The sequence below is a fragment of the Tachypleus tridentatus genome, chromosome 10 (assembly GCF_004210375.1).
Source record: "Tachypleus tridentatus isolate NWPU-2018 chromosome 10, ASM421037v1, whole genome shotgun sequence".
Taxonomy (NCBI): domain Eukaryota; kingdom Metazoa; phylum Arthropoda; class Merostomata; order Xiphosura; family Limulidae; genus Tachypleus; species Tachypleus tridentatus.
The window spans coordinates 46885165-47009969 of NC_134834.1; the positions used below are offsets into that span (position 1 = coordinate 46885165).

General features: G+C 32.6%; 1 protein-coding gene and 1 long non-coding RNA gene across 5 annotated transcripts; one reads left to right on the forward strand and one right to left on the reverse strand.

Annotated features, from left to right (window-relative positions):
- Nucleotides 1–22426: 22426 nt before the first annotated feature.
- Nucleotides 22427–81331, forward strand: LOC143229199 (uncharacterized). Of its 4 annotated transcripts, XR_013015731.1 has the most exons (4): nt 28631–28903; nt 34155–34367; nt 54519–54678; nt 81071–81331. It is a non-coding gene; the product is annotated as an uncharacterized LOC143229199 (long non-coding RNA). The 4 variants fall into 4 exon arrangements; XR_013015732.1 differs by lacking the exons at nt 28631–28903; nt 81071–81331 and adding an exon at nt 22427–22608 and having other exon boundaries at nt 54519–54872; XR_013015730.1 differs by lacking the exon at nt 81071–81331 and having other exon boundaries at nt 54519–54872.
- On the reverse strand, nt 40958–49361 carry LOC143229198 (homeobox protein Nkx-6.2-like). Its single transcript, XM_076461183.1, has 3 exons — nt 47511–49361; nt 44871–45031; nt 40958–44443 (listed from the first exon to the last, which is right to left on the reverse strand). Exons 1-3 carry the CDS (start codon nt 47959–47961, stop codon nt 44222–44224), a joined length of 834 nt encoding a protein of 277 aa, XP_076317298.1. The 5' UTR covers nt 47962–49361; the 3' UTR covers nt 40958–44221.
- Nucleotides 81332–124805: the final 43474 nt, after the last annotated feature.

Below are 124805 nucleotides of genomic sequence, written 5' to 3' on the forward strand. Positions count from 1 at the left end.
GGATAATATCTGTTCCATTAGAGCATCTTCTTTCTTGCTATGTGTTTTTGTATAAGATACAACGATTCCCATTTCATATATTTTATTTAACGACATACGTTAGGTTAATCGTGCATTATTTATTATTCCGCTACGTTTTGTATAGTATAACATACTCTAATATGTATTTTCGTGACTCACCCACTCGTCTATAGCCTATAGCTGCATATACATTTTTCAAATAGGATGATTGACATGATTTGCACATTGAGGTTTGTTGAAAGATAAAGAATAGTATTTGTTATTCCCTTCTATTCAGTGAAAGCTGTAAAGCCTATACAAACAAAATATAAGATTAAAGAATATTGTTTTTTAATGAAATAAGCTGCATGAAACGTAGGTAGTATAAGTCTAGTCTTTCTTTTTCTTATTATTATTGGATCACGTTTATTTGGTTGTTTTTCTTGCCGAGATATTACTCCATGTAATTCAGGTGAACATTGCTTTTCACTGGAATAATACTGACCAAGGTTTGATGTTGACGCAGGAATCTAAAAGTATTGCTCTACAGTTGATACGCTTAGTGTATGTAAGACTAATCAATAATGCTCGTGTGCGCGTTTCACCCGTCGACCTGATCAAAACCAATCATTTGTCCAAAAGGCCCACTATTCCTTGTTTATGAAACAGCAATATTACCGACATTTCGACATTTTCCAACACCTGGAGCCTAATATTGCTGTTATATTAAAGTGATTTATCTTCGTACGTCCATGGACCGTGGCAAGGCCTCGAGATTCTGGGGGTGTTCTATAACTGTGTCACATGCTACTCGGCCAGAGGTGGTCATCAATATTAGCCGACATGTCGCTGGAAATATGTTGGATATTTGTAGCTCTGACCTCCGATACCAAACAGCATGAAGAGGGCTTTCCGAAAACTAAACGGGAGAAGGAGGGAAAGAAAACAGAAAAAAAAAATGAAGAAAGAAAACAAGAGCAAGATGACACTTTCATGGAATATTGAGACCATTAGTGCTTTATATCTCTTCTTCAGTTGTTGCTATCTAGTTATGTTTATCTTATTTATCCGCATGATGTTACATTTCTATTTTCCTTAAGTGCGAATAGCCGATATTTCTGGTGGTTATGCAACTCAACTGAGAACAATGTTTCTAAATCCTTTTTCACCATATAGAACTGGACAAGTTACCAATTGTTATAAAAACGGATCAATAATAACAGTAGAAAGTTTGTTTCTGTTTTATTTATTTAGTTAATTTGTTTCTTTTTAACCCCAAACCTACACAATGGGCTATTTGTTCTGTACCTATCACAAGTGTCGAAATCTAATTTTTAGCGTTAAAAGTCTTAATGCTTACCGCTGAACCAATTGATGTTTTTTGTTTTAGTGAATATTACATCATTATAAGTTCTCAAACATATCGCTGAGTCACCAGAAAACAAACATTAGAGATATTGAAGGTATCGTAATGTTATAAAATTCAACTTATTAATACACAAATTATTTATTAAAAAGCCAGAAGGTATAAAAACTTATAGAAACCAGATAATTAATAAAAACAATCTTGGATCTTACCTGATCGATATTTTGTTTTTTACTATAACGCAAATCTTTGCAATCCACTATGTTTTTCGTTTGGGTGAATTCTTTAACTTTAGTGGTTTGTTTTGTTTTGAATTTCGCGCGAAGCTGCTCGATGGCTATCTCAGCTAGCCGTTCTTAATTTAGCATTGTAAGACTAAAGAAAAGGTAGCTAATCATCGCCAACTCTTGGGTTACTTTTTTACCAACGAATAGCGGAATTGACTCTCACATTATAACGCCTCCACGACTGAAAGAGCGAGCATGTTTGGTGCGACGGGGATTCGAACCCTCGACCCTTATATTACGAATCCAGCGCCGTAACCACCTGGCCGTTAACTGTAGTGATGAAAGACCTTAATCTTGTCAGTCTAACAATGGAAGACAGTCAATATGAGGCATAACATCGTAATTACGATATAACGTGACCGTAATGTGATCATATCAGTTTTGTTTTTTTTTGGAATTTCGCACAAAGTTAAAGTAAGTACATAAGTCTGACTTAGACCGAGAAAATATAGTGGATAGAACTTTGAAGAAGAAATTTCGTAAAAAACAAAGTAAAAAACCTTAACCATTGATGCCAACTAAGTTAAAAATACATTTTTTGTTAAATCAGCTAAACTTATTAAATAAGGTAAAGGAGGGCTGATAAATTCAGTGATCAACAGCCATTATGAGAATTAGTATTCACGTAAATTCTCATTGAATCTAGGTCCGGCATGGCCTAACGCGTAAGGCGTGCGACTCGTAATCTGAGGGTCGCGGGTTCGCATCCGCGTCGCGCTAAACATGCCCGCCCTCCCAACCGTGAGGGTGTATAATGTGACGGTCAATCCCCCTATTCGTTGGTAAAATAGCAGCTTAAGAGTTGGCAGTGGGTGGTGATGACTAGCTGCCTTTCCTCTAGTCTCACACTGCTAAATTAGGGACGGCTAGCACAGATAGCCCTCGAGTATCTTTGTGCGAAATTTCCAAACAAACAAACCCATTGAATCACATAGAAAAATTGATTTTTTACTGTCAATTTCAGATTAATGGGATTAAAAGAAACAAAATGATTAACATTTATATTTTATGCACGGCAAACTTCTGCTGATGTGAAAAGTATTTCAAATATGCAAATGAGATTATTGTAAAAAAATGTAATATTTTACCATCCTCATTATAAGATAATTTGATGTAGGTTAATACTATATTTTAGTATTTTTAAATTTTTGTAGCGTTATTTCTGAAAAAAAAAGAGAATATACTACTGAAAAAGTAAAAAAAGAAAATCAATAAATTATCTTCATCATAATGTTGAATACGAAGTTTGAGTGCTCGAACCTGGTTTAAAATATCAATATAACTTAAGGATTTTGTTTTTTGCTATAGTTTTCCAGACGAGGCAGCTACTCCCCACCGTCAACTCTTGACCTTATCAGAATGAATAGTGGAATTATATAACAGGCCAGGTAATTAAGACACTCGACTCGTAATCCGAGAGTTGCGGCTTCGAATCCCCGTCCCACCGAACATGCTTGCCCTTTCAAGGGGGCGTTATAATGTTACGGTCAATTCCACTATTCGTTGGTAAGAAATTAGGCTAAGAGTTGGCGATGGATAATGATGACTAACTGCCTTTCCTCTAGTTATTTGCTAAATTAAGGACGGCGAGCGCAGATAGCCCTCTCGTAGCTTTGTGCAAAATTCAAACCAAACTTTGTATAACACACCCATGGCTTTAATGTGTGTGGAGCTAATTACACAAGTTGACTTAGAGCTAGAAAATGGGGTTCGTAGGTGAAGAAACCTAAAGAAGCGTAATGAGGCAAAACGATATAGTAATAACGCGGGGTGAATTTTTGTTTCAGAAGCAGGATGGTAGATTATGAATTTTAATTTAACCAATTTAAAAATGCTTAATAACAGCAAGGTGGCTAAACGTTTTATAGAATATATAAAGATATATCATAATTTTTCTCAAAGTGTTGTTGACACATCTCCGCAATTTTTGCAAAAATAAAATTCCTTAAGAAAGCATGATGGACTACTTTTCACTATCGACATTTCCTGATGTCGCAATATCTTACAGATAACTATCAATGATGAAATATCTCGTGAAAAATATGTTTACAGTGTCGTCAAGAAGAGTGTATGTTTTCTTATAGCAAAGCCACATCGGGCTATCTGATAAGTCCACTGAAGTTGTCAAGAAAGTCATCGTTGTTGGAAGTTCCACAGTGTTATTATTATCTGCATATATATATATACATATTTAGATAAAACACTACAACAAAGCTAGTATGGATAAAACGTGAACTGTTTTTTTTTTTTTATTATTTTGGGCAAAGCTACACGAAGACTATCTGCGCTACCTGTTCCTAATTTAACAGTGTAAGACAAGAGGGAAAACAGCTAGTCATCATTGACCACTGCCTACTCTTGGGCTATTCTTTTATCAACAAATAATGGGATTGACCGTAACATTATAATGCCCTACGGCTGAAAGGGCGAGCATGTCTGGTGTGATGGGAATTCGAACCTGAGACCCTCGGATTACGAGTCGAGCGCCTTAATTCCTTAGCCATGCCACGCCTTAACATGGACTAAATTAGCAGTTTACTTCATGTCAGTAAGATTTAGGAGACATCATGATTACAGATTATTTTGCTAAATATACAATGGTGTCGTTATGGTTTACGTCACCATGTCTCTAGTCGTGCTTTATCTGACGACTGAACATCTTGACAAGAGCCCTGCAGTTGTTTTCAGCGCAAAAGATTCCATCGTAACCCAACAAACTGCACGATAATGATGATTTCCCATCATTTGTTTCAACAGTTCAAACGGAAATCCATAGGCGACTTGACCAGTATGTCTTCATTTAAATTAGCATGAATGCCCCTTTGACTTTCAAGCTGTTTGAGATATTCAACGGTTGAATGGATATGTAGTGGAAGCAACTTGTGTACACCTGACTTCTGTCGCCTTTCTAGGTGGAAAACCTCGCCACTGAACTTTGTGTTCGTGGATTATCACCTGTTACAAGACGCCGCACTTTACTAAAACGGGTTGGATACAACTGATTGCAGATCTCTTTCTCGGTGGTTCTGCTGTCCAAAGATGATTTATATTCTTTTGGTAATTGTAAATTTCCGAACAAAATATATTCTTATAATATGAGTATATGAATATCTTGAGATGGAAAGGGTTGTTACACGCTGTTTTCGAAAGCAATAAATTTTTGGTGATACCGCACTATCTAAGAAAAGTCAATGTAAAAAATGTGGTCTAATACGTTCTGTTCTACCACGAATTTTGATCGTATTTGATTATCACGTGACGTGATTATCTGCACAGTCAAAACTGTTTTAATATTACTCAACCTCATGTGTTTATATACATAATCTACGACAATTTTTTTTTCGGTGGAAACTGTGACTAACAATTATTACAATATGAAAATTATTGTGTTACATTTGACTGAAAGAAAGTTCAACTTTGATAAATCAAACGCTCTTATCAACAGAGGTTTAAGACATTTCATATTTGTTAACTGGAAACTACAATTATGAAAAGTTCAATGTGTAAAATACATTATTTTTTGAATTATCTAATTTATTTTATCCAAGTTTAGTAATTTAATTGTAGCTTATGTATTTAGTTTATATTCCTTCTATGATTATGTACTTTAAAAACTTTAGGTTGACATTTTGGTTCACAAATAAATATAATCTCTGTCGGTTGATTATAACTGATGTCTTTCTTTATGTAGCAAGTGTATGGAAGACACTACTGGTTAACAATAGGTGTGAGTCTCTGCAGATTGGAGATAAAAGATTCACTGATGAAAACACAAGAAATAAAAAAGTAGGTTTTGCATTAAATTACTGTCGGTGATTGAAATACTTGCTGCCTCTTCATTCATTGGCTTAATGAATTGCCATTAGCTATCGACGATAAAAACTCCTACTTTAGATGAACTAATGCCGTTGTTAAGTTCGATTTTTTCAATAAGTAATTTTCTTGATCAGACTGATGCAATACGTCGTTAAGCCAGTATTGTACTAGAAAATTGGTCTTCCAAACCACAGATGTTAAAGTCAGGAAAACCGCCAAGTTTGCCCATCAACGTTTCATTTTTGGGAAGTCTTCTGCGTCTTTTACATATCGATATTTTTCTACATAACAGAAGGTATTTAATTGAACATATCTTTTTGTTAGATCACCAACTTTGAAATCGCTTTGTAAATACTAAAAGAAAGCAAAGATCATGACAATCTATAAAAGGAACAAGCTCAGAACAGAAACAGTTAAGTATTTTTAATTTACTCTACCACACTATAGTGGTAAAATATCATAAGTCACATTGCTACGCCATTACAGTATTAATCCCAGAAAATAATATTTGCAATTTAGATAAAGAAATGTATAATACCGATAATATGAAAGAGACTTATGCATTAAGCAGTAGAAAAAAATGATATATCAGGAAATAATAATATTAAAAAACATCATATAAGCTCAAAACTGAGATGAAACGCACAAAAGAAATTAAGTATGAAGCTATTACACTGTTTGATATATCACTAGAAAATATTAGGTTATCACACATTATCAGGTCATATTAGACTATTACAATAAATATTAGTGCTACTGGAAACTTTTGGTTATTACAGTGTTTCCTTTAAGAGACTACTGAGAAGTATTTGGTTATAATAGGTAATAAAAAATAGCTTATTATCACTAAATATTATATAAGGTATCTTTCTACTGTTATTTACTAAAAACTGTATAATGAATGCTTAAGCACTTCACTTGTGTTAAATGAAGCATACTGTTAATACGCATTAGATCATCACACCTTTAAACAGACTCTACTGTCAGAACGCATTATAACACAATAAATTACTAAATAATCACACCCTAGACAGGATACACTACAAGGAAATATTAAATCATCTTATTCTTCAGCAGAGTATGCCACTATGAAGTATTGAATAATCACATCCTCACTTATTAATAGTTTTATTTTCTGTTGTCCAAATCTTCAAACATGTACATCCTAGATTTCGATTAATATAATTACAGCCTTAAAGGTTACTGCGTATTATGATTTATTTTTCTTATTTTTAAAATCATAATGCTCTGTACAAGATACTTACAATGAGCTCAGAAATGAAAATTAGAAACTTTTCATCACAGTAGAAATAAACAAGCAAAAGAAAATAAAAATATCGGAATAAAATTGATCAATCAAAATAACACGTAAAATATAATTTAAATTCATAAAGTATAAATTAACACAATAAAAAAATCCCATTTAAACTAGGCCCGACATGTACAGGTGGTTAGAGCGCTGGACTCGCAACATGTGGGCGCGGGTTCGTATCCCCATGTAACCACAAATGTTCGCCTTTTCAGCCGTAGGAGGGTTATAATGTAACGGTCACTTTCACTATTCGTTGGTGAAAGAGTAGCCCATGAGTTGGCGATGGGTGATTATGACTAGCTGTCTTCCCTATAATTTTACACCGTTAAATTAGGGACGACCAGCACATATACCACTCGTGTAGCTTTGCGCGAAATTCAAAACAAACCAGTTTAAAAATGAGGTTAAAATAACAAACAAAATAAATTGATGTCATCCAGGAGTGTCGGTATATAGTATTTAATTAATACTATATAAGAACTGATCGTTTCCAAACACTTAAAAACGTTTCATATTTCTGTAATATATTTCGATAACTAAATCATAAGAATGCGTGAGATACTTTATGTTTTGTTTATGTAATAAGTCTATTGTAAATGCTCGATATTTCCCTCCAGATGGCAGCATGGTTTAGCGTGATTGAAAATGATGCTAAGCATTACCGTAGAAATTACCTTTTAATACAAATTACTGAAAGAATGAGTTTCTTATATCTCTTTTCTTTGCGAAATCTACGCCACTTTTTAATCAAGAAAGCGACACTTAGAAGCAGTTTTCTATTAAAGCAAGTACCAGTCAAAGTTGACAAATGATGCTTTCTGAAAGAGACTTCGTACAATTAAACACACCATCGACCAAATTACTATATTCTTTCTACGGAGAATCGATTGACCTTTCATCTCCGGTCTTCTCAGAATTCTGTTTCAATTACATTCTAATTCCTTTACAGAGTATAGTTACAACTTGATCATAAGTCTGATGGAACGAACATCACGCTATACTAGTAATAAATAGTTTCTTTAGTAAAGTGTTGTACAGAAGAAGTGAAATGACACAATGTGAGGTAAGTTTGCTGAAACTAACGTTTTGCAATAGCTATAGCTCTTCCATAAAGAAACCACCAAAAGCTTAGCATGTATAGAATGTAAGATAATCTTTATTGAAACCAACAACGCTATAATTAGAAGAGTTTTAGGTAAAGAAACCATCACAAAACGGAGCACTAATAGGAAATGAGATTAGTTTCTTGAAGTCAACTTATCGTTATAATTACAACATTTGTAAGGTATAGCAATGACCAATAGGCGAAACACTGACAGAATGTGAGGTAGTCTTAGGTGAATGAAAATTTCAATAAAGCTATAATAACTTTAAGTAAAGACAAAGAAGCTAAGTGTGACAGAACATGAAATATTCTTCCTTGTAACAAAGATGTGCTTATAATTTCTGTGTCAGAAGATGCAGTAATTATACCGAACGTGAAAATACACTGTTCAAACCAATATCTCCTATTTATTAAAGTATCTTTTGAAATAAAATGACAAAGGACAGACACTGACAGAATGTAAGATAAATTTGTTGAAACCAACAAATCGCTATTATTACAAGAGATTAGAGTGGAGCACAAACAGAATTTAAGATAAGGTTTGTTGAAGCTAATACCTTGCTTTTACTACAACAACACAAACAGAACATGACGTATAGTTAATTGAAACCAGTATCTTGCTATCACTACAACAACACAATCAGAATGTGAGATACAGTTAGTTGAACCTAATATCTTGTTACCATCACAATTATATCGCTGTCACTGCAACAGCACAAATAGAATGTAAGATATGGTTTGTTGAAACCAATATTTTTCTACCACTACAGCAGCACAAACAGAATAAGAAGTATGGTTTATTTTAACCAATATTTTGCAACACTACAACAACACAAACAGAATGTGAGATGTGTTTAGTTGAAACCAATGTCTCATATGGATTACCATTGTTTTATATATATTTGCATGATAGATCCATAAACTTTTAAAAATTAAAATATAATGAAACCATCAGTTAAGATGTTGTTATTTTGATATCAAATTATAAAATTCAAAGACCTCTAGATCTTATTTATGAAAATTTTATTGATTTAGAGTGTTATGGACCACAATGACTCTCAAGTGACTGAATGAACTGTCTGGAGTTGTCTGGTGAAATCTTCTACGTTTTAAAACTTTTCAAGATTTGTTGTCATTTAAAAGTTCTTCACGTCCAAATATCTTGATGAGAAAGTTACAAGTGTAACAAAATGCTAACTATTTATGAAATGACATAATGCCATTTTGTCACGAACCAAATTCAAAAAACAAAAAAAAACTCACAACATATAGTTTCCGCAGCTGTTCCCTCAGCCTGACGACATGGTCAACACGTGCAGAGTTCAATAAGACGACAGACAGCCAACAAATGACTTCTCTTGTGTTCTTGTGATGCAGAACGAGTTTTGATTGGATCAAAATGGGGCTCTGTGTTAAAGTATATGGAAATATTATATCACATGCAAATAGATGTAACTTAGTCGATATTTTAACTTTTTATTAGTTTGTTATTTTTATTCTTCATTAGGTGTTTCTCTAATAAGATTTCTTTATACAGAAAATATTTCTGTCTGGGAAAATGACTTTTTAATTATCTTTAAAAGTCTTAACAGAAAATGATTGCGACATTTCAAGTCACTAACATTGCCCGGCATGGCCAGGTGGGTTAAGGCGCTCGACTCGTAACCTGAGAGTTGCGGGTTCGAATCCTCGTCGCACCAAACATGCTCGCCCTTTCAGCCGTGGGGGCGTTACAATGAGAAGTTAATCCCACTATTTGTTGGTAAAAGAGTAGCCCAAGAGTCGGCAGTGGGTGGTGATGACTAGCTGCCTTCCCTCTAGTCTTACACTACTAAATGAGGGACAGCTAGCGCAGATAGCCCTTGTGTAGCTTTGCGTGAAATTCAAAAAAACAAAAAACAAACAATACAAGCCACTAACAAAAAAAGAGATAATTCCATTTTCCGTAAATTAATAACAGTAACACCTAACAAAGGTGACAAAGAAATGATTTGAGTTTGTTTTAGTTTGTTTTTTTAATTTCGCGCAAAGCAACTCGAGGGCTATCTGTGCTAGCCGTCCCTAATTTAGCAGTGTAAGACTAGAGGGAAGGCAGCTAGTCATTACCACCCACCGCCAACTCTTGGGCTACTCTTTTACCAACGAATAGTGGGATTGACCGACACATATAACACCCCCACGACTGAAAGGGCGAGCATGTTTGGTGTGACGGGGATTCGAACCCTCAACCCTCGGATTACAAGTCGAATGCCTTAAGACGCTTGGCCATGCCAGGCCCAAAATGAGTTGAGTAGATTTATATTGACATTCACATATCAACTTGAAAAGGTAGTAATTGCATAAAGTTTTTATGTTCATTTCACTGCAGCGAAATATTTTTTATCCAATTTAATGGTGTGCTAAAAGTTACAAGTTTACAACCAATTATTGGCTCTGAAAAGCATTATGACAAATAAAATTTTATTTTGTATTTACGGATGAAACCTTTTCACCTACAATATTTAAATCCCTTACAATATATACGACACAGGCAATATTTATGAAATTATTATTGAAATATTTTACCCAAATATTAGTTTTGCAAAATTTCGGGGAAATATATACAAATGTATAGTCATCAAGCACCATTTTTGAGGTTTTTCTTAAATCAACAGAAGATCAGCAAAATGAGAAAGTAGATTTGTGAATCTAAGACATAGCATGTTGTTTAGAGTTTTATTTTATCTCGGATTTAGCGGATAACATACGCAATTCATTGTTTACTTTTTAAAAGACTGAACAAAATAAAAGCCTGCTTGTTATGTCGATGTTACATTCACATGAAGTTCTGATTCAGTTGTTTATTTTTTCCTGCTATTATTATTAACAATAAGAAAAATAAAGACATCCATTTTGTTATATTCTGATTTTACCTTCCTACTTTTAATACAGTTCATCTTCTATCTGTTGTGAAGGTCAGTAACGAATCCGAGATCTACTTTTATTGGAAAATAAATTTATATTTCTCTTAAAAACAAGTGATTTGGTTATAATCTAATTTAATTAGACAACTGTTGAAGTCTCAAATTAATAATTGTCAAAGCGCTTTCTGTCTATCATCATCAGGAAATGAAGAAATCCTTAACTGGATACCACCAAGTTTCTAATTTAACTAATTGCTTTCTTTCTTTGCCAACGATAGTCTTTAAAACTTGAGCTTATTCAAATTATTTTGCTAAATTGCACTTATGCAATTTCCTCTCGCAGTGTAAAATCCGTGGTTTACGGTAGGCACTATGAAACATTTTCCATTTAATTTTATATCTAGTGCTTATGCTTTCAAGCAAAATTCATTACGTTTTAGGTAAATATACGTTGGACTACATTTTGCTCTCTCCATCCCCGGGTTCGGTAACAATACTGAAGCTTACATATTATTACAACAGAGATGATGACAAGATGGAGCTGTTTCCACAGTCGCAAATCCTGCTTGAAAATCTACCACCGCTAGAGCAAATTGGGGAACATAGAATACCAGCTGAGCTCCGTGAGTCGACAGCCTTCTCCAGCATTGAAAGCAATTAATTTGACGGATTATGAAGATAAAAGCGTCCATAAAAGCTCTCAACGAGGCTATATAGGGCGCAAAATTGGCGGACAGAATCGAAATCACGTTTATAATTCGATAGTAATGGAAGCAATAGTGAATAAAGGTTACCGCTGATCGAACTTTAAGCGGCATGTTTATCGATTTCTCTTACAATAAACAAAACAAATATAGAGTAAGTTTGACGGTTAGGCCTAAATTTTTCCCTATAATCACATCATTAAACGAGAAATGTTTATAGGCATACCAAGAATACCAACCCATTCAAACTGTCAGTAAATTAATCAGTTAGGAGACGTAATGTGCCGTGAAAACAGTATAGAAACTGCGAAAAGGCATTGTGAAAGGTATAACAGTATATAGATTTCATAGATTTAATTGCCACATATGATAGTAGAGTTTGTTATTTTTGTATACTGTTTACTTTGTACACTTTCACAGATTTTGAATCTATAGCGCTACCAATACGTTTAGGTCTTGTGTTGTCTATTTTTTCAGTTCTGTATCCAGTGTTTAAAATTTACACTTTCACGTATCTTAAAAAAGCTTATAATAATAGTGCTTTCACAAACCCTAAAAGCCTATAGCAGTAATGTTTAACTTCTGGTTTTGGTATTTACCTTTCACACTTCTTTACGCTAGGAAATCTATAATCTTTCAATATTTAGATCATCTCATTATACCCTAAGAGCCATTGCACACCACACCATATATATCTATGGTGCATTCTTCAATTTCAACGTCATCTAAGTCGCTAAAAAAGAAAGAAAAAAACCTTGACTTTTAGCTAAGTAACGAAAAATATCGTCAACTGTGAGTGCCTCGTGTGAGTTTTTACTAGTGAATTTTCCTTTGGTTTTGACAGAAGTTGGTTTGAAAATCCCTTGTTACAACGTTGATTTGAAAATAATCAGTGATTAGCCTTACAAACTGAACTGCCACCTTGTTTAGACGTGTCAGCTAATTTTTAAGTCAGTGTATTTGATGCAACACGCCATCTAGAAAAAAAATCAGCAGGGTTAGTAGAATAAGACATTCACAAGGAATTGTATTAAAACACGAAATTGTTGTATTTTGCACCTGTGGCAGAACGGTAGAGCACATTTGATTTGACTCGTCCTATATAGCAGCCCGCCTCTCAACGCTCAAAACTCCACTGATGAATTTCAGATTGTTGCCAAATCATCAATCTACTAACGAGTTGACTAGCTAGTACTTCTACGGGATCTCTGTGCCAGTTTCTGGAAAGCTTTAATGTGAAAATAACGAGTTTCAATATCCCAAACTTATACTGCGTGATGTATTTGGCACGAAGATTAAAGATCTACGTTTCTGAAAATCATTAGTCTGGAGGACTCTAAATTACAAATTTATAGAGTAATCTATTGTTAGTATATAATTAAATTGCTATAGTAACGTGAAGTCTTTATAAGCGATATTTTAGTTCGTTATATTTCCGGGAACATAATAAATTATTGTTGAATTATGTTTCAGTTTTTCAATTTATGTTTGTTTATTTGTAATTAAGCACAAAGCTACACAAAGGGCTATCTGTGCTCTTTTCACCACGGGTATCAAAACCCGGTTTCTAGTGTTGTAAGTGCGCATATACCACTGAGCAACTGTGGGGCTTCTGTTTATGAAACATATTATGTGGTAGTCGACTCTTTATGTACATGTATAAGGTCTGCTTTTATGTCTATGAGAAAACTATTAACGGATTATATTATATTGTTTAGTTACTGTTGAATTATGTTTCAATCTGTTATCAACGATATTAATGGCTTTTGTTTAATTTATTATGTTTCATGAGTTTGAATGCAATACAATGATATATTGTTGGATTATTTGATGTCAAATTTTGTTCACGAGTAACATTTTTAGATATCCACGACTGATGTCATAGCAAGCGAAAAAAGTCTGAGGAAACTGGCAATACCGATACACAAGAAAACGTATGTCTTTATTTTTAAGGGTGTTAAAAAAATTATATTCTGAATGTAACTGACAAATCTGATGAGTTTCGTTTTCTCAGAAGGGCCACAGATATAAAAGAATCTTAACACAATTAAGAAAAAAGCCGGTGTTTACAGTTACAAGTTGGAACATTATAAACGTTATGTATGCTGTAACTTCTTTATTTTATTAACTTGATTTATAAAACATCCTGGAAACAATAACAAATCTTGTCATGCCTATGCTATGCCTAATCGGGCTAAGTGTTAAAAGGCTGCCCTTCTGAGGGAGGAGTCATTAATCTACAGAACTGCTGCGTTATTCTGATCTGAGTCCTTTTGCGCTCGGTGATGCATTCCATGTCGAGCACCAAATATCATAACAGGAAGGATGACTGGTGCAAGCGGTATCATCTACATACATTTTTGTCGTGATAAATGGACCAGTGTTGAACGAACTTCCACTCGGACGTACTGCTTCATTATTTACGGTTCTTTGCTTGAATATGGTTCTGTCTAATGCTGTGATTAAGATAAGGTGTTTCATGAGGGCAGTAACTTATCGTGCATCTCAGAGTGTTATGTCTTAATCGAGCTATCTGTTGTTGGGATGGCAGCTCTTCAACATTACTAGCTAAATTTGAGTAGCATGTAGGCTAATAACCTACATAGAACATAAAATAAATGCGGAATAAAGATGTGAAACAACCTTTCGTTATGACTTCAGACGATACATGCTGTATGTAATTTAGAAACCTTCATTTATAAGCTATGTGGACCGAAAATATGGTAAAATCATAGCTGACATGATTTTAGTTGTTTTTATTTAAGTTAAAATATTTGTTAGTATTAAGGGAGAGTGATGGTAGATTTCTGTGTTAGATTTTGAATTGTTTAATATGCATGTCAGTATCATGAGAACGTGTTTGTAGGTTTTTACCCTGCATGTTTAAATGCTTCTAGTAAAACGATAAAAGTGAAAATCATAGGCGCGTTATATGTTTGTGGATTTTCTTCCCACTATTTTAGGAATGTTTCATTTGCTAGAGCGTGAAAGTGCACCAAAGAAACAATTGTACAAATTTATTTTTACATTACTATTATAGCTGTGTGTGAAAGTAATGTTTTTATTAGTTACTGAAATAACACATTCAGTTCTAATTAATTGGTTTAGTTGCATATCTCGTGGTATTAAATTTCACAAAAGAAATATACCATGTAAACCACAACTATTTGTTAGTGCAAACACAAAAAAACATCTTGCTACAACTTTCGGTTACATATGTTAAGGCCGTTACCAGGCAGAAAGAACACAGACAAGACAATAGTATATATATATGTATATATACTACACAGTATAGAATGGTAATTCTCAACAGTCAAGTAAAATAAAAATAATTAAAAGGAAGGAGTGTATTAAAAACAGCAAATCCAAACCTCTGACTAATGATATTTTGTAATATCTAAACAAAAGCAAGCCCACAAAAAAAATGCTGCGCTAATCAAAATGATTCTCATGGTACAGGCTAGAATGTGAAATATAAAATGTACTCTTAGGCTTCAGAGGTGACTGCGGAAGTAGGACCCACTTTGTTATGGTGATACACCATCTATCAGTCTTAAACTCCGTTTGATAGTCTCACATGAAGAAATTCACAAATAAAAAAATAATCAAACAATAAAAATTAGGAGAGCGAAATATGGGTGCTAAAACCCATAAAGACCCACATCTATATCACCCTTCACTGCTTACAGACAGTTGTGAGAGGGTGATTACTCTTCAAAGAAAAGAATAAGAAGAAAATAATAATAAAAAGGATTAATCCAAAATTTTAGTAACTCTATTACTTTAAATTTGACTAATAATTATTGTATTGCTATTCTTTTCATAGATAACTTTCCATAAAAGTAAGAAAATAAGGAGTAAAAGAAAAAATAATTTAAATGGATTCATTTTTCAGAATTTTGTAGTAATTTAAATAATTTTTTATTCTAGTATTAGTGTATGTGAATTATTTTTCAAAGGTATTTTATCAACTTCATCTTCCTAAAATAAGACCGTTAATTAATATGATAAAAAAATTTGATTTTCGAAACGATCGTGCAAAGTACTTAACTCCAGGTGTTATAAAATATCGATTAAAAGTCAACGACTTTTCAAGCTTTAAAAAAATAGAAACTTCGTGTTTGGTAATTAATTTCAACCATAAAGTATTGAATTACTTGCATATTTCTAAAATTATTCATCAATCTATAAAATATAATATTTTTCCTTGTAAAAACTTAAAGCCTGCCGTTATTTATGTATATGAAGTTCCATTTGATTCACTATTATACAATTATAAAAGTTTTTTAAATAACTCGAGTGTAATTAAAGTTAATAATATACCTTGTGGGTGTGAAAATAATTTATTTATTGATACTTTTCATAAACATATTATTAATGGTAACTTGGAAATTATAAAAGATAAATATTATTTGTTATACGCAAAAAGAATATAAATACATAATAGCCACAAAATTTAATAATCAAAATATTCAAAACTCTATTCAAAATAATAATGATGAATATATTTTGAAACTTAACTATATTACACCTTATTCATATAAATGATATTTGGAATGAAAGTTTTATGTGCTTAGAAAAAAAATTTAAATTATTCCGTAAAAAATGAAAGAAATACCATAAGATTTATCGTTTCATCAGTTAATAAAAGTAAAAATATAAGTGTTGATAATAAGAAACACACGTTTTGGATAATAAAAAATAATCAACCCATTTTAGAATATTTAAGAAATTGTGAACAAGAAAAGACAATTCAAACATATGATTTTACCAGACTGTACACTACAATTACATAAAAAGAGTTCATTTTTGTTATGAATTCATAATAGAACAGTTGTGTTATCTTTTCATGGTACTGGAAGAATGAAAAATTAGCTACGAAAACATAGAAGATATATTAAGTTTCTGCATTTATAATAATTATATATATTTCAATAACCAAGTATTTAAACAAGTAATAAAAGTTCAAAGGGGAGCTAACTCTTTTACTTGTATTGCAAATTTATATATATATATTTTTAAGAGAACATATTTATTGAAAAATAAGATAAACCCATACGTTTTTTGCTTTAACTTACAGATGTAAATATGTTTTAGTTAGTATAAATAAACCTGAAATAAATAATGTTATTAACACTATTTTTGGTAAAATTAGAAATTGAAAATAAGTGATAATGACATAAGTCTAAATATTTTTGATGAAAGAAAATATTTTGATTTGACAGTATATGGCTTACCCTATTTTTTTAATAGTAATGTGCTCTCCTGTTATAAGCCTTATAACTTCATAATTATTCAGATTTTGTAAAATTTATAATAAATTACAATGCTATATTATTAATGATGAAAAATATGGATGTAGAAATTACCATTTAATGGATTTGATAAGGAAACTCTAAATCAGATTATTAAATATAAGAATGCATTAAATAAATATAAAGAAGTATAAATTATGAAAATTTTACTGAAATTTTCTTATTAGTATTTTTAGTTGTTAATAAGGTCATTTAAGTAGCTTGGCATTACTTTTGTACGGATGAACAGTTTTTTTGGATATAAAGACATGTTTAATCTCTGAAAATCTGTAGTTACAGTGGACTTAATGGATGGTGGTTGGGAGTGTTACGTATTATAGTTTATCCAGGACGAGTCTCTGTTTTATTATGTTATGTATGTTACGTATTATAATATCAATTTATAAGTTAAGCAGACATCGATATTTATCAAATTTATGATATTTGCCAACAAGAATCATACACACAAGTTTCTTTCTTAACACAAATATATTTTAATATACAAACAACAATACAATTCATAACAACGGCTGAAACAAAAAGTCTTCTGTCTTGTCTGGAACTGAATATTTTATTGATGGACCAGGTTCACAACGAGCGAATTAATTCTGAATTGTTGCGATCTTGTGCGGGCGTGGTCACACGAGGTCTGCCAGATCGTGGACGGTCACGAGTTGATCCATGTTGTTGGTGACGATTCCATAGCCTTGTGATGGTGCTTGGGTGGACATTCACAGCTCTGGCAACATCTGATCGAGATTCGCTTACTTCCAAGCGACCAATGGCGTTGTTGCGTTGTGCTTCAATCAGTCTTGGCGTAACTGTATTGCATGTCGGTGGCTTAACACTGAGCTATGGAAACCGAGAACCCGTCACTTTTATAGGGATTTTGCACATGTTGCACTTGCAGAACATGCAGATCTCTCAAACAAATTTATTGGACACGAATGCGTTTTGGCGAAAAATCCGATGTTTTCCTCCGTTTTCAAAGTGCACAACTTTAATTGTCATTTTGGTCTGACAATCAGTGTCTTAACACGTGCAACATCACATACTCTGAGCTTGTAACGTTATTACATATATTTCTCTTAAAATAACAAAAATATCCCTTTTGCGTTTCTTGTTTTGAACAGTATATGTTACGTGCATTAAACTGAAACAAAAGTAGATATTAATATACATATATAACAGGAAATGTGTTACACCTTTCTCCTTAAAGAAATTGTTTTGTTTGTTTATTTTGGAATTTCGCACAAAGCTACTCGGGGGCTATCTGTGCTAGCCGTCCCTAATTTAGTAGTGTAAGACTAGAGGGAAGGCAGCTAGTCATCACCACCCACCGCCAACTCTTGGGCTACTCTTTTACCAACGAAAAGTGGGATTGAGCGTCATATTATAACGCCCCCACGGCTGGGAGGGCGAGCATGTTTGGCGCGACTCGGGCGCGAACCCGCGACCCTCAGATTACGAAGCACACGCCTTAACGCGCTAGGCTATGCCATGCCCCCTTAAAGATATGAAAAAAGATTTTATGTATATATATTTTTTTTGCGAAAAATACATTAAATATAACACATTGTCAAAAATTATACAACTTAAATAATCATAACAGTACATAACACCATCAATACGAATAACCATATGCTCGTAAAATTACATAATACGTGAAAGTGCTTAAACACAAATGTTATCTTTTTTGGTTTAATACGATCAATAATCACACGATTGAAAGGTTTTTCGAAAGCTGGGATAGAATTTCAAAGGAGCAACAAGGATTTTCTGGTTAGGTTCTCCAAACAACTGGCAGATATGACAAGTTTTACAAAGCTTAGAAACATCTTGCCTAAATTTTTGGCTAAAAGATATGTCTCATGATTTTGTTAGACATCTTCTTGACACCTAGGTGCAACCATCGTATTGTATGTGATGAGACTGAATTAATTTGTTCCTATTAAATTATTACACTCCATTGAATGTAAGAGAGTCACTAGAAATAATTAAACACGAAATTTTCTTCAAATAAAGACAAAGGTGCAGCTGTTTCTCTCCTCCGGTTGTATTGTATAAAGAATGTGTGTGTATATTTATTAACAATATATCTTGTATGAGGTTTTATATTGATTTTAAACATTCTACCTTATTCATAATGTATAATATTTAAAATTGTTCAATTAAATAGAACGTTGATTTTAAATTGACATATATCACATGTTATAAGAATGAGTTTTTAAATACACTGTTGTCTCATCTATTTTCATTATACCTGATGGTGGCTTAAACAGACGTGACTACAACACGAAGTAAAATGTTTTTGTTTTTGCAGTAATAATGAAACATTTTATTATATTTTGATTTGTTCTAGATATTTTAGATAATGTTTCTGGATTTAGAATGTTTTTTGTTGTTGCACCATTATATTTATCTTATGGCATGACACGTGAAGATTTTTTTTTTATTATTATTGTCTGGGGTTTTAAGATCATTTGAGTTTATTTCGTACTTAAATGATTTGAAGGGCAATTGTATATCGAGTGTATTCACGTTTCTTACTTATTATAACTCTATAATAAATTCAGAAACGGATGTATGACATTCTTTTATTGTGGAAAAATTCGTTCTCCTATGTAAAAATGAACTTTTGAAACCAATATGGTTCCAGTCATATTACTAATAATTTCACAGAATTATTTTTTCTTAGAATTAAATGATCCGAGGACGACTTTCTTCAAGTACTTCTAACACGAAGCTGTGTAGAATTTCTTCTTCCATGTACTTTTAAACAACAATTTGTGTAGAATCTCTCCTTCCATGTACTTTTAAACAACAATTTGTGTAGAATCTCTCCTTCCATGTACTTTTAAACAACAATTTGTGTAGAATCTCTCCTTCCATGTACTTTTAAACAACAATTTGTGTAGAATCTCTCCTTCCATGTACTTTTAAACAACAATTTGTGTAGAATTTCTTCTTCCATGTACTTTTAAACAACAATTTGTGTAGAATCTCTCCTTTCATGTACTTTTAAACAACAATTTGTGTAGAATCTCTCCTTCCATGTACTTTTAAACAACAATTTGTGTAGAATTTCTTCTTCCATGTACTTTTAAACAACAATTTGTGTAGAATTTTTTCTTCCATGTACTTTTAAACAACAATTTGTGTAGAATCTCTCCTTCCATGTACTTTTAAACAACAATTTGTGTAGAATCTCTCCTTCCATGTACCTTTAAACAACAATTTGTGTAGAATTTCTTCTTCCATGTACTTTTAAACAACAATTTGTGTAGAATCTCTCCTTCCATGTACTTTTAAACAACAATTTGTGTAGAATCTCTCCTTCCATGTACTTTAAACAACAATTTGTGTAGAATCTCTCCTTCCATGTACTTTTAAACAACAATTTGTGTAGAATCTCTCCTTCCATGTACTTTTAAACAACAATTTGTGTAGAATTTCTTCTTCCATGCACTTTTAAACAACAATTTGTGTAGAATCTCTCCTTCCATGTACTTTTAAACAACAATTTGTGTAGAATCTCTCCTTTCATGCACTTTTAAACAACAATTTGTGTAGAATCTCTCCTTTCATGTACTTTTAAAGAACAATTTGTGTAGAATCTCTCCTTTCATGTACTTTTAAAGAACAATTTGTGTAGAATCTCTCCTTTCATGTACTTTTAAACAACAATTTGTGTAGAATCTCTCCTTTCATGTACTTTTAAACAACAATTTGTGTAGAATCTCTCCTTCCATGTACTTTTAAAGAACAGCTTGTAAAGAAGTCTTTTACTTTACAGACTTCTCAGTATCAACAAATTAAGAAATCTTTCCATATATGTATGTCTAAATATGAAGCTGTTGAAAAATATTTATGTTTATATACATCGACAAGTTAAACTATTAGATAATGTTTTGGTTTGTGAACACCTCAATATTAACGGTAAATACCATTTAATGTAACTTAAAACATAGGTTGTAAAATAATATTGAGAAAAAAGATGTTTTTATATCTGAAAGACTTCGTAACTTGAGATAATTTTATCTGAATCTCAGAGAAAGTTTTCTGTTATTTATATGCACAAAATTTAGTAAAACTTATTTACCCACAAAGGCATATTAGATGTTTTATCTCCACACCAGCAAATATATCTATGCACGTTGATGTAGGAATAGCAAATGTATTGATGCTCAATGTTCATGCAGAGGTGGCTTTTTCTTTTTTTGAAAGAGAGTGTGTGTGTGGGGGGGTTCGACCGAGGTATTTTATTTGAGGTTTTCTTTGTACCACAATACAGTGGGAATGTTTAGCGCGGATTTTGCGATCATTGCATGCATAGTTTAAAAACATCAATGCTTCTTGTCACCTACTACCAGATAAATATCGTTATGGATTGATTCACTTGAATACAGCTCACTTTTCGCGAGGAAAAGTGGCGCCACGCGGTCTGGAAGTGGCTCACAGAAAAAAAGTCATGAAAGAACAAGCTTTAGATTGAAAACCGCCTTTACCCGCCTGTCATTCGCGACACATGATAAATAATCCGAGGATATTTGTATACATCAGATAGTGTTATGTGTCCAGATAAACTCCACATAGGTCAGGCATCTTACGCAAACTCAAGATGTAGAAAAATGAACAGATTTTACAGTTGACAAAAGAAGTTACGGATGTATCAATGCAGTCTGATTTTACAAGCCATTCAATACATAATGAAACATAATTTGAACGTATTATGCCGATAAAAATTGAATATATATCAATAGAAATTAATTTTAAAAGTCAAAATAAAAATTGACTATGTATAAATAAAAACTGACTTTACAGCCTAACTAAAAGCTTAATATATGTCAACACAAACTGATGTTTGACGTCTTACCAGACACTGACAACTTACCAATATAAACTATGATAACTTTATGTCATTCTAAAATCTGAAGACGAAGCACTTCGAAATTATTTTATAAGTCATAGCACGTGTTCAGTAGATACAAGTTGAATCACACTGGAAGCTGCAATGTAAGGATTAACATGTTATGGCGAAACCCGTAAATACCAATACGAACGAATTTTATTTTAACATTATAAGCTGACGATGCGTTAAAGTAAGTTTTATTCTGATAAATTCAACTTTAAAGCTACAGTTCAAATTTATACAACGCAGTTATGAAAAGTGTTTACATATAAAGGAGTTACATATTTCTAAAGTATTATTTTTAACCACAGATTTAGTCGACCATCTATAAATGTTTATATTTAGAACAACATATTTTAGAGAATGTTTTATAAATTTTACTTTAATAAACGAAGGTCCTATTAACTATATTCTATTTAAAAAAGATATATCCGTAATAACAGATTCTATAAAAACAGTTTTAAAAGTTCTGTCTTTTTTAAACGGGAATTTTATGGTCTATGTTTAAAGTTTATACAAGTATCATTATGCTGTGTAAACTATGTACATAAACATCTCGGGTCTGCTATCTTTTTCAACTTTAAGAGTAGTTGCATTCTTATTTTCTTTATACCGCCTTACTATAGGTCATGGAAACATCGTTGAACAGACTAAGCTGTCGATTTCAGGGCTTCATGTCTGCCCTTCACGAGCCGCAGGTGTGTTAGACATTCCAGCAACAATGACATTGAACGTCTAACAGCTCTCTAACGATGGGTGTTGATGGCTCTTAGGCTGTTCTAACTCCTTCTGTCGAGATTTTACGGCCACTGTCAACGCTGTTGTATGAAATACATAGAATCAGTTACTGCCAGCTGTGGGACACGGGGCTTTAAGTAACTCCTTAACGAAGCTTATAGATTATGTTCTGTAAGTTTTCTCCTTTATACATACACTGTTTATTTTTTATACTCAGCATTTTTTGTAATTACTACTTGTCGTAGTTTATGTGTTTTGTGCTATTGTAATATTATGTTTAAAACATAAGGTAACTGATATACTAGCTAACATAAGTTTAACTTTAACTTAATAGGTTGCCTTAGACTTATGCAGATATATTAGCTAGCATTAGGTTAACTCCATTCCACGTCGCTTTTCTTAAGCGACATTCCACAAAACAGAAAACAAAAGGCTTTCTATTTAATGATAAGAAAACATTAAGAGCTGGTTCGTAAAATCGTTTTGCCATAGTAACAGTTTTTCTTATTAATGATTAAAAAAAGGTTTCGGGTTAGATTTTATCCAAAATACTTTTTGATATACGATTTTCTTGGCATGGACACGCTTTTATACGTTTTAAACTTAATATTCTGATCTTCTTACGTGATAAACAATATTACATTCAGTTTATTGATTTTTTTTTTTTTTTTACGATATGGACACTTCAGTTCTATACTAACGATTTGTTAACATGTTTCTGAAATACGAGAAATTCATATCAAATAAATGCTTTTTATCCTGGTTTGGTACGTTTTTTCAAAGTGTATTCAAGTTTAACCTGGAAAATAATCCACCATTTGTGTATCTTCATTGTTAACGATTTTCTCGGCCGCAGTTTCAATAAAGCCTCTAAAGATCAGACCAGCTTACGCTAAATTCGGTCTTTAAAAAAATGTAACCATTTGGTGTTCGGGCTATGTAACTATCTGTAATTGAACACATACAGTCTCAGTGTGACTGTGTATGTGTTACCCAGGGACAGCATATCCTTGTGTAACTGAATATAAGCAGATCTACAGTAATTTCCAGCTTTAGAAACTGCTGACAGAATAGTAAATATTAACCCAAAACATTGCACGGAGACCCCCCACAAGTCCCACCGACCTTGTGGCTATCCTATAACGAGATGTTGCCTTCAACTGCTTCGGAAACCGGCAACTAAAATAAACAGCTACTCTGTAACGTTCCAGCCGGAAAACCCATATTTGTCACGTACAAGCTTTTATATTTATTCGTGTATGAAATGTTAAAACAAAAGTATGAAAAACTTCTACACGCTGTATTAGTGGCTTCTTTCTTTCTATGTTTTTAACTTTAGTAAATATAAATTGGACAACTCTACACTCGTGTGCTTGATAGCTATAAAAATAGCAAAGTAAGCACATGTTATTTGCCATAAGCAAGAAACTTGCACCGAATCTCAAATATTTATTTTCAGTTTAACGATTCTTTAAGCAGAGGTTTATAAGAAAATCGATAAAAAATTGCTCTTGTTAGAATTCTAGGATTACAGTTTATATAACTATTGAGATGAATGCCTTTTATAGAAATTAGAACGTATTTACTAGAAATAACAGTTAAAATATTCATGGATTAGAGAGCAAGACATATATTTACAGAACTAAAGATGAACCTCTAGTGGCTCAGTGGTAAGTCTAAAGGTTTATAATGCCAAAACTGGGTTTCGATACCATAATGAGCGCAGCTTTGTGCAGTGTGCAGTTTTGCGTTTAACTACAAACAAAACTAAAGATAAACGGATATGTCTATTATAAGTAACCGTTAAAACTGAAATAGAAACCCTTGTAACCCGAGCACTTTCAAAATGTAGACATTTCTTCTTCAGATTACCCCTGAAAAAGAAAGATCCGCCTTTCGAAAGCACTCGGGTTATAAGGGTTTTTATTTCAGTTTTATCAAGACTTCTTGGAACCTACATGTTTTTAGCACATCATGAATAAGTAACCGTTAAGTATTCTTTAACAGATTGTCTAGGGAGTGTATTCATGATGAAAATTTGTAGAATAGACGGCAACTGCCTGTTGTGAAGCCACAAGTGTAGAGGACGACCTTTCGAAAGTCTTCCGCCTTTCGTCTTCAGAAAACTGTTCGCCTCAGAATTCAAGGATTACAGTTTATTTAAATATTGAGGTTTATATAGATACATAAATACCGAGGTCTTCAGGACCTGAAAACGGAAGACTTGATAAATCGTCCTCTACACTTGTGTCTCCACAATAGGCAGTTGCCGTCCATTCTACAATTAAGTATCCTTTTAGACTATGAACAGGACTTATACGCTTGTATAACTAAAAATTAAATGGTGTGCCTACTATAAATAACTGTTAAATGTTTTCGTAGACTAGGGATCAGAATTTATACATGTGTAGAACTAAAGATCAAGGACCTTGTCTACGGTAAATAATTTTTCAATATCTTCATAGTTTATAGAACAGGGTTTATGCAATATTAATAATATTAAATCTGTCTTCTATAACATTAATTCTAAATAATCATAATTTTTATATATTTATAGATTTTGGCTGTCCTAAAAATTCCAAACCATTTTAATTGTCGCTATTAGAATGTATCTGAGATGTCATTGGTTTGTTAAGCCTTAGTACCACTGACCTGACGTACACAAGATAATACAAAACTGATAATGACCTTTATTTGGTTAGGATGATCATTACAGAGTTTTATTTTTAAAGTTGAAGTTCATTTCCAATGAGTTTTGTAGGAGACTTGAAAAGACATGTCTAGTTTGCCAATCGTACTAGTGATATCAGTTCGACTTACTTTTAAAATTTAGTACTTATATATTTTCGTTATAAGCTTTGGTCTCTTTATCTTTGCTCTAAGTTTTACATTCTTCAACTATGATAAGCGTTAACTCTTGTATTCAATGGATATCAATCAGAACCTATAGAGCAATCTTGCTATTAATACACTTTCTACACACACATATTTATGTTCAAGTAGCTCTATAGATTAAGGGTTGACTTTTCTGTAAGTACCCGTTAAAGTTGAAGTTCAGAAATTATGCTCACATATTTACTTAAAGATAACTGTTATTTTGTTGAATCGAATATAGAGGACATTATGTGTTGAGTACTGTGTCATCAATTTAAGAGCTGTCATCTCTTTTGTTTATTGTTACTTATCACTTTTACACGATATTATGGCGAATAATATAGTTATTTAACTTGTGACGTTTAATGAGTGTCTTGAATTATGAATCATAAAACGTGATTAGTAAGAAAAAGCTTTATGCTCAGCATGTAAGAACAGTGAAATACTAGATTCATCCTGCTCTTTATAATCGTTCAGAGTGTCGTAGTTTAAATATTACGATTGCTGTAAACAGATGAACTATTACGCTGTTAATTGAAACTAAAGCGATATTATTCCCCAGTCAGGTAAAACCAGTAACTTGCTAATATGGTTGGTAAATCAGTCTTTTTTAAATTGAGAGAGAAATGGTATTATCTGTGTGTTTTATTATAGCAAATCCACATCGGACTATCTGCTGTATCCACCGAGGGAAATCGAATTCCTGTAAATACGAATAATTTCTGCTGTCCCAGGGGTTATGGTATTATAACTATCCTGGCGAAGCCAATATATTTTACCAGAACACAGTGAAATACAAGACCCCGCAAAAACTTTGAATTCATCCTTATCCGTAACTAGCAGACAGGAAAAGGTTTAAAAAGATTCACAAACCTTTTGGAAACGGTTGCATTTAGGTTAGAGAAAACAGATATCTGTCAAAACTTCCCCGTGAAACAAAATTCAAAGACGAAGCTTTGATGATCATGAATAAATATTCAGTGTGATATCATTATTCTTCGTAGTGTGGTTAAACAAAAGGCTAAAGTTTCAGAAAAGCAGCTCCTAATAACATCTTCAAATAAAAATAACAAAAGCTTACACAATGTTGTAATATGCAAATATGACTGACTTCACTGTCGTATAGTGTGTATTAATCCGGCTGAAATTATGCGTTAAATTCCATTTAAGGTATTACTTTGTATTGTAGATTCGATCAATGAAGCTATGTATGAGATACATACTCTTTCATTAGATTGCTGTATTGCATGCTACTTTACCTTGCTTTATGAATCACACAATCGGAATACTTCTGGAATCTTATGATCTGCCTTTCTAGTTTACTTATTATATAGAGAATCCGCATAGTAAATGTAATTTTGGCTGCTTCTATTTTCAGGCAGACTCCTCATAATCTTCAGGAAGAGTTCCTGTCCTCAAATAGTCAAGATTTACTATTGAAGTTTCATACGTTAACTTTCTTTTAGTATGATTGAACTTTACTTCACCTTTATATGCCTTTTTTATATATCTTTTTTCACCTATCACAATGCAATAGTCTTTTCCACTCGTAGGATTGACAGTTTTTATACCTGAGAAATAAAGAGTTTATGTTTATTTTGCTTTACAATGAGTCTCGTATTTTTCATATTCATAGTATAAATCACTACCTTGTCCCGTCTTGATCCTAGAATCTCTGACTGTTACGGAGGTCAAGTAAGTGTGCGCTAGATTTATTCTTGAATTACTACAGCATTCAACGAAGCTAAGAACACTGATACCAAACATAAAACTTACTAACATTACAAATTAACAAATAAAACGTTTCAAAGAAGTAAAAAGAATACTTTAGATATAACAGTTTTGTATATCATTTATACAACATTTATGAGATGTTACTAAAAATGATCTAAGTAATCATTGAATTAAATTGACGAAAACAGAGTGAGACGTATGAAAAAAACCCAAAAAATACAAATATATGAGCCAAAAACAATTGTATAAGTAGAATGCTTTACTCACTTATTTAGGCTGAGACGGCTTATTGGCTGAGATGTTCAGATGTAAATTCGATAATTCGTGACTCACAGACCGTTGCCGTAAAAAAAATTATTCCGTAGTTTTAGGTGTGTCACAAGAGTGAAAACAAAATTATACTATTCAGTCAGACAAGAGTAGCCCAAGAGTTAACAATATGTGCTATTGACTAGCTGTCCTTTCTCTAGCTTATTAAAATTAGACAGATGTATACTTTCATCACTTTGCGCGAAAATTCTGAAGCAAAATAATTAATTGAAAAACAAAGTAATGAAAAAGCAGTATAGAGCAACTAAGTAAAAAAGTATATAAATGAAACATTTTAGACAGTCATTTTTATTAAACAAATTAAAAACACAGTGAGGAACATAAAAAAAAAGATACAAAATACGGAGCGAGAAAAAGTTTTTTGCTGTGGCTACTTGAGGTATCAAACCCGATTTTTGGCTGTTATAAGACCTGATGATTACCACTGAGTCACCAGAGAACGCAAAAAGCAATACAACTAAAATGATCATTTAACTAGATAGGCTAACAGTATGTTATACAGCTCATTTTAATCAAACTTTAAACAAGTTATGAGGAAACAGCTGGATCAATGATGAATAACAACAAACCATGTGTTGTAAGAACTTCTGAGTAAGTAGAGCAACTACAACATCATAAAGTAAAATTGTATTGTATTCTTTGTCTATTAGAAAAAATAAATATTGTTTTTGAAGGAGATCTTAACAATGGTCTTTTCCCCAATTCTATTATATTCTCATTGGTTTAAAATATCAATTGAATTTTCGAGCAAACAACTATTATTAACAATTGCATTTGGAACAAAAATAGACGATTTAAGTTATAAAAACAACTCACAAATAAGACAATAACAGCGTTGACACGTTTGAACCTGAAAGAAATATCTTATACTAAATGGTTCTCATGATAGATAACTCACGTCATACGAACAAACGACGGATAAATGTCCAATTCAATAATTTGACATTTTGTGCTGTTGCATCTTTTGAAGACACGTTACATTTTTCGTTTGAAAGAATATCACTGCGATTACTTTTGAATACCTTATGTTATTTTAATTATATCCCGTCCATATTGATTTTTTCTACGTCGTATAATCCAGTCTTTAATAAGGTATCATCACAGAACCAACCCACTACCCCTTTTTCGGACGTCATCCATTTTTGAAAGAAAAAGAGCAAAAGAGCATTTGTCGGTCTTCATTAAGCGGCTCCTCCCTAATAATAACGTCATCATTCCAGGGCAAAAGATTGATTATTCTCAGTACGGAGAAACAACAGCGTGCATTACATATAATATAACGCTCTGATGACTTTTAATGTTAATAAAAGTTTCAAACAAAAGACGATTACTGTGTTTCTCGTGATGTGAGCGCTTCCAGTGATGAACGAGCTATGTAGCGCAGAGTGACAAGGAAGGAGCGAAAGGGCTAGCTATAGAAACTATAAGTGTTTTGTTTTACTGTAAATGTTGTTGATCAGGACATTTATTAATTTGTGATGATTTTAAACGGTTATCTGAAGAATTCGAAGAGATGATAAAGAGGATGGTCAGTTGTTTGATTTATTTTATCAGCCGGAGAGAAGGTTCATGAGAATGGTTTCTAAAATGTACAGAGAACGTAATTTTTGGAAAGCAACGAATTTAACCTAAGTACTCCAAAATTTCAAGCAAATTCTTGAAAAGCAAAGAATATTGTAATTATTTAGATGAATTACGAATTAGATGCTTTACTAATGGCAAAAAGATCCGATGGTTTCAGATGTTGCGAGTGAAAGAGTGAACTCAATAATTACTTTTAGCTAGATCTTATTCTCACTAAGCATTCTTCATATAGTAACTTATGTAAGTTTTTAAACTATGCTTCGAATAAGAAGAAAAACAATATTTTAATTATGTTATTAATCATAACTACTTCCCAAGTTAACCTTAGCATTCACAAGGAAGTGTCGAGATTATATAACACTGATAAAGAAATTTTTTTTTTTATTGGTTTAAGTGAAAACAGGAAAATGTTACAAAGGCTCTAGCACTTTTAAATGTTGGTGTCGTAAGGAGGTAAAATGTTACAATAATTCGAAAGTGGATATCGTAATATGTAAAGTGTGAATGTAATCTGAAAGAAGACATCGTAATGATAAATAGGTTCACAATACTTACGGTCATGCCTACCGTTACATAGTTAGAGACTGTTATGTCAGTTTTACATGATAGTGTTATGACACTGATGTGTTTCCTATTTTGAGGATATTGTTCAAATATTCAAAGGAATATAATGTATATTTGTACACGTTAATGTGTAATTCTTTACTTTAGGTACTCAATACCAATAAACTGACGAACTTGTTTAAGGACCAATTAAAATAATACTTGCTTCTGAATCTTTCAAGTAATTCAAGAGGACTAAATATTTGTGATTTTCAAAAAAGCTTATGTTTAATTTTGATTCGTAGCCACTATAGTAAATGTAACAAAACAAATAACAACCGAACTTTATTTCGATTACTGATTACTCGAGCGACGTTCTAATATTATATTTTCTTTATACATATATCACTTCAATGCACTGATGTTTTATTTAACTCGAAAAGATGGACGTTACATGTTGTTCTCACTTTCTGGCCTCTTATTAACTAATAGGCTGCTCTTCTTACCTTCCGGTCTCTATACTATTTAACTAAAAGGCTGTTTTTCTTACTTTCTGGTTTCTACTCATTGACCTAAAGACTGTACTTCTTAGCTTTTAGCCTCTATAATCGTTAAATTAAAGCTGGACCTCTTACCTTCTGCTCTCTTTTCTTATTAACGTAAAGACTGCACTTCTTACCTTCTGGCAAGAGGTTCTATGCTAGAAGGCGCACGTCTTACTTTATACATTTTACACTTATTAGCTAAAGGGGCTGCACTTTTCACATTTCTGTACCTTCTGATCTCTTTTATAATTAACTAAAAGGTTGTACTTCTTACTTTCTGGTCTTTATACTAAATGACTAATAAGCTGTACTTCTTACTTTCTGGTCTCTATACTAAATGACTAATAAGCTGTACTTCTTTCTTTCTGGTCTCTCTACTAAATGACTAATAAGCTGTACTTCTTTCTTTCTGGTCTCTGCACTAAATAACTAATAGGTTGTACTTCTTACTTTCTGGTCTCTATACTAAATGACTAATAAGCTGTACTTCTTTCTTTCTGGTCTCTCTACTAAATGACTAATAAGCTGTACTTCTTTCTTTCTGGTCTCTGCACTAAATAACTAATAGGTTGTACTTCTTACTTTCTGGTCTCTATACTAAATGACTAATAAGTTGTACTTCTTTCTTTCTGGTCTCTCTACTAAATGACTAATAAGCTGTACTTCTTTCTTTGTGGTCTCTGCACTAAATAACTAATAGGTTGTACTTCTTACTTTCTGGTCTCTATACTAAATAACTAATAGGTTGTACTTCTTACTTTCTGGTCTCTATACTAAATGACTAATAAGCTGTACTTCTTTCTTTCTTGTTTCAATACCCATTTTTTTCTAAAAGGCTGCACTTTTTCCCTTTCTTATCTTTATATCTCATTAACTACATTCTGATTTCTGTACTTAATTACTAAAATGCTGCATTTTTTACGTTGTGGTCTTTGTATTCATTAACTAAAAAGGTGCCTTCTTACTTTCTGATCTTTACACTCATCGGTTAAAATGCTTCACTTATTTTTTTCTATTCTCTAATTTTTTTAACTAAAAACTTGTCTTTCTTTTCTCTTAATCTCCAAACTCATCAATTAAATGGTTGTCTTTTTTACCTTCTGATATTTATACTCATTACCTAAAAGACCTCTTAACTTTTGGTTTCTATACTCATTGACTAAAAGACTGCACTTCTTACCTTCTATTCTCTATCATAACTAACTTAAAGGCTGCACTTCTTAACTTCTAGTTTCTATACTCATTAAGTAAAAAAGGTGCTTTTCTTACCTTCTGGTCTCTATACTCAATACGTAATGTACTACACTTCTTACCTTCTGGTTTCCATACTCAATAAGTAATGTACTACACTTCTTACCTTCTGGTCTCCATACTCAATAAGTAATGTACTACGCTTCTTAGCATCCGGTCTCTATACTCAATAACTAAAAAGCCGCCATTCTTACCTTCTGTTATCTATAATCATTGTTTATAAGGCTCCACTCCTTACCTTATGGTTTCTATACTCATTAAGTAAAAAAGGTGCTTTTCTTACCTTCTGGTCTCCATACTCAATAAGTAATGTACTACACTTCTTACCTTCTGGTTTCCATACTCAATAAGTAATGTACTACACTTCTTACCTTCTGGTCTCCATACTCAATAAGTAATGTACTACACTTCTTACCTTCTGGTCTCCATACTCAATAAGTAATGTACTACACTTCTTACCTTCTGGTCTCCATACTCAATAAGTAATGTACTACGCTTCTTAGCATCCGGTCTCTATACTCAATAACTAAAAGGCCGCCATTCTTACCTTCTGTTTTCTATAATCATTGTTTATAAGGCTCCACTCCTTATCTTATGGTTTCTATACTCCTTAAAAAAAAGGCTGCTCCTCTTACCTTCTGGTCTCTATACTTAATAATTAATAGACTACACTTTTTACTTCCTAGTCTCTGTACTAACATTCTGATTTCTATATTCAATGGTTAAAAGTTGCACTTCTTACGCTCTGGCTTCTATTATAATTAACTAAAAGGAAGCACTTCTTACCTTATGGTATTTATACTCGTCAGCTGAAAGGTTGCACTTCTTACCTTTTCTTTTCAATACTCATCGACTAAAAGGATGCATTTCTTACCTTGTGGTCTCTATACTCGTTAACTAAAAGGGAGTTCTTATTTTATGGGCTCTATACTCATTGACAAAGAGGTTGTACTTTTATATGGTGTCCTAGTGAGGACAGAAATGCAAGATCCGACGACAGATTGAGTTCAGCGGCTCTGGAAACATACTTGTAAACCTTTATCATGATTGGGTCTTCTTGCATTTTAGCCCACTTTGGCATCACAAACAAATAATGGTAGGGGGCTACACTATATACATAGAGGTTATGCACCAAACCTCAACAAGCCTGCCTGCCCTTTATTACCCTGATAACACCAGAAATGTAGAAAGTGTTCATGGATAACCATATTCATGAGCATATGACGTTACATGGTTATTTTAGTTGTTTTATTTTCATTAAAACGACTTTTACTACTCTTATTATGTAACTAACTATTTTATCAGATTATGAATTTTATCTTTCTTAATTGATACTTCTCAATCACTAGGGTTTGTTCTTTTCATTACTAGCTCTTGAACTATATAAATTGGATTATTTTTCTTATAATCATAAACTAACGGTCGTTCTTTTTTTTAACTCGTACACATTATATCATTAACTAATCAAAGATGCGTTATACCTTATAGTCCCTGTACTGATCCCATGTTGTTCTTTTTTATATCTGTAATTATTATTTAATGTAGTGCATTTTTACGTTTATTATCGCTGTAATTATTGACTAACGGAAATTACTTTTTAGTTAATTGTTTCTGTATTCGCCAAGTAATTGGTCTTATTTGCTACCGTATTATGTTTGCACTAGTTATCTGTTAATATGGGAGTTTATTAATTAACGAGCTACGTCTGTAAACTTGCTCCTCCTCGACCCATTGATTGAAATGCTGTGTTGGATATATCCCCGTGTTTATACTAATTTACTGTATTTACCTTTTAGTCTTTTTATTTCTTTACTTCAGGACTGTATATTTTAGCTTCGTAACTATACTTGTTAAATAATGGGTTGTAGTATTTTTATAATACTTATTAAATAATCTTTTATATTATTTTCAATGTACATATTAAATAATATATTGTTTTTAATACATGCACGAAATAATGTGTTGTATTATTTTTCATTATACGTATTAAATAATAGGCTGTATTATATTTAACTTTTGAGCTTCATTTTCGTTAGCTCAGGGGTTGTTATTATTATTAAGCTGTCGTGTCTTTCTTGTTAAACATCTTCAACGTTTTAGCTTATGGGTATGGTGTCCATACAGATTAACTAATGGGTTGTAATTTCACTTGTAAACCATATAAGAATGAGATATTTTTACTTATTATGGTTGTTTGTTTTCTTATAGCAAAGTCACACGAGGCTATTTGCTGAGTCCACCGACGAGCATCGAACCCCTGATTTTAGCGTTGTAAATCCGTAGACTTACCGCTGTACTAGGGGGGGGGGTATTTTACTTATTATGATTATACTTATTATCTAATGGGTTCTACATTCTACCCAGATGGTTAGGGCGCTCTATTGGTAACTTCAGGGTTGCGGGTTCGAATCCCGTCGCTACAAACATGCTCGCCTTTCAGCCGTTGGGTCATTACAATGTTACGGTCACTCCCACTATTCGTCAGTAAAATAGCAGCTCAAGAGTTGGCGGTGGGTGGTGATGACTAGCTGCCTTTCTCTAGTTCCCAACTGCTAAAGTAGGGACAACTAGCGCACATAGTGCTCGTATAGCATGCGCGATATTCGAACACCGAACATTCTACCTTAATAGTAATGCTTAGTAATGCCTGGTCTGTGCGTTTTAGCTTATGTGATTTATATATATATACAATTTTGACTAAAAACTGTATATTTCAGCTTGTTGCTTTTATAAACTCGTTAACTAAAGGAGTGCATCGGTTAGCTACTGTTCATGCATTAGTTAAGTAAAGGTCTGTATTGGTTAGCTACTGTCTCTGTATTAATTATACTAATAAGCTGTACCCCGATTATATAGATATCCTTAGGCGCTGTGTCCATCTGACCGTCTTCTTCGTATGGAATAGCGTGAAGGCACTTTTAGTTCTTCAACTATTTGAGGCATACGACGATTGAACAAAGGTACAAGTTGAAGCCTTATTTTACTGAATTTAAGCGCTGTTGACCTCGTTTCCAGACGGAGATATTTGTTCATTACGTTATGTACAGCTGTAGTAATTCCCAAAGACAGGTATGTGTGTTTTCTTTTTTTGCAATTTTACGTTAGTCAAGTGTAAAAAAAATATTGCAAATTTAGGTCTCTAGGTTTTCCGTTCCACTACCTTTTGGCCAATGTAGATGTGACTTTGAACAACGATATCTAGCAACAACCCCCCACAGACTAAATCAAATGCAGCTAGAACCTATGCCCCTATTTCCATTTTACAAGGGTTAAAGACAAAACAAACTTCTCAACACACGAATTAAAGGGTTTTGAACATAGAAACATTATAAACATTACAAGGGATTGTTATTAAAAGTGATTTGATTTACACAATACATGAAGTTTTACATACCGTGTCGAAGAATAAACCTGATTTGCTCGAAAACTACCTGTAAATTGTTATCACCGTGAGAAATTTACATAATGGAAACTAACTGTCTTATGCATCACAAGGTTATAAAGTCTTACATCTTGTTTCTTCACAAAGAACTCTTAAATTTATGTTTTAGTTAAGTGTGAATCCCTCTGAAGTATATAGACTTTTTGTTTTATGCTCCTTCCCCTAATATGAATACAATTTCTCACATGAATGTTCGATTTCCCGTCCCAACAACCATGCTCACCGTGAGGGCGTTGTAACGTGACGGTCAGTCTACTATTCGTTTGTAAAAGAGTTGGCGGTGGGTGGTGACGGCTATTTGCCTTTCCTCTAGTCTTACACTGCTAAATTCGGGATGGCTAGCGCAGATAGCCCTATTGTAGCTTTGCGCAAACTTCCAAACATATCGATCCTTTCTTGGAATCTATTTTATTCCGAAGACTTTATCGGATAAAGCAGTGTTTTGCAAACTGTGGGACGCAAGCACCCCCAAAAAAAAAAAAGGCTCAATACTGTTTGTAAGTTTGTCAAATTCTTATAGATACATCCTTATTTGTAATCACCGTTAGTGTAAATTCTGTTATTGTTTATATATTAAAATATATTTCTATTAGAAAAGAAACTGTGTGTACCAATCTTCACAAATTTGATACATACATGCAGTTATTTCACTTGTAAATTATTATTTAACCCGGTTTTAGGCTATTTGAAACTGTAATACGTGATATAATAACACGCAAATATTTATTCTCCTCTTACATTTCTTATGTTCTTTAACACATCAGTTGTTGTTTTTAGCTTATAGTTTCTAGCCTGCTTAATTAGAAGGATGTTATTTTTAGCCTAGGTTTTCAACATACATTATTTAACGTGTTCTTCTTTTTCAATTTATGTATTCTATACTCTTTAACTAATAGGTTGTGAGTTTTACATTATGTGTCATAGACATGTTAATTAACATGCTGATGGTTGTTCTTAGCTTATGTTTTCTATACTCTTTAACTAACAAGTTATTATTTTGAGCTTATGTCTTCTCTATTCATTAACCAACGTGTTGTGTTTTAGTTTATCATACATATACATTTCACCTAATGAACTGAATATAATGGCTGATAATCTCTATGTTTATTAACTGTTTAAATGCAATTTCTAGCATGTAATTTCTGTGAAGGTATCTGTTAGTGTATGGTCTCTCTTACGAATTAATGTTTTCCACGTCTTAGATAGTTTTGCCTCTGCGCATAAACTTTGCTTATTAACCTTTTGTATCTACACTTCTTATCTAAAGGCTCTGTATTCATTAACTATCGAGCAACTTTTGGTGTAGGAATTTTAACTCGTGTTTTTATAGCTTTAAATTGGTATATTATGCTAATTCCATAATATATGTGTTTTTTATATTCGTTAACTAAACTGAAGTTGTTTTAGCCAATCAAATATAACGCTTGAACTCCATTTTTGGTGTCTAATGGATTTGCGTTTCAGCTTTTGTCTCTACATTTTTCTCCCGCTGGTTATACTTTCAATATAGCATGTATATTTGTTAACTGGTGGGCTGTACTTTTTAAGCTTACTGTATCTATGCGCATTATTAGACTTATTGATTTCCTAATTATAACTGAAAGCCAGTGGTTTTGGGTATCTCATCATCTTACTTCGGTACTAATGAAAGGCGCTTTATTAGCTTTGGATCTTTGTTGTCGTTAAATAATAAACTATTTATTAACTAAAAGCTGTACTTATTGGTTTTAAAATAATTAAACATATAGGCAACAGAGTTCATAAGTATATTCCTTTAGTGTTTGTTATAGCTTATTTAATAACAACAGAGCTAATTAGATTATGAGGTATTTATTGAATAAAGTGACATGAATATACATATTCTCTCTTAATAACTAAGAGACTAATTATTTTATTTTGCTAAAGTCTTTGCAGTTGTTAATCAATGATCTTTATTTATTAGATAATGATCTATATACTCACCAAGCAATGATTTCTATTTGTTAACTAATGATCTGTATACTCATCATGCAATGATCTGTATTTATTAACTAATGCTCTGCATACTCATCAAGCAATGATCAATATTTATTAACTAATGATGTATATACTAATCAAAAAATGATTTCTATTTATTAGATAATGTTTTGTATACTCATCAAGTAATTATTTATACACTCACCAAGTAATGATTTCAATTTATTAGATAATGTTTTGTATACTCATCAAGTAATGATTTCTATTTATTAGATAATGATTTATATACTCACCAAGTAATTATCTCTTTTTCACTAATTTATTATTTAACTAACAAGTTTTATGTTTTAATTTTTATTCTCTTTATTCATAATCTAAAAGCGTGTTGATATACTTAATACTACTCAACAATGAGATGTATTTCTTGGCTTAATGTTTCTACACTTAACTATTCGTTTCTGCATTTTAACTAAACTGTATTTTATTAGGTTGTGTATATCTGTGTATACCATAACGTTTGGGCTCAACATCTTAATGTACTTTTTGTTTACTTCTTGGATGGATATTTATTAACTAAAGGGCTGTAATAACCGGTTTTTCGTTTCCATACTGTTTTCCAAGACATATACTTTTACAAATTGCGATATTTTTAAAACTCACAACTATGTAGTCAGTCTCTTTATATACCAGTTGTGTTTTGTAGCTTATAATATCTATCTATACTCATCAACTTTTGTATTGTTTTATCGTTACTGTACCCTTTAATAATAAACCAAAATGATTCTACTTTTCGTTTATACTTTTGCTGTACTCAGTAAATAAAGATCATACTTAATAAACACGTATTGCCTCAGTTCTAATTAACTAATTGAGTAAATTTTACAACTTTTGAAATTTATTATCATTAACTAATGGATTGAACGTATTAGCCTATCTTCTCTATACCTATCATTAATTAATGGGCTGCGTTTTTAGCTTGTGAAATCTAACCTTATGAGCTAAAAAAAATAAAATGTACTATGTTTGTAAAGAGTCTTAGCCAAAGTGTATCTCAAGACAGCTGGTATGGATATTAAAACTTTTACCAGAATAAAGTAGGAAACAAACAGCCGTCTTGAGACACATTTTTTACTATAAGTTGGTTTCTCGTCATCATAAATTACTTCATCTTGGCCAAAGTGTTTGCATGTTCTGTAACAAATAAGATCGTTATCATTAAGATGGAATACAAATACACTTATCGCTGTCAAACAGAGTAATGCATGTTAAATTAAACATCTACATATGTAATTTGTATAGTGAGACAGCTTTTATGAACATCATGAACAATGTATTAGAAGAGCAAACAATTTTATCACACACCTGTAGAAAAACGCGTGATTCGGCATTTCAATTATCACAACAAAACTTTACTAAAACGTACATAATGACAAAATATAACATCAAATGATTGTAAATAGCGTCTGTAACCTTATGTCGATTCATGTTAAGCATTCATTACTTAGTTCGTCCTTCTCACACCACAATGACTTCCATCAGGCGATGTGGCATGCTGTTTATGAATTTACTGATGTGCTCCACCTTTCTAGACCGTTCGGGTAAAGTGGCCGGTTTAAAGTCGTGGTCAACACTTTTTTGGTCATTTCTTCCTAACAGTTCCCAATAGTATTACAGTCTGGAGACTTTGCTCGCCATGGCATTCTTTCAAAGTCCTCCTGTCCGAAATAACTATGTACAAAACGCGCACTATTAACATTGACATCCTGGAATACAAAGTTATCGCTAAATCTTGCTCTACTATATAGTTTCCATTTTATGTCTATAGGAAGCTCCATTGACGTTTCTTTGGAGGAAATGAAGAGCAGTTTTACCATTATAATGAATAGCTGCCCAAACATGTGCTGCATCTCCTCTTTTGCGTTTGCTTTGTTAAAGACAGTCTTTCCTCATGTGTTCCTAGACAAACGACGAACATGAATCCTACCATCAACTTTAACAAGCCGGAAACAAGGCTCATCTGAAAATATGACATGTCGCCAGTGTCCTTACTGTAATTTGGCATGCCGTCTTGCTCATGTATTACGTGATGACGGTGAAGTCTGGTTAATATGAGTTTGCAAGTAGTCCGTCTTGCAAAATAACCTTGTTTGGTCATTCTCTTTCTCACTGTTCTTCTGTATTTCTCGTCGTAAGGTGTTGCTAAACTTCTTTTGACCTTGACGGGTTAACCTGTTCAAAACAAGGTAATCTCGGGCACTAGTTTTTCGGCATTTACCAGTCAAATTTCCTCTAACCCAACGACTTTTTAGGATTCTTCATACAGTACACTGGAGCTGTCTTACTGTTCTGGCAATTTTGATTTTTCTTCAAACAATTTCTGGACAGTCAGACAGTTTGATGCCCTATAACAACTGATATGTTACGAGGCATGACTCCACAAGAACTACAGAGAAAACTGTCTGAACGAAGCGTTGATTTGTTTCGAATACAATGATACCAAAAAAACACACTTTTACACAAAACATGTGTGTGTGTGTGTATTTTGGCGAACAAATGTTCAAAACAACTTATACCGAGCACAATAACAACTAATACGTGTTTATACAATCATATGCATCTTCTCTCCATGCATGTAGACAGTAACATTATAGAACAATATGCAAGCATTTTGGCCGAAACTGTACTTATGAACTTGTGATTTTATAGTCTTATTATATTTTACCTTCAGTCAAACGACTTGATGTTATGTCGCTTCTGTAGAGACCATATTTTCCATCACATTGAGAAATTTCATGTTTTTGTCCGTCGCAGTTGTAAAGGCTTCCTAACAAAAGGTAGAATTACTGATTTTAAAAATAGTATATGTATAAAACAGAAGCAACATTAAGGGGATTAATATTAATGTGTCTCTACAGAGTTAAATAATTGGATGAATTTTGAATTTATACTTAATATTTAATAAACTGATCTCATTACTTGTGTTTAGTTTTAATAATAATCACTGGACTTTACTCATTAATCTGTAATCTCTGTGTTCTCGGACTAATGTGCCGTATTTCTTACTTCGTTATCTTTCTACTTTCTAACTAATGGGCAGAATACTTTCTTACCACATTATCTATATATGTGTTAACAAATGAGCTGCTCTTGTTAGTCCGTGTTTTTAGAACGAAGTAATTAATTAGTTTAGGTCAACAATGTGTAATTTTAATACTTAATAGTAAATATTTACATAAAAATTAGTTTATCATGTTTATAACTGAGGGATTGCAATAAACAAGTATCTATTTTACAAACTCTTCTTTGTTCTTGTAATTATATGTATGTGTATATACAGATGTACGCTTTTTAGTTTTAAAATATTATATATTTTATCGTTTAATTACTCTTTTTTAAAGAAATTATCAGCAACACTTTTGCTTTCCATTAACTTTTGAAATCTCGATGTAGCTTTTCGGAAGAAGAAACATTTGAAAATTATATTTCATATTCAAGTACAGTTTTCCCCGTAGCTCTATTTGTATGTGTTAGTTTATTGATTTCTTATTCTTACTGTGTATTGTACAGTGGTTTTATTTTAAATTTTGGATATTGACATTCCTGGATATATTGCTATCTATATTTCTGTAATTTTCAAAAAGAATCATATTTATCAAAGCTGTAGATGATTTCAGGACCTTTTAAGAAGAAATCTTATTCTATGTGTGATTCATCTTTACGATAGGATAACTGCTGTAATTTTTACAGTTTGATAAGACTCTCTCTTTTCTCACTTTAGATATGAAGGTATTTATAAATTAGAATGTCAAGTTTATGTGATTTAGTTGTCTTTTGTCGAATTGCTTAACTTCCTGACCTCGATACTAACAGTGTCTATAGTTGTCAAGTACAACGTGTGTGGAATTTTAATTTCGACCTCTTCAGTTTGAATAAAATAACAAACAATTTTCATTAATAATATTCACTTGAGAAAAATGTAAATATAAACAAAAATTAGATTCGATTCTTAAAGTAAAATTGAGAAGAAGAAAGAGAAAAAAACCCGTTAAATCAGAATGGTACTCGTTTCCAAGATTCTGGATTTTGTATTCAAAAAATCTAATCCAGCCTTTAAGAAAATTAAGTACATTTAAGATTCAAGAAAATTAAAGTCAATTAAAATCTGATATGATCTTTTTACGTTAAGAAAATCCAAAAATAGGTTCACCAAGTAAATTTAAACTTCGACCAAGTCAAATATGAAATAAGCATTGAACGTCAAGATAAATAAATTTAATTTAGTTCTTGAACAATGTTAATCTGGTACACAAGTACACGCTGTAAATAAAGTTTAAACAAAACAAACTTGCTTTATAGTTTAAACAGAATAATACTAATTATTTAGAACAAGTTTTATCAGTTAATATATTAATAATGTATTTAAGTGTTATTTGTTTATTTAAAATACTTGTAGATGTTTATATTTAAAGTTTTAAGGCTTGTTTAATAAGAAAAAGTTTTGTCTGAAAAATTCAGAATGTAAAATATCGTTTTTACACACAACCTCAAAAGTCATGGAGAAATATGTGTACAAAGGAAAAAGTGTAAAAAATTATTAAATGTGAGTTAAAAAGTAGAAAAGCTACAAAACAAAGAAACGCGGAGAGCACTCTGCTGGTACTCTACTAAAATATCATATTAACGTAAAAGAAAAAACTAAAAACGTTTACAGGTATAGAAAGGAATAGCTGCACATTACAAAAAAAAATGCAACTATTTATGAAATAAAAACCATGGTGTATTTAGAGAAGCCTAGTAACCTACTAAACTGAAACGAAGCGCATGATTTTTAGAAAACTAAGCAACAAATGAATCTCAAACAACGAGTACTTTACTTTTTTACAGAAGCTCAGTGTTGGAGTGCTGAACTATGAATCTGAGGTTTGCTGTGGGTGCATAATACGAGTGATGTTCAAATTCCACTATATGATTAGAGTAGCCCAAATGTTATAGCAAGTGCTGCTGATTAGCCTGACTTAACTCTGCCCTATCAATTTGAAATTAGCGACGAATAGAGCAAATAGCCCTTGTGTAGCTTTACACGAATTTCAGAAACAAAAATAAACAAATAGGAGTTTTTGAACATATGATACGAAAACAAGTAGTACATATTTAGACACTTAAAAGCTTGCGATACAATAAACAATGTATTTGTAGATGTAGAAGCTTAGCGATGAAATAAGCAAGCAAAACATGTAAGTATAATTATAACAATATTGGAAAACACAAAATAGAAGTATGTATTGTCCGGATATAATACAAAAGTAAAAATAAAATCGGAAAAGGGGGATTAAAAATGCTTTATAAAATGAAAACAAACTTTATAATATTAATTGTATGCCTGAGCAATAATATTCATATGCAACAAAGTGAAACTAATATATGTAATAGCTTAGCGATGTTTAATTAAAATACGAACAACATAAAAACATAAATTCATAAGAGCATATTTTAAAAACATGAAACAACAAACAAACAGAAGTTAAAGATTGGTAACATTTGAAGTAAAAATAAAGAGTATATTTAAATGTGTGTGTTTGTTTTGTTATAGCAAAGCCACATTGGGCTAGCTGCTGAGCCCACCGAGGGGAATCGAACCCCTCATTTTAGCGTTGTAAATCCGTACACTTACTGCTGTACTAGCAGGGGGCCGAGTATATTTAAAAGAGATTAGCAAAATATCAGAGAAAGTCGAAGAACATGTTTGAAGTTTAGGAACATGTGACACAATAAGTAAGAGTGCATTAAGAGTACTTTAACAAAATACAAGAGAATATTTAGGATGGTTTAGCAATAACTAAAGCATGTATTTTGATTGTAGTGTATGTTATCAACACATGTGGGAATAGATGTATGAAAGTTTTTACACTTATCAAAACAACAACGAAATCTAGTAAGTTGTGAAACGAAACTCTTCGTCATTTCACAGCAGTCATGTGACTTCGGCTGAGTTTAAATTATTAAGAAACACAATTATAGAAATTATAACACTTGTTGACTTGTATGAGTAAAATCCTCTGAAAACTATTCGAATGCGACGAGACCTTTGACTGATTCACTAAGACATTAAATAAACAACGATAACTGCTTGATTTTACGTTTATATAAACAATTAGGAAACAATGTTTAGATACGATATGTTTAACAATGAATTACATAAATATATTTATTAAGGCATTGAGTAAACAATGATAGAAAGTAATTAAAACATTGGGTAAATGATAGGGCAGAAACAAGTTGACATATGTATAATTATTGCACGCCTTTGACAGAAGTGAAAAATGTTTTGCAGAAAAGTAATATATTGTTTATTTATACAATGATATTTAACCAAACAAAATTTACAGACATCAAGCGAAGTTGACATTATGGACTAGACAATGACGCTAACTCGAAATGAAACCATTAAACACTTATTTTCTCGGCATGAGGTGCATTCAAGACCAACTCATCCTTTTGATGTTGTTATTTTGGCCTGCTTAACTTTCAGCTGTCAAGGCTATAAGGTAAAAATAATGTGCGTAAACCCAGAATCATTTCGTAGGAGAACGTTACGTCATTTATATATATATATACTGCTAAGTTCTGTTTCGTTAGAGAATATTTAGTGAAATGACGAACTAACCTTAAACTATGACAGAAAGAAGGATGGTTTACAATTAATATTTGAACAATGACGATAAATATATATATATAATAATTTAACGTTAATAGCATCAGACGTATGAACGCTTAGCCTTTTAAAGTCATGTAACCATCTTTATTGTAATCTTATTAAACATTCTTCACATTATTTTAAGATTTGTTTTTTTATTGAATAACTTGGTTTATTCCGCAACATTCTACCATAGTATACACGGACTATAACGGTTACTCTCAAGTTTGAGGAAGGTAACTATAAATAATTTAATTACTTTATAATAGAATTAATTGAACAAAAATTTAGATGGAGTAATCAAGGTAAGACACTTAGAAAATAACCGATGTAATATAGCAAAAAAGACGTGAGTTAAGGTGATTGTAGATAAAATGTATTTGATTAGAATAAAACCTACGAGAACTGACTTTATAATTTGGTCTAAAATACTTAAAAATATATGTACAGTTTTCATACCTCTTCATAATATTTGATCGTGATAGAGGATTCTTTCGTCTGTTATGGGAGGCGCGCTTTACTATACTTTATGTAAGTAAAACTTGATGTTCTTTACAAAAAAAGTTCTATGTTCTAAGCAAGTGAATCACATGTCTTTTATTAATTAATACTAGTTCAAAATCCTTTCTCGGATCATATACTTTGAGACATAATCAGATTGGTCTCATTGTTCTATATATATATATGTACATCGAGTTCTGAGAAACAGATGAACACTTAGCTAACCCTTTTTGGCATTCTTAATCTGCTTACTTTGTTGCTCATTCTTGCTTATTGCACCTTTTCTCACGAACATAATTTCAAACTATGTATCCAGAGAAAAAACTATTTTTAAACTGGCGTGAAACTATCATGAGATTCGACATCTTGTGGAAAATAGTCTGACTGCTCATCGTCAGACTTGAGCCGTTTGCAGTCTGAACCATCCAGGTCGACTTCCTGATCAGAGCTGTCGTCTTGACGTAGTTGCTCTGTGTCGTGCTTCTTCTTAGCTGTAGCCATCTCTGCCGCATGTTTCTTCCGCCACTTGGTCCTCCGGTTCTGGAACCAAACCTGCGGAAACCAAAAGAAACTAAAATGTTTAAGAAATATACTTGATCACACGTACGAAGATGTGCAAATCCATTCTAATCGGAAGTAAAATAATGTATGTATGTATGAAAGCTAAATAAACGACGATAACTTGTTCATACATCGCGCTTATAAAAAGCTAGTCTCTCCAAAATTTCATGAAAGTAGTTTCCTGCTAGAGACAACCATCGAAGACATACGAACTCTAATAACGTAAGTAACCTTATACGTTTGTAGTAATTCTGACAATATTTCATATAGAATAGTTACGCGTAGGTAATTTCTTATCACCGAATCAGTTATTGGATACTGATGTATTTATAAAACTACATAAACGAACCGACAAACTAATATACCATATGGTAGATTTACCTGTAGTAAAAATGTTTCATTGTAATATATTAGTTACCTTCACTTGACTTTCGGACATTCCCAGGGCATAAGCAAGCTTAGCTCTTTCCGGCCCAGCCAGGTACTTAGTTTGCTCAAATGTTTTTTCTAGCACGTAGATCTGGTGTCCAGAGAAGGTGGGTCGAGTCTGTTTCTTCTTGCCATCTTTATCTAGAGATCCTTGGATTGTTTTTTTAAATAATAAAGTTATTGTTAAGAAAGCATTACATTGTTTACTGAGCTAGTAAATAAAAGTTGAAATAAAATATGGTTGAAGTTAAGAATTTATACCATTTGTTGTGGATAAAATATTAATAGAAGGGCAATAAGCTACGTAACAATGTATGAAAATATTAAATTGTTCAAGAACTTGATAATAACGTATTTAACTTTTTCTCAAGAGTTTTTTTACGTAACTAAGGGTTATGGGTTCTTCGGTACTGAATACATTTATTACAGTTTTTAGGGTAATGAATTATTTAGCTTCATATAGAAATAATGAAAATTACTTAGTAATAACATATTTATTAATAAAAAGATAAGAACCTGCAGGATACTGAGTATATAGTTTTTATTCAAAATATTAGAACGTTAAAGCAATTGATTGTTATCTCTGAATAGAATGATTGAGAACTTTAGGGAAATATTTATTTGTCCTTAAGAACACTAGAGCTAAGTTGACGATTTAATCAGATTAAAGTTATGATTATCAAATTTCACAGGCAGTAAAACAGCCCTTAATACAAAGATTAAAAACTCATCTTAACAACGTTTATAATGCTGAGTATAACGATTAGGAACTTCAACACAATCTCTTCCCTGGCGAAAGAGAAGAATTCACGCACATAAAGATCATAAAACCAATTGTTATTTCTGAGAACAGTTTATCATTCATACGTGTAAAACAATGAAATCTCTTTACAGCAGGGAATGTCCGTCACTACTCATAAAATGCTGCTGAATACACTTCACCACATATTCAATGAAAACTGATTTTATGCTATTGAATGCTGATGCACATCAAATAGAGAATATCAAAATATAGACTATTCTTCATTACTGACTCATATAAAGTAGAGAATATTTATTTTCAGTGCCGAAAACAGCCAGTTTCACGGATGCATGCAAACTTGTCGTAAATACTGACAAATAATCTATACTGCTTATAAAATAATATATATACTGCTTACATAAAGGCTAGTAAACAGCAGTTTACACTTCCAAATGTCCTATACTGCATTTATGCTGATGTATATAGATTTAGTGAGTAGTGATTTACAGTAAGGAATGTCCTGTTTGATAATAACAAGAAAAAATAAGTGAATAACGATCTATAGAACCGAATATTTTATACTAGCAATCTGAAAATACACATTACTGATAGTCTACTATACTGATACATGTGGACTATTGAATATTGATTAACAGCAGTTAATGTTCTATACTATACTGATGCATATAGAGTAATGAATATTAATATTCAGTTCTTAAAATCCTATACTATACTAATGTATAGAGAGTAGTATGTATAGAGAATGTTCGTTTATGTATATAGTTACAGATATGTAACCTTAGGTAAAGCTACGATTTGAATTTAACATGTTAGAACTATCAGTTGATACACAATTATGTAATATAAAATCCAATTAGAGTAGTGGATGCTGATCTTACACTATGAAAGTCCTACATTATACTAATTAAATACATAGAAATACTTTTTATTTCAACCAACGTTTTGTCATTGTGAGCTCATCAGGGCTAGTAGCATAAAAACTGCTTTTTTTACAGTAGTGGATACTAATCTGTAGAAGTAGATATCCCAATCTACTAGTATGTCTACAAAGCTATGAATACTAAAATACACATATATATGTGTTTATATTAAGTAATTAACACTGAATTGCAATAATTTCAGTTATATTTGCAAATACCTTATTTTACCGAATCGTGAGCAGTACAAAGCTGTTACGTTATGTAAAAAAATCACCTTCATCTTGTGTTTATTGAAGTTTATATGTACAAACAAAGAAGACAAGCGTAAGTAAACATGTTAAAAACAACTTGAAATTATATCCAGGTATCTATTAACCAATACTAGCCATACTGTGTATACCAACAATGATATACTAAGAACTGTTTGACCCCTATTTGACAATAAGAGCACACCCACAATATACATATATATATTATATAAATGAAATACTTTAGTGAAAACTGGTAGAAGTTAAGAACATAAAACAAATGCGGTCATAGCAGATTTGTTAAACTGATGGAAAGATATCGAAAACTTATCGATATACTTAACTTTATACATCGTATAGATGCAGTTCTAGGTATGACGTGAAATTACCGATTGACCGAAATCTGTAGAACTATCAATTGACATAACTTGATATAAGTAAATGTGTAATTAGTGCTTTATGTAAAGTTACGGTTTGACTTTAAAATACAGAAATTTCTTCTGACAACTTTATTTAACGTAAACTCTCAGATTTTCTTAATTCATACGAAATGTTTATTTATTACACTTTAAGAAATTTAGAACAACCAATTTTATTTAACGTAGAAATGCCGGTAAACATATTACGTATAGATAAGTCGTATCTACTATTTAGCTGAAATTATTTTAAAAGTTCAAGGTACCAAATAAAAGGTTTACCAGTAGCTGACACGAATCGGTCTCTCCACAGAGCTGGGTTTTGTACCATTCCTGGCCAGTAGAGATGAGGTCTGGCGGGGAGATCCCCCAAGCCCAACTTATGGATACTACCGTTGGTTGGATTGAAGTACATTCCTGCCGCTCCCATTCCAAGACTGAAGCGTGGAAGAGCTCCTAGCGTGCCAAGAGTTTGCGCTGCGGTGCGTATGGGTCGGCGGAGAATATCGTTTATTCCGTGCGGAGTGCTAAGGACCGACGCTTTGCTGTCCTGGGTACTTGGATAGGGAGATAAAGCTGTATTTTTCATATCACTGATGCTGTGTAATGCGGCCAGTTGGGGATTTCCCAGGAAGAAAACATTCTGCCGTGAGGCCTCCATGTTCATGTTTAACATGGACAGCATGGAACTTGCACTAGCTGTAGTAGTGGCCGGTGTGTTGAATTCTAGCATAACGCGTTACCTTGCTAGGATCCGTCGTGCAAGACGGTGGCCTTATTAGTTTCTGCCGGAAGAAGAACGCGTTTTGTCGTCCTGTGTTGGCTATTCACTACAACATACAGCTGCATACAGTAAAGAGAACAGTTGCTACAGGAATTCTTCTTCAAGCCATCAAGAGCTACGTTAATGGTAACGTGACCTAAATGATGCCAACTGTATTTTAGTGAGGGAAACGATTGCGCGTGGTGTGAAATATCACAAGCATTGAAAGAAGGAGGCGTGTAAATCCAACTTAGTGTCAGAAAAGGGCGGTGCAAAGGGCGCCCTGCTGCCTTAGAGCTGATTGGCTGCAAGCTTTCTTCATTTATCCTACATCTCTCATCCTAGCCAATGTGAATTTCCTTTAATGGGAAGAGACGGCAAACTTATGACGATACAGGTGATAGCTAAATTTTCGAAACAGACTTTCATACTCGTGGTTTCATAGAATAACTGCACTAAGTAACTGAGCGTAATCTCAAAACACGTGCCAATCACGTGGTGGAAGTTTTAAAAGAATTAAACAATAACGTTTAAAGTTTCTCATTCGCAACTGTAAACAAAATCGAAGTGGATGTGGACAGTTAGTTCCCCATAAAAACAATCACAAGGGCTTCCCAAATATTGACAGTTCTTTGTTCTGATAGAATATAAGGACAATAAAGATGATACTTCTTCCTTGCGATAGAATATAAAAGCGGACAGACGTAATGAGAACAGTTGTGTCCCAGAACAATGTAAAAGGATAAAGTGAATAAAATCACTTCTTCATCAGAAAGTCAAACAAACATAAAGACGAAGCAAAGATTCCAACGACGAATGCTCTTCATAACAAAACTATTGGATGAAGAACAGCTAGGAAGCTGTTTTCGTGAAACAGTACAAAGTAAGAATATGATACAGATAGGCAAAGGTATTAAATGTCCAATGTTTGTACAGGAATAATCGAAAGTGTATTAGTTAATGTTTACATTTTAATAGAAAAAGTAAACAAACAATTTTTAGTCAAAATATAAAGAGAGATGTGCAGTTTTGCTAGAAATGAAGATTTGGTGAGGATACAAGTAAACAATGATGACAAAACAAGAAAGGTAAAGTATTTTTATTTACTATACGATAATGTAATTAAAGGTAAAAAAGGAAGCAAGTATTCTACATTATTCTAATAATGATAAAAAGAGAAAGACATGAGCAACTACTTTACATAACAAGATTTTAAGACATTGAAATAATAAAATGGCAATGAAAATAATAATTAAACAGTGATATTCAGTAGAACGCAGTTATAAAGAAAACTATTTCTGAATTACATGATTAAAGCAAATGTGAGAAGCAGACAGTAATGGTAAACAACACAATAACAAAACAGATTTGAGAAGTAGATACCATCTTAAATAATAATAATGAAAAAAAAAAAACACGTGAGATTAGCAGTTTTAAACAATATTGTAATTAAAGGCACAGTACCAAACAGTTCAGTAATATAAAAGGTCACTCTAATAACAATAATTTGTAAATTAGGAATAAATGACCTTATAATACCAAAATGTTGTTTTTCTTTAATTGGACATTCAACAACGTTTCGCTTTACAACTTTTTCAAGGACGTTTCACTAAGACACAAATACATAAAAACACCTAAAATAAACATGAGAAGTAGACAGGGCAGTAATGAAATCTGACGTGAGAAGTTAGTAGTAATGTTAAATAATATAATAGAAAATATAAATACGAAAATATACAGTAATTATACACTCACAAGTAGCGAAAATAAAATTGTAATGTTAAGTAAGATAATAATAAAAAGTAACATGAAAGGGAACAGTAACGTCACATAAACAGGAATTTAAATAGACGTGACAAGTAGGTCGTAATGCTAAAGAATACTATAGAAAAAAACAACCGTAAAAATAGACAGTAATATTGATAACATAAAAATTAGGAAAATTTTGAGTTAGAAAATTAATGTGAATCAATTCGATATGACAACAATGTGAAATGGTTTTAGACAGGAAAGATGAAAAAATATATATAAATGTATATGTAAGGTTTATCGTAAAAACAAGAGTATGAGAGGTAGAAATTATAGGGAAGATAAGAGTAATCATTAATATATTTTAAAGAACAAATATAAAATATTATATTTGAGAAGCAGTAATACAATTTATATATATTACTGTTTCTGTCTTATAAGTAGCAGATATCCGTTGAAATATTTCAACGATAATTTTCCTAAAATCAGTAATGAATAAATATAAAGTGTGCAGCGAATCCAGTCCTTTGTATCAGATTATATGTGCAATATGATTGTCTATTGGCCTTTTGCAACCATCTTTTGTCGTGCTATGTGCTGTTACACTAAAGAAAATTGCATTATGTTTTGTAGAGACTTACTGCAATGCATTGATGGTAAAAATGTTTGGATTTCAATGCAATGGGTGTATCTAGCACAATAGAGCATGCAGGTCCGCTAAGTAGGCGCTGGTTTTTTTTCATTAGATGCCATTGTTCTCGTCGTTTTACGTGGTGAACGAAAAAAAAACTGCTATCGATGTAAACGTTTTTTACATTTGCCATTTATATACAAAGAGCCAAAGAGGAGATATTCAGTTTAATTCAAATCAGTTTATAAGTCATGTTACAACAAATCATGCATGTATATATTACCGAAATGAAAATAAATAAATAAACTCATTCAACAAAGACAAATATATTGGGTTGAGGAATAATTCGTGAGCGTTTTTTCAAGTTAAAAAATATATATTCATAAATGAAACGCTTTCGCAAAATATTTCATGTCATTTGGTAGATAATTTTTTGCTCTAATAGATGGTGTGTTTGATTTTCATATGTCTTTAATTTTTGCTTTCATTTTCAGCTCATTAAATGGAATGTCAAGTGGACAAAATCGAGCATTTTCGACACCATCTGCTTTTCGCATTTAATTTCTTGCAACCTCGTTTAAAACAATGCATACTATATACCTAGGTATTACATGAAATAAAGTATCATAATAAATGTTTTGGGTGTAATGTGTTCATGCATTGAAGTATTGTATAGTCTTGCATGTAATGCTTGAATGAAATTATTTAAAAACGCTCACGAATTATTCCTCAACCTAATATATATTCAAATAAGTTCTTCCCTTGATGTGTTTTTTCCCATTCATGCTCCTGGGTAAAAAAGAGTTCGGACCTTCTGAGAAATCTAGCCACATTGATCACATATTATTTTTCAGTTTTTATATATATTGAAGTCGTTTCTGATCATATAACAAATACAATTCTATAAACACTATTACATTTGACTTGAATTGTTTTAATGACCATTTTTAAAAATTTAGATGAATTTCAGCTTTTTAATTTTTAGTTCTCCCTTAAGTTTTTTCCTCCCTCACAGTTTTAGAAATTACAAAAAATGAAAAAAATATTCTTGTAAAGTACTCTTGCAAACAAGAATTTTAATCTTTAGATATCTATATCTAACTTTATGTATTTATATCTTTAGATATATATATTGGTACGATTAACCATTAATCCTAAACACTAACAATACTCAGAACGTATTCCTTGTTCACAGTTTTTTTATCTTTTAATCAGTCGATATCACAAGACGCTTGATCGGTTTACTAACGTATTTCTATGCCTGGGATAGATGCTGTAAAAACCTTCTAATGTTTCGGATCCTGAAAGTATTCTTAGAAATTCTCCTCTGCAATATTAAAAAAGTAAATGATGACAGTATAAATAGATTAATTGTAATCTGTGCAGTAATTATGCAAAAGTAAATAAATTCCCTACATCATAAGCAACAACAAAAAAGTTCAATGATCTATAAAATAAATTTAGAACTAAGGAGTGAATACACTTATTTTCAACTAAACATAAGTGACATTTTTTTTAAAATAAAAAACTATATACTCCTATAAATTATAGAAAAAAGGAGATGAAAGTTTTCATTTATATAGTGAATTCCATTTTGTGCAACCTTATTGTCTGCTGTAATCTCTATTCAGTGAAGGCGTTAAATATGAATAATTTTTAATATTGAAATAATAGATAACAATTAGAAAATGTTCCTATTACAAAACTGCAAACACTGCTTACTTCGATGGAAAATAAAAAAAAGTTTATCAGTTTAAATCGGTAAAATGTAGAAGTTTCGATTTGATTCAATTTGTGTTATCCAAAAAAAAATACTTTTACGTTGCCTAAAAGTACCACCAAGATTCGAAACTTCCTTCCTTACATAGCTAATTTACGAAGTTCCGTTGATCTGCCATAAATGATTTATCGTTTGTTGTTATCCTCTGTATTCTTAAAATAGAAGTGGAGATTTTATCTCTCATTTAAGTGTCGTGCACTTTTGCAGTCTAGAGCTTTGAAAAACTTTGATGTGTTCAGTTATCCTGCACATTTCAAGCTAAATTTTGATTTCATTCAACTGCTGGTGGGCACATAACTTATCTTGTGCAATGTTTTTTATATGTTTTTATGCAAAAGTGTTTTATACAAATGTATTTTATGACACAACAGTCTTTTAATACGAAATCTAGCACATAATATTAAACTGTATACTATCTCATAGAAATTACATAGTAGTATTAGGGTTATTGATATTAACTTCTGATCAGGGCAAGCTACTTTACCTATTTAGACGAAAAACATAAATGAAACCGGTAATAGCTATAGTTTAGCAAATTCTTGTAAATATTAGAATGCATTGTTTTATCAGTTGGGTACCTCGCTGTTAACGATGTTTGAGGTCGTAAGTCCCAAAATATATCAACTTATATTAGCTTATGAGATTTAGGTTAGTTCTCAATTTGTAAACTAAGCTGACAATGCAGAATAATCTCTATAATAAAAAACATATACTTAAACATTTAAGACAGTAAAAATAGTTGTATAAAACACTCTAACAACTGCTATAACACAAACAAAGAACAGATTGTCCTTTACTAAAGGAAATATAAGCAATAGTTGTTAATTTTAACTGCTGCAGTTAATTTATTGTTAGCTGAACAAATTAACATCAATATAACTGTTTATACAATCCTTACGCGTGACTAAAACTTCAATATAGTAAACCTTTTAGTTAATTTCACTATTTCCTTAATTAAGCGCCTATATTAAACTACTTACTTGCTAATGCACATATTTATCTAAGCATTTTTCTCTATTCAACGTGCTAATTATTTCTACACACACACACACACAATATACGTACATTCAGATGACTTAGTTGAAATGATTAACAATTAAATCATGTGTTTCTCGAACCTTTCCGCCCAACTGATAGTCTAGCGCTTTAAAGGGCCTTGTTTAGAGAATTGCAGGCGGGCGGTTCTAATTTAATTTTCCGGCTAATCGGCTACGAACAAGAGGGGTGTCTACTAGGGTACTCCGACTATACAGCGGGAGAAAAGAGAAACACGATTACGTGTTTGGGCCGCTTGGCACATCGTACCGATCTGCACCATTACATACCGATTTGTAGAGTAATTGACAACGTCAGCGCAAGCGGGGAAATCACAAGGGAGAAAGAGATTTCAAGAACCTAAAGTCAAATTTCTTTCAGTTGCCATGATGGTAATGATAACACCCATTTAATCAAGTTTAGCGAAAAGTGAAGAGAGTAACCACAAAGTGCTGGACTCTTGCTAACAACCGATTCAATAAGGAACGAAAGCAACAGAATTGGTAATCTAGTTACGGCGACAAACTTTACAATCGGACTATTTTCTGTTTCCCCTGATATTGCTCAGTTATTGTAACACGATAATACTATGTAGCTGTAGTGTTTTTAATTTATTATATATGGTAACATAGCTCTACTAATTTCACCACACTAAACTTTCCTAGTAGATAACCATGGTATTTCTTCAAAAATATAATCCCTATCTTAAACAAAACCCAATCAGAGGAGTAAGCTAGATGCGTAGATGAATAAATAAATAGATGGAAAGATGTATGTTACGTTACTTGTCAATAACTTAATTTAATATCAATAAAGCTAATGGTGCATTGATCTGTAACGATTGATGAATATCAATAAAACATAATCTGTGCAGTGTATTAAAATGTTAGCATAATGCGTTAATATATTAATGGAGTGTTAAATATCCACATAATACAGTTAGATGTCTGTATAATAAACCCTCATGCCTACATAACATAGTAATTAGTACATTGTTCTCTGTAGAGTATGTCAACAAGCTTATGTATGGTGAATTTTTGAATGTTTATATAATGCATTAATTCGTTTGTATAGAGTATTGTTACATCTACATAATATTCTAATACGTTTATATCTGGTATTTTCATGCATGTACAGCGTGTTAATATCTTTATATGGTAAATTTAATACGGTAATTTGCTAATATTTACTAGTACCTCATTATGTTTACACTTCCATATTTTGACAGTGGGCTCATGATTGTTTGTATTCATTTTGTTTATGCACTTCATATTTTTATAGTGGGCTGATGATTAATTGATGTTTTTTATTTTTATTTTTGCGCAATGATAGGATACAGGGGTTTTTCAACTGGTCAACATCACCCACAACCAACTTTTGATCTACTAATTTTTATCAACGAAGAGTGGGATTGATTGGACATTACTTTACCTCCACTGTTGAAAGGGCGAGTACATTCGACGATGGGTTTCCGTCCCGCATCTCTCAAACTGTGAGTTGACCATCCTAATGACCAGGTTATGTTTGCATTCGAGAGTATTTGTATTTATACCCAAACTACTAAGTAGTCTGCCGCCTTTTCAGACTACTAACCAGAAGGAAGAATAAAGTGCTCGTATCTTAAGTACTGGGAAAGTCATGTAAATATTCGAGAAATATTGTTAAAATAAAGAAACACTTACTGAATTGAAAATTTTCACTTTACAGATATATTGTTTTTTTTCAGCTTAATGGTTTTTCATTTCTTAGGTCTTGGGCACAGTAGTTTCAACATTCTATGTATAATATAGATAAATGGATAGAAATTCAAGTTGTGATGTAAATGTATTTTTAGTTTGTTTGTTTTTTTTTATTTTGGATTTCGCGCAAAGCTACACTAGAGCTATCTGCGCTAGCCGTCCCCAATTTTAAAGTGTAAGACTGGTGAAAAGGTAGCTAGTCATCACCATCCACCGCCAACTCTTACCAATGAATAGTAGGATTGGCTGTACATTATAACGCCCTTCCCCAGCTGAAAGGGTGAGCATGTTTGGTGTGATGGGTATTCGAACACGAGACTCTCAGATTACGAGTCGCGCGCCCTAACCACCTGGCAATGCTAGGCCTCATTTTTTCACTAAATATTTTTCAGCTGAGAAGAAAATGACCATCGGCTAAGCTGCTAGTTCGAAATGTTTCGCGAGTGTTAATTCGTTTGTTAACGATTTTGATTTGTTTGTTATGCGCAAAGCTACACAAAGGGATAACCTGTGTTCTGCCCACTACGGGTATCGAAACACTATTCCTAGTAGTATACAGTAAGAGACATACCACTGTTTCACTGGGGGATTGGCTTTACAAACGAACGATCTTCTGTAGAAAATTATTACAATACGTAAACAAAGTCATCATGTTATTTAAGATAGTAATAAAGATTGAGGCATCAACATGAAATTTAAGTTAATTATAAACTGACAATGTATGCTAATGTTAAACTTATAATGTAATGTGCTACTAAGTCAAGCTCAGTTTAAAATACTACTGGACATGCGCTGTGATTTCTGTGCTAGGTTCAGAAATTAACGTGCCACTCATTTATACTTGGTCTTATGTAATGTGGTATTATGTCTAGGCTAGTGTGATTGATTTTACCTACATTATATCCAAATTTTGTAAATGATTTGTTAGATATACATGCAACACAATGTGTTTCAAAGCATCTGTTTTGATGTCCTGTGCTTAGTTAACATACTTTAAAACAGGATGTAAAGAATCGTTACTGTCTTATATTAGGATACTATAGAACAATGGTAACATACAAAGTTGGCCAAGCATCTCTGGCGACTTATTCTTCTAGTGTGTTGGTCACGCCTAGAAAAAGATGGTACAGTACTTTCTACAGATTTAGAGTAACCTAGCAGTAAAACTCTCTTAGAATGGAGAGTTTTTTATTTTTTCTTATCAAACAACCATAGCCCTTTGATGGCTATCCACACATAGTAAGTGTATGCCAAGGTCACCACTGATCAGGGAAGAACGTGAGGTAGTATGAAAAATGACTTTCGCAAGAAAGAGCTGGGATACTGTAGTTGGAGTAACTAAAATCCATAAATAAAATCCATTACTACAGTTAATTGAGGCAGTTAGAACTTTTTAGATGAAAAAACATATTGACGTTGCTTTGAGACAGCATTCAATAGTTGGGATCAATGTAGAACATAACGATGGCATGTATACCATTCCTGCTTGCCATGACATTTACTATGATTAGTGTGTCACCAGGAAGATAGTAGGTCATGTTCAATCACTGATGGCGTTTCACTTACACAAGTGTAAGACTACTGGCAGCACACACCGTTCAGCACCACCACTTTATTATGTATATATATGAAGTCAAACAGATTAATCCATCAGTGTTTAAAGAGATTACTAGAAGAATATGGACCTTTTCATCAATCATTTCAGATATTCTCCCAGAGCGCGTGGTTTTAGAGAAATGTCGTGTAATGGGCTTAGACGATTTGGCATTAAACGCTCCAGATAATTTGATAAGAAACAGGTAAATGTCTGGGACATTGTAATTTGCTGTATCGCACCACATATTCAGTCAAATGGAGAATAAGATGATCCATAAGTTCAAGTTCAACGCTTGAAGGCGTGTTCTCTATGAAAAACTGACCACTTTGCAAACAATATTGGGAATCTATATGAAAAGATATTCTTAAGCAATTTAAGGTGATCATATTGAACTGGCTAATATAGTAAAACCTCCAACACTAGAATGATTTATTCAGCTTCTAAACAACCTCAAATGTATGTAATGTTCGAACACATTACTGAAAAACAGCTGTCCTCTTTCATTTCTAGCTTACGGGGTATTTTGTATTTTAGTGCAAGACGTATAAGCAGCTATAGATCAAATTATGTTTAATGCTGCAGAAACTTCAAGAGAATCAATAGCAAGATATGATTACAGTAATTTTTTTTTCTAGATTAACATATTGAAACCTTAGTTGGATCTGTTCATCAGTCTGAGTAGGTGCTGTAGTCATTTAGCACATAAAGGTACGATGGTTAGTTTTTACAACTATAGACTTGATGTCACATGATATGCTCTAATAATGCTGCACGAATATGTTTTTTTATGGATACCAAAGGAACTGTACTCGACTTTCAATAAATCAAGCATCTTGAGTGAAAACACCACATAAGCCAATTAACACAAAGTATCTTCTAACAAATCGTGATAGGTAGATGTGAGTCGAATGACATGTTCCCAGTTTTTCTTGGGACTGTAGTTCAGTCAACAAAAATAGTTGTCCTTGATATTGGTTCAAACATTAGTACCTATAGGATGGATATACTTTAGACGTTGTTAGTTAGTTTCATTAATGCAAGAGTTGAACAACAATTCTATGAAAATAATCTAATGCTGACTACAATAGATTCAAAGTGTGCATGTCGAGGAGTTCAAAGTTCCTATGACAAAATTTATTCAAAGATGTGCTTTAACTGAAATTACTCTTTGCTAAGATGGTAAAACCAATTCTTTTATCTATCCAGAAATAATGATGCACTTTCTCAAATAAACCTCTGTCAAAGTATTGGTATTGCACCAGAGTTGATTTTTAATTATCAACATTCAAATGAAATGATCGTCATCACGACAATTAATACAGATATGAAAGGAATAAGCCAGATAGTTGCTTTTATGCTGCAGCTTAGCCATAACTAACATAAAATGCACAGCTTCCTGAACATTTGTTACCACTCATTGAAGATTGTATTATCAACCTGAATACACAACAGAGGCAGAGACTTAGTGAAGTTCTCGTGGAATTTGCTAATATATTTATAGCATTGGATACCTATCGGATTAGGAGCTCTAAACTGCACATTTTCTTTTAAATAAAGGTAATGTGGGTTCAGTAAAATAACTACAAAATGCACAGCTTTCTGGAACTATGAGGAAATTGATTGAGGAGTTTATTATTAGTTTGATTTGAAAATAATGATAAGTAATTAGTGAATTGCTCTGGGAATTTTAGGACCTGATAAATGTATGAGTAGTATCACTAAAATGCATTGCTTCATAGACACAGGTAATATGGATCCAATAATACAATTAAAATACAGGCATAACTAAAGCGTCAAATACACTGCTTGAACCCAGATCTAGCGGGTATGAAATATTAAATAATAAAACATTCAGGGTATAGCGATTGTCAGAAAGAAGAAAATAAGGCCAAAATTCTGTATATGGACCTTAGGTGAATGAATGTGTGACACATAATGAAGACTTTTATTTATTATGAACATTTGAATGCCTGAACCGCTGAAATATAACTCTATGGTACTCGAGTTTTTTTTAGAAATTTCAGTTTAGGCAACAATACTGTTATTTATACACACACACACACACACACACATATATATATATATATATTATTGATTCTTACGCTCAAGAATATTCTACAACTTTATTGAATAAGGGGTAATTTTGCAATACATTCTATCATCAGTTTGAGAGTCTTGTTAAGTGGATACTTTTGAAGATAGAGAATACTAACTGGAATGTTCATTTACATATCATATGTCACTATGATATACAGAAAAAGATTACAAATTTACCAGGTGCTTTCAAAAATATTGAATGGCATTCAGAAAACAGGGTAGAGGAAGGAAGTAAAATAAAAGAAAGATGTTCAATTATGGTGTATTTTGTTAATAATCAAGATAGAAGAGTACATATTATAATACTGTTAACACTGTCAATTATTTGTTGCTTTTATTTTGGGTTAGTATTCGTTTCTCATGGTAACATTTCAACTGTGTTCATCAGCACTGTGGTTTTTTACCTGGTGAATGGTAGCTGTGTGTTTTGACTCGTTATGTTAGGTTGTCTAGAAATAAATGTCGTTTTTGAACTTCAAAGTTTGGAAAAGTATAAACCACTGTTGTAAAACATGCTTTAATCAGAATAAGAATAATTTGCTTCAACACACTTTTGTCAACGTGTAACAATGCTTTTTATGCCTCTGCTGTAGAAATCGATGTTTCTATGGTCAATGCACTCCTTGAAAGCTTCTTCTGCAGCTGTCTGGTTTTTAAAGTGTTTATTGTTCAAAAATTTGTCAAAGTGCTTGAAAAATAAAAATCTGTAGGGGGAAAGGTTTGGGGAATAAGATGGCTGAGGCAGAACCTCGAATCCCATTTCGTTCAATTTTTGGACTGTCATCCTTGACAGGTCTCATAACGCCAATTTTGTTGATCTTCAATCAGTTCATGCGGAACCCACTTATCCAAATTTTTCTTTCTTCCAATCGCACTCAGGTGGTTGACAATGCTTGATTTGCTTGTGCCTAGTTTTTCTGCAAGCTCACGTACTGCTGTGCGAGGGTCTGTCTGAACTGCTTCCCTTAATGTGTTTTCATTTAAGGATGGCTTCCTTCCACGACCTTTAGTCTTCAAGACTTTCATCTTTGTGTCAAAACCTTTGGATCTAACACTGAACATTACATTCAGTAACAGATCCATGATCGAATGCCTGGTTGATTTTCCGTGTAGTTTCGGTAGCTTATCGTCCAAGTTTGAAGTCGTATAGGAAAATCAGTCGAAAGTCCTTCTTGTCCATGCTGCCTTGGAGGTTGCGAAACTCACTCTGAGTAGAATTGAAATAGCAGACAATTAAGCCACTTTGTAAGTAACAAACGTTGGATTAAACCAACCAACCAGCGATAGTGTACTCAATATTCCGTTTCTAAATGTCATCGTGAGAATTCCGACTTTTATTTTTGGACAACCACATATTTCTGGTACAGAAATGAAAGTTTCTCGCCATGTGAAATGAGGTGTGCATGTTTGTAATTTGTATATTGTAATTCAAATTCGTAAGATGTTGTTATTAAGAAGACCTAGGTAGCGTTTGTACTATGATTGTTACCAGCAAGGGTCAGGAGCGAGCGGTCAGCAGTGTATTCGTTATATTGTTAAATGACCAGCATTCTATATAATATAGGAGATCTTACTGTTTGACCATTTGGGACGTAAACGAAAAATAAGTTACTCTTATAGAGAAAGTAGCATGACTGTTTCCTATCAAGGAGCAAGGGTTGATCTCTCTCAAGTAATCCTGAGCTGAATGTTACCTTAATAGGTGGAACTAGCCACATTTCACGCATGACTCAAACGTTTATTTAGTGTGCAAAGAGATTTACGTAAGTTTATGAAGTTATCCTTTATTTTATTTTATGTTAGTCACTTTGAGAAAGCTTTATCACACTATTGGGAATACTGCTTCAAATCATAACTGCAGTTGCAGCCAGCATACGATAGACATTTTTGTCAGTACACCATAAGCTGAAACCTGGTCTTCTGACCTATCAAATGATCAGTGCTAATCCTTATCCTACTTGTGCCTTAAATGTATAAATTTAATACAATACTGATCGATTCATTCATAAAATAGGTTTTGAGCTGGATGTATTAAAAGTGAAACTACTGAGGTTAAGATGGAAGGTTCTAGCTTTGGAGACTAGAGTGAACCTGGAATTAAAATATCACACTTTATTTACCACAGCTGGAGTACAATTTGTTGCATGTTTCTTTCTGGGTGACCATAGTGCTTTAAGTTGTTACACATTCCTTTGTGTTTCAATGTCATTATATATGACGGATATTTCCGATCTCAACCTATCTTTATTATCTGGATTATGACTAGTTTGCACCAGAAAGGGCTATTGCATACCCTTCCCCAAAACGGTCAGTCTTTGTTACCATCATACTACTTATGCACGCTTAACAATGCCAAAATATAATTATGATACATGCCATGCTAATGTGACTTTATATCCGCTGTGGTTGTGAAGTAATTTATTGATTTACTTATTCAAATATCATTTGAACATAAATTACTCAGCTTTCTTTATAAATATATACGTGTTCTTGCATCTAAAAAGCAAAATGTGCTTAATTACTGAACCCTTCAATCTTCTTCAATCTGTGAGGTCTAACTAATAGGTATTTATTTTGATAAAACTTACCACATTACATATAAAATATATTTTGTTACTACCTCTAGCCTGTGGTACTAAGCCTATACTACGTTACACAATATTATATAGTACTGAAATAAGTATCTGCATGAATCTACCGTTATTTTTCCATTTTATCTTCATAATTGTATAATTATGATACTAATTTCACCGTTGGTCTACAGTATAGTTGTTACATGTTATTACTTTTATAACTTATCACAAACACTACAATATCGTATGAATAATTATAATGAATTCCAAAAGCTATATTAAATATATAAGTCACTGTACGACCCACGTCTTCTGATTGACATTAATATTTAAGGTGTTAAGCTTCCTAATTTCCTTGTTAGATGGCTAATGATTAATACATGAAGATTCTGCTATTTTCTGAATGGTTTAAAATGATATTCCAAGAAACAGTACCGTAAAGGAAACAGTATACAAACAATTCTCTGCTCGGGCAGCTGACAAAAGTCTTTGAACCTCATCCTTTGTTGTCCGGAAGCGATGAATCTGGATCAAATTGGTTTTACAAATGCAGAGGTTCTCAATATATTTAAGTGTCATTAAACGACACTACCCATGAACAGATACCGGGGAAACCTACAAAAGATCAACTGGTGATATTTACGACACTGAGAGATTGTGACGATGTATACAAAAAAGCTATGACTCGTTTCTAAAGCTGTTCTCAGTGACTTTGTACTGAGGACAAGCCTTTGTAAGCAGCAGATCCTCAGACATAAGCTTCAACTAAAGCCCGTGCATTGGTAGTGGGAATGTTTAGTAATATCCTAGTCTTTTGAATACAAGGAACAAATATTTAGCTATACAGTTCCTTTTTATATGATTTCGAGTGGAATATAAGCAAATCACTCTGTTTTATAAGTACAGGGTGTTAGGAAAGTCACTGTGCAGTTTTGTAATCATATTTTATTCAGTCTATTTGAAGCCAGCAACTGATAGCGGTGTTTGGAAACAAAAGAAGAAGGATTCAGGCCTGTATTGATGCCAACAGGGGTCACTTTCAACATTGTTTATAATTGTCATTCATATTTACCTCCTGTATTCTATATTGAAACATGTCTGTCAATAAATATATAAGTGCACAGTGACTTTCCGAACACCCTGTAAAAGTATTTTCACATCAAGTGATTTGACCAATGATACGTCTTAAAATATTTCGTTAAAAACTATTATCATAAACAATTTTTCCATATTATTGTTTGTTTTTAGTTCAAAAAAATTATAACCCTTAAATATATCAGAGAAGCATTTGAAACGAAACTAACCACTTTTACAAAAATATTCTTAAATAATTCAACAATTCTTAACTCTACCAAAAGTTAGCATAGTAATTTTATTTTAGAAATATGTATTTACACACAAGCATATAAATATTTGTAGTTGTTTACTTTATTACTTTAATACATATACAATTTTAAAACGACTAAATGAACATCTTTAAATGAAAATTACATGCGTCAAGAAAGAAACTTAATGTTTATACATTTTTGCTGTAATTATTTTTATGCTACTCCCTTACTTTAGTTCAATACTTCTTTATCACTGGCTTATTTGATATTGTCGTTTTTTATATTCTGACATGAGATGTCCTGTGCAAGAGTATTAATCTAATGTGAAATGTTGTATATTCAGTGATTTTTTTATTGTGTCCTTAAAATGTTTTATTTGTTTGTGCTACGTGTTTTATAGTTTGATTTATGATTTATTTTTATTTTTTAATTTCTAAATTGTTATTTTTGGTTTTTGCATGTTGATTTTTTCTTTTAAATCATTTTCCGTTTATTGTTATTTTTGCTAGGTAATATTTTATTATTATGTTTGCAAATCAGAAAAAAAAAAAAGACAAAGGAGAACAAATCCGCTGCGTTAGGGCATTCAAGACTTAGTAACTGTATTCAGTTTGAAGCAGAGATTCACCACTGGTGAGACCTTTCACAATACGATAGCAATATTCTGCTTAAAGTAGTCTCATAGCGATCGGCGAGAGCGGACAGCTCCAGATTATGAAGTTATCCAAGAGAAAGATACTTTGAATTATGATAGAATGCAGTGAAGGAAAATTGAATCAAAGTTTTCTTTAGGTGCAAACGGTGCCGCTTTATGGTATTTCAGACGCTTAGGAACCATCAAACATACTGGTTGTCTATATTTTATGGACCAGAGCCCGACTGTCTGTGGATTGGAAGATGGTTCTCTGAAGGAAGCCCTCCCTTGCTGCGGATCATAATAAATTTTACTTCACGTTGAATGAAGTATATTATAAAACTTAGGAGGCCATGATTGCCCGAGGGACTGCTTCCAATGTTTGACTATTTTAGAGGTCATGTGGAGGGTCTTGGTTCTGTCCTGACTCAGTTGGAATCTGAAATTCCATCTAAATCGTTTACTTTGATAACTTTTATTTACATAAAGACTAGTTTTTTTTTTCCTTTTTATTGTGTTTTATTTCACGAGGTAACAAAGAAAAAATTGTCAAAGTTATCGTATGCTGTATGGTATGCTTTTTACATATTTTAATATCAGGGGCGTAGATTTTTTACACCCGATGGGGGGGAATAATTTTTGCAACCACTTACGTGGACTGTTCAATTTGCAAATTGATAATCTCTGATTACGTAAATCTAAAAGCTGTAAACATGCAGTCACAGAGAAATCTTGTTGCCACGATATTTGCATGTATACTTAGGCCTACTGACTGATACTTACAAACTATCGCTTAGATCGAAAAGCTTAGAAGCACACCTATATTAAAGATGTACATTTCGGCTATTGAAAAAGCCTACATCTGGGCCTAATTATGTAATTCGATTGGTAGGAACACGAGAATCACAAGAACAAACACACAATTTGTTGGCCTGTGTTGCAATAAAACAATTCAACAGACCAAACTGTAGGGGGGGGATGATTGTATTCACTATATCCCCACCTAAAATGAAGGGGGAATGTATACCCTCCATCCCCCCATGATCTACGACCCTGTTTAATATCCTGAACTCATTGAACCGTACAGAGCGAATGAAGATAAAAATATAGCTTATATTTTATATATAAGGTATAAGCTGTACTAAAATGAAAAGAAACGACCAATCAACTTAGCTTTCATGCAAAATTCGCTTGTATAACAAAATATGTATATGTTACTTTTCTATTCATTTAAATGTGTTATTAACTAAATCATGTATCACAATAAAGTAAGAGTAAAAATATAAAACATGAATGAAGAATTTGGAGGTAACATAAGAGAGGAATTTATGCAAGACAAATCAGCGTTAATATATAAATTTAGCAGTTTCACAGGACTATTCATATCTCTTGGCTGAACTCCGATTTCTCTGTTTTTGCATTCTACTACATAACTTAATAATGGGCAGGACAAGCACTCTTCAGCCTCTTTCTTTGCTTACTTAAACAATTACAACAACAATGACGCTCATGAAAAATCACCTGACAGCGAACGCCTCGCATAATCTAATCTCATATAAGAGCAGTCTAACACTCTCATTCGTCGCCTGATGACGCTTAACGTCAACATTAGGTTTTCAAGGGAGGTTTTACAGAGCTCACTTCAAGCAAATGGTCCATCACATTCACATTTTTGGGGTAATGCGAGAGAACATCGGTGCCGCTTGTCTGGATAGATATCAGTCTCTTTCTTGGACACAATGAGAAGTTTTTTTGGTTTTTTTCTTGGGAGGGGTGTTAATTCAAGCTTAATATCACCAAAAGTTAATCTAAAATGCCGTTTCTGCCAACAAATGCGAACGTTTTTGTATAGGATTAGAAAGAAAATGTTAAAACCTCGATAACAATTGTTGTTTCTGAAGCGGCTAGTTCATATCGAGGAACGAAAACCTCTTCTTTGCTACCTTTTGATGACAGGGAAAGGAACACAGACACACATTTTTACCTAAACACAGTTCCTACAGCCATGACTTGATGACTTTGCGGGTAAAGTAGTCTGCATAAAATTGTTTACATTGAATTGATTTGGTTTGTTTTTAATTTCGTTTATCTATAATGGTTATGGCTCAGCATGGCTAGGTGGTTAAAACACTCAACTCGTAATATGAGGGTTAGCCATGTGAACGTTCTAATGTTACGTTCAATTCCCCCCATTTCGTTGGTAAAAGAGTAGGTCAGGAGTTCACTAGTTCCTTCTAGTCTTACACTGTTAAATTAGGGACGGCTAGCGCAGATAGTCCTCGTGTAGTTCTGCGTGAAGTATAAAGCAAACAAACTATAATGGTCATAGCCAGACAGATATTATCTTAAATATGAAATTAACTAAAATGGTTATGGCTAGTCAAATATAATCTTTTATATAAAACTGTCCATAATGGTAACGGCTAGACGCTTGTAATCTTCATAAAGTATCTTCAGTGATTACAGGTACACGAGTGTGTGTTTTCTTATAGCACAGCCACATCAGACTATCTGCTGAGCCCACCGAGAGAAATTGAACCCCTGATTTTAGCGTTGTAAATCCGTAGACTTACCGCTGTACTAGCGGGGGATGCAGATAGATGACTATATTTTTAATATAAAATTATCTACAATGGTTATGGCTAGACGGATATTATATTCTATATAAAGTATCCATCATGGCTATACGGGTATAATCTACATAAATTATCTACAGTGATTATACTAGACTGTTATAATCTTTATAAAGCGTCTACCGTGGTTACGGCTGAACGTGTATAATCTTCTTTATAAAGTGTCTACCATTTTCTCGTCTAGACGGATATAATTATTATAAAGTGTCTACTATGGTCACAACTAGATTGGTATAATATTTATAGAGTGTCTACAATAATCAATCAACTTGGTTTTTTGGTAGACGTATATAATATTTACGTAAAATTGCTTTCGCATATTTTAGGCTTTAATCACACACACATTTTTTGCTAGATGGATATAACATTCTCAATAGAAATATCTCAGCCGAGGTAAGGCCTAAGGGTAGCCTCTTAGTGACACAGTGGCATGTCTGCGGACCCTCACCGCCAAAATTTGGGTATCAATACCCGTGGTGGACAAAGCAGAAATGACCCATTGTGTAGCTTTGTTGTCAATTCCAAACAAAACTGGCTTCAAATCCAGCCCAAGGGTAATTTCGCATGTAAAATAATAAAACAATCTTTATCACCGCCATGGCTAGAATGGTGTTATCTTCGCTAGAAGAGTAGTACTGACTAAATAGTATGATATTCATTATAAAACTGCCATCACAACGTTCAAAGCTAAAATGATGTAATATTCACGAGAAGCTTTCCTTCAAACGGTCTTGGCTAGATTACAACAGTTTTCACTAAAGAACTGTCATCACAACATTCACAGCTAATACTGTATCACCTTCACTAGAGAACTATCATCACAACGGTTTGGTCTGTTTTGTTTTGAATTTTTGCACAAAGCTACACGAGGGCTATCTGCGCTAGCCCTAATTTAGCAGTGTAAGACTAGAGGGAAGGCAACTAGTCATCACCACCCACCGCCAATCTTGGGCTACTATTTTTTACTAACGAATAGTGGGATTGACCGTCACATTGGTCATGCCGGGCCGTCTGTATTTACAGCACTTATACTTAAAAGGATATATATATATATAACAGCTAAGTGCGTGTTTGTTTGTTACGCTCTGTATCTCAATAACGGTTAATCGTAGCAAAAAATTTATGTGTCAAAAAGCTCCATTTCAAGATTACTTTGCAGGAATTTTAATCCTTTTTTTTGCAGTTCCTCAAATTTCTCGATATCAACATCGGTCTGTTATTTTACATATCTGATGAACAGTCAATATAAAAAATAAAGTTATTAAGAACAAAAATGTTTCTTTTCGTGGAAGAATTTCAAGAAAATAAAGGAAATTTCTCCGTCGTCTGATTGAAAGAAATATTTCGAAGATAAAAGTATGAATGAAAAAATAATAAAAATGTAGGAACGTGTTTGGATATATAAATATATATATATTTGTTGTCATTGAGTTTATATTTATTTGTTTTCATATCGGTAATATATACACTGTACATGCATGATTTCACTCGAAACTGTCTTCACCGGGAAGACGACTGTACGGAATTTCTGTATTAAGTTGTGTTCGTTTACAAATATTGCATACTTAACAACACTTTTTTTAAAGTAAAGAATGAATTGAATAGTATCTGTCCTCGAGTACTGACGTTGGCTTGTTATCAAGGTGAGACGTAAAAATGAATGAAGTCTTGTTCGTTTCATTGAATTTTTCTACTTAATGCATAAGCTCCCGATTTCATTTCGTATTATACCGTCAATGGAGAATACTGTTTTGGCCAAAATGTTTGCAAATTTTTAACGTAAAAGATCATAATGATTAGGGGGGAATACGGATATATTTAGCACTGCCAAACTAAGAAATCCGTGTTACGTTAGACATCCATATGCAATATGTATAATAAGGTTCTATGGGGATCATGAACAATTTATTCAAACAATAATTTATTTTATCAGACACCTGTAGAAAGATGTACATTTCATCATTTCACCTGTCACAATATAATCTTATCAAAAGCTATGTATTGAAACAATATGACATCAACTTATTATAAATTATTATATCAATTCATATTAAACATTAGGTATGTGATTGGTCCTCCTGGTACTACAGTAGCCTCCAAAAGGCAACGTAGTATGCTGTCGATGAGGTTATTGATGTAGTATATCATAATTTCAACCCAAGTTGTCTCTAAAAGGCGCTGGATCTCAGCTACAATAAAAACGATAAGTAAAAACATTAGGTTAGTATTTTTTGTCTCATTTCTACCCAACAGTTATCAATGGAGTTACGCATAATTAAGACTAATTATTATTAATTGTAATTTTCCTATTGAAGAATTTTAGCGATGGCAATTTTGTTATGTCTTCCTGATCGAGATAGTCTTGTACAATACGCACACTCTAGGCATTGGAACTGTTATTCTGGAACAAAAAGTTAATGCCAAATCTTGTCCTAGCATATGACGGAAATATTGTCTCCATGTGATACCTGTAGGAGGCAGAAATGAAGTTTCTCTGGAAGATATGAAGAGCAATTTTTCACCATGATGAAAAGCTGCTTTACAATGTATTGCACAACCTCCTGTGCGTGCCCTGTGAGAAAGACAGTCTTCCTTCATCCTACCATCAGCTTTAACAAGCCTGAAACAGGAATCATCTGAAAAGATGACATGTCGCTAGTGTTCTGACTGTAAGTTGGCATATTACTTTGCCCAAGTAACATGGTGACGGCGATGAATTCTAGTTAATATCGGTTTGCAGAATAACCGTTTTCTCCGATTCACTAATATTTTGGATACCTTGAAATGAATGCGTTCACGCCAATCCTGTTGCAAGGTTTTGCGAGACGTCTTTTGATCTTAACATGTTAATCTCGGGGAAGAGTTTTTTTTTCAGTACCTACCAGTAGACTTTCCTAGAACAACGTTTCCTGTAGTCCGATGACCTTTCAGGATTCTGGATACAGTAGAATGGGATACCCTGCTGTTCTGGCAACTTCCGTTTGCTTCATACCATTTCTGGACAATCGCACAATTTGAAGTCCTATAACTTCTGGCACGAGACAAAGAATTACTATAGACCAAGTAGAAATAAAATGTCTGATCAAAATGTGGATCTGTATCAAAAACACACACTTTTATACAAAACAAATACTCAAAACAACTCATACAAACTAGAATAACAGCTCGTACATATTTGTCCAATCATACGCTATACTTCTCTGTTACAACTCGTACATTTACTCAATAACTACTCCATGCATGTAGACAATAACACCAGTATAGAACAATATACAAACATTCTGTCTAATACTGTAAATTAAACTTCGTATTATGAAAGCCTTTGCGCAAAGAAGCAAGAAAAAATAATTTATGTTGGTCTTAGATGGAAATTATCTTCCACCAAAAAGTCTCTTCACTAACGTCAAGAACAGTTATGAATATATATATTACACCTAGCATGATTTTTTCCTTACTATATGGCGAGGAAGAAATAATAATATTCTATACTAAAATGACTTTAAAAATGTTCAACACTATGTAATCATAACTTAATACACATAATACTTATGGGTCGACTGGTATAATATTCTTTACTGCACAATCTATTTTTAGAATAGACATAGCTAAATGGTTATAATACGTTTCATCTAAAACTGCGTTCATCGAACTCGTAACTAGTTGAGTTTAACTTGTTACGTAGCGTAGATTCGGGCAGAATGAAGTTCCCGTGAACGTTTAGATCTAATTAGTTTTGATGGCGTCTCTCTCTCATAGTTAGATCATGGGAAGTCTCCAATCAACCAATTTTAATTGATTGTACTGATTTAATAAATCAAATTAACTGTTCTTATGAATCAAATACACAAAACTAAAGGTTGAGAGATGACCGCTGATTCCACGATACACGGTAATTGAAAAGTATGGTTTGAGATAGGTACAATGTAAAAGCTGGAGGATAAGGATTGTAGCCAAAATAATGAATTTTGGATGAACCTATACTTAGGAAATGAAAATATGAATATGATGTGGAGAATGGCCGGTGGACCTGACTGGACTCCAAAACTAAATAATAAGATCAGGGATTGTGATATAAACTTCCTAGAAGATGAAAGACAAGCACTGTAAAATGATTTCCGAGAATCGATGTACGTGAAAATTAGGAAATAAAGTCAGACCAGAGAATGAGTGTTGAATATCTACAACCTGGAGAATAAATTCATAGTCAGGAGAATGATCGATGAGCGTATATGAACAGGATATTAAAATCGAATACTCGAGAAAAATTAAATTACTGAGTATGTCTAAAGTAAATAATAAAGTTAGAAACTGGAAAATGTTCACTGAATTTCCTGTAAAAATAAACTGGAGAACAGAGTCAGAGATTGGAGGATAATCGCTAAACATCGCTGTGTATATGCAATGGAAAATTATCATTGAATGTTTTTGTATATAATAACATGAGAATAAAGTCAGAGACTGGAGGATGATTGCTCCACCTAGAACATAACAGCGTGTGATAAAGGACAACGAGGGTCCGTGATTCACGATCGTGTCGCATGAGGAACCAACAATTGAATAGGCTTCATTGACGGCGATCAATGGAGCTTCCCGTTGAGGTCTGCGAGCTTGAAATACTTTCGACCACTGAGACATGGCGCGGTCAGTAGAACTTTAATTAGCTTAACACTGCTATGATACAGTTGAAATGCAAGAGGACAATGTCTCGGAGGGACCAGAGTAATTAATTTGCAGCAGTTTCTGTAATTACTGTTTTGATGGCTTACTTTAGTATTATAATATTCGCTTCACTTCCTTTTTTATGATTGTTTATTTTTATAAATTAAACTACTTTTCAAACTCAAGCATCTGTGAATAAAGATAATTTGTTATCAGCTTGGAATTGGGTTGGTTTAAAAGTAAGCTGAGAACATTAAACTCTGCAAAAACTGTAATTATTACTTTTAAATAATTTTCCCACACTGATAGCCACCCCCAGTGGCACAGTGGTATGGATGTGGACTGACACCACTAGACATTGAGTTTAGATAGCCCATTGTGTAGCTTTGTGTTTAATTCTAAACAAACAAAAAAACAAACCCACACTGATGTATTAAGCTATTTTTATTATCAATGCAGCTAAAATCTAAAATTTAAAATTCTTGATATATCTGATTTATGACTGATAGTAGATAATCAAATACCTAAATATCTTGAGCTGAAAGAATTTTAGTTTGTTTTCATTTTGGTGGTGGACAGTTACACACTTTTGCACTTCTGAATTTAGGTGTATGTAACTAAAGATATTTTCAAACTTGGGGTGAGTAGATAAAGAGGTTTTTAATGTAGGGGTGTATAACTAAAGATGTTTGTTTGTTTGTTTTTAATTTCGCACAAAGCTACTCGAGGGCTATCTGTGCTAGTCGTCCCTATTTTAGTAGTGTAAGACTAGAGGGAAGGCAGGTAATCATCACCACCCACCGCCAACTCTTGGACTACTCTTTCACCAACGAATAATGGGATTGATTGTAACATTATAACGTCCCCAGGGCGAGCATGTTTGGCGCGACGGGGATGCGAACCCACGACCCTCAAATTACGAGTCACACGCCTTAACACGCTTGGCCATGCCGGGCCTATAACTAAGGATATTTTAAATTTGCTGGTTATAGCAAACGATCTACTAAATTTGGGATATGCAGATAGAACTGTTTCTAATTTGGGTAAGTAGCTAAAGAGGTTTTTAGGTTGGGCGGACATAATTCAATATCTCCGACTTAAAATATCTGACCATGGATATTTATATATATTTGTGGTTTTAAATTTAACTTTTAACCTTGCATTTGAAATGTAATATTTGAAAGTAAGGTGTTAAGAAATTACGTGCAATCTTTTACCCTCTCAACTATTAAGTTTTTTTACAAACGTTTTCTATCTAACAAAAACGTTGATGATCGGCGTGTGTTACCACGCCAGTCTTATAAGAACGGTCGAACATTTCACATGGTTCGACGTAATGAAGCTGTTATGAAATGAGATTATTGAATATTTCATTGTAATAAGTTCTGGAGAGTGTAGCAGTTAGCAGGACTCAGCACGCGTACATGATAAACAAAGGAAGGAAAAAGAATGTAATCTAACTCATGTGTTCCCTGTGGTATTTTTTCCTTACTGGAGAGACTTTATGTGAGTAAATCAGTTTAATCAGACATCTCCTTTCTGACGCAGCTGTGTCTCACCGTGCTGGATTCCATATTGGATGCGAGCAATTTCATATTCGAAGGCTACAGTTGTTTTAGGAAGTCATCAATAAACACGGGCGAGCGAATCATCTTCTGGCCGGCTGTCGGCCCGCCTCGTCCCTCGCCAGGAGCCCCAGTTAAAGGGAGATTTAGACAGATTTGTATGCTGATGAAAGCGGTTCTCGTGCCGTGGAGATTTGTAAGGATGAGACCACCTCAAAGCGTTTGAGTACCATTCCATCACGAGCGTATATTATCCTTTACATCATGATACCAATCATATTTCGTCTCCGATTCTCCCACTCAAAACTCATAAACTTTTATGAAAACTTCGACTTGAGAGTAGCATATGAACTAGTGTTTTACTGTGAAAAGCAATAAGTATTATTGCTAGATTTTGGGCAAAATCTCTGATGTGTATAATAACCAAAATTATTTCTATAGTTTAAGAGAAACGTATCTAACAAAAGAGAGAAACAGCAGTATCATTGATGTAGTACTTTATTTATCAAATCAGCATTACAAAATATTATAAAATATTTAACATTGCGGTCACGTTTCTTGCTTTTTATGCGATGGGATATTTTTTTATTCTTTTTATAATAAAACACTTCTATAGTTTTAAAGACATTTTAACACATAAACGCAAATTACAAAGGTATATTTTTATGAAGACATTATTATTGGAATTACTTAAAGAATAGCATAGAGAAAACCCCATATACACTTGAAGAGATAACCTTGTACTGTTCTCATCTTGAAGTGACTTTAAGATCCTTAAGTTTCTTGGAAACTAACATTTGCGTCTGTGCGTAAACGACTTTTACAAATAAATTTCTGTGTGTTTGTATGTTTTGATGAATTTTGAATCTAAATAAAACAAGAAGAAGATGTCTTGTGGTGTGTTCTTCACAAGAACACCTATGCAAGCTAAATCAATCAACTTTTTATAGAAACAAATCGACGCTGAAGCAATTGGACAATGGTTGGGTATAAATGGCCTATCACTTTATTATACAAATAAGGCTTACTCGAACATTTCACAGAGCGAGAACGCTTACTACCGACAAATCAATTAGCTTCATGCATTAAGACGGGCGACTAACGTGCAGCGCTTTAAATTTATGCGAAAAAGCCACCATTCTGGTACGATCTATACTGCAGCAAACTCGTAGTTGACACTAGCAATACAAGCAGGAGAAATCTGTTAGTGGGGCATTTACTCGATTATGGTTCAGGAGTGCTTGTTTGGCAGATGACGAGAAACGAAGTTTATAGCCTAATACACGATGTTTGCTTTCCTTACCATGAGCAGGATTGTTCAAACGTTCTCGTATTCATAAGCTTCTGCGAAAGGGGCTTATATACAAATCGAGGAAAAGACCAATTAATTTAATCCCATGGACCCTTACTGAAGTGCATTTGGTCAAATAAAGTTTATATGATTTTTACTAAATTTAGATTAACTTCGCTGTTAACATGAATGCAGTTTCCACATAACAGCAAAGGCAATATCATTATCTTCGACACTATAAAAGTTATCAGTACATAAACAAATTACAAATTCTACACTATTTGAAGCAGTTTTTATCTATCGAGCATGAGGAGTTAGCCTGATATTACAGGAAAATACTTTTATATTCATTACTTTTTTTTTGCTCTGTCAGCTTACAATGTCGTTCGTGTTTCGTATTATAGAATGACAATCTGAAGTAATGTTACTTACATCAAAACAAGATAGCACTAGTTTCAAATCAAACATATTCAAACCAATAATCATAGCAAGTTATAAACAATGTAAAACAAGGTAATCAATATATCTTAGGCCAATTATTCAAAAATTAACGTCAGATAACACTACTATTATACCTCTTGCAAGAACTGATGCAAATCAAATAATACGTTATTGAAAGAGCCTTTCATAAATATTGCAAGTGACTTATGCATATACATATAACAAAGCTACATTGTTATTAAAGCCATATATTTTTAACAATACACATTTTCGGTGTACTCAAACTATATATTCAACAAAACAAAGATGTAATGTTGTTACAGAATTGTGTATCTAACATTGTATATCTAATCAATATATTTACCAATATACGTTATAAATATGAAGCAAAAATATCGTAACCTATACAGCTTTCAGCACGTTAGTTAAAATAGTTGCTATCACATAAATTAGCGAGTCAAATGACAGCTACGATCGGACAGCGATGAAATGAAATTTATCAGAGGTATATTCTGACGTTTAGCGGTAATAGAAAATGCAATGGCACCAAAACTTGATTGATTTTGGGAAGGGTATGTAATAGTATTTCTGATGAAAACTATTCATACACCCATACTTCAAATATATGTTCATTTCAAATTCACAGGACGGAGATATCCTTGGTTTACTTAATAACGTTAGAAAACAAAAGTATTATGGATCTACTTGATAAAGAGACCTGCAATAAGTTACAATTAGAAGTTACACTTCCCGGCATACTAAGAAAACCGTGGCGTATTGTAACATGTGAAAACCCACGTAATCACAAAGGTCAATGGCAAAAACCGTCTACATGACCCAGGCAACAATATTACCCAACATAATTAAGAAAATTCTCTGCTTGAAAAGGAGAGCCAACAGAGTATTGTTCAATAAGATAAGGCTTTTAGTCACATCTCTTTTTCAATTGCTGTGCATCTCCAAGTAGTTGGAGAATTAAACTGATGGGTATTCATTCTATTCTATATGAATAAATACTGTTCAATTTGCTGGACCTAGTGCTTATAGACTTCTGTGTGATTGGATTATTGAAAGGGACGGTGGGAAACTTTTGTATGTATATACTAGTTGGATTTTGTGAAGCACAGAAGAAAGAGAGTTGTTTTTAGGACATTATATCATTATTAAGAACAACAAATGACGTGACAACATGACGAGGATCCATAATCATTTTACTTTAATGCAGTTGAATCTATGTATATTGAACATTAAAATACTGAAATATGTAAATAGGCGTATAACAATAAAATATTCATCTCAATTATACAATAGATAAATTCCCTGTCAATCTGTCAGATCTGCATAAACTGACCACAGAAATACAACAGCTTGTTTGTAATTAAGTACACAGCTACAAAGAGAGTTCTGCCCACCAAGGATATTGAAACCCGGTCTTTAGAAGTGTGAATCCGCGGACATACTGCTGTACCATGGAAGGAGAGGTGCGAAATGTGACAGAAATGTATTTATTAAAGCAACTGATTTGAACATGTCACCATATAAAGAGTTAACATAATTCTTTATTATAGTAAACAAATACATTAACCGTGTAACCATATGAATATTTAACACAATCATTGATTGTAGTGAAGAACTTAAGGGAAAGAATAGGGATTTTAAACAAAATTATTCATTGAAGAAAGTAACTTGTAAAGTATCTAACTTGTTCATAAATATAATAGAAGTGGTTATGCCATAAAATTATAGATACTTAATAGAATTATTATAACAACACAACAATACGTAGATTCAATTACTTAGCTGATATACATCAGGAAAATGGAAATATTGATTGTTGATTATAGTTGGAAAATAGTAAAAAATTAGAATAAAACACAATACACCAATCCCAAATAAGGCAAGTAGTAAGTTTATAATTATAATACTTATTATAGTTTTAAATAATGGAACTACTACTATTTATATGAAACAGAGAGGTATTCACAGTCGTACCCGAACTGAAATCAAGACACTGAAAATCTGTTTTTTGTTTTCAGTGTTACTGTCTCGTTAAAGTAATTTTCCCCATGTGTTTGTTTATTGTAAGACGACGGTACAGGGCAAGTTTGTTTGAGTAAGAGGGGGCTTATACGCCCATCTGTAGGACTTAAATATGCGTAAATGAGAATATCACATGACATCCATATAAGTAACTTGTCAAATGGAGTTGTTTATCGTTTTTCGTTTAACATTAGGTAATTTATCGTTATCTTTGGCATATGTTTTATGTGGCCCAGGAATGGTCTAAGCACTAGGGGTAGCGTGCTTGACTGTGAATCTGAGAGTCTATAGTTCACGTTTAGTTGACACGAAATCGCACTTCGCAGTTTGGAAGAGTAAAATCCTGCTGTTCTATTAAAACTGCTCAAGAGTTAGGGATGGGCGATGTAGGCTAACTGGCCTCCTAATAGTCTATCAGTTGAAACATAGGGAAGGCTAGTACAAATAATCCTTGGGTAGCTGTGTTTTGAAAATCTGAAACCAATAACAAATTTTTTATATGATAAATGTTTCGAACATGTTCTACTATCATTCTAATCACCCACGTTTTTATTCCATTCTTTATAAGTATTTTCTAATCTTCAGCGTTCAGACTTTTTATCAGTAATTACTCTACTTATTAATATATATATATCTTAAATATGGTTTACAATTTACAAATATTTTACCTTCATATTATACTCAACGAACCTATTAAACTCTTTAATCCATTTTAAATTTGTTTAAAAGGTCATAAATCGTTGGAATTTCAAAAGACATTTATAAAAATACGTGTTTTTAGTGGCACATGCTTTCCAATCGTTCCATTCAACAATTACAATAGGGAAGGAAGCTACCTGCGTGTTAGTCGAGCTGTCATCAGTTTGTAATATAAGATGATGTATGACAAAGTGATAGTATTCCGATTCTAGCGATTTCTTTCACGTCACGTTTCGTTTGGTCTGGATCTAGTTACTGTTAATGTGACCTAGCCTTATGGATTTTCAAGAAAGCGTGAACAACAATAATGTGTTCAGGTCGTTTTCTATCTAATCCTTTAGAAATCCACCAATTATTCGCCCAGTAGGTCCGGGTATGGGAAAAGTCAACGAACAACAGAGCTACGTCTCTGCTATAGTCATGTACATTAAAATTAGTTTGGGGTCACAAAGCACACTATATAGCTTCCCTCTACGGAAAATAGCCCATCGAAGTGGCACAGGAATGGATAGGGGATCTCGCGCTTTTGTATATCCCATGGTCGCAGGTGTGAATTACATTGGTTAAAACGAACTGAGGTGGTGCCTTTGCACCTCAGTCAACTAGAGTCACACAGAAACTTTCCAACAATTTCATGAAACTGATGTATGTCGTAAAAAGTTATTTGAAATCCAGCTACTTAGAACGATACAAATTAGAAAACTCAAATTATTTATAAATCTGACTGACAACGTAACAGAAAAACAAAGAGTTTATAGAACTAATATTGGTTAGTTCTTATCTGGGTTTGTTCACACTTTATCTACGTAATAGACAGCTATATTGATCATTATCTTATGAAAAAGTGAGTTCGCATTTCTTATAAATTCGTCCAATTTTATTTAGTTTAGCACGATTATATATGCGTTAGTATGTTACTTAGAAGTGACTTTGTTTTTTTTCTGACTTTTACGAGATCTTCTTCGTCGAGGTGATAGTCTGTTTAGAATAGAACGTCTGTTGTAGCTCTCACGAGATTCGTTTAAATTTGAAAGATAACAAACATAATGAGGCATGAAACACCATAAATAAAATACAATTCCAATACAATATAGTTATTTGCACAGTAATTCTTTATTTCAACACTGAAGAATAACAAAATTGCAATTCTTTCCTAGGTATTGAAATACAAGATTTGTTTAAATCCAATCTTTATTCTAAACCAGGATTAACTGAATTGTAAATTGTATAAAAACAAAGTTAAGTACATCTCATTATATAAAACTGAACATTAATAATAAACCAATTAAAAATATATAAAAACTTCTGTAAGACTTTTAACAGAATTTACGAACTATAGACAAAAGTTTACAGTTTGTAGTCAATGACCAAACTTATTATTTTGCCTAAATTCTGTTCAAAACATTATTTGTAGATACTTTTGTTTTTATTTGAATTTTAGCGAAATTGCTGTTTCATTAGACGTTATAGAAAAGTCGGCATGGTCTAACAGTGTATAATAAAGAACATTTCATTGCTAAGCCCATCTAATAAACGTCCAACGTTTGATTGAAAAAGAAATGTTTATTTGGAAGAATGTTACTAAATCAGTTTCGAGTTTATCATCTCTGAGTGTGTCCACACCTATCAGACAACACTATTTTAGAAATAGATAAGTTGGTGATGATTTTACTTCACGTTTTCAATGTATCATAAGGTCATAAGGACTTTTGAAAAGATCTAAGTCTTAATTAGTTTTATTGAAGCATCCTATTATTTTAACCGATATCTACCTTTTGTATTTAAACACCTGAAGTTGAAGAATGAGAGTAAAGCGTGAAGACGATTAGTGTGACACCGCGCAGTGTTCAGTTCATCAGGGAACTGTTTGTATTCAAAGCCTATCACATTTATTGCAAAGAAAAAATAGCGCGTTACCAACGGCTTTGAAATCAGACCATGCATAGTTGAGTTTCCTAGACGGGCCAGTTGGAATATTAATTTATGAATCGGAGCTTCCTACACCCCTCAGAAGTTATTTGATACAAAAAATGAAGTTGATATTCAGATAAGATAAATGCACTATGTTATAAAGGGCCACCAGCCGTTCAGACTAGAAGCACTTATTACAAACAACACAAAAACGTAAGTAAACCAACCTCTACGATATTTTATTTTTTGTTATGCATCTAAAGCTTCAATTTCTTTGTTTGAATATTAACTGTGATCATGAGTTCAAGAAACTAATTTCATTATTCTGTGAATTTGATTTGTCATTACTTACATTTTCATAGACGACCTTGACAATAACAAATGTGTTATAACTGAAGATATTTCCTCTAACAAATTAACATTTACTCGTGACGTTTTTCTATCTTTTCGCATGTAAAACTAGTCTTGTTTATCGAACTCCTGTAAAACTATTCGTTTTGAGCAAACGTTTTACAAACTAATATTTCAAATTACTTTTCTGAAAACGGTGCTATTTTAAAAGTAAAATCAATAAATCACGAGAAAAAATATTCAGCACAAAACCGACTTAACATCAACATTTTAAAATGTTCAATAAGATTGTGTTTGTTCTTCATCTACGTTTGTTGTTCATAATGTTTAGTTATTGATTTTTTGTTACCATGCTAGCTTCTTATTTGATAAAAGTGACTCGAAGGATCTGAGTACAAACATGAAGACAACATTTGTTTGTTTGTTTTTGAATTTCGCACAAAGCTGCTCGAGGACTATCTGTGCTAGCCGTCCCTAATTTAGCAGTCTAAGACTAGAGGGAAGGCAGCTAAGCATCACCACCCACCGCCAACTCTTGGGCTACTCTTTTACCAACGAATAGTGGGATTGACCATCACATTATAACGCCTCCACGGCTGAAAGGGCGAGCATTTTTGGCGCGATGGGGATGCAAACCCGCGATCCTCAGATTACGAGTCGCATGCCTGAACACGCTTGGTCATGCCGGGCCATATTCTAAATAAATAAAAAGCCACGTATAAAGTTGACTCCACATTAGGTTAGGGATTAATTACTAAACATTGAAAGGGTTTTTTTTTATGTAAACGTTTTATAGTTAATATCTAACTAATGAAAGTGCAAATAATCTATGGAACTATAAGAAAAATTTAGTTTTGATTTTTTTTTTTCAAAAATTTGATTATATTGAGATAGTTAGTTAATATACAACAGCATTTAATAATATTTACTATATAATAAATGGGTAAATAGCAGTGATATTTCCCTACACCTAAATTTTTTTTGTTGGTTAATTGTTAAGTATAAAAAAAACACAACGGGAATTCGGTGCTTTACTACCAGGGGTATTAAAACCTTATTTTTTAGCGTTGTAAGCATACACACTTACCTATGTACACTTAAATAAAAACTAATTCTTTATACAGTAATGAGGATGTTTTATGATATACCACCTGATAGTATATAGGGTTGGTATTCTTAAGTTATTGATTATATACCAATGAATAATATAGTATTGTCTCTTTTGTTTGTTTTTCGAATTTCTCAAAGTTATTCGAGGACAGGACTATCTACGCTGACGTCTCTAAATTAGAGGAAAGTCATGATCTAGAGGGAAAACAACTAGTAAACATCACCTATTGCCCACTCTTGATCTACCCTTTACCAACAAATAGTGGAATTGATCGTCCCATTATAACGCACCCACTATTGAAAGGGAGAACATGTTCGGAGAGGGTATTCAAACCTGCGACCCTCAGATTGCTAATCGAGCATCCTAACCCACAGGTCATGCCAGGCCAGCAGTAACGGCACCAAATATTTTATTATATACATAATTATTACATACGGCGTTGATATTTCTAAATTATGGATTATATCTAAACAGATAATAAAATAATGATATTATCAAGCAGTTTATTACAAACAACCTGGTTATTCGACACTTGATGTTTCATAATGACAGTTCATAATATAGCAGATTTACTGTTGTACATTTATATTAGTGTATACGTTTGTTTCAATATAGCTTTTTTTATGCATGTGACGCGTATTGTTGGATGTGTATTGCGTAAACCCCCCCTTATCTCTAAATTTTTGGAAGATTCTCGAGAACAAGAATCAACAATATGTGGTTTACGTGTTTTTGAACATTGTTGAACGTTCGGAAATCTCGTTTTAAACTATATAAACCAATGCGCCGAGAGACAGAATATTATTATTGGTCAGCTACAGCTGATATTTCCAAATGCTTAATTATATAATCATACAGCTCTGACACTTTCGAACACCAAATGATGATATACAGCTTGAACTATCCAAATACTCCAAAATATAAAACAAATCATAGATCACTGAAGTTTCAAAGTATTTAATTATTTGCTAAGTGGTTATGTAGCAATCATATGTTTTTAATAATGTAGTGTGTTTCAATTGGTTCAATAAAACACTGGTTATTTGAAAAAACTTTTATCCGAACTGATCATATAGCACTAATACTTCCGAAGTTTTGAATACATAGAAATTACTGGCTGTAAAGAATAGGTTGTCTGGGATTGATGTATTAAAATATTTGGTTATTTATCAACAAGTAATACAATACTGATATTCTCAAACAAATATTTTTCAGAAGGTTGTCGCCCGCTGGTACGGCGGTAAGTCTATGTATTTACAACGCTAAAATCAGGGGTCGATTCTCTTTAGTGGACACAGCATATAGCCCGATGTGGCTTTGCAGACACGACCAGAAGATTATATATAGCTTCGACAGTTCTAAAAAAGAAAAAGAAAAATTAAAGGCCAACTGAATATAACAGTGATGTCTCTCGGAATTTGAATAATGCTTTCTGGTTAAATAAAAGTGATATTTTCAAAAAGTTGTGATAACTTGGTTTTGTGGTATATATGTATAATCATATTACTTCATGATTGAGAGAGATGTATATTATTAGCCCAGATTTACCGAGAAACTGCTTTCAAACTGTAAATTTTATACATGGAAATTAGTTAAATACTGTAAGGTTTAATATTACTTTAATTTTATCTTTGTTTTTTCCGAGTTACAGTGAGTGTGTAGTGATAAGAGTGAATTTTCTATCTATCTGATTTGAAGTCGCGCTTTATTGTTATCTCAAATTAAAGCGTGGTAAACAGACATTGGCTCTTTTAGTGCAGCAGAGAAAGCGACTAATCCAGACTCAACAATTACCTCTCGCAGAGAAAATTTTGTGGAGATGCAGATGGACGCGGTAATTTGTCTCCATTGTTGCGTAATCTGGAGTAATCGCATCTCGCTAGCTGCTGCATTAAAACTTGAATAACGAGCTTAAATGATTGCGACGTACCCTACACCAGGGTTAATTTTGCTCTGGCATGTAATTCGTGAGAGATAACGCGACCAACCTGATTAGAGTATCCCGAAATCAGTGTCATTTGATTGCAAATGACTTGACTGTGACTTACTGCAGGAAATGGGAGGGTAGAGTTCCGCATGATATCGCGCAGCAGTAGATTAGAATAACTTATTAAATACGCTTTGATAGCCGGCAGATCCTACTTGAAGAGCCAGCTCACTGAAGGTTGTAAGATGAAGATATTTTGCTGATGAGCAGTCGTCTAAGTATTTAAGGAAACTGAAGAAATGATCGTAATAAAGCTAGTATCACTCGCTAAGTAAAGCAAGCGGGTGATAAGATCGAAATTCGTGAGTGTTATTCTAGGTTTGAAACGAGACGTGTAATGTAAATCCACTAATAAGACTACGGGTATATAGGTCTTTAAAATGAATCCGGCACCTGGGTAAGATGCAAATCAAAATATATTTATTAGAGTATTGAACATATCAACACTTAGGAATATGTAAAGTATTACGACATAAATGCTGAACATGTTAATAAAACGAAACAAAAAATAGTTTTAACAGTTTTATCTAAAGGTAACGATCGGTTAGGCTTTTCTATAGAATCGTATAACATGGTAAAGACTAGTCACAACAATTACCCTGTCACAACAACACAGATGGCATACCCAAAGTGTGGGTAAGAACTTTTGCATACACATTAAAAAAACTTTACGATAACTACAAAGGGTGGTCTCGCATTGCATGTCCGTCTATTTGAATTCATATATTGATTTATAAGAAACACTTTCCGGAGTAAAACAGCATAAAATCTTCAAGTTTGACACTGAAAATTGGATAAATTTGTTATGTTATTAATACAATATTTACCCATAATCCTTAGTATTCTATATTCTATATCAATATTCAATGATTACAGACAGCTTCAAGTTATCATATTAAAACAATTTTTACCTCGAATACTTAGCAGCAAATATTTTGTGATTGGGAAAACTTCAAGTCATCATGTTATTAATACATTTTTATCCTGAATACTTAGTATCGAATATTTAATTTTTAAAGATAACTTCATATTATTATTAAGAAAATGTTTACCTCGAATACTTAGTATCGAACATTTAATTATTATGAATACTTCAAGTTATCATGTTATTAATACACCTTTTACCCTGAATACTTAGTATCGAATATTTATTATTACAAACAGCTTCAAGTTATCATCTTATTAATAACATTTTTATCCTCAGTACATATTACCGAATATTTACTGATTACAAAATACTTCAACCTACAGTTAGAAATGAGAAATTATAGCTTAACCGTGAATAATTTTTATATTCCTTTACTTCTACATAACATATACTTGTTCTAATTTTACTAATCATTTTCCGCATTGTAGCCTAACCTGCATTAATTTTCTGAACATTTTTCTGGTTTAGTAGTTTCTATCAGCTTTACTACATATTTATAAATATAAAGCCCAAAGATATGAGTATCTGTCTGTTATTTATCTATCCCTAGATCGCTTAGCCAATCTCGACAAAACTTTGTAAGCTGATTGATTGTGGATTCACAAATTCACAATGTCTTCCACCTCTTTATTGCTGTAATTGAGCATTTATTATCTTTGGCGTAAGTAAGTTCAGTTCACAACTTTCATAGATAGCGCCTCGTTCTTGTACCAAAAGAACAACAACAAAAATAATTACATTTTCTACAAAACAGCATAAATAAAGTGTGGAGGGAGGGTACACAAACGTCTTATATATCTCAAAGAGTGCATTAGCACTCTCTATGAGGAGTGCAATGGAAAAAAAAAATGGCCGTAATTATTCGGCCCGTAAGACATTTATGCGGCAAATTACCGTCAATTAATTAACCACAAGAAACACAGTAGAAGGATATTACGAGCTTGATGTTGAAAGTGGGTAACAGAAAGCACCCTTAACGTCACTAATATATCTGTTACCTCTTCCTACATAGTTACCCTAACCATCGCACAGAGTACACCATGTTTTAAGTATGCACTCATTGAATTCATGAAACGTATACAAAACTTTTGGTGAAGTAATAATGAGCAGTGCAATAATATTTTATAAATAGTGTGAAAGCTAGGATTTTTGTGTTATTTGTTATAGCCCCATCCCCATCGACATACAACTTTTACTGTTTGTAACGGGTACCTCATCTTGTCTACGATAAAAGGAATTTTTATAGTAATCTCTACTGGCTGGAAAAAGACAACAACAACAAAACATCTTTATAGTATAATAATCATTAGGATTAAATATGTGTTACTACATATTATATGCAACCTGGAGACACGGGTATGTATCATAAAATATTGTACGTAATCTCAAGTAACATATTTGTATCATTTTAAAAATTTAGAAAAGAACTAAAATAGGATGAGAAAAAGAATGCGTTGTTAAAAATGCAGAACATTTTACTAAGTTATTGGCTACATTGAATCCTTGTAGTTTTTAGTTAGTTTTGATGTCTTGTCATTATTTACACAAGTGTCAATCAATAAATCTATTAACCGATGAAAATTCAAGAACATAGCTTTCTTCAAGAGCTTTAAAACAATTGTTAATCTTTACAACAAGACAAACTACATTTCAATTTAATGAAGAATTTTACGACTAGATTGAGAATGAGTATGGGCAATCCGTTAGCACCTACTTTAGCTAACGTTTAACATGTTTGATTATAAAGTCAAACATACGGTTAATCTAGGCTTATGATTTTTTTTGTCAGATACGTTGATGACTTTGTTTTTGGACAAACGGTTCAATAATTCTTAGTATTTTTAAATACATTACGTCCTAATATTAAATTTGCTCATGAAAATCAAAGTGAGGGTGGGTTATTTTTTCTGAATATCGTAGTTAGTGAGCTGAGAGTTAATAATGTTTTTAAAGCGAATATATTTAGAAAAGAAACACATTATGATATTTGCTTGAATTAGTCGTCAGCTCACCACAAGTTTCAGAAAATGGTGATAAGAAAAACTTTATTGGCTAGAACAAAAACTAATTGCAGTTCAAAAGAAGAGGCAGATAAGAAAATAGATTATCTTGAAAGTATATTGGGAAAAAGGAGTAATTATCCTACTAATGTGATAGGTTGACAGAAAAAGTAAAAATAAAATTCATTCAAAGAGTTTGGTTTATTGCGTTGCTCACCATATACTTGGTTTATTGAATACGATAAAAATATTATAGAAAGAAATAGGAAGGAATTATAAACTTCCAATTGAAAGCATATTTATTTATTATCAGGAAATGAAGTTAAATACGATGAAACAACTACAGTAGAGAAAGAAGTAGCTTACAGTGTAGAATATACGGACTGTAATAATATCTGTATACGGGAGATTGGTAAGAATTTAAGTTTTAGAATAGTGGAACAAGCACACACTCCATCACATTCCTATTAACATTTTAAAGTTAGGGAACATTCTAGTGAAAATAAAATTGTTAAAATTATTTGTCGATAATCTAATATTAATAAACGTAAAATAAAGGAAGCTCTTAAAAATAAAACAATACAAATCTGTAGTAAATAAAACAAGGAGATGGTTTATACTTATGCTAAGTTCAAGGTTATGTTTGTGGCGTCACCTATGGGTGTATTTAGTTGTTGTGTTTAGTTTTGCTTACTACCTGATGATGTTATTTTAACAGCGACGAAACGTTGATTTTTGTTGTTTTTTATCTTATATATTTTCTATTCTGTCTCATTTCGTTTGCTTTCTGAATTTTTTAAAATATTATAGTATGTAGAATATCTCCACCATCTATAAGTATGTATCACTACACGTTGTAAGTAGTCTGGAGTAACAGGTGTGTATCATTACACGTTGTAAACAACCTAGAGTAGCGAGTACGTATCTTTACACATTGTAAACAGTCTGGAGTAACAAGTATTATCATTCATTGTAAGTTAAGCTACAATTGTTTGTAGAGTGTTATTTCATTTCCTCAAATGTACTTGGTAAAGCGAAGTGTTTTATATTTAATACTTTACGAACTTCGAATATACTGGTTGAACATCTTTGTTTTAGGCTACTGTACTTTCAATTAACATCTTTCCAGCAAACTCAAAATATAGTATTTAAATATCCTTATTTTACATTTGTGTGTTTTTACTAAAAGTTTTACCAAAAGGAAATGCAATGACAATCGAATTTTCTAGTGTATCAAGATAAGAAAGCTTTCCTGCGAAGAGTGATAAATCAAATTGAGTAATTGGCTCTTTTTAAATGGCTGTAAAATGGACAAAGCTCTCCGCGATAAGGAATCCCTGACGTCGACAAATTGGCTCTTATCTTCTCTACGGGCAGCTTGATAGTTCAAATTTCTACCCTGTTGATAAGCCAACCCGCAAGAGAACTACTGTCTTTCTCCTACTAATCTCCCGTCAAATTCACATCCTGCTTGATCTGTCTGTTTGGTAGCTGCTTCAATAAAGTGCGCTGCGCTTTAAAATGACGCAGGATTCAAAAATAGACAAATTTATTATTCTGATCACCAACTGATGTGGTATTGGTACGCATGACAAAAATCTTCTCTGTTCTGAACAACAGGATAATATATCATAGGCGAACGTTTTGATAATTTCTTTAAGTCCAAACTACTGATTCCATTTACGAACCTCACAAAACGTTTTTCATATATATACTTGCTGAGTTCAGAAAACTTGTATTATTGTTCATATAACTTTGCGAGTTTCAAATTCGTTTGTATGCAGTACTTAGTAACATTTTTTATGATGCATTTCTCCCGGTTTACTGTTATTTTTCCACAATCTTCTGTGATAAATTATCAATAAAGAGAGACAGAAGAGAAAGATATCTCAACCTCGTCTTCCAAGTATGAATAATAGATGGCTTCATAGTGCCTAAATAACCAACCAGCAAACATTAATTGCTTATTATAAACTCCATTATATGTGAAGATATTATTGCTTCATTTAAACATCAACCATCTATCGCTTGTATACTTCAAGTGTTGAATATATAGGATGAGCTCAATTCATGGCATGATTATTAAACTTAAGGCAGGGTTAAGTATCATATTCTTTTATATTTCGTTATTGTAATATATCAAACACGATTAACAAGTCAGAAATTCACTAAAACACTGACGCAATATGAATTGATCAGAAAATTACTAAAACTACAAATATGTCAACATATTAATTGGTTTGTTTCCTTCTAGTTAAACACAAAACTACACAAAGAACTATCTGTGCTCTGCTCGAAAGGCAAAGCAAAAATAATTAATGATCTAACAAAAGGTCTTAGATAAATAAGTACTTTTAAAGTAAAATAATAATGACGATAACAAGCAGTGATACAACAGCAGGCCAGAAGTAAAGACAAAACACTTTTTGATATACAGCAAGTTTTAAATAAAAAACATTGATTGAAAAACGGACTTGTAGTAGGGAGAATCTAATCATCCATAAATCGTAATTACTAAAGGATGCAACCAGAAATTTTATTTACTAAAGAAAATAACAAGAAATCTTAATTCTAAAGGAAACAACCAGAAGTCTTAGTTAAGTAAGAAAACAACTAGAAAACTTGATTACTAAAGGAACTAACATAAACCTTAATTATTAAAAGAAACAACCAAAAACTTAATGGCTGGAGGAAACAAACAGAAATATTAAATAATAATGGTTACTAAAGAAAATTTTAATTCGGAAATAATAGAGATATTAATTATTGTAAAACACAACCAGAAGTACTAATGTCTCTAGCAGACAAACAAACATTTCAGGTAGGCGATGTTTCTTATTGGCATTATAGCAAACACTTTCCTTTATCATTAGCATTCATCGGGAATAATTTTTTTTTATGTAACACATGCAAAAATATCGAATTTAATTTCCTCACAACTCCGCCTCCAGCTGACGCCGCCATCTTGTGTGTCTTAACCAGAGCGCCTTATTATGCAGACATGTATAGCGGTGAGCCGACACAGATGGAGGTTGCAGCTCTGGGGATTAATGACAGAGTCACGTGGGAGCCGTTATTACGGCGGATTTAGTGCAAGCAGCTGCTTGCCGAACCCGCAGTATTGATGTCAATTAACTAGCAGGATTATAGAGAAATGAGTATCTTCAATGATCTTTCAGCAGGGATTTAAAGATGATGCAAGATAATTAATGATGACCTAAAGCAATCATCTGAGAATTTATGTTTCTTTATTTAATAATTGCCTTTTTTGTACACGCTATATTAAGTGGACAACTAATTAAAAAATGAAGTTAGTACACGATGCTTCACGTGCGTTTAATGTGACATGACTTTTCAATTTTAATTCTATGCTTCCTCTGTATAGTTCATTTAACAAAACAACTGTAAAGGGTGCATATAGAGTGCTAAATAATTTATGTTTTAAAAATAAATCTACAATAATCATTTCTATATGTGTGATCCGTACGTAAAATAAAAAATATGGTATTTTGTCTAATGTACTACATCTATATAACTCAGCAGTTATTACGTCAAGCACAGTGTATATGTCAGTGTTTATTAAGTTATACAATTTATATTCTTTGGCAGTTATTTCAGCATAAGTTCAAATTAAGGCTTTGCTCTAAATTAATACGGTGCAAGTCGAACAAACTCAAAACTTTTACATTATTATTTGATCAAACTTTTATCTTAACCCAAATAAAAACCGCGTTTAATTGACCAAATGCATTATTTTATTCTTAACTAACACAATATTGATTTATTTAATATTTTAGCCCTAGCCAAATAGAGTATGTGTGTGTGTTTTCTTATAGCAAAGCTACATTGAGCTATCTGCTGAGTTCACCGAGGGAAATCGAGTCCCTGATTTTAGCGTTGTAAATTCGTAGATTTTCCGCTGTACCAACGGGGAACACTAGCCAATAGAAAGTTAGTAGACCAATGTTAGTGTTTACACCACAAGGCAATAGAAAAGAAAAAAACAAGAAAAGAACTGAACATAATACATAATCGCAATTAAGGAAAGTATCAGAAAAACCTATCGCAAAAGTTTAATCGCAAACAAATACAACATACAAACCTAAAATGATGAATATTAGCAAACCAAATTCGGAAATCTTATTAAAAATCAACACAAAATCATAACAATATGAATTGAGTATAGAAACAAACAGAGTACAATTAATGTTATGATAAAAAAGAATTAGTCCAAATTTGATTTAGTAAATTGTTAAAAAAAATTGCGGGCTACGATTAATCCGTAGAGAAAATGGTAGGTTACTGTTATTTTGTTAATATATTAATAGAAGAAACGGTGTGTTACTACTAGTTAGAAGTAAATCGTTAGTAGAAGAAACGATGTGTTATTATTAATTTGTTAGTACGTTAATTGTTTGTTTGTTTGTTTTAATTTCACGCAGTTACACGAGAGCTATCTGCGTTAGCCGTCCCTAATTCAACAGTGTAAGATTAAAGGGAAGACAACTAGTCATCACCACCTACTGCCAACTCTTGAGCTACTCTTTTACCAACGAATAGTGGGATAACCGTAACATTATAACGCTCCCACAGCTGAAAGAGCGAGCATGTTTGATGTGACGGAGATTCGAACCCGCGACCCTTAAATTACGAGTCGAGTGCCTTTACCACCTCGCCATGCCGGGGCTAATACTTTAATTGAAGTAATGGTGGGACATGACTAATTTCTTAATACGTTAGTTGAAGTAATGGTGGGACATTACTAATTTCTTAATACGTTAGTAGGAGTAATGGTGGGACACTACTAATTTTTTAATACGTTAATAAAAGAAATGGTGGACTACTACATATTCGTTAATACATGAATAGAAGAAATGGTGGGACACTACTAATTCGTTAACGCGTTGGTAGAAGTAGATGTGGGCTGCTACTAATTCGTTAATATGTTGGTATAAGAAATTGTAAATTACTGTTAATTTATTAATACGTTAATAGAAGGAAAGGTAGGCTACTAGTAACTCATTGGTATATTAGTAGAAGAAATAGTGAGCTACTACTCATTCGTTAAATCTTTAGTAGAAGAAATGGTGGATTATTACGAATTCGTTAAATCGTTATTAGAAGAAATATTGGGCTACTACTATTTCGTTAAATCGCTTCGCTTTCTCTGTGTGGGTATTTGGGTAATGATGTTAAATACCCAGGAGGGTCAGGTGCATTAGACCTCTTCGGAGGAAGAGGTCGTTAAATCGTTAACATTGTTTTGTTTTGAATTTCGCGCAAAGCTACACTAGGGCTATCTGCGTTAGTCATTCCTAATTTAGCAGTGTAAGGGAAAGCAGCTAGTCATTACAATTCACCGCCAACACTTGCGCTACTCTTTTACAAAGGAATAGTGGGATTAACCGTCACGTTATATCAGCCGAGCATGTTTCGTGCGAAGGAGATTCGAACATGCAATCCTCAGATTATGAGTCGAGTGCCTTAGTCACCTGTCTATGCCGGGCCTTACTTTCTTTAGCATCGGGAAAAATTGTGTTATTAATTTTGATTTGAAATGAAGTGTTTGAATGTTTAGCAAAGTATTTGATAAAATTCTTTATGTTTATCGTGGCTTAACGAAGTCTGTGACAGCAAAGTTTTTCACCTCCTTGATATCTAATACATAACTTATTTTTATTTCGTCGGTTCTGAAGAAAAACTTCAGTAACTGATTTTATCCACTTGTCTTCTGAGCAAACCTCTAATTCAGTATAATGTCATATGTAGAAAACAAGATATGCAAATTTAATTTGCATATTTCAGATTACACACATTTGAACTATTTCTGGAATATTGACAAGTAATAAAAACATTTTGTAAATGTACAATGATGTATGGATTGCAATGACAAAGAGAGTGAAAGCAATAATATAGGGATCGCAATGACAAAGAGAGTGAAAGCAATAATATAGGGATGGTACAGCTATACATAAATCATCACTGCGTGACTTTCAATATCAAAATTTAACGTTGCACAGTAAAATACACGATCAAAAACTGGCTACGAGATCGGTCAGTTCGACCAGTTTCCTAGCGAGACTGTTGTAAGCTGTAATAATTAAAACATGTTTTGATTTAACTTGGTTTTCCTTGTACACAAGTTCTACAATCTTAGTTACACTACATTGACGCCTACTCTGACATGATCACGATATTATGACAAAAAAAATGGCATTCCAACAGTCAAGAACGTATAACTTCCAACTGCAGTAATATCAAAGTGAACTATGTATTTTACAGTATAATATTAAATTTGAATATGGAAACTCATGTAGGGATGATCTGTGTATAGTTATATCATCCCTATGTTCTTATCTGCATTATTTTTGGCATTATCAGCTCAACTTCGCATTATATTTACAAAATTATTTTTATTACTCGTTCTGTGACGTCTTTCTCCTTGAATGGAAGTTAGTGTATTCTATGAATGTGTTTCACAAAATTGAATGTTATGTGTATTTAATTTGTCGTTATTCTTTCACTTCATACCTGATTTAGATAAAAACATCGATTGTATTGTGTAAAAAATCTTTGAGTATTTTATTTGTCACAGTCATCTAATGCTCATCTATTATTGGCTGGCAATTCTTGATTCACGTGGTAATTAACTTTTGTAAAGGAACACACGATTTTCGTTAAAATCTAACTTAAAGGATTTTAATGATAATATAGTTTATATAGAATTATAATATTTAAAACAAAAATTGTTACTAATTATTACGGCTAAGTGATGACATCGTTCTCTGCCCAGAAGCAAAAAGAATGGATTTAGACTTGTACTGAAATCATTGTTAAATAAGTTGCAGAGTTAATTTTACTGGAACAACAAGAAGAAGAAGGATGAAGTTTGATGGGTGGGTCACTTTCTGGCTTGGTATCTTAGCGATGGTTTCTTGCCTTGTTGGGTAGAGAAACAAATGAAAATGAGAAGTAATTACCTTTTAAAGTAAAACTCGTTGGTTTTTAGCGTATTATGTCCATCTAGTATATTTGTCATCCATGCGAGTCTACCGACTTATGATAAGTTAATAAAATCTACATACATATCTAAAATATTAATAAGTTAGAAAAATATAAATTATGCAAATCCATATATACATCTAAAACGTTTATAAGTTACAAAAAGTAAAGTTATGTAAGCCTATATAATTATCACGAACTGAATCACTAACAGATAAAATATTTATTGTTTCTTTGTTTTGAATTTCGCACAACGCTACTCGAGAGCTACCTGTGTTAAAATATTTATTAAGCATATGTGCCCAAAGCTAAAAAAAAACATGGTAAATAAGAACACCTTTCATTTTTGAAAGTACAATAAGAACAAACTGACCATCATAATAAGCCTGATATTGTTTTGTGGGGTTCTCTTTCCACGTGTTATGTTTCCTAAGTAAATTTCGAAAAACGCTATAGATCACAAATACATTCTTTTACACGTTTAGCGGAGATTTGCTGCAAACATAAACGAGACTATGATAAAAGTAATATCGGAATTCCACCCTGACACCTATATATACATAGGCTTAACTAGCTTAACTTTGAAATTTTCATTTAGAACGTTTATTTAGACAAACTTAAAAACTCGAAAGCTACTTAAAATGCTAGACCATCGATGCTTATTCAAAGAATGGGTTAAACCAAACAATTTTAATATCTATTTTTCTAACACCACAACAACAATTTTATTGTTAAAAAAACAGCAGATAACGTTCTCTTGGAAGTCAAAATGTTATTTACTAACTTAACACCGGCCCGGTATGGCCAGGTGGTTAAGGCACTCGACGCACCAAACGTGCTAGCCCTTTTAGCCGTGGGGGCGTTATAATATGACTGTTAATCCCGCTATTCTTTGGTAAAAGAATAGCCCAAGAGTTGGAGGTGGTTGGTGATGACTAGTTGCCTTTCCTCTAGTTTTATCCTGCTGAATTAGAGACGGCTAGCGCAGATAGCTCTCGTGTAGCTTTGCGCGAAGTTCCAAACAAACTAACTCAACAGCAATAAAAATCGTGACGAAAATACACTGATAAGATATAATTATTGTTTATCATGACTAAAGTGTGAGTAATACGTAGGTTAAAAAAACAAAACTATGAAGTTGAAATTTGTATTGTAAAAGCATTATCTATTGAACTAGTAAACTAGATTTGTTTATAAATTTTAAAAACAGGTCAGTATATAATGCCGAAAGTGGCCAAATATGTTCCTTTTAACCAATGATGTAATAGTAAAGTTTATAATCCAGACGTTTTGACAAAGTTTAAGATATATTGTATCATCATAAGAGTAAACATTTCAAACGTAATGAAAAACTGAGAAGTTGATTTCGGGCCTCCGTTTGAATATCAGCAAACTCCCCAATATTCGAAGATTCTGGTCCTCACTGGCCTGAATCAATACCTTAAACTAGTGGTTCTCAGACTTTTTCTTTATCTCAGGTACTCTTTACACTTCTAAAAGTTATTGAGAACCCTCAAAGAGCTCTTGCATATGTGGGTTATATCTATCGATATTTGCCGTATTAGAAATTAAAACTAGGAATTTTTAAAATATTTATTTATTAATTCATTTAAAAATAACAATAATAAATCCATTACATATTTAAAATAACTGTATTTTCCAAAACAAAAAATTAGTAAGAAGAGTGGCATTGTTTTACATTTATGCAAATCTCTTTAATGTCTGGCTTAATACAGCTGTATTCTCATATCTTCTTCTGCATTCCATCTGTTGCAATATGTTGTTTTGGTTGAAGCATATGAAGAAATTCTGGCCTCACACAGATATGGATTTGGAAAAGCTTTAACAGCTTTTTCAGATAACTGTGAATATTCTTTGATACTTCACCAAAACTCGACAAATGGTAGTTCCTCAAAGGTTAGTTGCAATGTGGAATCTGAAATCATATCAATGAACATTTCGTACCCTGTTACATTAAAATCCATTGGTGTATCCTGCACTTTGTATGGATCTTTTACCCATGTATGATTTTGTAACATCATGCATTAGTCATTTGGAAAATATTGGTTCGCTGAGTTATGCAGATCGTCCAAATGTTGACACAATATCAAAATATCACATTCATTAATATCACCACCGATCTCGACAAAGAAGTCTTTAAGTGTATTGGGAAGCTGTCAAGTTCACGATGGCGGATACAAGTTGTTCAAAATTCTAATTTTCGCTTAAAGGCTCGAATTTTATCATTAGCAAAAAATACTGTCAGTTGTTTTCCTTGAAGTAACAGGTTATGGCATAATGTTTTGAATGAAGTTCCTGAAATTGCTACTTTTACACCATGTAATGTAGTCTCGTTTACAGTTTATTTTTTCCACATTATATCTGTGTTTAGTATCATGTCATAGACATTTATTGAATGCTTGGGTTATTTATGATATCACTTGCAATGAAAGGAACTAATTAAAACTCTTCAGCTAAAACGTAATAAAAAAATGTTGACAAAAGCTGTCAATGTAAGTGTAACGTAGAGAAAATAATAATCGAGCATATAAGAACAAACAACAGAAAAGTTTATCGTATAAAATAATGAAAGCGTAGCTTTTGAAAGCTGACCTTTAGGTATATGTTCCATCCTGAAGTAAAATATCGTAATGAATAGTTAACAAGTAGCTATAACAGTAATATCTTGAGCTTGAATACACTGAAGCATGAAATGTTTTTACTTTCAAAGAGTTATGATCATCTCGCTTAAGAAATAATACAGGAAATAGCATTACCAAAGAAAACAGTATTAACTGTAATCTGAAGTAAGATCTAGAAAATACTATATCAGAACTCCAATTAATTTGTTTAAACAACGTAGAAGAAATGTACCTGCAACATCTACCATTTAAACTTTCTGGAAATAAATCCAGAGTTTGAAACTAACCTGCTTCAGGTTGACTGAGTAAAAAATAGAACTAACTAGAACTAACCCGGTTGAAAAACAGCCCAGAAAAGCCTGGATTAGAAACTGAAACTAATCTGCCTTAAGAAGGACATAAAAGAGTCGAATAAAAACTGAAACTTAACTGATTTACTAATGGTTTGAAAAGACTGGAACTCGAACTGAAACCAATCCGCTTTAGAACTGGGACAGATACTAGAATTGGCCTTAATGAAAATATTAGATTATTAATTGTTTTCATCCAATTCTGAATAATAATAAAAACCAGTTACTAGTGTATGTGTGTTCAGAAGACAAATGAATTTATTTAAATTTACTCAATATTATTGTGTTTTTTAATCTTACAAACACACTTCAATAATGTACAGATAAATAAATTTTCTTCTTTCCAAAAGTTTAGTTTCCAAAAGGCATATCAACCCATATATTTATTTTTTTAATACTTGTCCTATCCGAAAACATGCATTCCCCAGCCACTCCTGTTGGCCATTAGCGACACCTGTGACACTTGCTACTCAAACATCAAACGGTCAAAGTGATTCAAAGACCACCGACCGTGACAAACAATGGGCCAAGCCAGGACGACAATATCTATATGACGTTAGCTGTCGGTGTTATAACGTGTGTCGAGCCTGCCTTTAAATGAGAAACGGTGCACAATCTAACGGCCCTTTAAGCGTCATTTGGTCTCTAACAACACTTGTCAAGGCTTACTCCTATTTGTTTTACAGCCAGCCAAAACCTCTCCACTGAACATTAAAATCGTACAAAGCACATTTTTCACAGGCAGTTCCATTCAAAAACGCAGGCCTTTACTTTGTAGCGACCATATCCTCTCGTGCTTCAGTAGCGATTTAAATAATATCACGAATTTATTGAGGCAAGTAATAGCAGTGTGAGTAAGGGTTTCCAAAACATACGAATATATAACATTAGCCATATTCTACAGGGATAACGTTTTTAAGCTTCAGTAATTTGATGACATTATTTAACTCGCAGAAGTTAGTTCTATCTGCAGAATTTATGCTAAAACTCGAAATATTACAGAACGAGGGAGTACTTTATAGAATGAAACCATTAATGTAATTACAATCCTCCTGGTACTATGTAAGAACTCAACGGTGAAATGCTTTTAAAAAGGTTGTAAAATTCAGTTATTTCTAAGAATCTGTTCAAAAAGAAATATTTCAGGTGATGGCTTAAAATAAAAACCTCTCGAAATAAACTAATTTTGGAAGCATTATTTTCTTACTAAAAAAGAATTGCTAAAGAAATTTCTCAGGGTTTCGAAACTTCAAATAAAGGGCACGCGAAAACAAATTAAAGGTAATATAGACTGAATTCCAGAAACAAGATAAGATATCGTAGAACTAGTATTACTATACGTATAAAACCAGTATGGAGTTAATTTTTAAAATAATGAACAATAACAGATTCGTTGTTACCGATGGGTGAGGGGGGGTGGTGGAAAGGAGGTTCTCACTATAAGAAGATATCATTGCTCAATCTTTATCTGATTTACTTTCTCTCTTTTAGTGATGTTGAACACGCTTATTTAATTTTAAATGATGTTTCATTCTTTTACTACATCACCTTGATTTGATGAAATGTGGCAAAATATAATCCCTGAAAATAATCCACTATTACTTACACAGTTTAGTGCTAGAGGATAACGAGTGTAATAAAATACTGCTTCTTTTACTAAAAATGGTAAAATTGCATTTATTTTAATTCATATTATTCACACAAAACTACAACACTCACAACCTCCCATGTCCATAGCGTGAGATGAAAAATGACTTTATTAATTTCACTTGTTCGTTTCCTTCACATGAAGGTTTTCTAAACAAACCCAGTAGCACAGCGGTATGTCTACCTCTTTCCACTCCTAGAAACTAGGTTCGATATCCGTGGGCAGAGCACAGGTAGTAGCCCTTAGTGTAGATTTGTGTTTAGTAACTAAACAAAAATATTCTTCTCTTTACACATGTCAAAAACAGATCACATTCACCATAAGAAACGAGTGTATTTCAACTGTTCTACTAGTTAAGTTTTTCGTATGAAAAATATGTGGATTTTGAACAGTTTTAAGATTCGCATTTTCTCAAAAACTAATTGTCGATATTAACAGGTTTATTAGCTTATGTCATTTACACGAATAGAATTCCGACCTTCACAATCTTCATGATTAATTATATTCTCTATACATAAGTCTTTATGGTCAAACAACCTTTAAGTAATCTAAATGAAATAGCTTAGTGGCTGCAAGGTCATCAAAGTTCCAATCAATTAGTAGAGATTGATAGAACATAAACTTGCCTTAACAAATCACTTTGGTTGATTACTGGTCAAATAAAGGTAAAAGGACACCTTTAATTCATTAATTAAAAGTGTCGATGTCATCAATTTGTTATTCTGTTCACGAAGATTCAGTAGTGCTTTATTTGTCTATCCAGTAGAGTTTACTAATTTATAAGCTATTTTGATAGGTTCCGGTTTCTTGCCTCTTTTCGTCTTAAGTTTGATATTTGAGATTCTACTAGAAAAAACACACATAAAAAACACATACATACATATACAGAGAGAAAGAATCTCTACCGTTTGATGAAACAAACCAATAATTTTCCTTGTTATCGGCATTTTATTTTACAAACTTATCCATTAGTTGCTAAAACATAATAATGTTCAACTCAGTTTTTTAGTTTATTCTGTCCTTGCTTCTCGATAATGAAATGAAGAAAGATTATATAAACTACTATTCTATTTATGATAAAGCTTTCACCAATTGACCTGCAATTCGTTTTTTAACATTTCCGTTTTTAGTTAATTCTACTGACAACACGGAACTGTTTTTTGAAGTCAAGTTTTGACTGGCCGACACAAAACGTCTCTCAAACTCCACTTGAGCTATTGAATGTAGTTGTTTATCTACGAATGCTCTTGAGAGAATTTTAATACACTCGTTATATAGATGCATATAAACATATGTCGAGGTTTATTGACACAAAGGTTTTCCAAATAACGCGTGATGGTTTTCAAAACGTAAACACCTATATACGGTGTAGTCGCTTTTAAGTAGTTTTATTTTGTATATATTTTTACCATCTCTCTCTCTTTCTCTGTGTATTAGTTGGACTCAGCTATCACTTTATCTTCTTGTATAATTATCTCTTTTTGTTTATATATCACTCTCTTTTCCTTGAATTAAATACTTGTTTTTGTCTTTTGCAGTTATTTCTATTCGTTCTTTTTCATATATGGTTCATTATTATCTGTTGTTCTATCCACTTTCCATCTATCCATATTTCCAAGTCTATACCAGTCACATTTCCCTTACCCATCTCTCTATCACTTTGATCCTAATTATCTTATTATACCTCTAGCTATCCTCTTGAAAGCACAGAATAATGTTAGAGATGAAGACTAAAGAGGTAGAAACAAACATATATGTCTTCATCTCTAACATTATTCTCTGCTTTCTATTTGTCTTCTGTCCTAGTTTAGCTTTACTTTACTTTCAGTTTATATTTGTGTTCTTCTTTTTATATATGCAAAAACGGCTCGTTTGGGTTGAGAAAATATTTTACGTAGAATAGCGAACAACGTTTCGACTAAATACTAAATAAAGAAACAAACATAAACAAACGCAAAATTAAAGAAGCCTTACTTATACAACAACTTAAATGTAAAATAAACCAATATAAAGGAACGCCTTTATACCTATGTTAAATATAATAAAATAAATAATATAAAATTATATATTCAAACATCTAACACCGCCCTCTACATTCCGACACTCAGTTACACAACCCTTTCCAAACATGTGGTCAGCTTCCGGTCAGTTACCTCTTTCTTTCTTTGCGAACCTGACGATGACCGAAGAAGGTCGAAACGTTGTTCACTCCTTTACGTAAAAAATTTTCTCAACCCAAACGAGCCGTTTTTACATATATATTTCTCTACAAGTGGGTTTTCTCGACATCACTGATTTGTTCTTCTTTTTCTCTTTTATTCTTTACTTAACATAGCACAGCTGTTAGGGCGCTCGACTAGCAATCTGAGGATCGCGTGTTCGAATCTCCTTCCCACCAAACATGCTCGCCCTTTCAGTCGTGGGGGCGTTATAATGTGATAGTGAATCCCATTATTCATTGGTAAAAGAGTAACCCTTGAGTTGATGGTGAGTGGTGATGACTATCTGCATTATACTGCTAAATTAGGGACAGCCAGTGCAAAGAGCCTTCGTGTAGCTCTGTTTGAAATTCAAAACAATGAAACAAACTACGTAACATTAAAAACAATATACCTTCTATGACTAAGCAACTGGACAAAAAAAAAGAACTTTATTCAAGATAAAATATCCACATATTTTTGCGATCACTGTAAGACAGAAAAGAAGACTCACTATTTAAAATAAATCAGTTTTGCAGAATGAAAGGTCAAAGTAGAAAGAAGACTTTAGAAGCTGAAAGTCGCATATGCTCATACAGAGAACTGAGATACTAAAGTAAAAAAAAATTTGTTAAAACTATTTTTATTAAAGTATTTTCAACATATTTCCAAGCATAAAAATATTGACTAAGAAACGATTAAAAGGATAATTTTTGGACAGAATAAATTAAAACTTAAAATAATGTATCAGTTAAAACAGGTAAACTACGGAAAAAACGCAACACATGACAATGTATTTTCAAACTGGATAAAGTGACTACAAAGGCAAAAGTTGTGCTAAGTTAATATCTTTCCCAATTAGAGCCTTTGATATTCAGAAACAAAAATCCAGTTTGAAGTCAGTAAAAATTAAATGAAAAAAAAAGATATAGTGAGTTAGTTGAAAAATATACATTTTTTGGCAGCGACGTATAAAATCTCCTTTAGCTAAAACATGCCTCTTTTTAGCTTTAAAAATATTTTAAAAGAGTCTCCACTAAATAAATCACGCATATACTCTTTTCAACATCTAAAATTTAAACCTTAGAATAGATATTTTCTTTCAATATTTGTCGTAGCGAGTTCATTAACCCCATTTTCTTCAGCATTATGAAGTTGCAAACAGTCTTAGTTAACACTGAAACACAGATATTATATATATATGTATATATATTAACTTAAAATTGCTTAAACACTCTACTTCCGGAGAGACTCATGTGAGATATTCATTGAAAGTCAAAAAGTCTCTAGAGAGACAAGTCAGTCTTGCATTGCTATTGAAGTGATAACAAATGGGTGGTTGGTTAAGCTCATTTGTCTCAATTTCTCAGTCAGGCTTTCAGTTATGTTTACACAGAAATGAAGTATCGAGTCCCTAATTTTATTACATTGTTCCCTGTATTACTGGGTAAGTGAGCTATTGGTTCGACAGCCGCTGCGAAAATACGGATTAATGTATCCGTAGTTGCGTCAGTATAAACATGCACGTCCAAATGGACTAGCTGCACGTGCTCACGCTAGTATAATCTCCACTACGTTTAGCAGGAGGCGTGGCTGATTTTGGGATGATCGACATGCGGTTAAGTAAGGGAGGAGAGAGAGAGAATTAAATAGTCCAGAGCAGGGGTCACCAAACCACGGCCCGCGGGCTGGATACGGCCCTCGAGGTCATTTTGTCTGGCTCGCCAGCAGCTAGCCGCTTGGAAATAAAAAGTGACATTTTATCAAATGTCCGACTGTCATAACAAAATAAATCACATCGATGGTCGCTTTAAGCTGGCAAACATAGGACGCTAAGATAAAAAGAAACAAGGCTGTCACGCGCATTTTTAACCAATAGGGAAATTTTTCTTTCGTTCTTGCTTCCAGTTTATTCATATCGATGCACGTATCTGTGAAAGCATTAGGATTTCGAAAACAAGTACAGACTTAACCCTCGTCCTATCGACTCGTCTTGTAAATTCAGTGACCTAGGGTTACCGCTTCAGCAAGCTCATTTCTCTTAGTAGTCGGGTTATGCGCTTTTTGTAACTCGTTCTTAGGTGAGTGTCGTGGCAAAAGTACGTTTCAATATATTTTGTTTGTGCGTTCTTGAACCAGTACAATACTTTTCATAACGTTCTGTGTTTTTCCTTTTCAGATCCTTTTTTTTTTTTCACCCATCGTTATGGCTACTTTTAAAATAAGAAAAGTGGACTCTGAGTGTCGTGCTTTCAATGAAGAATAGGGAGAAAAGTACTTATTTGTGGAAACAAAAAACCAGAAAGCTACTTGTGTGATATGTACCGAAAGTGTTGCCGTTTTGAAAGAGAATAATCTTCGGCGTCACTATGAAACAAAACATCTATCAACATATTTGAAATTTTCAGGAAAGTTCCGTTCTGGGAAATTTGAATCCATGAAACGTGTTTTTGAATCTCAAAAGAATCTCTTCACGAGAAAGTTTGCTGAAAATGAATCTGCCACTCGTACAATAGTGCATAGGATGGCAGAGCGAGGAAAACCTTTTACTGACGGCAACTTCATCAAAGAGTGTATAATGGAAGCAGCAAATGAGCTGTGTCCTGAAAAAGCCAATTTCTTTGAAAGTATCAGTCTTTCAGCAACTTCAGTTGTACGGAGAGCAGAAGAACTTGGAGAGAACATCGTGTTACAGATACGCCAAAAAGCTAGAAACTTCCTATGGTATTCTCTGGCACTGGATGAGTCTACTGATCTCTCGAGTACGTCACAACTTCTCGTGTTAATTCGTGGAGTTAATTTGGACTTTCAGATCACGAAAGAGTTGGCATCAGTTTGCAGCATGCACAGAAGAACAACTGGAGAAGACATTTTCATGGAAGTGCATAAAACGTTGCAAGACTATAACCTTCAGTAGAATCAGTTTAAAGGTGTAACAGTTGATGGAGGAAAAAACATGGCTGGAGTAAAGAAGGGTCTGGTGGGGCTGATCAGGAAACAGTTGGAAGATCTTCAACTCCCAAGGTCTCTGTTCGTACACTGCATCATACATCAGCAAGCACTCTCTGGAAAAGACTTAGATATTTCTTGTAGTCATTTCTGCAGTGAACTTCATTCGGGGTCATGCACTTAATCATCGCCAGTTCAAGGCGTTTCTTGAAGAAATTGATTCGGATTTCTGTGACTCGCCTTATCACACGGCGGTGAGGTGGTTCAGCTGCGGTAAAGTCTTGTCTCGTTTTTATAAGCTGAGAAGAGAAATAGATGTATTTCTTATCGAGAAATATAAAGCCGATCCACTTCTGTCGGATCCAACCTGGTTGTCAAAGTTGTCATTTTTGGTTGACATCACATCCCACATGAATGAATTGAACTTGAAACTTCAGGGGAAGAATAACCCTGTATGTGATCTCTATAGAATCATTAAAGGATTTTGGAGAAAGCTGTCATTGTTTGAAGCACATTTGGAAGGAGGAAACCTCTCTCATTTTCAGTGTTTCAATGAGTTTCATGCTGGAATGAGAGAAGATTTCAACCTGGAGTTTCAGAAAAAGGTTATTGGTGATTTAAATAAGCATTTTTAGAGAGATTTTTGGATCTCAACAGAATCGAAAGTGACATTCTCCTTTTTCAGAATCCCTTTGATTGTGTCATTGATGACGTGCCAGTAGAACTTCAGCTGGAGGTCATCGATTTGCAAGGAAATGACTTGTTGAAAGCAAAACACAGAGAGGGACAACTTATTGAATTTTACAGCTGCACACCTGAAGATGATTCTCCAAAGCTGAAGCAGTTCGCATCTGGTATGGCATCAGTGTTCGGAACAACTTATGTCTGCGAACAAGTATTTTCAAAAAATGAAGTATGTGAAGTCGGTACATCGATCAAGGTTGACTGATGAACATTTGAAAGCAATTCTAATGATTTGATGCAGCAATTCAAAACCGAACATTGAAGATATTTCGAAAGCCAAACGCCAATTTCATAAATCGCACTAACTTTTTTGCGGCTTAGTGAAATTCCGATATGTACTCACTATGTGCGATGTGACAATTGTTTTTGCTAATGTCACCTTTTTTGATAACCTTTTGGTAAATAAAAATGTTGTTTGTATTTCTGTTTGTTTTTTATTATATGTGTGTATTGCATGCTACTCCCACATGGCTAATGTGGCATCCTAAACTTAGTGTTAAGTCTTTTACAGAGAGCTTCTGTTCTAGCTTATGAGTATTGAACATAATGATCATGTGGCCCGTGCTTCTCATTCCCCAAGTAATCTGGCCCCCTGTGAAAAACGTTTGGTGACCCCTGGTCCAGAGGTATGAACGGTGCGTATTGAAAATGATAAGCCAAATTCACAATTGATCGTCTTCATATATAGTCTTAATTTAAAAATTATTAAATAATAGTTAATCTTTATAATTTTTTGTCAAATATCTATTTTGATTATCCTTGATTTTAGTGTGTTGTGACTTTTTTAAAGATACAAAAATGCAGGATGTTTTAAGAAATTATTTTTTGAGATCTTAGTTAATACTTATTTAATATTTTACTCCCAAACTTCGTTTGCTTCGAATGACACAGAATGTAAAACTCATTTTACATTCATATGGTATACGATTACAGTAGTTAGGTTGGCACTTCAGCATCCAAGGGGTACCTACTCACGTTGATTGGTTGCCTCGAGGAGTGGGTGATGTCTTCAAAGATGACAATATTATAGTTCCAATTTTGTCGCCACAGGTCGAAACTTGTGTCGTCATCGAAGATTATCAGTTTATAGTTCTATGCTTTGCCACCAGTGGGTGTGTCGTTATGTAGGCGATGCTAAGCCGCCATGGCAGGCGGCCATGATAACATAATGTTCAATTTATAATTCGACGCCAGACAGACGACCATATTGAGTGATTACATAATAGCACCAAAACGTAAAGGATAAGTCACAAATATCTCAAAAGAATTTGTTAATTAAACTGTTCTAAAAAGAATGCTTAATTCTAATTCATTAGGTAATTAAATCATCATAAAAAAGGAATCTTAACACTAATTACGTTTATAATTAATCGTCCTAAAAAGAACGTTTAACATTAGTTAGGCAAATTGTCATTAAAAGAGTACTTAAGATTAATGCAATTGTAATTAACTCGTCCTAAAAATACGATAAAATAATTACAATTTATTATTTAAAGATTTTTCAGGTCTAATTTATTAATAGAATTATAATTAGTTCATCCTAAAAACGACAATACGATAATTAAAACTTAATCAACCAAGTATTTTATATGAGATGAAATGTGTTTTATTGTAACATGATCACAAAATATATTCTTACCACACTTACGGGACCGGCATGGCCCGGTGGTTAAGGCACTCGACTCGTACTCTGAAGGTTGCGGATTCAAATCCTCGTCACCCTAAACATGCTTGCCATTTCAGCCGTGAGGGTGATATAAAATTACGGTCAATCCCATAATTCGTTGGTAAAAAAGTTGCCCAAGAGTTGGCGGTGGTGGGTGGTGATGGCTAGCTGCCTACCCTCTAGTCTTACACTGCTAAATTAGGGACGGATGGCGCAGATAGCCCTCGAGTACCTTTGAGCGAAATTCAAAAACAAAGAAACAAACCACACTTATGATACATATCTAAGTTTAAGTTAACCTAAAGAGGGCGATATTATGCAACAAGTAATACTTATACTTTTTAGAACAAAATCGTTAATAAAACATTTATTATGTAATAATTAAACTTTATTAGTTTGTGATAAAATTATTTTACATACGTTACATAATACAACTACATGTCAAAACCATTATTTTAAAGACTGTTTGCAGGATTGTTATGTTAAAATCTATTATCTGTAATAAAAATAATAAATGAGTAACTTGCTACTTATTTTTTCATCTTCTACATAACCATTGATGACTCCAAATAAACACAAATCTTACAAAAGTATGGAATACATTTGTAAACTGTTTATAGTTTCTTTCAGACACTGTAAGACAATTAATGTTTCACAAATTATACATAATCAGTGATAACTATACAACTAAATATAACAAATAAACGACTTGCTGATTACTATTATTTAAAACACAGAACTTTCAGACTGTCTAATGTTAAACGATTAGGCCCGGCATGGCCAAGCGTGTTAAGGCGTGCGACTCGTAATCCGAGGGTCGCGGGTTTGCATACCCGTCGCGCCAAACATGCTCGCCCTTTCAGCCGTGGGGGCGTTATAATGTGACTGTCAATCCAACTATTCGTTGGTAAAAGAGTAGCCCAAGAGTTGGCGGTAGGTGGTGATGACTAGCTGCCTTCCCTCTAGTCTTAAACTGCTAAATTAGGGACGGCTAGCACAGATAGCCCTCGAGTAGCTTTGTGCGAAATTCAAAAACTAAAACAGAACAGTGTTAAACAATTAAGAGAATGTTGCGCGCATACAATTTGGGCACGGATTTTTTAGGCCAGACAAAATTGATGTCTGTTTACCATTATTTCATATATAAGAAAAAATTATTGTGGCAGTACTTTGAACATTCTGACGCCACCGACCTTAACAAACCAAATTACTAAGGACGATCCTGTTTAGGACTTCTTTTTGGTATGGTCTTACATTTTTAACCAACTAGTATTTAGGCTAATTTCATAGTGTTCACATTTTCCCTATTAAACGCTAAAAAAGTTTTTTTTTTATTTTCCATTTTCTTATTTTCATCTTTCGACGCTCTACTCAAATAAGTGGTTGAGTCTAACAACGCAAAATGCATACTTTTTCTTTATGTTCATTGGCCTTAAAATTTTAACCAGCAATGTATGTATGGAATAACAATCAGTGATGTCGAGAAACCCACTTGTTGAGAAATTTATTTGCAAAAACGGCTCGTTTGGGTTGAGAAAATATTTTACATAGAAGAACGAACAACGTTTCGACCTTCTTCGAACCAAAAAATCACGAAACCATATGCTACTGTATACCATATATTCCTGACATCAGCAAACAAATAACCAACATTTGGCAAAAACTAGTAACAAAATATGACATTCCAGTTAATACTAAATTTATTCAAAAACCAGGCATAAAACTGAGGTCTATACCATGTAAAAACTACACTGACAAACACCACACCAACATTATTTATAAAATGCAATGTGATAACTGCCACGACTTCTATATTGGAGAAACAAGTAGAAAAATGGAAACCAGATTCAAAGAACATAAAAAAGTCACCTTCACACGTTTTCGAACACTGCAAGTCAAATAAACACAACATAACCATAGAAAACACTCAAATACTAAATAAAGAAACAAACATAAACAAACGCAAAATTAAAGAAGCCTTACTTATACAACAACTTAAACCCAAAATAAACCAATATAAAGGAACGCCTTTATACCTATATTAATATAATAAAATAAATAAAATTATATATTCAAACATCTAACACCGCCCTCTACATTCCGAGACTCAGTTACACAACCCCCTTTCAAACATGTGGTCAGCTTCCGGTCAATTACTTCATTCTTTGTGACCCTGACGATGACCGAAGAAGGTCGAAACGTTGTTCGCTCTTCTATGTAAAATATTTTCTCAACCCAAACGAGCCGTTTTTGCATATAAAAGTGTATGTATGGATTAAATTAATTTTCATACAAATTAGTGTACAATCTTTTATACACTTCTATTATTAAAAGGAAACATAATAAAGTCAGTAAGCTGAGAACAAAATAAAAGTTCTATTCTATATGAGCATGCGGTATTTACAATATATTTATGAAAAACATTTTAAAATTATAATGGTGTGTCAGACATTCTAAGCGTTTTTCTTTAAGAATTATTAATTACAAATATAATTAGTGTTAAGAGACCTTTTTATGATGATTTAATTAAGTAATGAATAAGGATTAAGTGTCCTTTTTCAAGACGATTTAATTAATAAATTATTGTGGAGACATGAATGAGTCATTCTCTACTTTTCGGTATTATTACATAACCATTCAATATGGTCATTTGTCTGATATGGAATATAAATTGAATTTTATGACATTATAATCGCCTGTTATGGCTGCTTGAAAACTCGTCCCAATCGACATACCCATTGGTGGCAAAACTTGGAACTATAACATCGCCGTCTTTGAAAACATCAACTCCTCCTGATGAAACTTTGTAGAATAGACGGCAACTGCTTGCTGTGGAGACACAAGTGTAGAGAACGACGTTTCGAAAGTCTTCCGCCTTTCGTCATCAGATCTATCAAAGATCATCTCCTCCCCTGAACCAGCCAATCAGCGTAAGGTGGCATCCTTTGGAACTGAAGTGCTACTTAACTATTGATGTTGTTTTGAATTAAACACGAAGCTACTCAATGGGCTATCTGTGCTCTGCCCACCACAGGTATCGCAACCCTGTTTTTAGCGTTGTAATTCCGCAGACATACCGCTGAGCTACTGGGGGGCTTTAACTATTGATTACAGACTTGGCAAATGAACTAAATAAAACTGTACCAAAACTCGGTTTTGAAGTTTCACAATTAACAATGAAAAAATAAACTTTTTATTGTATGTGAATCATAACTATTTCAAATTTGGATTACTTTGTGCACACATAGCATAAACCAATCGCTAAAGAATTACTCATTTTTAGCACGCTCTCATTACGATATCTCGTGCGCATACCTTTCAGATTTTGAAAATTCCGTTACTGATACACAATGTATGTAAGAACAATCGTTTGGAACTCAATAATTATTCATAATTTTTACTATGTATGTGAAAATAATTGTTGAGGATTTCTTTTTTTTATAAATTACTCAAACAGAAAAACAAATTACAAAAATCATGCTCCATTATAGTGTTTTTAGGCTGCATGCACAGATGAGACAAACCGAAAATACCTTTATGGTAAGATTTGCAAACTAAACAAAAAAACCCAAAACGTTAATCCTACCTTCACGAATCAAAAGAAAAACATCTTCAAAAATTCTCTGAAGCTAAGTTTCCCAACGAGGAAAAGACCCAACAACAACCAGTCGATTTTAGTTAACTTTACTGTACAGGGGTAAAGACCAAGGCACTAAAACGTCAAGTAAATACATTCCACCTTGTTTTTATGTATGTGTATGTAAAGAAGACCAGTTCGTTTTCTTTTCATTTATAAGCTTAATACAATTCGAATAGATCACCTCAGTGCTTTGAACCATGAATATTAGTATCCTCATGCAACCTGATTCAGATGTTAGCAAAATAAAATAATTTCATTTGCAGTTTTTAGTAAATATGTTCAATTGTCTTAATTAAATTCTGTATATAACTCGTGTTTTTGCAACACTGCTTTTTGCTACTTTTATTAACATTTGGTAAAATTAGTCAGTGAATTTTTTGTAATTTGTTTTTTATATTAAATTAATTTATTTGTATCAGTTATACAATAATTTATCAAAATAGGAGTTAAACAGAATTGTACCCAACTTGCACTCTTATAAATAATTGTATTTATTGAATCGAGATTGTTTTAAAGGATGATCAAAGGTATAAGATTTGTGTCAGATGGTTATTTGACAATTATATAGATATATATTTAATAGAGGAGTAATTTTGTTTACGAGAATCATGTGAAGAAATGAACGAAGCACTGTGCTGAGCCAGCCAGGATCTCAGTTTGAAGAACACGTGGAGATTGTAGCATTGCAACGTGAATGATAAAACAAAAATAAGGTTCATTTATTAACTCATAATAAAAAACGAGCACCTATAGTTTAACAATATGTCAATTAAATAACTATTTCCATTTTGTTCAGGTCACTAATATTGGTTTTTCTCCATGTTATAAGTGTGTTTTTGATGCCTCCATTCCCTCTAACTATTTCCATATAATGTTGTTAACAAAATTAAATGAAGAACCATTTGTCTTTCGAACGTTTTCTGCTATTCAGTTATATATTAAGATATTTAAATATGTTGGTTACTTTATAAGCAAGATGAACCAAAACCTTTACAAAATATTAATTATGTTGAACTTAATAGCGTAATAGAAACATAATTGTTTTGTTTGTTTGTTTTGGAATTTCGCACAAAGCTACTCGAGGGCTATTTGTGCTAGCCGTCCCTAATTTAACAGTGTAGGACTAGAGGGAAGGCAGCTAGTCATCACCACCCACCGCCAACTCTTGGGCTACTCTTTTACCAACGACTAGTGGGATTGTCCGTATCATTATAACGCCCCCACGGCTAAAAGGGCGAGCATGTTTGGCGCGACGGGTATGCAAACCCGCGACCCTCGGATTACGAGTCGCACGCCTTAACATGCTTGGCCATGCCGGGTCAATAGAAACATAAACGCAATTAAATACGTTATTGCCGGTAAACAGTTAATTGTCTATTTCTCAGAGTTTTTACGTGATGAAGCAAAACAAAAACTATATTTGTGCATACCCACCAGGTACGTATCAGAATCAGCAACAACTTTTCAGGAAGCAAAACTTTTCAAAAAAATTGTTGTGCAGTGTAATAAAATAATCAAAGAAATAAAAAGAGAAATTAGGAGATTGACATGTGGGTTCTCAAGCCCATAACGTCCTACATCTATATCACCCTTCACCGCTAGCAGACAGATGTAGAAAGGTGATTGCTTTCCAAAGTAAAGAAACAATAAAGAAAAACTAGAAAAAAAGAAAGAGTATACTACTTGGGAGTAAGTAAGTTAAATAGGCTTATCTTGTGAAGTTAGCATTCCAGTCCCCATTATGGTAGTAAGGCACTAATTAGTAGCCAAGTAGACAAATTATACTAATATAAAGGATCCCAACCAGTTAACTAAACTAACTAGTATAACTTCCAATCATCACCCATTAAATCCATTATTATTACCAATTTTCAGACTCTAAACAAGCTGTTATATGCAATAATATGTTCTTCCGCATAAAGTAGTATCAAGTTGTTTAAGTGACCTTATTAACAACTAAAATAGTTATCAGAAACTTTCAGTAAAATTTTCTTAATTTTAATTCTTTATATTTATTTAATACATTCTGAGACTTATCACACTATATTTCAACAATTTTATTTGGAGCCTTTTTTATTAAATCCATTAAATATTAATTGTTTTATCAATATTTTAACATTAATAATAAAATATTGTTGTTTATTAGAAATTTTACAAAATCTGAATAATTGTAAAATTATAATGTTTATAACAGAAGAGTGTAGTACATTACTAGTACAAGAGGGTAAACCAAATTATATATTGAAAAAGCAAAATATTGTCTTTTACAAAAAACGTTTAAATTGATATTATTATAAATTATTTTAATTCCTAAATCTAAATAATATACCTTTACATTAGATATTAAAGTATTTTCAATTTCTAATTCTACCCAATATATAGTGTTAATAAGATTATTTATTTCAGTTTTTTTCACTAATTAAATCTTCTATATATCAATAAGTTAAAGCAAAAGTATTTGAGTTTTGTAATTTTTAATAAAGCTATTCTGATAAAAATAAATATATAAATTTGCAATTCAAGTGTTAGGTCTCATTCAAACTCCTATTACTTGCTTAAAACGTGGCTATTGAAAAATGTATAATTATTATAAATGCAGAAATTTAATATATACTGTATATTATTGTAGCTAAATATTTTCTTACAGTACTATGAAAGGATAACAGAACTGTTCTATCAATGGATATATAACTAAAATTAATGGAATTGTGGTGTACAGTGTGGGGAAATCAAATGTTTAAATATTCTTTACTTGTTCACAATTTATTAGATATTATAAAATGGGTTGACTATTTGTTATTGTCCGAAACGTATGTTTTTTGTTATTAACAATTATATATTTGATTTTATTAAATAAAATATTAAGTAATTTATTCAATAAAATGATCGGTTGTTTAATAATTGTTCTAAATTTAATCGGATATTTATGGAGCTTGGGAATAGCATATAAAAAGTAATTATATATAAGAATTTAGTTTAGGATAAAGTTTTTATAAGATTTAATAAAATTACTATTTACTGTAACTTTAGATTGGTTAATAAGTTTAAATGTTTCTGTTCTATTAATTGCTTTTATCATAATTAATGTACAGGGTGTTCGGAAAGTCACTGTGTACTTATAGATTTATTAACAGACAAAACTGCACAGTGACTTTCGGAGCACCCTGTATAATACTTTTACAAATGAAACCAAAATTACAGTTAGTTTTATCAATTGGAACTGTAACATATTTTTCTTGTAATTCTTGAATCTTATTTTTTAACTGATGGAACGATAAATCTATACTGTATTTCTTTAATTTTATGTGGGATAATTTAAATTTTATTTTTTAAATACATAAAATTCCCATTCCGAAAACCATCTATATGGATAAGATATAATATAGTCAAGTTTCAAAATATGTCCATCAGCATTGTTTTCAATAAGTTTTAGAAATTTTGCTCATTAAATTTTGTGTCTATTCTGTATTTAGATCCTTCTTTAAGTATTTCACATAATAGTTTATATTTTATAATTATCAGGCGACCAGTAATAATATTTTTATGAAAAGTATCACTAAATAAATTATTTTCACACTCACAGGATAGGTTATTAACTTCATTTATATTTAAATTAGTTAAAAAACTTTTATAATTGTATAATACTAGACCAAATGGAACTTCATATTCATAACTAACGGCAGGATTGAAGTTTCTACAAGGAAAAATATTACTTTTTATAAATTGATGAATAATTTTAGATATCTGCAAGTCTTTGAATAATTTATGTTCATAATTAATTACGAAATATGAAAGTTCAATTTGCATTTTCTTCTTTTTAAACTTGATAAACCATTGATTTTAATCGATATTTTATGACATATACAAGTGAGTGATTTGCGTGATCGTTTCGAAAATCAAATTTTTTATTATATTAATTGATGCTCTTATTTTAGGAAGATTAAATTGATAAATATTTTTGAAAAATAATTTTTGTACACTAATACTAGAATAAAAAAATATTAGCTAAATTACTACAAAAACCTGAAAAATCAAGTTATTAAGATCTTGGTTTAATCCGTAAGTATATAATGTTCTTCATTTCAGAATGTAGAAGTTTTCTTGTGGAAGTTTATTGTTATCTTCATTAACAATTTCATATATAGTTCTTTTAGCAGAGGTAAAAGGATAAATTGTAAAATAGTTTAATTCTACGGAATTCATTAAATCTATGCAAATTTATACGTATGTATAATGGATTTGAAGTTTGACCCACATATTTCATATTATATTTAGTACAAATTAATAAACAAGTTACAATTTATATCTTACAGAATAAAACTGTGTAAATAATAGGATGAAAAGTGCTCAGAACAGGACATGAGAGACGTCTTTTGCTCTTACATTTTACAATATTAGCAGCAATACAATTACCATAATCAACATTAACTAACGCAATGACACTTAACTGCATAAAGGTTGAACAATGTAATGGAAAAGTGCGACATAGTCAACAATGAATCACATTCATTGAATATATGTATATAGAGAGAATATTAGTACTGAGCAGTGAAGTAAAATAAAACAAAATAAAAAGGAAGGACTGCGTTAAAAACAGCAGATCCAAACCTTCGACTAATACTACTTTTACTTACCATTTTGACTTTCTTGTCTGTCTATTTAGTGTTATCTACTGCAATTTCAAGAGACACACTGATCCTTCAGTAACAAAACAAGATTGTACGTACACTTGTCTCTTTAAATCAGACGACTGACAAGTTTCACGATCTTGCATGTGACATCTACTTACATTACCCACACGTAGCCTTTTTCTAGAGCACTAACTTCTCACTTGATACTAGGAAACAATTATTTGCAAGAAACAATCTACACATTTATTTTCCAAGGAAACCTCTTCTTTAACTTGCACTACTTTATTACTAACTATAACTTACCTCTTCCTGCCAACTGTACAATTCAACCTCGATACCTTTAAACTCACTATTTCCAGATTCCTCTCTACCTATGCTGCTAATTTAACTTCAATCCCATAAATATAATTTTGCCAGTACCCCAACAGAAATAACCTGTAGTCTTATGAGACATCTCTTCTATAATTCCATGCTCTAGCTATATATCTTTCCCACTAGCATTCTCGCAAATACTCCCATGCACTTGAACAATCTTTTCTCTTCTCCATCACAACACAACTAACTTCTAACTGTTATACTAAATAAATTTTAAGTTAATTAGAAACTTAGTGAATTGTGCTTGAGATGCATATACCATACCGAATGGTTTGAGTTTAATTTACAGAATCACATCATAACTAACTCTCTCGTTTTAAAACATCCATTACTATAGAGGCTGACAACATTCCGTTTTGTTCACAATGTCAGCAGATTTTCCACTTTACCTCAATTATACTTATGAAGCTCATATATGACTCCTACAAAACAATTATTACTACCTTAATAAGAGCATGCCGTTATAAATTAATATGAACGCATAATTTCTCCTACTTAACAACAAGAATGTGATGCTTTCATTAAGAAAACAAATCGTCTTTTGTATAAATACGCGAAAAGCAAGAAAAATCAAACCAAACACACCCTTGGTTTTCCATTCCGCATGCAATGAAAAATATATAACTGCCAAATCTTTGACACATGTTTACAAAATAAGAACATTCGTAGACAAATCCATCTTGTTAATGTCACTTCTCACAATCAGTGAGACATATAATGAACTTCCAACAGTCAGGCATTTCGTGATTTGCAGTTAATTCTTTATCTAAGATTCTCCAAAACATTATCTTAAGCCGAAATTACTTTCTTAATAAGACTCTCAGCTTCTCCTACCCATAACAGTTTAGAGATTTCCGAAATTATTTCCAACTCACAATAATCTATTGACACACTAAGACTTTGGTGTTTTATTGTTGTTTTTTTGGTCAGCAAATCCAGCAATATTAAAACGTAAAACTCACAATTCAAAAAAACCTGTTTATTCTCAATCAACAGAGAAACACATTTAGAAAGTTTATTACTACAATTGAGAAAGATGTAATTCCAATCCAATTCAAAGTACGCTACAGTCTCTTTTATAATTAACGTGTTGACTTCATTACGACATAACAACAAGATCTTGTTATTAAACCAGCTGACAAAAGCTGAATCATTATCATTCTTAACCTAAATATATTAAAAACACTTACCATCAACTTAATGATACTAAACATGATAAAACTTACCATTAACGTAATGATACTAAATACAATAAAACTTACCATCAACTTAATGACATTAAATACAATAAAAACTTACCATCAACTTATTAACACTAAATAAAATGAAAACTTGTCATTAACTTAAGGATATTAAATACAATAAAAGTATGTAAACACTCAATATGTTTTTCTTATAGCAAATCCACATCGGGCTATCTGCTAAGTCCACCGAGGAGAATTGAACGTTTGTAAATCCATAGACTTAACGCTGTACCAGCGGGGGAGTAAAATCATTGAACGTTTGATTTTAGCGTTGTAAATCCATAGACTTAACGCTGTACCAGCGGGGAAGTAAAATCATTGAACGTTTGATTTTAGCGTTGTAAATCCATAGACTTAACGCTGTACCAGCGGGGGAGTAAAATCTTCGTCCTGTTTTTTATAATGCTGCTATGCGCACTTTAAATTCATCTGCCTAAGTCGACCACCATTTTACATTAAAGGTATGAGACGTTTTTGAACTAAAGTAAATGCTCACTCCCTCGAGACACTCTTCTTTGCACTATGAACTTGTCCTTTCTTTACAGGAGCCCACCCACATATGAAGTCTTAACAAAGCGAACCCAGGCACTACCGGAGACTTAGGTAGATTCGTTCATACTCTTAAAGGATTTAAATTTAATAACAAGATATATATATTCAAATAAAAAGTACAGTTTTAGGTGATAAAATAATAACCAACTGTGCCAATATTTTTACGGAAGATTTATATACTGGACTATTAAAAAGTCATAAAAATAAATAAACAATCTGGAGACTACAATGATAACTTTTTTTTTCATCTGATTAAGAAACAGAGAATTTCTATTATCCTTTTATAGACAAACAAACTCCTTCAATAATTCTATTAAATTCAATTTGAATTACTCTGCTACTCAGTTAAAATCCTGCTTAATTCACGCTAAGTCCAACTTAAATCCCTCTAGGCGGAAGTTACCCATACAATAACAAGTTTTGCTAAACTTGTAAGTTTATGCAATAGACCGACTCAGTTCTCTGATGAAGACGACCCCCCCCCAAAAAAAAAAAAAAACAACACACAACATAACCTGCTCCACTAAAAACGCTACTTATTTAACTCACTGTATGTGGTACAGACCAGTACAACCGTAAGACAACATTTTATCTGTTACAAATCTTACATCACCAGAAACTAATAACTTCCTGTAGCCTAGCACCTTAACAAACTCAAACACGTCTTTTTCAACATTAAACTCATGGGGTTTTGATTTGAAGCTTTATTTTTATCATTTTCTTTAGAATCAAATGCTTTTGTTCTTTTAAATATGGTATTTTTTCTCTTTATATATAAAGAGAATAAACATTTTTATATTTCTATTTTAGTTTTGAATCGTTACTATTATTTCTTTTGGTATACTAAACAAATTTTGACAATTCTAAAGGTGGCTAGTGACCCATAGTCTATCTTATGTAATCTTTTTTTATTCAATTCGTTCACATACTATCAAATGAATTTCCTTTAAGTTAAACACGTTGTTATAGGAATCAGAGAACCAATACTCTATATAATTTGTGGAAATTGTCTAATCTTTTAATACGAAACATTGCAGTTATTATATAACTTAACTAATAGGATTCTAAGCTTGTTATTGCAGTCTGAGATTCTGCAATAAAATATTAATGTTTGAGTCTAAAACTCACTTATCAATTTGATTTCCTCATCAAGAGATTCTTGAAGAAATACGCTTAAATTGTCTTAACAAACTGAATGCGATGCATTTAGATATAAATTAGATTTTAATAAATCTGAGCAAGTGTTATCTATGAATTAATTTAATACACTATCTTCTAGCACACTGTTATCACCCACAGGTTAGATTCGCGAAAAACTACACCAGGGCTATATGCGCTAGCCGTTCTAATTTATCAGTGAAAAAGACTAGGCGGAAGGCAGTTTGTTATCACCACTAACCGTCAAATCTTGGGCTACTCTTTTACTAATAAATAATGGGATTGACTGTCATATTATAACATTCCAGACTAAAACTTTAAAACTGTTTAATTGAGTAAATTTACTTCATAAATGGAAACAGTATCAACGAAATGTATCTTTAAGTGAAGGTGTAGCCATTATCAGAACACAATAGAAATAGCTGTTTATTAACATATGAATTATGTCATTCAATAAATGTTTGACTAGCGTCATTATATATTGCTACTAAAGAAAAATATGAGAATTACATCAGTCAACACAAGTTGGAACTAAATTTTACCTTGACAAGTACAAACAAAAATAATCGCCAGAGAGGTAAAGTTAAATATCGACAAAAACTGACACATAAACATTAGTTTCAAAACTATCTTTACTTTTGTTTCTAAGTAAAATAATGCTTAACATCAAACAAATGGTATAAATGGCACTACCTGTCTGTTTATGTCAATATTAATTTAAAATAGTAAAAATGCCTAGTGCCATTTCTTGTTAATATTGAAGTTTACACAGATGATGTAGAGAGACAGCAAAAAATAAGAATCGCAGAGTCCTAAATCAGGGTTCAAAATGTTTATTGTTGGTTTTTAGTCTCTTTTGTGTAGCATATATACCATATTGTAATATTAAAAGATTTTCTTGTGTACTAGATACATATATTTTTTGGTGTACTATTGCACAGCATTTATAGTCACTCACTAGCTAATACTAATATTTTCCGGTTAACATGTATATATTGTAGCCCAAACATTTCTTACAGAAGAGCAGAAATCAACTCTATGATAGCAGGTGAAAGGAGAAACTGAAACGTAGGTAGGTATTTATTGTTTATTTATAAATAGCTATGTTGCATCGAACACTGAAAGAAAACTTTATTTTCATGACTTGTTCATTTATGTTTTTTAGATGATCCGTAGCAGAATAATTTGCTTCTTGTCTTTTTTCTTATCGTTACATGTGAATTGTTCACACTACCGAAGGGGACAGAGCAGCTTGAAAGCATTTCAATGATACATCATTTAGCGCCATCTACAGAAATTTGTGTTTACTATTAGCGTTTTTTGTTTTTTCAGCCTTATTTCGCGCTTCGCTAGAAAAATCAAACCTTGAATCGAGATTAAGATAAAAAAATCAGAAGTTTAAAAATAAATTCTAAAACTTATGAATTTTATTTTTTAATTATTTTTATTATCTCACCATATTTCGAGTATTTAGCTGTAAATAATAGTCTAAAATTGAAATAAAGTAGTAAAAGAATAACATCATTCGTAATATATTCGTTCAAGCTAGTTAACAGTAAATATAAGCACATTTTTCTAAATATAGTGACAAAAATGTCCGCTTAGCTATTTCAGTTTAGAAAATTTTCATATGTATATGTATTTACTATCTTTATTTATTTATTTGTATCAAATACGAATAACTTTAAGAAGATAAACAGATTACCTTAAAAGGAGTGTTCCTATTTTCTATGCAAGAATTACATCGCTCCATTACATAAATTGAAATTATATAAGTAAATCGAGTTCAAAGAACACTGTTTTAGTATAGCTACTTCTGTGGTCAATCGAACAATGAAGCACGCTCAGTTACCAAGATGTGAAGAACATTTACTTAAAACAGATTGGGTTAGAAAACACTTTAAGCTTACTTTTGCAAGCCCTTAAGCTAAAAGAAGTAAAAAGTATTTCCTTCACTGCTTGCTCTTATTTAACACTTCACATAAAACACAATTACCACGTTTCTGATATGAAAAACCGAAGTTTTAAAAACATTCTATTCCAGAATAGAACTTTATTTCCTGGGTTTATTTCGAAAGAATTTCACATGTCCCTTATTATTATTGATGGGCTACTAAATTATTGATGTTCAGTTTAATTTACTACCTTAATGATTATAACATTGAAATAACCCATTAAATTAAATGTGCTGTAATGGAGGGATATCTTAAGTAGTTAAGCATCTTTAATAACATTGCTCACGTTGTTAAATTTTGAACTATGCTTGTTACATCGTCCATTCATCCGATATATAGTTTCTAGTTACCCTTACTTAATAGAAAGTTTTCTTCAAACACAGTATCAAAATAAACATTCTGAAAGGTTTGAAATTTCGGACTTTTTATTCTTTTTTGACTGTACCCGAGTTATTGTTTGGATGAGATTAAATTGTAAGTACTGTCTCATACCAATCATAAAAATAACTAAAACATAAATAATAAGAGAAGATTCTGAAAATGAATATCAATATGATATGGCATTATTTAGTAAATGATGATAGTAAGTCATCATCATAGTGTGACAATATCTCGTGAATCAGGAAAAATAAGTCATCAACATGTAGTGGTACTATTATTATTTAACAAGTAACGAAAATAAATCACTCACGCGGAGTGTCATTATTTGATGTCCCTCAATGGCACAACGGTATGTCTGCGGACTTTTAATATCCGCGATAGGCAAAGCACGGATAGCTCATTGTGTAGCTTTGTATTTAATTCTAAATAATCATTATTTAATAAATTATTAGTACAAATCATCAATACGGAGCGTCACTATCTAGGAAATTATTAAAATATATGATCAACAGGAGTGCCATTATATGGTAAATGATGGAAATAAAACACCAACACAAACTTTATTATTTAGTAAATGATAAAAATAGATCATCAACATAGTGTGTGCGAAAATAATCGCATTCATTGACAGACAAGACAAGGCTCATATAAATCTTTTTTGCACAGAAGCAATAACAGTCATAAGAGAGAATGTATCTGTGACAACGTTCTTTCCTGATCACGTAAATGTTGCTACATTGGCCTGTAAAAGTGCTTAATTTACTGGATATCTCGAAGCAATGACGAAATAGATAAATATTTTGTTGACTATACCAAACACGTAAGTACAAAATTCTGCATTTTGTTGTTTCTTATAAGTAACAATTAATTATATAAACCCACTGTGAAATATTATATTCTTTACATTAAAAACACATTAAATAAGTAGCGAATGAAAACTTTCAGGTATGATATTGTATTTTATACTTTAAATGTAGTGAATGGTAAAATTTCAGGTATGACATTGTATTTTATATTTTAACTGTAGTGAATGGTAAAATTTCAGGTATGACATTGTATTTTATACTTTAAATGTAGTGAATGGTAAAAACACAGGTATGATATTGTATTTTATACTTTAAATGTAGTGAATGGTAAAATTTCAGGTATGACATTGTATTTTATATTTTAACTGTAGTGAATGGTAAAATTTCAGGTATGACATTGTATTTTATACTTTAAATGTAGTGAATGGTAAATTAAAGGTATGATATTGTATTTTATACTTTAAGGAAAGCAAAGGGTTTTTACAAATAGAATTTTGTCAAACTGGATTAATGCTACAAATGAGTTACCTCAGGGCTCAGTACCTTTGTTTTTTTTTTACATTAATGACAGATGAAGAAATAGTCAATAACTTACTTAAATCTGTAGATGATATTAAGGTCTTGGATGTTGCTAGCTGTGAAGAGGATGCTGGTGATTTACAAAAGTATTTAGATCATTTAGTGAGTTGGATAACACTGGGGAACACTCATTTTGTTGCATTTAAAAAAAGACCTTTCTATAGTCAATTTGAGTGTGTTGATTTCAAATCTGAAGTCGGTTTTTGTCTGCAAGCTACAGATTTTATGCAATTTGACATTTTTATTTATTTTATAATTTTTCGTTATTATAGGAAATTATAGGAGTAGCTTATCAATTTGTTTGTGTATTTTATTCAGGTAGGAATTTGCGTTTGTAACTTTTGCGTTTGTACACTTCATCTGGACAATCTCGTTTAATGCTCCAGCAGTAGTCAGCCATCATACTTTTGTCCCAGCGCCCTTGGTAGCGTTCTTCCATGACCTTTAGGTCTTGGTGGAATCGTTCTCCTTGTTCGTCACTCACAGCCCCAAGTTGTCAGGGAACTTATCAAGATGGCTGTTCAAAAAATGAAGCTTGATGCTCATGTTGCACCCGAGATCACGAAAAGCGAGGAGCATTCTGTTCACAAGTTCACTGTAGTTCTCCGCCTTATTGTTTCCAAGGAAGTTCTGAACGACTGCCACAAAGGATAACCATGCTGCCTTTTTTAAAGCGGTCATCTTAGCAACAAACTGATCATCACGAATTAGGGTTCGAATCTGTGGGCCATCAAACACGCCTGCTTTGATCTTCTCAAATGATAACCCTGGTAAAGCTGTGATGATGTGTTGGAAACATTCACCTTCGGTTTCCAGTGCCTTGACAAATTGCTTCATCAAACCTAATTTGATGTGAAGAGGAGGAAAGATGATCTTATCTCTGCTTATAATTGGGTCTTGTATGATATTTGGCATGCCTGCTTCAAGGGTGTCACGAATAGGCCAGTCCTTCTGGACCCAATGTCTGTCTCGTGCTTGGCTGTCCCACATACAGAGGAAACATGGAAACTTGGTCAAACCTTTCTGTTGTCCAACAAGAAAGTTGACCATCTTTAAGTCTACACAAATGATCCAATTGTGCTCATGATATTTTAATAAGTCCATGACCATTCTCATATCATCATAGTCTTCCCGCAAATGCACTGAGTGACCGACAGGTACTGCTCCATAAACATTCCCATTATGTAAAAGAACACACTTTAGACTGTGTTTTGAACTGTCTAAAAAGAATCTCCATTCAGCAGGACTATAGTAAGGTACACCCAGTTCTTTGAGAAGCCCTTGGATGTCATGGCAGTAAACAAACTGTCTGTCTTCTGAAAAGAAGGTCACTAAAAGCTGGTCACGCTTTCTGAAATATGATACTTTAACAGAGTGATCAACAAGATTTCTGCCTTGTAATCTTGATGCCAAAAGTTCTGCTGCTTTCTTTGAAAGACCTAAATCCCGCACTAAATCATTCAGTTCAGCCTGGGGAAGAGGCTTGGGGACGGGGAAAGGTTCAGTGTCTGAAGAACAGTTCTCCGATTGTGTACACTTTTCTGACAATTCACTGTCACAACTGTCTTGTTCGCTTGTATCATGTCCAATGTCTTTATCGTCCAATGAAGGCAAGCCTTTGAAAACTGGAACAGGAACTTTTTCAGAGTGTGGAGCAGGCCGAATAGCTGAGGGAATGTTCGGATACGTAATCTTATGTCGGTTTTTCTTCCCAACACCCGTTGTGTTTACCATGCAGAAATAACAGTCAGTTACATGGTTGGTGGGTTCGCGCCAAATCATTGGAACACCAAAAGGCAGACCATTGCGTTTTCCTTTGGTCCAGTCTCGAAGCATTTCCTCACAATTGTGGCACACAACATGAGGAGCTCATTGCTTGTCTTGATCACCAAGATGAACTTCAAAATATGCCTTGTAGGCACGCTTGACGAACGAGGATATGTTACGTCTCTGACGATTGAGTGTGTAGCATCCACATATGTAGCAGAAGGCATCAGGCTTGTTTCTGCAATGATATCTATTTTTGGAAGCCATGTTTGATCTGAAACAAAAGAAGAATGATCAAAATATTAGAAGCTATCTATATATATGGACGTGAAAATGCTTATACATGGTTTACGCAAGTTCACATTTGTACAATTTCATTAACCTCAAATTGCATACAAACTAGAGCTTGTAGAGAAAAACTAATTTCAGATTTGAAATCAGCGCCTAAAACTCCTTCAGAATCAGTTAAAATATCCAATGCAACTCAAAGTTACTGAAAAAGTGTTCCCCAGTGTAATATATATGAGTTATTATAATTTCAATTATAAGTATACTTTGGATGGGAAAAACTTTTACAGTGTCATTAAAGAAATAGATCTTGGTGTAATAGTTGATCAGTCTCTAAAATTATCCAAATAATGTGTTTTACCAGTAGTAAAACAAAAAGAAGTTTAGATTGTATCTACAGAAATATTAAATACAAATCTAAAGAAGTTATCATTTCATTGTAATGTCACTGGTTTGGCCATATTTGGAATATTTCTTTCAATCTTGGTCGCCTTAACTTAGAAAAAACATTGAATTGTTGGAAAGAACTAAGAGTAAGGTTACTGAAATGGCACCTGGAATGGAGGGTTGTCATATGAGAAAAGGCTGAAATCTCTCAAATTGTTTTATTTTGAGAAAAAAGAAGAGTTAGGGAGGGGGTCTGATTGATGTGTTTAAGATTGTAAGGGAAATTTGTCCATACTGTTAAGTATGGACAAGTTCAAATACAGATTTTGACAGGTAGAAGTCATCTTAAAGTAAGTCAATTTTATATTTGTAACAGAATGGTTGGCGTTTGCAATGGGTTACCTTCAAATGTTGTGGAAGCAGTAAATTTAAGAAAGTTTAAAAGAAAGTTTGATAAGTATATGAATGATAAAGAGTTGCTTTAAGATTTTTATATATTTATTTATTAATGGTTTTAGTTTAGTTTAGAAGATGAAACAACAGAGATGGAGCAATATTTCCCATGTTGTTTCAAAACATTATGTTATTTACAAATAGCAATTTTATTACAAATGAAACGGCGTTAAATTCCATATACATTGTCTTCTTTCTGTTAATAACGCAATCCTTAATACCTTGATTAAAGGAGTTCATATTTCATAACTTACACGTATTATGCTGATGTGTCAAAAATCTGAATACGTTTTATTTAGTGTTAAATTATTAAGTGAAACTCTCAACTTTCTTATAAAGAAAACCTACATATTATTTTTCAAAGAATTAATATTGAACTATATAAATATGTATCTCATTCTCTTCTATATTACATGGTTTTCATTTGCAAAGACAGTTTAAGTAGTTAAATTGTCATCTGTAACTGTAATCGGTTCACTGTTTGCACATATTAACTACAAGTTATTTTACATCTATAATATAAGGAATAAGTATGATTTTCTTTTTATTACCCTTGTTTCACGTTGATTTGCTTATTTTATTATATTTAGGAGGAAGAAAAAGACAGGAAAATTCAACTTCTAGGCGACCTTCAGTCTGCCAATACTTCAAAATGTGTAGTGGTTTCTAATTTATTTTCTGAATATAATTAATAATATGGTGCCTTATTCTTTGACACCTTTCTTCTTCAATCGTTCTATTACTGTATAGTTAGATAGTATAATCCAGTCTATTTTATTTTCACTTTGATTTAAGTTGTTTATTACTTTTTTATTTCATTAGAAGACAATACCTTTTTGTGACTGGATGCAGACAGTAGATGTGTAGTTAGGTTAAGAGCATATGAGTAAAGCACTCGAATCAGGCTTTCTAATAACTAAAATATCGTTCACCTGCTGTTGCACACAGATTCTTAAACTTGTTGATGCATAATCGAAGAGATACGCTATCTTCGAAGCTGCTTAAATTGTAGTACACAATTGTACACCACTAATTATTTCATAGTTTTTTTTACATTCGTATTTTCTATGTATTGTTTTTGTATGAATTAGGACTGGATTTTAAGATCTGATAGTTTTCACTTCAATGTTATGTGGATGCTAATAACTTTCGCTCATTTGCACATGATAATGATAAGCTCCTATTTTCTATGTTCATTATCATTAACGGTGTGCAAGTATGTATGTATAAATATAAATTTAAACTCTTTAAACAAACTGGATTTTAATAAAATCTTCTCAAATGGAGCGGTTGTAAGTCTATAGACTTACTACGCTAAAATCCGGGATTCTCTTTTCCGCGGTGGAGGCTCAATGTAGCTTCTGTTTAGTTGGTATTCAGACTAATGATTTCTTATTTAAAGATCATTTATTGTTTAAAGATTTGCTAGTGACTTTTTTAAAAGGATGCATACGCTTATGCCTGTCATGGCCTGGTGATGAGAGCACTCCACTAACAATCTGCAATTAGAGGGATCGAAACTTGTCGCCGAATATGCCACCCTTTTCAGTTGTGGAGGCATTATAACGTGAAGATTAATCCTACTATTATTTGGTAAAGCGTAGCCCAGGAGTTTATGGTAATTGTGCTGACTATGTGTTTTCCCTCTATCCTAGCACTTTGCAAATAGAGACGGCTAACGCAGATAACCTTCGAGTAGTTCTGTGCTATACTGAATAAGTACAAATAGCAAGCAATACATACACTAGCACAGAGAAAGAAAACCTCCAGAAAAACGTTAAGAAGTAAAATTAATAAGTAATCCATAAAAAATGTTCCTCATTTATATACATACATTTTTTTTACGTTTGTTTGATGAATGGTTCAGTAAGGGTATACTAAAAGGATAATTGGTTGAAATACAAAAAAAAACTTTCAACAGTTGACGTTGCTGTTATTTGAGGATAAGAATTGAGCTTTGCTGTCCAGACGAAACTTTGCTTACATGCTCAAATTAATATTTTCTATACGCTCTTTTGGAAAAATGCGCTATTATAAATCAAAACTGCGATTTTGTCCTCCACAATATATTTTCATATTTCATTTATGAGAATTAAATATGTGTTTTTGCGCAAGAAAATAACATAAACATTATTTAACAACTCAGATCCCTATTTACCATACGTTTATTCTGAGTAGATAGGTTTTATCTATGTATCTGACAATAATTCTATTAAATGTGAATAATATTTTCAAGTACCTTTATTATGGGTCAAACCACTGGTATAATTAAAAATATGCATAAAAAACAATTGGGCCCTCTACAATTATTGTCCTATAATTGTAGTTACAGTTCTGGTCGATTTATATCATTAACACTTAACAGAACAGTGCAACCGTTACTTATTTCAAATAAATTAATATTTTTTGCCTTTCCCCTTGTCGACAGTTCTTAAGTTTGTGAGTCCCTTTGCCTCTCTCCCCACTCCCACCCTGCAATTGACGAAAGAGGATGCAGGGGTATACTTACGCTATTGAGTATGTTATTTCCTTTATACTCTTCTGTAAAACCCTCCCTAAGACATTATAATTGGATTAATGTTAGAGATGGGACAAAGCCATTTTGAAATGTTTTTGTTAT

Coding starts and splice junctions, on each gene's coding strand:
- LOC143229198 (XM_076461183.1), bottom strand. CDS start 47,961: ATGCTAGAATTCAACACACCGGCCACTACTACAGCTAGTGCAAGTTCC. Junction 45,032..47,510: donor CCGATTCGTGTCAGCTACTG/GTAAACCTTTTA, acceptor AAACAATCCAAG/GATCTCTAGATAAAGATGGC. Junction 44,444..44,870: donor TGTCCGAAAGTCAAGTGAAG/GTAACTAATATA, acceptor TGGTTTCCGCAG/GTTTGGTTCCAGAACCGGAG.